The sequence below is a fragment of the Sphaeramia orbicularis genome, chromosome 19, assembly GCF_902148855.1.
Source record: "Sphaeramia orbicularis chromosome 19, fSphaOr1.1, whole genome shotgun sequence".
Lineage (NCBI taxonomy): Eukaryota > Metazoa > Chordata > Actinopteri > Kurtiformes > Apogonidae > Sphaeramia > Sphaeramia orbicularis.
Window position 1 is genome coordinate 32,513,449 of NC_043975.1, and position 102,318 is coordinate 32,615,766.

The following is a 102,318-nucleotide window of genomic DNA, read 5'->3' on the forward strand; positions in this document are numbered from 1 at the left end:
ACTGGCTGAGCACGGGTAGACCAGAACGAAAATATAAAAGTAAAAGTAAAAGAGGAGGCGCTGTCTCAGGGAGCCGTCCGCACCAGGAGGCAGCCGCCGACCCCGGCAACCAGGCACCAGCAACACAGCCCCGCATCCCAACCAGTGGGAGAAGGCCAACTGGGGCCCCACACCCACCAGAAAGGAGCGGACCTCAGTGAGAGAAGGCGCCACAGCCCCCGGAGTCCGCAGCCGCCCCCCAGCATGGAGGGCTCCCTCTGATGAAACACCGGAGAATAAGAAACATTAAGAAGACATAAAAGAATTGATTAAAAGAAGCTAAATTTAAGACATATATGAAAATAATAAAAATATTAAACATTAAAATGATAAAACAGAAGCACTGGTTAAAAGAATCTTAAGATATATATATTAAATATAACTATAAAACCTTCGAGTAGATAAAACAGAAGCATCAGTTAAAAGCCAAATTAAAAAGGTGGGTCTTGAGCCTGGTTTTAAAAATTTCTACATTCTCTGCGGCCCTGAGGTTCCCTGGCAGGGTGTTCCAGAGGCGAGGAGCATAGTGCTGAAAAGCTGCCTCGCCATGAGTTTTTGTGTTAGCTTTTGGAACTGTTAAAAGGCCAGTGCCAGAGGACCTCAGGGTCCGCGAGGGTTCATAGAGTAAAAGCAAGTCTAAAAGATAAGAAGGCGCAAGACCATTAAGACATTTAAAGACTATTAAAAGGACCTTAAAATCAATCCTGAAACACACGGGGAGCCAATGCAGTGATTTTAAAACCGGTGTAATGTGAGCCCGCCTTCTGGTCTTTGTCAGCACTCGAGCGGCTGAATTTTGAAGAAGTTGGAGTTGTGAGATTCTATCTTTGGGAAGACCAGAAAGCAGGGCATTACAGTAGTCAATCCTACTGGAAATAAAAGCATGCATCAGCATCTCCGTGTTGGCTCGAGAGAGAACTGGATGGACTCTGGCTATGTTCGTAAGATGGTAAAAACCTGTTTTTACAATAGATTTAATGTGTGGGATGAAAGTGAGCTCAGAGTCAAAGATAACGCCCAGGTTTTTTACTTGTACAGATGGGGTGAAAGAGTATGCTTGTAATTTTGGTAAGTATTTCTCTCTCGTAGCCTCAGGACCGATAACTAAAACTTCAGTTTTGCCCTGGTTGAGCTGTAAGAAGTTTTCTGCCATCCAGGTTTTAATATTTAAGATACAGTTAAAAAGGGCCTCAACTGGCCGAGTGTCTTCAGGAGATATGGCAATATACAGCTGTGTGTCATCAGCATAAGTATGAAAGTTGATGCCATGTCTCCTGATGACATCCCCAAGTGGGAGCATATATAAATTAAAAAGTATGGGGCCTAAGATTGATCCTTGGGGCACACCACATCTAATTTCATGGATCGCTGAAGAGCATGTATCCATACTTACCAAGAATTTCCTGTCTGTGAGATAGGATTGAAACCAGTTAAAAACAGTAGTAGTAGACTAGGCTAAATAGTATGCCCTATTATTTGAAATTGGTTTGCATTGTTTCTACATTCCATAATGTCTTATAGTTATTCATTTGTAGCTTTACCCGAGAGCCCAGATTGTATTTTATTTATTAAGATTTGAATTTATTCATAGAGACACTATAAGGAAAAGGAAAGGGCACACTGACATCAGGCACTTTTTTGGTGCTAAAAGAGTAGGTAGGAAGCACTAGCACTAAGATCTACAGACAATTACAGGAAAAGTGTTGGTGCAGTTAGATTTTACACACTGTTCATGTGTGTGAAGGACAGTGGTGGCCAGCAGAAGGGAAAGACATGAGCAGGAGGGTGTAATTCACACTGGACAAAACACTGCTACCCGAAACATTTAAGGAAGGTTAATTATCTACTTTCTATTTATTCTTGAGCATCTGTATCGCACTCAAAGCCACATGGCATCCCAGCAAAAAAAGGGAAGGATCTAAACTACTACTATTTGAGGTAAATCTAGGTTTTGACTTACTTCAGCTGGACAATGTATAATGAAAAAGTAGTCCTATTTTGGTATCAAACATATTTATTGGTCAAAACACAGTATTCAAAATCTGTTAGAAACTCACAAGGCTTGAATGCATGAGACTGAGACCAACATAAACTTAGTTTAAGTATTTATTAACTCAAAAAAAAAATTATATATATATCTTCACAAATGTGGCATCAAAAATTAACACAAAAATCTTCTCAATCAAGGCATTAGAAAATTTTAACAAAAAGTTCTTCACAAGCGTGGCATCAAAAAATGAACAAAAACATCTTCTCAAATGAGGTATTAAAAACTAACAAAAAAAAGTGTTCACGAATGTGGTATCAAAAAAATCAAACACAAAAATCTTCTCATACGAGGAATCAAAGTACAACAAAAATTCTTCACAATATGTGGAATCAAAAAAACTTACAAAAGGTTTCAAGCAGCACAGGAGAATATCAACAGTTCTTTTCTTGACCAACATGAAAGACACACTGACAACAGACACAAGGAGAGGAGGGTATATAAAGGGTGGAGAGGTAATGAGCCCCAGGTGCAAACAATCAGAGAATCAGGGAGGACGCAGACAAGACAGACACAGTGCACACAGACGAGCAAAGCCCCTCACCAAAATAAAACAGGAAATGAACGAAACCAGCTAACATAAATACTAGCACCGCTGAGTGCGTCACACTGACAGGATATTTAAGAGACAATTTGATAGATTAGTGTTGCTAAAGGACTTACATTTTTACTTTTAAATTCATTTTTGCTTTAGTTGGACCATAAGGGACTATCCAAAACAAGGAGCTACTTTATATTGAAAGAAATGTTGGAATGGCAATCAATTAAAGTTCGCTCTCTGATGGGACATTACTGTGTTTTGACCCTTATATGTTTTTTGTAAAGACAAATCAAACATTTGTAACAAACTAAATCACTTCAACATCAATCCAATATTAAGTAGTGTTCAGAAACATTTGTATAAACAGCACCACAACACAATACAACACTTGTCAATGTCAAAACGAACCTCAGTAATGTGTGAAGGATTAAGAATTAAATATCTTTATTTGACAGTAGATAGTTTACATTTAACAAACACTGAAATGTACCCTTTAACATGCAGGATCACACCACACACTGCAGATTAGGAGCTGCCATGTCAGGTGCCCGATGAGCAAATGAGAGCTTATGTGCCTTGCTCAAGGGCACATTAGTCAACAATTCTCTGTCGGTCCAAGAAGGAAGTTGAACCAGCAACCCTTTTGTCACCAGCTGTCTTTCCAACCCTCTTGTCCACGGCTATCCCACACATTATTCACCCTTCATTACTATCCATTATTCATCAACAATTATATATATATATATTTAGTTCATGGCACTTCATTTGAATGAATCTTTTGTACCTGTCAGCAGCTAAAACAACACTTTCTAATTTTACTATGTTCCATTATATATTGGCTCCTTATTTCCACATCTTTTACATGATTTGCAAACCTACCACTTATATCAGCATTCTGTTTGATGATGAAAACAGAAATAGGCTCTGCAGCACATGCAGATGTTTGATGCACCTCAGTTCTAACATCCTTACAACACATCATCAGAAGGTACAGTATGCGTGTCTGTTCATTTATTTACTTATTATGGACTGGTTTTCCTTTTCCCTCGCTATTTTTCCCTTGCGAGGTTATTTCTGTTGATATAATGCAATGAAACTTTTTCTCAGGTCTTTTACCTGCTCGGCCTCGGCTATGTTCCCTGAAGTACATCAAAACTACAGCAGCTCGTCCACATCTGGATCCGACTCGCACCCTTTTATGATGTGTAAGGAAAAACATGTCTGGTGTTTTTTTACTCTGTTGTGGACTGTTTGTGGCATACCTGCATATATCGCCATGCTCTATGAGTTGTATAAAACTCACAGACCTGGAACTCCCATCACACCAAACATCTTCTTCATGCTGAACCTGTCTGTCATGGATATGGTCTTCTTGTCCTCCGTTCCACCTGGTATGGTCAATCATTACATCATACACTCTTTGGTGTTTGAAGACGTGTGGGACAGCATTTATAGTTTAAGTGTGTGTGGAAGACCCCTGCTGATGGCTTGTATTTGTTTAGACTGTTATCTGGCTGTAGTTCACCCACTCATCTACCGCCAGTGGAAAAGTCTGACTCCCAGGATCCTCATGGCGCTGATTGTATGGGTTCTCACCATTGCATGTGGGATAGTGTACTATCATGATTTCTTGTTATTCTCAGGCATTTTTGTGATCATGCCCTGCCTAATAGCCACTGCAATAATCGTGATCTGTGATTCTTTCATCCTCTACACACTGATAAAGTCTGGTCCTGGTGGAAAAAACATCCACCCACAGAAGCAAAGAGCCATACAGACACTCGTCAACAGCCTGGTGATAGCAGTCATTTCCTACATACCCCCGGTGCTTCTGTTTGCAGTCGGGACGTCCTTGATCAGTGACAGTATGAGGTTCTTCTGTGTCATTGCTGTTCCACTGACCATCACTTCCTCCATGGGATCTGCAGTCATGCCTTTTCTCTACCTCAATAATCTTGGGAAATTTGATTATTTCAGACTGAAGTTCTGCAGAAAGTCATAGTTTATTCAGTCTCACCTCTTTTCTGCTTTTCCTCATCATATATGCAAACCGCTGTAAAATGTTTAAATGCAGAAAATGCTAATAGCTTTCTCTTTGTGTCCAATTTCAGACACACTGTAAGACTAGGTTGAAATATACTTAATCATCTAAGTCAATAAATAAGTACAACAATCACTAAATTTAACATATTTAAGTCATTTATTGATTAAATTTCAATGAATTTTTTTTTAAGTTAGTTTATTTCACAGGTTTGAGTCGTTTGTCATTTCCACCTGATGTTGTTTTTATTTGTAATATTTGACAAGTTAATACAGTTTGATGATACTTAAATCGAAAATTGAAAATACAGTACGTACATGTTGCAACCAATGAGATTTATTTTATTTGAGTTAATTAAACTCTGCTCAGATAGTTTACATACATCTAAATTATGTTTACTTAGAGCTGTAGTAGACCTAAATACATTTTTTGTGAAATGTTCAGACAAATCTGCATGTAATTTCATATAAAATACTCATATTAAATATTTCAGCTGCATCAACTCCATTTGATTGACCTTTTTAAGATACATGTGAATTAATATTATACAACTTTAAATTTCCTCAGTGATGTTCATATCATTTTATTGCCATCATTTTTTGCGTATGTTTCTGGTTTTTTTTATTTCTGCAGCTTGATATTTTGCTTAATAACCTTTTATTGAAGTAAAGAATTAATTTTACTTTGTAAAAATTTCAATAAAACTGTTTATCATTGTTTGCTTTTGATACTTGTTAGAAATCTTTATTTTTACTCTGTATCCATTTCTGTTTTTCACTCATTTCATTCTTAATGTGAAATGACATTGATGACGCATTCACTTGCCCCAGAAACGCTGTGTGCATGGACCCAGATGTCATAACATCAGAATCCGGTCATGACACAACCAGAGGAATTCCAGCTCCAAGCAGACACTATACTTTTATCAAGATGAAAAGAAGAAACAGAATATGTCCCATTTTTAACAGAAGAAAAAGTACACAGGTGTAAATAATATGACGCTGACTCACTGGAGGAATTTAAAGAGACCATAGTCTTTGTTAATCTCACACCTGACACCTGTACTTTTCCTGCTTTAACAAGACACACTGTCTGTGGTAAAAGAAAAGGTCTGTGTTGAAGCTAATGCTGTCTTATTGTTCACACTTAAATGAGACAAACCGTGGATAATGTTATTTAAAACACGTTTCTGTGACAAATCACTGCTTTGTAAGCTTAGTAAAGATGTTTTGAACGATGGAAAAAAGCAATATGAAGCATGATTTCAGATAATCTTTCATTTTTAATCTATGCATAAATATCAGATTGACAAACAGATACAACATTACTAAAGCAGTCAAATCCTAAACAAATACATGCTGAGTCTCATGCATGTATTATAATTATCATGGTGTACTACTATGTAGGTTATGATATACTAAAAATCAGCAAAAATAATACTAGAAATGTACTTTCAATTTGTCAAATATTCTAGGAACTGTTTGTTCAACTATTGGTTGACTTTGTAAATCCAGTGGCTTCTGTCCATTACAGTCTCTTTACATGTGGTTCATTATGCACAAAGATCACATTTCAGATGTAAATCACCATCATCTCTCATGACGTTTGGGCTCATGTAGAAGAGAAGGTATAAAATAACATAATTTACATACTGTGGCAGTGTTTACAGGTTATTTTGACCATTTTTCCATCACTGTCCTGATATCACAGTCACACCTGAACTTTTACATTAATTTGTAGTTGGTATCTTTCTGCACTTACACTCTAAAGTGTAACAGTTACTACTGTATGTGTGATGAATTCTGTCTCATAATGACCTCTAAGTACTGTACATATACAGTTAGCCTTAAAGTTGGAATGATTTTATTTTCAGACATATTCCTCTTTTCATTTCTATTTATACACACTAGTAATAACCTTTTACTTGGTGCAATGATTACATACTGTGTCCCAGTTACACTTTATCTATCAAGAAATAAATCATATTGTCACAATCATTTCATGAGAAGAAATGCAAATATTTTATTCCAACTATATGGGCAACAGTGAATATCCACGACCAACATCTTAAATCTGACTGATATCTGCAGACAATAAGAAATGTATTTGTATGTGACTAACATAGTTTGAATAAAGCTTTGCTGCATTAAGTCACACACTGTAAATAAAATATGTTGCAGCTAGAAGCAATATGTGTGTCCTTGTCTACTGTTAAAACTATACAAATGTTATGCACAATCATTTCAGCTTCATCTTACTATCATATCATATCTCATATCTCATATCATATCATATCATATATCATTTCATTCATTCATCTTCTGAAACGCTTAGTCCTCGAGAAGGTTATGGGCTATTGGGCCTATCCCAGCTACCTATGGGTGAAGGCAGGGTTCACCCTGGACACGTCACCAGTTCATCCCAGGGCTGACATATAGAGATAAACAACCAATCACACTCACATTCACACCTATGGGCAATTTAGATTAACCAATTAGCCTATCAGTGCATGGCTTTGGATGGTGGGAGGAAGCCAGAGTACCCAAAGAGAACCCATGCAGACATGGGGAGAACAACAAACTCCGAGGAAGGTCCCTACGAGGAATCGAACTCAGGACCTTCTTGCTGTGAGGTAATCACATATCATATCATATCATATCATATCTTATCACATTGTATCATATCGTATCATATCGCATCGTATCGTATCATATCATATATCATATCATATCATATCATATCATGTCATATCAATCATATATCATGTTATCATGTCATGTCATATCATATATCATGTCATGTCATACTATAGCATGTCATCATATCATGTCATATCATATTATATATCATGTCATGTCATACTATATCATATTATACTATAGCATGTCATCATCATGTCATGTCATATCATATATCATGTCATATCATACTATAGCATGTCATCATATCATGTCATATCATATCATTTATCATGTCATGTCACATACTATATCATGTCATCATGTCATGTCATCATATCATGTCATATCATATATCATGTAATGTTATATCATACTATAGCATGTCATCATATCATGCCATATCATATCATATATCATGTCATGTCATATACTATATCATGTCATCACATCATGTCATGTCATATCATATATGATATTATATCATGTCATCATGTCATGTCATATCATATATCATATTATATCATGTCATCATATCATATATCATGTCATATCATACTATAGCATGTCATCATATCATGTCATATCATATATCATGTCATATCATATATCATATCATGCCATGTCATGTCATGTCATGTCATGTCATGTCATGTCATGTCAAAGCAGAGGCTCTTGAGCCTCCCCAGATTTCCTAAGTAGAGGACCGGCATGATTGTGCTTCCTGCAGTCGGTAGTATCAGGACAGGTATTGCCACAAAACATTCATATACTTTGCTGTTCCTGATCAGCACTTCTCCAATGATCAGTCCAAGCAAAGCAGGGATATATGAGGTGATGGACATGACCATACTGTTGGTGATGATCTGACGAGCCTTCTTTTTCCTCGGGTGGAGGTCTCCCCCTCCATGGTTGGACCTCTTCAGAGTCCTGAGGATGGAGACATCACAGATGACAATGACGGGGAGTACTACGATATACACAACCATGTTCAAGCCACTGTGACTGAACTCGTCAATGACTGCGAACATGATGCCCTGAGCCACAGTGATGATCCACACACCAGCACACATGAGGATCCGTGGCATCAGGCTCTTCTTTGCACGGTAGACGACAGGGTGGACCACGGCCAGGTAGCAGTCCAGACAGATACACGCCGTTAAAAGAGGTCGTCCCACCAGGTTCAAGGCGTACAGAAACTCACTCAATATGTGAAACAACCCAATGTGCCAGAATAGGAAGTTACACACTCCGACTGGGTTGAAAAATAGAAAAACCAGGTCCATGAAGGTGAGGTTTAGCATGAAGATGTCATTGGGGGTGAAATGGGTTCCAGCTTTATGTCTTTGAAACAACTCCCAGAAAACAGCAACGCATGCAGGAAAGCCAACCAGAGAGAACAGAAAACTGGAAGCAGCCCAGACCCCAATACCCTCCATCATGTGCTCACAGTGTTTAGAGACGACCCCAGGGTCAGTGACGTTGAAGGTTAGATTGTGAGAGTGAAGAAGAGCACGATTAAACATTTTTTACAGCGGACGCTCCTTGACTGACCCAGAACTGATGAGCCTGCAATAAAAAATACATGTGAGTAAACCAAAACAAATCCAAAGTCCAGTCGTTTCCAATTTCACCAGTTCTTTTATTTTCCGTCTGTTTTAAAAGCCATTATTTAATCATGGTTCCAATGAACTTACCTTGAGGATCTGACCTTATATTCAGTTAGTACTTCAAACTAAGAGGGTCTGTTTGTTCCTTTTATGAATATACTTCTTTGAATATGCAAGTGACATTGAGTATCATTTTCCAGTCGTGCACAGAAATGGCATTCCAAACTCAATGCATGAGTTTTAAATTTCACTGGTTAAAATTTGTTGTTATTAGCGCAGTTTAAATAAAATGAATTGAAACTAGATACACAACATGGACAAAAGTACTGGGACACATTAAATTCAGATGTTTCATCGCTGACAGGGGGCTGCACTACAAAACAATATTGACAAATATCCCAATGGAATTTTAGATTGTGATAAACATCATTGCAATGATGTTTTATTTTGTGTTCAGGGTTAACTTTGAAATGCATAAAAGTTTGTTTTTACTTAATTTCACTCAGTGTTGAATAAATTTCAGCATTAAAGTTGTTGTAACTATCCTGCCTCCACATTTCTGAAATATAATTTTAACTAAGAAATCAATCAGTAAAGAAATATTGATTTTATGTTATCATGACAATTACTGACATCAGCTGGCATGAACATTTTTATCATGATAATATTTCATATCAACAGGAATGTGATGTCCTACAAGCTCTAAGTTTGATGTGTTCCAATGTTTTTATTAATACAGTGAACATGTAGAGGTTAAAGATCGGGGGACTTTTTTTTTTTTTTCACTTATTCATTAAACAAAGATAAATGTATCTACTGCATTATTCATAGTCTACATACAGTAATGCACAAACATAAATAGTGCATGTACTTAAAATCATCCTGTGTGGTTTGGTGTGATTTTGCCACATTTTACCAACCTATTACTGAGTATTTTGTTTAAATATGGCATGTTTTCATCATTTTTCCAAAACCTCTGACTTGATGAAGATTACAACCAGACTAAAATGTTGTCTTTAATAAACTTGGGAGTGCACTTAATGACAAATTGGAAGAATTTTTAAAAAAATTGGAAACCAGTAATGTCATATATGGAAGGGTCGGATAGTTATGATCCATTATATAAACAGTAGTCCATAGTGTAGCACTACCCTGATTTATCTCAGTGGCTCTGGGGATGGGAGGGTGGGTGAGATGTTTTTTGGTTTTTTTTGCCCCTTACGTTTTTTTTTTTTCCTTCTTCTTTCTGTCTTTTTTTCTCACTTTTTCAATGTTGTTATCTTTTAATTTCTTTGTGTTTGTTATGTTGATATCAAAAAGAAGCATAATGTACCAGTCAGGGGATCTGAAGTCTGTACTATGACAAGGCTTCACAATAATTAAAAAAAAAAAATATCTGAAACAATAAACTTGGGAGTAACTGTCCAGGTTAACTTTGTTCACAGATGTTGTTTTTAAAAGTCTTGCACTTACATATGAGCTGCACATACCACAACTTTTGTTTATGACTGTAAATAATGTAATGTAAAATTAAAAGATTTCATTCAATTTTACATCTTATCTATCTATCTATCTATCTATCTATCTATCTATCTATCTATCTATCTATCTATCTATCTATCTATCTATCTATCTATCTATCTATCTATCTATCTATCTATCTATCTATCTATCTATCTATCTATCTGACATATTGTTGCAGTTCCAGTTTCCATCTCTCGGTGGCAGCAAAATGTAGTTCTGGACTGTAACCTGCAATACTGTAACTCAACACCAGCATCTCCGACTAGTCAAACTCAATGCAACTAAAATAAAACCATGATAATAGGATCTTATATAAATACAGGATCCTATTTTCATACTTTCATTTATATAAAGTGGCAAAATGTTGAAAAAATGAGCAGAAAGAGAGCTGAATACAGAAAATTGATGTAAAGCACAACACAGACATGTAGAATGGTTTAATTATTTTATATACAACACACACTTTTGTCAAACTTTCCATATAAAAACAACTATTTCTTCATAGAACATTTTTTTCATATGTAATCCCCCTCCCTAGAACACAGTAAATCAAATTAGATGCCAAAATGATTGTTTTACTTACATGTTCTACACATTTACATTAGGACTTACTGACCAATTGGAAGAAAATGCATTTTTGGACACAAAATAAAATTGCATTATTTGTTTTTTTCTACATCACACAAATGGAAAAGGGTAAAAAAAAAAAAAATCACATAAAAGTACAAAAGATGCATTTTCTTCAACTGCTGTCACCTGCTCTTTTATTTCTCTACAGTTTCTTGCTTCACTTCACATGTTACACTTTAGTGAAATCATAAAACAACCACAGACCCTGTTTTTTATTTAGTTTAACCATTTATGCGTTCCACAGTACACCAATATTCTCAGTAAACAGAAAGCACGTCAGCAGGAGGGATGTTAGTCATCGTAAAACACCAGACAGGTGCCGGTCCTCAGGCCTGGGTTGGGTTTTGGTTCTTGTATATGGTTTTAAAGTGAAGTGCGTGGAACAAGACGTAGCCTCCTGACAAGAGTGTGCCATTCATGAAGACGCACCTTCTTATCTGGAAACTTCCACTGTAACGTGCAGGCTACACAGAACAGCTTAAATGAACAATTAGTATAAAAATGACAGTACAGTGTAAACACCACTACATTAACTGTGATTGTATAGGAAGTATAAGCTGTGGCCTCAGAATCACAAGTAAAAATATCACATTTTTAGAGGAGAGGAGGAACATGTGTGAGCTACAACACAGTGCAACATTATGTAAATAACCATGTATCCCCAGAGGTCATGTGCACGATTCAAAGGACTCATTTACTTTGTTATAATGGACAATAACACCTTTACCATCCTGGTACCTTACAGCTGATATGCTGAAGTCACTTTTTTAAAATCACAGAACTTAAATTCATTGATGCTAATGCTGCAACAAAGTTGGGGAATTGATATTTAATTACTGGTCAAAAATTACAAAGCGACAAACGATTTATCCCATTAAAATACCGTATGGTTGAATGTACTGTATGCATTTTTGCGAATTTTGTTGGAGATATGAGGTCCTCACCTGATAGCAAGAACATACATGAGGGGTTTTATTCCAAAACACTATAAATCTACTACATATGAACATACAGAAAACTTATGTCATGTGAATCTATTATTAGAAAATAATTTCATTCCAAACAATGTTAGTGCACAAGTATTTAAAAAGCATGTTTTTAGGGAAACATGTTATTTCTATGTAAGAAATTGTTATATAAAATTAGAGATACTATTCTGGAACAAATCTTTTCAGTTTCTTCGAACCCGTATCAGAACATTGTGGTAAAATAAAAAGACTTAAAAGCGATGTGGGATAATATTTAACATTTCTACAAAAGTTTCAGCCATCACATTCATTACCACTGTGACTGAAACTCACCAACCTCAAAGAATATCTCCTTTAAAACAATCTTTCAGTGCTCAAGCTCAGTAGTAGCTGGATGAGTTGTTTATTCTGGATGCAGCGGTGGAAAGGCTGAACATGATACCCAGATATGTTAAAAAACACAACCACAATCTGCTGCAGAAACTCCCGCCTCTGCAGCAGAAAACTGCATTTCTCTTTTCAAAGCTGTTACAACATCGGTCGTTGAAACGTGCGAGATGGGAGAGCGCTGACTTTCCAACAGGACATAGGGTCAGACAATGGCTCCTTTGAGTTGCTTTGACCTCCCCCAGCCCCAACACCCATTAACATGGAAAAAAAAAGTCTTCAAAAAAATGCTGTTGATTATTAACTGGGATGCCAGTGTGTTCTCACTGAGTGGAATTTGAGCCATGCATTGATTATCCAGACCGAACAATGTTTGCCTCCTCGGAATCACATTCACCTCAAATGTTTAGTGCGTTGCTCACTTTTACACAAAAGCGCATTTTTGTTTCACAAAAGGGTGGTAATTATCATGTAATGTATCATTACATGCAAATTATATACTTCTTTTCTTAATATATTCACCATTATCTTGTGCTTCTTTGCACAGTGTCACCAACAGTAAAGGGAAACACAGATGTGGACATATAACAGTGCATTGTGCATTATTTAAAATGCAAATATATTGTCCGCAAAACTTTTAATCCCTGATAAATTTACTCTAAAATAAAGATTTTGCAGCTTAGAGAGTCTGTTTGTACCTTATATCTCTTCCGTACCACAAAGTAGCTGCAGCCACAAACACTAACAGCCACATACATCAGTGTGGCACAATGCCTCTGTCTTCCACACACAGGATGCCTTTCTTTCAGGGAGCATGTCTACTGGCCAGATGGGCTGCAGGGCCTTCTCTGGTCAAAACAAAATGGCTTTGAGTGTATTGAAGACCCCTATCAAGTCCTGGAGAAAGTGACCAGAATACTAAACATCATGTTCAATGCATAACATGGCTCACTTTGTCAGTGTTGTTTATGTTTCTCTCTGTTCAGCTGGACATGTGAGGATGCACAGGGGGAATTAAGTAATCACAAAAATGCTTCACATATAGTAGAAACAAACACAGATGGTAAACAACTTGAAGAAGAAAAAAAAAACAATCAAAGTTAGAAAAACCGCAGCGTTCATTAATGTGGTCAAATGTTATTATCGATGAAACCGACTGATTAACGACTTCCTCCGTCCCCCTTCTTGTACCATGATGATTTTGTGAAGTCTTTGTACTGAGATATATTCAGACGCTGAGTAAACTTCTGTTTTTGGCACCGAAAAGTCACACAGAGAGCACAGATTGCCGAGAGGAAGACGGGAATACAAACGACGCCACGGACACCAGATTAATGCTACACTGAGTCACAGTGTGTCACAGCCAGGCAGTTTGGTGACTGATTATTGGACCTTCTGGATCCACTCAGTTCCATGTGTGTTTAGGCAAACGTATGCACACTCATGCATATACATATACATGTGTATGCTCAGGCACAAACAGCTCTGATGCTTTAACTCAATCTCAAACACACACTAGACTCATTTCTGCCACACACATACTCATCTTCCCTTTCTCACGCTCTTCATTCATCTCAGTTGGACACAATCTGTGACAACTCCTGAGTTCCTCACGTCACTCCCATTTCCGTTCTCAAGTATATCCACTCCAAGTATCCGCTAGTCCCAGATACTCCGGATTTTCTGCCGTGGGGGTCACAAACCCATTCAGCTGCCTAGGAACGCCTCCGTCTGACTGCAGATCCCCAGTACCGTCCACTCCCACAGTCCCAGACACAGCTTTGGCCACAAGGTCCAAGTAGTACGGGTTATCAAAGGCTGGGGAGTGAGGGGCTTCAGAGGTTATGGGGACCAGATATCCTGGGTTTTCCACACTGTGACCAGTACTCAGACCATTTGGGTAGCGTCTGTCTGCTTTGGAGCCTTTCCGGGGCAGGGTGGTGGGCCGATCAGGGATCACTAGCCTGAGGTCTGGGACGTCCTGGTTGACGTACTCTGATGAGTTAGAGAACAACAGTCAGATCTAAACACATACACACATCTTATTTCTTACTGATCTCAAATATTTAAAAAAACACATACCCTAAAAAGGCTGATGTTAATCTGTACGCTACAATAAATACAAGTAACATGGAGTAGATAGTGCAACAAGTTGAATATATTGCATTTTCTGCTAACGCTACATCATGAAATGGATTAACTGTGCTAAATAAACCTTTAAATAGTAACATTCAGTGATGTATACACCTGTTACCTGACTGAACAGAAACAAAGATCCTTTATAATAAAAAAAAGAAAGTCAGAAAGGTTAAGAATCTTGTGCAGGTCGACTGAAGTAGATTATAAGGGCTAAATAAAATAACACACCAATATCCTGTTTTTACCTAAGCTTGTTTTTTAATTCGTGATTTATTTTCCCACTGTATTTATCACTTTTAAGTGAGATTTGTCCAGCAATATTCACTTGAGTGATTGTAATCTTTACATTCACTTTTCACATTGGAATGAATGGGATAGAGTGTGCTGCTTGTCTTCTAAAAAGGTGGGACCGTGGAGAAACCATGTGATCCTGAAACAGGAAGTCACCCTCCAGTGCACCGTCTTTTTTCTGAACCATCAAACCTGTATCAGACACATCAGGAATAATAATAATGGCAATCTGTTAACTATACCCGACTACTTGACAGCTCTCCCACTCACCGGGTAAGGCATGGTTATGATTATAGCCATGAGTTCTTCTGGGGAGTGAGTGATGAAGGTAATGAGGAGGATTAAAGACTGAAGGCCCGTCTGTTTCCAGATCACTTTGACTGCCGTTAGGGTAGGTCGGGTCTTTGCTGTAGCGTCCAGGACTGGCTGGCGGTAGTGAAGGGTTGTCTGGAGACCCGTCCAAGAAGACAGAATCCGAGTGGCCCCCGGCTGAGGGGCTGCGAGCCAGGGTTGGGTACTGAGTCCAGAGGCCGTTGGAGGTGCTGGCTCCTAGCTGTAATGTAGGATACTGGCTGCGGCTGAGAGTGTTCATGGAGGACGCCATGCTCCGATGACCACCGACAATGGTGGGATCAATATCCAAACCCTGATCTCTGCTCTGCTAGAGAGAAAGAAATAAATTAAAAAACATCAAGAAGCTGTTAAAATCAGCTTCTGAAAACCCGGATCCTGACAGTCAAAACTCATACAAGGCTGTTATGAAGCAGACAGGGACACTTCCTGTCATCACATCTGTTGCAGATAGACAACAAAAACTACAAAAGATTGCAGTTTGGTGTCGGTATCAATAAAGACTAAAATGTTTTGGGTTTTTTTGACACATCTTTGAGTGATCATCACCAAGAGCTGCTGGTATGTAAACCCAACCAGACTCACTAAAGATGACACTGTCTTGACATGTGATGTCTTGACATCTGATGACACAGCAGATATAGCAGATTCACACACTTTCATGCGTCTATGCTTTGGCCTCAACAACAACATTTCATTATATCGTAGAACTGTAATGTACTGTAGGCAGCTAAAATGTCACTGAATTTGTGATTTAGTTAAATGAATATGTACTGAGAGGCTTGGTGTTTTTCTTTCACAACTGCACCACAAAGTATACTTGTTCGTATCACTAAAATAGATGGAAAAGTGTTGAACACTGGACATAATCCAGACTCACTGACCCTGTATGACTGGTGTCTGGACGGCCCGTTAGAATGCATCCCATCTGTTTGACTCCTGGGGAAGATGTCCGGCTGTGGCACCAGATATTCATCAGCATCCAGCAGGTCGCTCATGTTGTTTCCGTCTTCTTCCATAAGCATCCGGAAAAACTGGCTGTCCACCGGGCTGGACATGTTCATCTTGTCATCGTTCTGAAAACACATAAAGAGGAATGGATTTTATGGGATGTGGAGATGCAGATTGATGAAACAAAACTGTCTTAGATGTACTCCTTCAGTGTAACATAATTCAGTAGCCTCAGAGCATAACTGCCTAAGTCATACACTATATGGACAAAAGTATTGGGACATGTTGAATTCAGGTGTTTCTTTTCTAACAGGGGTCTGGGATATAAAACAATACTGACAAATTTCACAATATAGTTTTATATTGTCAAACTGTAAATGATAAATTTCTACCACATCTAACCATCTACTTTCTTCACATCTCACTTAGGAAGAAAAATCTCCCACTAAACTTTAAGGAAATATTGATGTTTATAAACTATATGGACAAAAATATTTGGACGCATCATGTCTACAGCTGTAAGATGTCCTATTCATGCTGATTTGAGATATAAACATCAATATTAATAATCAATACGTTTATCACAATATAAAACAATATTATGACATTTGCCATTATGGTTTTGTATCCCAGACCCCTGTTAGAAAATAAACATCTGAATTCAACGAGTCCCAATATTTATGTCCATATAGTGAACGACTTGAGCAATTTTGCTATGAGGTCTACGATATGTGAGTAAACACCCACATACCTGAATGACAACGTAACGTGGTGGATCTCTGGCCATGGCACTAAACTCATTCACTAGATCCTTGAACTTTGGTCGGCTGTCTGGATCAATCATCCAACCTGTCAATCACACATTAAATCACACATCACTATGTGAATACACAGTACATTAATGTATAGTTCACATAGTTAAAATACAACTGAAAATGAAATATTTCAATTGGATTTAAAAATGCAATTACTCACATTTGACCATGATCATGTAGACGTCGATGGTGCAGATCGGGGGCTGTGGAAGCCGTTCTCCACCCTCCAGAACATCTGGGATTTCCCTCGCTGGGATCATGTCATAGGGCTTTGCTCCAAACGTCATCAGTTCCCACACAGTCACCCCTGAGTGGGAAATATAAGATACATATGACATTGATAACACCTTAAACATGTGTAAATTAATAAAAAGATGCTTGATTTTACTGATCAGCCAAAACATTCAGTTTCAGAGTAAAACTACTCCTGACATGTCACCTTAACATTTGTCATACTGTGGCAAACAAACTTACATTTTGTTTAAGGCTATAGTTGAAAAGCTTGAAAAAACAACTTGCCTTTACTTGTCATATCAAATTACCTAGGCCTTCTCAGTTGATGTAATGGATTTTCTTGAAAATTCATGTTCAAATACCTCTAAAGTTCATGGAACCTTTAAAAAATCCTAAAAATGCAATTTTTTATTCCTCATGAATAGATTTTTTTCATTGGATTGTTTTCGAAGTAGAATAAATAATTAACATTTAACAATCATTTGCAACATGTTTTCATGCTATTTCATTTTGTTGTTCCTGAAAACAATCTCTTTAAAAACAATTTTTGATATTGTGTAATAAGTAAGTTTTCCATAAAAACTGACAGCCTCAGACCTGACTGATAGGTTTGGAGCTGAAAATATCCCTTCTGACGCTATATTTTTCAAAGATTATCTGACATTCAAAGTGTTAATACTCCCATGCTTGATGTTTTACTGCAATTATTTTATGAAAAGCCATGACACAGAATGACTTTCATAATATGTCATTGATGTAACTCGTTATCTGCTCGTGGGCTCAGTCACTGGTATATATTAATTTACAAAGCAATTTTGGGGGAGACTTTTTTCTTATTTATGTTCGCTGTTAAGCTGGAATCATGGAAGTTAAAATCTCCGATCAATGGTAACTTTGAAACTGTTTATTCCAAAGATAAGGACTAAATTAGGGAAAAAATCTTTTAGGTTTTGAGCTCCTGACGCCTGGAACAAACTCCAGTCGGAGCTCCATCTACAAACACTGATTCCTTTGAGTCATTTTAACCCTTTTAAGACTGTCATTCTAACAGGCCGCCTAGGTTTCCTCATATTTTCTTTGCAATAAAGGTGTCAGAAAATATGCTTTTTGCCAATTCTTTTGCACCTTTATTTTCAGGAAGAACTAAACTTTCAATATCTGGCCATTAATTATCATTATTATGAATAATAAATGCTTAAAACAGTGTGTTTTAGTAAAAAAGAAAGAAAAATGACTTTTTTTTTTTTTTTTTTTTTTTTAAATCAGAAACAATTGTAAATGTCCATAACAAAACTTTTTGAGACTGCAAAAATAAACTTTCAACTATTTTACATCTGCTTTACATCTACTCAAGCTTTTTGGTCTTAAACATTCAGTATCCATATTATGGCTTCATATTTTTTATTTCCAGGCATTTTTTAGCCTGTGTGGAAGTTTCTGAAACAGTTCTCTTCTACTTGTAAGTCCTACATTGCTACCGTAAAGCGTTATATAGTGTTGGAAAGCTCAGGATCTCAGCTTTGATGCTGTTTTGGCCAAATTTTGTGGATAGTGCAAACGGTTCAGGAGTTACAGTAATTTGAATGCTATAAAGTGCAAAATGCAGCGCCAGAGAGATTTTCATTGTTAAAGGGTTAAAGAGAGCATTAAAACCCCGGAATCAAGGCTGTTAGTCTGTAAACATTTTGACTGTTTGTATATGTTTCTTCTGTGTTTGCAGATGCTTTCATTATTGTAAAACTGTAATGATGTGACTGTATCGGTGGCGTTTTGGCCAGGTCTCCCTTGAAAAAGAGATCCCCCATCTTAATGTGGCCAATCTGGTTAAATTAAAAAAAAAAAAAAAAAACAAAACCTGACACTAACCGTAACTCCAGACATCACTTTGATGAGTGAACTTCCTGTGCAGAATCGACTCCAGAGCCATCCATTTAATCGGCACCTAAAAAATCACAAACACAACAGTGAAGAACAGAACAGATAACAGCTTGTTGTTATCAGTGCCGATAACTCTGCAGCCGCTGAGATCCCATACCTTCCCTCCGTCAGCGTGATACTCAGTTTCGTCTATGTCGAGCAGACGTGCCAAACCAAAGTCTGTGATCTTCACGTGATTTGGGTTTTTCACTAGAACATTACGAGCAGCCAAATCTCTGTGGACTAGACGTACCTCCTCCAGATAGCTCATTCCCTAAACCGACACACACGTCAATCAGTCAACAAAATATGGTGTCCAAATAGAGATTAACAGAAAAATTTAAATAATAAGAACAAAGAGATACTGTCATTCTCCTCCTGTTCTGTCCAATAATGATATGATCTTCACCTAAATCAATAATGAGACATTACCGTGCTTTGTGTTTTTGTACCTTGGCGATCTGGACACACCAGTTGAGGAGAGACTGGGAGCCGATGCGGTCCTTGTTCTCCCTGACATAGTCAAGGAGGCAGCCGTATGGCATCAGCTGAGTGACCAACTGTACCGTGGAGGTCAGACAAATGCCCAGGAGACGACAAACATATTGGTTGGACACTCCCGCCATCACATATGCCTCCTGGGGAACGACAAAGGAGACACATTAAAGGTCTATATCTTGCACTAATCTGTGCTTTAAATGTGTATGTGTATGTATTTACTCACATCAAGAATCTCTTTATTGGCCTTTGGTGAGGTGTTCTCTCGTAAAACCTTGATAGCCACAGGTATTTTCACATTTTCCCCGTCAGGAACCCACACTCCCTGAAATATATTCAAACTAGTATTAGCACCTCACAGTCGTCATTTATCCTCAAATCTATAACAAGTAGAGTAAAGACAATGAAGGAATTTGATAAAAGCCATTGAGTGTATTTTTTTTTTTTTAAAGTTGTCACTATATGACATGTATGATGATGACTGTAGTGAATTACCATTAAGAAACAAGCTGGACTACTATTAGAGACTATTTATTACTACTATTAGTAGTAATTAGTAAAAGTAGTAATTAGTAGTAGTACTACTACTATTGAGTATAGTGTTGAAACATGCTGTATTTTGGGTTTTGCTGAGCATTATGATATTACAGTTATCCCAAGCAGGACAATGACTCAGATCAGGCAAAGCAAGGAGCTTATACCTGAAAGAGGGGCTACATCTGTCGCATGGTGGGATCAGACATGGACTAGACCAGAATGGTCCCCACAACAAACTCTTGTCTACTTTAATACACTTATACAATTTATACATATGTTTAAATGATAATTGTCATGAAGGTTCTAAATAAAGGAGTAATCTATTAAAATAAATAGAACAAAGTAAATATGCAATTTATAGAAAGTATTCTGTAACATGATAGATAGTATAATTTGGATACAGAACGACCTTCATCTTTGAGAGCTTTGACCTTTTGGATACAAAATATCATGACTTTAATCTAATACATATTGGTGTGAAACTACGTCATAATTACCGTACAACTCTTGAGTTATGGCTAAATCATATATGTGTGTGATCACAATAACACTGATCTTTGACAACCAAATTATAACAATTCTTCCTTGTACTGAAAAGACCATTTGTGCTGAATTTGAATGAATTTCCTCAAAGTGTTCCGTGTTCAGAAAAAATGGGATGAATAAGACAAAACATTAAAACCGTGCCACTGTTATTGAGGACACCAAGGCATAGAAACATGGGATGAAAATGATTTAAACACATTTACCATTTTTCTAGTTATAAATATTTCAAGATTCTGCAGAAAAACTAAACTCAGACCTTGTAAACGGTGCCAAAGGCCCCAGCCCCCAGCACCCTGAGGTTCCTCAGCTCAGTTTCCTTCAGGATGCGCATCTGAGCCTGATTGGGTGAAGCTCCGCTGGGTGTTAAAGGCTCCACCAGCTGCAAGTGAGGAAAGCAGATGGCAGATTACACACCATTACTTCACAGGACTTAAGAACTATATTTTGCACTACTTTTATTTACATTTCGCATCCATTTACTAACAGATCATTCTCCAGCTGTTTCATCTCATTTAAAGGACAGTACTATGAATATAGAATATGATGAATTTGCAGAAGGAGTTCTAGTTGTTAGATTAAAGAGCTATGGTTTGGTAAAATCAAGAAGAGGACAGGCCGCGCTGATATAACCAAACCATTCACACCACAATCATGCAGAGTGGGATCTTCGGCAGCAGAATGTCTTCAAACAATAGGTATCTTTTAGACAACAACAGAACAGTGCAAAATGTACCGAGATATGGGGAATAAAAGTAAGCAATGTCACTATAATAATTAATACCAGACTTTCTGCAAACATTGAATATGGCCAATCCCATGCCTCAGTGAGGTCCAGAAGTATGTTGGTTTTCATAAAACTTTACAGTGATGCAGAGAGATTTTATTGAAATTTTGAAGCTGTAAATAGTGAATATGAGCAATTTTTGTCAGTTTATGACCTTATAACAGTTGTTTTACTGCATGTGTTTACTTTTTACAAAGTGCTGCTCAGATGTTTTATGGCAAGAGGAGGGAGATGACGATGTGCAATAACATACAAAGGTTGAAATTTTGAAATTCCGAGTATTTCAAAGAGTGCCCTATAAAGGGTTGTCTTCACCTATTGTGATGTAATGAATAAAATAGTTAATTATGGGCTTACATTGGCATAAGACTGGAATGGATTTTTGTAAATTGGATAGTAGGGCCTTGGAAATGGTGTGACTCAATCATATGTTCATGAACTGTGAGAGGAGTGTATTTTTTGTCAAGAGAAAAAACGGAGGAAAACGACCAAAACAGATAAATAAATAAATAAATCCTACTATATAATACACATTCTGTGTCCCATCAATGTCGCAGCACAGGAGGGCGTTTGTACGGATTTTCCTCAGCCTTCAAAGGCCTGATCACTGCCAAACTCTCCAAATGAATAGAAACATTACCTGACTATCTACTAGGCACAATTTTATTTTATTTAGTCTGTATTCAAATGTTGTGAGGTATGCTGGGCGATTTTAGCCTCTCTCTACTTTCAATTCTTCATCCCTGCCGCCATACTCCATTTTCGCCAGTGTTTACGCTGCCGTTCATGAAATTTCTACTGCTAGCAGACGATGCTACAATGTGAAGGCTGCAGTTCACTACCGCTGTATGAATTTAATCATGCTTGACAGGCCAAACAAATACATGCTCTTCCCTTCATGCTTCACATGTTGGCTCAAATTATTACCTGCACAATGCATGATTAAATGGTAGTTTACAAATGGATAGTGGTGGCACACAAGTTCTACTTATCATGCTATCGTACATGAGATTTTCATAACCTGGTTGCCAACACCTTTACCACTGTAAACAAGCCAATCTCTGCTGACTTTTTGTCCCTGTTCTGCTTGCCATGTGATGCTGACACTTGAGTAAGCAATGTATGTTTATTTATCAACAGATATAGACAGATCAAGTGCCAACTGATATTTGCTGGTGGACTCTCACTTAAAATCTATCATTACCAGTGAAAGATAGGGTGCCAGTGAACGCTTCATTAAATATTCATAATGACATCACAGAATGTTTGTAAGCAAATGCACATGGCTGCAACCATCTGTGAAAACACTCATACATGGTAAAAACACTGATAAAATGAACAGCATCATGCACTGATCTGCATTGAAAGTAAGTGCAATACAATGCCCATTTGTTTTCTCTATAAACTACTGAATGTTTTTGGTATTTTGAGTGGGATATCCCAGATTTTTAGCATGTCATTGTCAGTTCAGTCAGAGATGCATATCAAGTTATCAACAGAGCTAGAGAGCAAGCATATGCCAGTCAGTTTGCATGATCACATCTGTCTATTGAACACAGATACAAATGTCAAATCATGTTTCAACTTTCACGAAACTGGACATCCATTAGTGGAAATAAACATGTCAACAGTCAGAAAACAATGTGAACAAATAACATCAACAGTTTTTTACAAAATTGCTGCTGCTCTTGCTGTATCCATTTACAATAATGTATGGGCACTTTTCACACACAATGGCACCACAGATACAATGCCGCTAGTAAATAAATAATCCATATTTGTGAATCATCCCGCTCAGTGCCCACCTCATGCTCCTGAAGGATCCTCCTCATCGTCTCCTTCTTCTGCAGCTTTTTCTGTCTCTTCAGGTAGAAGATCAGCAGAGCCAGCAGGATGCAGAAGAGCACCACCCCGCCCACTGCTGCCGCAATGGTTGTTCCTGGTCTGAACAGGAAAAAAAAACTTACTTTAATATGAAATAAGTTGATTCATGTAAAAAATATACTGACTGAAAGCTTGCAGCTCACCCCGTCTTGGTATGAATGGGACAGCCCCTCTCATCCGTCAGGGTGCAGCTGAAACAAAGCAACATCATGTGTGGGTTATTTTGTGTAATATTGTGAGTTTGTGAGTTTGTGATGCAAGTCCAGTCACTTACGACAGGGTACAGTTGGTGTTGCAGGGCAGACAGTGTCCTGTGGCGTTGCTGTATTTCCACACAGTGAGCTGATCCCCCTTCATGCCGGTGGGACAACGATCCACACACAACTCTCCGTCTTTGAAGTTTAGACATTCTGTGCACTGATCTGCATGCTGGAGATGGACAGACAGCAAAACATCACCTTAACCAGGAGTCTCAGTGATAGCACACTGAAGAAATCTAAAATATTACTCCAACAGTAAAAAAAAAAAAAGAAAAATCTATTTGGGCGGCACAATATTGGAAAAAACTGACATTGCGATTTTTTTTAACCCTGCGATATATATTGCAATATGACAAACTACTCAGGAGGATGTAATAGGTGTGTGGTGCCGACACAAATGGTCAAACAAATTTGTTGTGTTTCCTCTCATTGTGGCAACAGGTGTAAGACACTCTCAACACGGAACATGTGTTTCAATATCATCCTTCTCGTAGCTGAAATAATTCCCAATAACTGACGTTGCTTTTCTTTTTGGCGCCAAGCCTTCATTTTTGGTGATTTTCTCTTGTTCGTTGCTCATTTTTCAATGTTGTTACTAGGAACTCACTCCAGGGTCTGCTTCAGCAAACTGATTAAGAATGATTGTGATTGGTGGATCGCTGTGCACAGTGTGTGTCAGGTATTCAGGTTAAAATTAGATGAGAACACGTTGAGTTCATTTACCTCCTATATTGCAGGACCTGCGATGTGACTACTGCGCACACGTACATTGAGATGATGATGCTCAAACGATATATTGTGCAACTCTAATACCTATTGCTTCATATCATGCTTGTTTATGAGCTATTTATTTGATTGTGTTGTAAATCACACTCTTTGCAACAATTTTTTAAATAATTTGGATGGCAACGTAAACTAGCATGAATGCAACACAGATCATGATATATCTGAACACGAGGAGGACTCTGACCATCCAAGACAAAATGAAAAGCTTAGGATACTTCACAAATTAGCTGTCCCTGTCCCTTCAAACACCTTTTTACCATCTGGGCCTTAAGGGTTTTCTCTGTATCTGTGACTTGTTTATTAGTTTGAACCTTCTTTTTAACCAAATAAAAATAAATTTAAAAAAAAACTAATAAAATACAAAAAAAACTAATTCCACTGTTTTCACTGTCAAATCATTGTGTTTCTCAGGGTTCCTACAGATTTCTACAAGTTAAATGTAAGACTTCCTCAGACTTTTTTGGAAGTATTTAGAACAGAATTTAATGCCCATTTCATGACCATACAAAGTCAGCTTTCTCAGGCGATGCGTGCATGACAATGGCTGCATGTGTGTTGGCCTGAATGTTCTGTGATCATTTCTGCAAAGTTAGTGATAACTGGTTCCCAATATCGATATACATTGTCAGGTTGGAATAGGTGGAACTGAATAGACTAATGTTGTCTTTGCAGCTTGGACATTTCCCACACATTTAAACACAACACAGCAAACAACATAACTTCAGACCTACCATATTATATGTAATACCTTTAAAAGACTTTTTTAAGATATTAAATGCAGATTTGTAAATTCAAGACTTAAGACTCTTTAAGACTCTGCGGGAACCCTGGTTTTTGTGATCTTGGAATGAGCTGTCGAGGTCTACACGGGGACCAGGTTGCCTCCACAGAGTCCACCGTGTTTCTATAGAAGCTTTACAGTCACTCATTTTTCTATCTCATACCTGGTGCATTACTGTGTGAGTGTGGACCAGAGCTCCTGTTCCTTTGGCAGCTTTCAGTGGAATCTTTAGGCAGCAAGTAAACATTTAGTTTAAGTGCTGGAAGCAGAAAAATGGGCAAATGCAAGGATCTGAGTCACTCTGACAAGGGCCACATTGTGATGGACAAATAACTGGGTCAGACCATCTCCACGACTGCAGGTCTTAAGGATGTTCCAGATCTGCAGTGATTCATACCCAAGACTCCCATTTGCTGCAAAAACAGCTCTGACCCAAGACCTGGACTCCAGAAGACCTCTGAAGGTGTGCACTGGTATCTGGCACTGAGATGTTAACAGCAGATCCTTTAAGTTGCAACATGTGACCTCCATGGATTGGGTTTACTTGTCCAGTAGATCCTACAGAGGCTCAACTGAGTTGAAATCACTTTTGGTAGAGTACAAACCACTGCAGACTGGGAATGTCCATCAGAATCTGTTGATAAGAATCTGCTCTAATCCAGTTGTCCAGCCATGGCAATATGGCCCTTATCAAAGTCGCTCAGATCCTTACATTTTCCATTTTGCTGCTTCCGACACATGAACTTCTAGGACTACATGTTCACTTCCTGCCTAATTTATTTCCATCCACTGAAAAATGCCATTGTAATAAAATAATAAATATGATTACCACTTCACTGGTCAGTGATCGTAACAACATGGCTCATCAATACCTATGACATGTATCAAACATACAGTCACGGAAAAAATTATTAGACCATTAAAAGTCATCAAAACCAATGGTTACGCAATCAAGTACTAACTCCTGTGTGTAGAATGTAACTAAAACAGACAGAAAAGAACAAATGGAATGCCTAAAAGCACTGTTTTTGTCAGTACAATGCCATAGCTATTGATGTAAGAACTTAAGTGATTTTAGTTATTATCAAGAAAACATGAAAAATGGATAGATATCAGCTCTGAAATTAAACTATTATGAGTTATTTTTGTTGTTATCATTATATTTGTAATGCATTTGCAAACAAATGTACCTTTAGTTGTACCAGGCATTAAAATGAACAAGAAATTGAAGAAAACAAGGGCGATCTAATATTTTTTTCCACAACTGTACAGTATAAATATCTGATATATCATGATTGTGATATGAGATCAGGCATCTGGATATGAAATTATCTACATGAGGATAGGACATTTTTTTGTCACATTACACTGACCAGCTGAGCACATGGAACATTTTTAATATCTCAATGTGACATTTAATCCTTCAAGTAAACCCGTCACTGGTGCATGCGTATGTACGTAACTTACCGGACCATGGCAGGAGGCGGAGCCATTCAGAGGTCGACACTCTGCGTGACAGGCGACACACAAAGATCCATCTATGTATTCACGCACAGGACTGTAACACAAGCACAGAGGGGACATAACATAACATCCTATAACACAGAGTGGCATTTGTTGGATGCTTTTATCTAAGGCACCTGACACCGTCGTAAGGACACAAGGTCATTTTTAGACAGGGGCCCTGCCTGCAAATAACCCACAATGCTGAATATGTCAGGGGTCAGATGCTGCTGACATATTTCAGTGTGAAAAGTCAACAAAGTTTAATTTGATTTTTTTGATGCATGATTTAAAACAAGTGTTGACTGACAAATGGACAATGTTAATCCCAATGATCAATCAGTGTAGTCAAAATATTAAAATATGCTGCTTACATACATATATATTTCATTCATTTTAGTCCCTTATGTACCAAATACAACAGCTTTGTCCATGACCTACAGTAACTTGTTTGCACAATTTAACTTAAAAGCTTTCTGATTGATTTACTATGACTGCTGTGACATCTGACATCAACTGTCGGTCCATTAAACCCATGCATATCCTTCTGTTAAAACCCTCCTTCATGATTTATTGGACTTTTCCAAAAAAAATCCCACACTCTACTACATTACTTTGAACATTTTCACCCAGCTTTCTTTTTAGTTGCACCTATACACAAATATTCTTACCCCTGATCGATGTCACATTGCTCTACACATTCAGTGCCACGCTGGTAAGTTGCGCAGGACACACACTGGCTCGGCCCTGGACCCCAGCAGCCCTCCTCACACAATGGGTGACAAACATGCCCTTCTGCCTCTGAAATCACACACACAGACACAACTGAGCATGAGGTACACTGTATTTTCTGATGGTTTTACAGTGTCACAGTTATAAATTAATAGGGCGCTGTCAGATTTATTTTAAAACTTGAACAAACATAGCCTCCTTCTCATTATCCCGCTCCTTCTGGCATGCCCAATGGGACCTTATTTTAGAAAAAATATAGGTATGGTAATCAGCAGCTAGAGACAAACAATGGAGCCGTTTACACGTACCATCCATCACACATAACTGTTTTGGGTTTTTTTTTATTTAAAAGATCATTTTTCAAGTCAACAAAGTCATTGTTTGTTGCAGAGACAGAAAAGTATCATCTGACTTTGTGTCAAATTGCTGAGTGAATTGCATCCCTCGTTTCTTACAATATCCATCACCTTGGCTTGTTTTTCCAGAAAGAGGAAAAAGTATTAAAATAGGGGGGAAAATATCACTGATGTGACCATACTAAGAGCTGCAACAGCATCCTTGGAGCCTCTGTAGCTATTTGTGCAGAGATAAAGTGGAAATGATCCAACTTTTAGGTGTATAGTCTTTCTAACTGTGTCTTTATTTTAACAGTGTTAAGACAAATTGTGATTTTCTTCCGATGAATTGTAATTCATGGCATAATTCAAATGAGACTGAAACACTTATTTGTGTTGCTATGAATTACTGTATATATGGGTCAATATATATTTGAGGGAATTTTGAAGTCCGTGGGATATATCTTGCATACATCTTTATTAAAAGTGAAAACAAAACAAAAACAAAAAAACAAAAAAAATAATAATAATGTTTTTTTATGTTCATTATGATCATGTCTAAAAATTACATTATTATTTAATTATGGAAACATCACATATTCATAAATGACTAATAAATAATTAATAAATGACCGGATATACTAAAATGTCAACTAAATAACCGTCCAAATTTAATAACAACCACCTTCTAATTAGCTAAACAATAATAAAATGAGCTTATTCAAAAATTGTTTTGACTGTGTTCTTTTTATTAAGTTGAGATAATCATGACAGATATTTCTTTTTTGGCAGTATATCAAATTTTATATGGAAAATAACAAATTGTATCTGTGTCTGAGAAAGCACTTTCAACTAAGTTACCCATTACAAAAACACCTCTGAAGGAAGTGTGTTAATTCCAGATCACATGACCTGCTTCACATGAAGTCATGTCCTCCTGGAAAGACGCCAAGGTATGTTCTTTCTCCTCTTTCTTAGTTATTTAATGTAAAGTAGTGTGTGAGTCAAGTGTGTATTTATCACACTCTTATGTCAACAGTGTTACTACAATATCTTTACAAATAACTTTTAATTTCAATTTTACTCAATTGTATATATGATATTTAGAAGAATCTTTCTGTAAAAATGCCATGTGGTGTTATGGTTATGTTTATTTTAGGCCTGAAAACAACAAAAATGTCAACTATACCTGTCAACTATGCTACCCTGTAAAGGAAACTCAAAAAGTCCCTCAATTATATATTGACCCATATTTCCCATATACTGGAAAGATTACGAAATCACCCCACCTATTGTAATAATAGTAGACACTGAATACATCTGATTAAATTATTTATATTGCTAATGTTCTCTATACATAATGTACATTCACTCACCACAGAGTTGAGGGTCTCGGTTATTGCTGACGATACGATTGGGCCCTTGGGTGGGATGGAGGATACCCCCCCAGGGCAGGGAACTGGTGTAGCACAGCTGTGAATTATTGTGCAACAGGACTAAACCGCCACTCACACTACGTAATGAACGCAACCCAAGAGATCGGATATGTAGATTCTGGATGGCCAGTGAAAAGACACCCCTAAAAAACAAGGACAGATATTGTGGAAATCAACCGTGGCTGAAAACAAATACCTGACCCAAACTTCAGCAGGTCTAAGAATGATTATCTTCTGAAATTAAAAGAAAACATAGTGGGTGTGTATAAGGCTGATTTAGTAAGGCAAGGATTAAAACAACAAGGCAGACAATTATGAAAACAACAACCCATAGAAGAGTGAACATAGTGATCTCACACATTACTTTGACCTAGTTTTAGACTGCAAAGGTAGACTGTCACTCTGTGCTGCAGTATACAGCAGATGCATTGGCTAATAATTAGTCTTTATAGCTTTGAATGTGAGCAAACTGCTTTAACTGACACAGAGATAAACAGAAGAAACTGAAACTGCCTTATATTACTTTCTATTTTATATAGCTATTAGGACAAAGTAGGAGTTTTTGGCCTCAACTTCATCTATATCCAAAAAACAGATTAAAACTCCTACAGCACTTGTAGTACATTGCATAGAATACCTTTAATAATGTCAGACCATGAGCCAAAACATATTCACATTTCTGATTAATAACATTGTTCTGTGCCTCTAGAGCTTTGACCTGCTGCAGTTAAAATGACAACTCAATGAAAAGCAGTTCAGTTAAATGTTTATGACATTACAGACCAGACAGATATGAAGGAAAGGCGTCTTACTTGTAGAGCATCCTCCCTCTGATCACCTTCAGGTTCTCAAACACACTTAGGTCAGTCCAGGTTTCTGGCCAGGCATCAATGTACAAATAACCTGTGGAGTAAAATCAGTCAGACATGTGTAAACCTGTGAAATGTGGAATCAGAGAAATCAGATTTGGGCCAGTTTTGAACATTCAGTTAGTCGTCTGCTCTTCAGTTCAGCTCAGTACCTGTGATCTCCTCCACGTTCCTGAAAGCTTTGAGTTGCTGGAGAGTCAGGCCTGATGTGTTGGTCGCAGGGTCGCTAAACATCAAAACATTTACAATTTAAGTGAAAATTCACCATCAGAAATAACAATAATTACTGTGCAAACATTATTATCATATCACTTTTAGATCCACCATAAAGATAATTTATCAAATCTTTTATTAAGCATCAAAAGAACATCCTGTGATTAAGAGCATCTATTATTACTCATGTCTATATGAAACTCCTGATGTGCTCCAATGGTGAACTCTAAATAAAGTGACTAGACATGAAATCTGGTACAGAGGCGCTATATATTTGACAACAGTCCAACTAGTGAGACTGATAGTAATAGTGGATTTGGCTCTGGTGCAGAACTTCTTCCTCATATACACAAAGTAATCATCCAACACTGTGGCTGCCAGTGTAAATATTTGGATATTTAGACAGGAGGGTTATGTCTCTGTGAATGACATGAGTCTGGGGCCTAAAGCTTCTTTCTGTGATTATTAATATGAACCTTTACATGACTTTGTTACTCAGAGATATGTAAATGGAAAATCACTCACCCTGCAAAGCTCTGAGGAAGGAAGGCCAGACTCCCAAAGATCTTCTTACAAGTGTTGAACTGCTCAACATTGGAAGACGTCACCATAGTGATGCCATGGTTGTCCATGACACCTAGGTTTTCCATACCCAAGCCATAACACACTGTAACATACAACACATGCATACTTACGCCCATATATGAATACATGTACATTAAGGTTTCATCAGCATATAAATATAAAATAGCATTACACTGCCTTAGAACAACAAGGATATGACCTGATTCACAAATTGTTTGAAGTGGTAGTTCAAGGAACAAACCTAAAATACACAGGAAGATACAACAGCCCTATCTTTTACCTCTAGCAATACTGAAGAATGATAAATGTAGTAACGCTTAAGTAATACCAAAAAATAGTTTCTATCTTTGAATAGCTTTCTTCCTCTTGCTGTTGATCACTGATGTGTAAGAGCCAATATATTTCATTTCATGTCAGAGAAAAATTACCCCCCCCCCCCCAAAAAAAAAAAAAAAAAAAAAAACCCTACAAATATGATATATAAGATTTTTGGCTTGTGAATGCACTGAACTGTACTACTTACAACTGAGGCTATACAGGAAAAAGTAAAACATGGGTGTTGTGGTGAGAAATATTCACCTACACCCCAGTTTAGTGTAGGTACACAGCATAAATATTATGATCCAGCTATCGCAAGGCATAACTGAGATTCAAGAGACAAACACCAGATGCAACAACAAGGAAGTACAGAAACAGGTCAGTTCACTTTGCACCATTGTCAGCATGCATACACCAGGACATGTAGTACAAATTAATCACTTGTACTGAAACACAATGTCACATACAAAGGTACACAAACAACAGCCACGTGCTGACACACAGTGAGTGATTTTGTCCCTACTGGACTTTTGGACATCTACTACATACATAAACATACTGAAATGCATATGCAGAAATGCAGAAATGCAGAAAACAACCAAAAACACACAATGATGCTGACCTTTCGGACAGTCTCCTTCACACTTTTCACATTTCTGTGTCTCACTTCCATCAGGCTGGGTGTTGATAACTTCCTGGTTGGCTTTAGGACAAACCAAAGTACAGGCCACATCCATAGCCAGGTAGTTATCTGCAGACAGGGAGACCAGGTGATCAAAGGGCATCTTTGGAGCAGGCAAAATGAACTACTTTATGATGACGAGATCAATATTGATAAATAATGTTAATATAACCTTTGGGAAAAGTTAGCTCAAATATTATCTTAAATACCTTTCGGATTTTTTCCCTTCCCTGCATTTACAGATTATTTTGCACAGATGTTTTTTTCTGGTTTTAATTCACAAGACAAGACCATTTCATTTAAACCTAAATATTTGACTTTTCTCTTTGGAAATTCTGCAAATATGGGAAATTTTTTAGTTTGGCCACTGAACAGCATATTGAGTTGTTTTGGTTTCCCTTTTTGGGAGGTGTCACTAACTAGTACAACAACAACTCACGGAACCCTACTGTATGTTGAGAGTTATGATCAGAAAATGTTATTTATTCATTTAAAGTTCTTACATGGACATGTCTTCACGCATGTGGCTCCAAAGCTGAACTTCTTGTTGGGGTTAGGTTTGGTCTGAAAGGTGACAGGGTCATAGATAGTAGGTGGAGGGCAGTTGTCCTTACAAACGCCACTGTCATTGAAGTGTCGACATGCCTGAGAAGACGAAGAACATGTTACACCAGACTGACAGAGCTGTGGGAAAGCAAAGAAAATACACAGATGAAAACAAAACTGATAATATCTGATGAATCTGGGTGTACGTACGAGGCAGTCTGAGTCTTTGGGTCCTGTGCATCCAGCAGCGCATTGCATGTGACAGCAGTCATTGGGCAGTCGACCTTTACACCGCTGACAGCCAGATGCACAGCTAATGCGGGTTACTTTAAAGGAAAATTAAATAACGACATGTTTCAACTGCTCTGGACATTTCCCAGTATAAACCAAATCGTGACAATGTCATACTGTGTACATGATGTTAACTCACAGGTTTGGCAGTCCTGAGTGGTTTCTCCCCAGCAGCCTTTCCCACATGCAGAGGCACAACTTGGACCTGTACCACATAATGAGTAAAAAAAGCATAAAACATATCCCACAGTTTTAGCAAGGGGAAAGAAAGCAATCTTTAAGCAAGTGTATTTCTACAACAGCTACTTCTCAGTTAAAGGTGGAGTAAGTAATTCTAATAAATTGTACTTTTCTGTCAAATTCGGCAAATATTGCTTCATGATCTGCTATTTCTGTTTGTTCTGTTCTGTGTGCACTGAAAGAAATCTGGTTCTGGCTCTGCAGATGAAGAAACCAAGGAACAGCAACAGTGGCTTGAAACTAAAGCCAGTATGGGGTACAGGGTGTCCACAAAGTCTCTTTACAATTTAAAAGATTTATTACAAAAGCAATTGATGAGATATGTTAATCCAGTGTTTTTCAACCTTGGGTCGGGACCCCACATGAGGTCACCTGGAATTCAAATGGGGTCGCCTGAAATTTCTGGTAATTGATGAAAAATAAAAACTTACTAATAAAAAATATATGGTGAGTTGACAGAGACAATCACAATACATAAAAGACATGTCAAACTCTGAAACTGAAGCACTGTGGTACTGTTCATCTTTCAAATGTTCATTGTGGTCAGTTTCAGATGCTGCAGCTCTTTCATAATTCATAGTTTGAGTTCTTGTTTGTTCAGTATTAATTGTCAGCCTTGTAAATACAAGCTGGACTGACTGCACATATCCTGGCCAAGGAAAATAAAATTCTCACTTTGTGCAGTAATCTACACCTAGCTTTTCCACCTCCGTCCATAATAATATACATTATTTAGACTACATGTCATCTAAAATTAATGTTTATTTGCAACATAGTATAGCAAACTATTATATGATCAAAAACAAATAACTTTTATTTATTTATTGATTTAATGACTTGATCTTTATGAATTTTTCCTTTACATATGAAAAAAGAGCAAAAAAAAAGAGCAAAATAACAGTAAAAAAAAAAAAAAAAAAAAAAAAACGCAAACCAAAAAAACAAAAAACAAAAACAAAAAATAAAAGCAAAAAAAAAAAAAAAAAGGTTTTAGGCCATACATGCTATACATTTCCACACTTTATGCCAGTTATCAATGCCAATATACTGAAGACATGTGGACAATCTCCGACCAGATGAAACATAAATAATAATAATAACAATAATAATAATAACGATGCCAATAATATACATATACATGGCTACAACAGTCATTACTTATCACTAAGTCCAGTTAACATTCTTGAGCTGGAAACGTCATTTACCTGTGTGGGAGAAGTAGCAGGCCCATTTGTCATTATAATCATCTACTCTATTTAACAGTCTATAAGATAATCTTTCAAATGCTGCCAATTGACCAAGAGAGATATACCACTGGGAGAAAGTTGGGGTTGATGGAGCCTTCCACTCCCTTACTCCCTTAAGAGTTTTCTCCCCAACATGATGGCAGTTTGTACCCACTGCGTAACAGAGGGGGGCAAAAAAACTCAAAACAGAAGGATCCCCTAGCACATAAAGCCTCCATCCATGATAATATACATTATTTAGACTAAATGTCATCTAAAATTAATGTTTATTTGCAACATTGTATAGCAAACTAGTACATGATCAAAAACAAATAACTTTTATTTTTAAAAAAAGTCTCCATTTTGAATGTCTGGGGTCGCCAGAAATTTGTGATGTTAAAATGGCGTCACGAACCACAAAAGGTTGAGAACCACTGTGTTAACCAGATGTGTTGGTTATCATAGTTTTCAATCACATTGTGGGATTATGCTCAATCAAATCATTGATCCATTTTTCTTCAACGAGAGATCAATTACTCCAGTTGTCTACTTTGACCTTTTGACTGAATATGTGACACCACAACTGGATGACCTTCAACCAACTATCATTTTCCAGGTAGATGGTAGAACCACCACATTGGGGTCTGCATGTTGGTGGGTTCCTAATTCGAACACTTCCAAACCGGTGGATTGGAAGGGATGGTCCAATTCCCTGACCACCTTCTTCACCAGATATCACTCCCCTGGACTACTTTCTATGGGGTTATGTTCAATATATCATGTATCAAACAAAGATCCAGGACATCAACGACCTCAAGTAAAAAAATCACTGATGCCATTGACACCATTGATGAGTCTATGCTACAGCCAACATGGCAAGAAATCCAGTACCATCTTGATGTGCTTCGTATAACTAGTGGTGCCCTTCTAGTGGTGGATTAAATGAGACAAAAAAAGATTTTATATCTGCTTTTCTTTTTGTAATAATTTTCACAGATTTATCTATTCATTTGCTTTTGTAATAAATTCGTTAAACTGCAAAGAGACTTTATGGACACTGTATTTTTAAGTGTGATACCACTGATAATCACTAGATGCCTCCAATAAGTGTGGCTCCACTAGAAAATATGAAGTTATATAAAGTTAATATGTTTTTTTCCAAGACATCATTACAGTCTCATTTGGTTTATATGGACATTGTGTGTAACAGTGGTCTTTATACCAATATTTAATGTAACTTTAATATCGGCCATGGGGCATTTAATCAGCAGTTGTGATTAACATCTTGCTTGTAAAGTCTGATTTTTGTAGATTCTCTTTATTGAATCTTTGCTCACTCCACTTTAAGTATGATCACCTGAAATGAAACAGTCAATTGTTCTCACATTTAGGGGCTCGAGACTGCAACAAGAGCTGCTTAACAGGACTGCTGGGCACCGACTGATCCAAGGTGTCCCTCCATACAATACTCTGAGGGTCTGGGAAGCACAGTTGGGGGTTGTCCCAAATATAGACCCCACCCAACAGGATCTCTATTGATGAGAAGCATAAGAGGAGTTGAACTTACAGCAGAATAACACAATACGTCAAAAGGTCTAATGGTGAAATATTTTTATTTTTAGAAGATTTTCTGACCGGTGAGGCTACGAAGTCGAAGAGTCCTGAGCCCCTGTCCTCTCAGAGTGTTGTTCAGCACAGCCAGGGCGTAGCTGGAGTTGTACAGCTGACTGCCTCGAATAATCCGGAGGTTGTCCAAAGGCACCAGACTCACGGACACGTGGGCTACCAGGACATAGCCCTGCACCTCCACAATCCCCTGGAGAAGAAGAACACAACCAGAGTCAGTTTCATTAGTTTTTAATTTGTATTTAGATTAGATTAGATTAGATTAGATAGAACTTTGTTGATCCTTTGGGCAAAACCCTCAAGAAACTGACAATAGCAGCACAAACACTGGATATACACACAAGAAATACTACAAGAAAATAGCAAAACAATAACTCTAAAAAAGAAAAACAGTATTGGAAAAAAAAAAGCAATTGTACATTGTAAAGAACTAGTAGAAACAACAAGTAGCAAGGTGGTAATAATAATAATAATAATAATAATAATAATAATAATAATAATTTTTATGTTACTTATGTTACTACTATCTTTAAAACTGGAGCAAAATGAAGCTGATTTTACCCTCAGATCTGTTTTGTTTCTCTTCCTGTTGAATTGTTCTTTGCATACATTGTATATCATATATACTGTAGCTTCATTTTAATAAGGTTAATTTCAGGTAGTCAACAACTCAACAACTAATATTATGCATCTTATTTCAAAGGAATAATACAAGACATTTCAACTTAAAGCAGGAACATAAGTCTTTTTAACTCCTCCATTCCCACAAGGATCGCCAGATCCATTTTGTATAAAATACATACAAACTTTAACAACAATAAACCTTTAGCAATGAACCTTGTTAGAAAGCTTAGATTCTGAGTCGCAAAGTTTATTTTGCAGTATTCCTCAGCACCAAAACATAACTAGTGAAAGAATGACCTGGATAGTGATCGAAGCTAATGGAACAAGTACAGTAGTTACGATAGCAGGTACTTTAGCCACACACTGAGCAATGTTCTGAAAATGGAACTTATAACCTTTCAAATGAGGTGTCATTGATTAATTTTGGCCTTGTGGTGTGGAACTTAAAATATGGTAAATAGGCAAAAATTAACACAAATTATGTGTGAAAGAACAGGTTAATACTGAGTGACTGTAAGCAGCCACTTTTACAAGGAACACCCAAACAAACCCTGTATATGTACATACCTGCAGAAAGGAGAGGTCAGGCTGTCCATGTAGGTGTGTGATCTCCAGGTTGCCGTGGACAACCTGGCACCCGGTGTACAGCAGCCTTAGGGTTTCATAATGATTTTCCAGGCTAGAGGGTAGGGCCAGCTTCATGTCAGTACCCAGGCACACTGCAACACAGATTACAGCATGATACCAACTTTAACCTACATTTTATATTCTATTAGGGTTGGCAATAGCAGGAGATGTTTTAAACAATATACGAAGATCTTCTTTCCATACTGATATAAAACACACAATAGTACCAAAAATACCAATGAAAATAAGGAAGAAGAGGCCTTAATAGGACATTTTCATGATATGATTAACCCTTTCATGCACAGTGGTCACTACAGTGGACACCTGTTCCACAGCTGTTCATTTGTATATGCATGGGTTTTGTTGTTTTAGTTCCGTATCAACCAACACAGTGGACGTTTATGCATCCTCCCAAACACTGCAGTTCATACAATTATTGTAACTTTGCTGCTCATGATAAACCTGTTCTGCAGTAACATGTTTTAGTGGAAATCAGTTGCTATTTGTTATTACACTGTAATTAATAGTTTTCTGAAACTTTTTTTTTTTTTTTTGCATATCTTCCTGAGACCAGCAATGCATTTTGTCCTCTGTAGGGGACAAAAATTTGACAGTTTTACTTAAAAAAGGCTGTGCATTACAAAGGACATTCCATTAAAAAATCAATCAATAAATAAAAATTATTTTAAAAATGTATCTGAAAAACTGTTGCATTATGCAGTTTCCAATCAAGACAATTTTTTAATGTAAAGCAGCTAAAACTGTTAAATCCCTGGGTCTCAGAGGATATTATCTCCATGAAATGAGTAATAACTAATATTAGAGTATGATAAAATGTGAGAAAACATTAGCGATTTAGCAATTAGCGGCATTAAAAATGTTTTTATTTCATAGTTTTCACGCAGTATATCACTTTCTGATCATGAGTTTTAAATACATGTTTCTTTGCTTCAAAAATTAAATGCATGGGGTCCAGCTGAGTGGACATTTTTGTGACTCCACGAAAAATAGGTTCATAAAAAAAAAAAAAAAATCATTTGCATTGTTTTTTTCATGCTTAAAGAGGAATAAAAACACTCAAGAAAAAAATATTGACTAAGGTTCTCATAATTCATGCATGAAAGGGTTAATATCTGGGCGACACGGTGGTGTAGTGGTTAGCACTGGTTAGTCTCACAGCAAGAAGATCCTGGTTTGATTCCAGTGCACCTTAAATCTAAATTGCGAATAGGTGTGGGTGAATTGTTGCTTTTGTGATGAACTGGTGACATGTCCAAGGTGTAGCCCCACTTCACCTGTTGGTATCCAGGATAGGCTCATATAGACTAATTAGTTTGGAAAATGAATTAATATTATGAGGTTTACTAAAATGGTGTATTAAATTTTCCTCAATTTTTTAAAAATCAAGGGGTAAGTACTGCCTGTGTGCATGTGTAATACCACTGATGACCACTAGATGCTTTTTCTACAATTCCGACTCCCATAGAATTACAGTGACCTCTTTCTAAACAACAGGACCTTAAAATGACTTAGTTAGGTTTGATAAAGTACCATTTTACTATCAGTAAACTACTGATTACCATTAGCTAACCCATCACCCCTTGCACTCGAGCAGCTCTAACGCCTTTGCTCAAAAATGGTCACCTCTGGCTCCCAATAAAGCCAACAGGGAGATAGCAAAAACACAAACTCCTGGTTTCAAAAACACTTCAAAACCCTCTAGCTCCACCCACTTGTTATGTACTAACTGTGACAAATAAGAATAAGCTGTAGAAGACCCTGTATTTTGGTGCAAGTTTACAAGGTTTTCTTCAATACAAATTAATAAGAAAGTTTATTATTTTTGTATATTTTGATAGATTGTGCATACAATTTTTTTTCAAGCAAAAGTCTAACTCTCAATAGTTCCATGTTCTCAAATGTGACTGATTTTTTTTCTGATTCACCGATTTTATAATGTCCTATTTCTACTATTTCCATTTAGCAAATATATTTTTGTGGTTTGGGCTTAGACATTTAAAGATTCAGGAGTGAGAATGGGGCATGACTGTGACACACTTTATTGATCATGTTGTCAAAGAGCTACCTGCACATTTATAATATACCTGTAAATCGGATAAAGATTAACATAAGTCTTGGCGTCATATTTATTATACAAAAGAAGCAGGCCAATATAAAGGTTCACTTCCTCCTACTCCTTTACAGACAAACAACATTAGAAACATGGGCATTTATGAGAATTTCCTGTAGTTTTAGTGTTCAGTTACTGGTTATTCTACTATCAAAGTACATCTAATCTCGTGATCTAATCTTAAGTAACTTGATATTGTCACCTGGTTTAAATTTCTCAGTGTTTCCTGATGTATAATTGTGCAAACTACACATAATTAATCTACGATGAAACAGCCCTGACTGAATATTTAGAGCTGAAGTGTTTTTTTTTTTTTTTACTGTTTACAACTGGTCTTGAATGTGTACACAAAAATACAAACCATATGCACTGCCCATGTCTGTCTATTAGCGTATAAGATATATTTTCCACTGGCAGCAGAGAGCAGAGATTCCCCACAGTGGGTCACACACAGTATTATATACAGGGGTCAAAAATGTTACAATTCACGGGGGCTCCTGGAGACACATAGCTCCCATGCTTTAGCAGACTGACTCAGTGGACAGTCCCCCCTCTCCTGAGGTTATAAATGACTTCCTCTGGCTTCTTTCCAGCAGACCCTTCAATAGCCAACCCACTTTTCCTGATTGAAGCCTCCAACCCCCACCCTCAACTCCTCTTGTGTCTCCTTTTGGTGAGAGGGACTCGGATGGATGTTCGGAGGAAGGGGGAAGTACTGGAGGAGTGTGATTTTCATGATAATCAGGTTCATCAAAGTTCAGCAGGTAGCATTTGTGTTCAGTATAAACTCTTTATCAAGAAATGCAGGTTTACCACGTGGAGAGACTCCTAATGACAGCTCAGAACCATCTTGACCCAAATTATAAGCACTGCAGCACCTCACCAAACACAGCAAAGAAGTATCAGATCACAAAATGTAAAAGAGGTCCACATTAAAATCTGACAGCCAGCTACTGCGGATCTCGCCACACCGAACGGGTCCATAATTAATAGTGTGCCAAAAATACACGCCGGCAACTTGGGTCAAGTATCAAACAAAATGACTAATCACTGCCTAATTCACCGATGTCATCATGGAAAATTGTTCGACACGTCAAGCCCAAAGAGGAGCCTTTATTCTCTTACTTTTATATTTTTTTTATATGACAGAATATCTAAAACAGAAACTGAAACAGAGTCTTTTAAATTCGCAAACACACACAAACAACAGAGACAGCTCCAGCTCTGAGGATTAGGTAAATGTGCCGTAACAGAAAGCACAACAGAGCAGATTTTCCATTTCTAAAAAAGTGTGTGTAAAGCCAGTTCTCAGCTTCCTCTCCTTTTATTCCCTCATTGTTTGCTCTCCAAAAGTCTCTCAGCAACGCCTGTGTGTATGCGTGGCCTTGTGAGGAGCTGCCCACCCCTTCCATCTCCATTGCCTAAAATACTCCCTAACTATCTTGCTCTCATATCCCTTGTGCCTCTTTATCTGCCCACTGTCATGCCACATTTCCCGTCTATCTTTTCACTCATTGCGTCTTACCTGGCTTAAACACCCCCCCCCCCTTTCTCTTCGAGTACAACGGTCATTGCTCAATTCTTTTTGGAGCTTTGGAAAATGTCATTTCACAGGAATGTGTGTCTTCACATATCTTGCACATGACACACTGTATGCATTTCACCAGTGGATGAGAAAACCAAGAGTTGCTGGGTTGCTCTTCAGTGTCTCCTTCAAAGACACGTCAGCCACCTGTGACCCCCGGGTCAAAAGGCCACCGCTGCATCTGACAGGTCACCTCGACACACACAACGATTGATCGCCAACAACAACCCACACACAGAGGCTCTGCTTTAGCAACCAATATTCAGGTTATTTGACATGAGCTGTGGGACTGACAATATACAGGGTGGGGAAGCAAAATTTACAATGAACATTTAGTTGTTTTTTCTCAGCAGGCACTACGTCAATTGTTTTGAAACCAAACATATATTGATGTCATAATCATACCTAACACTATTATCCATACCTTTTCAGAAACTTTTGCCCATATGAGTAATCAGGAAAGCAAACGTCAAAGAGTGTGTGATTTGCTGAATGCACTCGTCACACCAAAGGAGATTTCAAAAATAGTTGGAGTGTCCATAAAGACTGTTTATAATGTAAAGAAGAGAATGACTATGAGCAAAACTATTACGAGAAAATCTGGAAGATACTATTAAAGAAGAATGGGAGAAGTTGTCACCCAAATATTTGAGGAACACTTGCGCAAGTTTCAGGAAGCGTGTGAAGGTAGTTATCGAGAAAGAAGGAGGACACATAGAATAAAAACATTTTCTATTATGTAAATTTTCTTGTGGCAAATAAATTCTCATGACTTTCAATAAACTAATTGGTCATACACTGTCTTTCAATCCCTGCCTCAAAATATTGTAAATTTTGCTTCCCCACCCTGTAAATGCTATGAAAATATTCCAAGTGTTTGACACACTAAAAACTAACATCAGGTTTTTTTTTAAGATACTGTAGGTCTACAGTTTTTGCAGCTGGCCTTGTTGATAACAGTATTTTGGCATAGGTCAGTACTTCTGTGTGTTTCTCTAAAAGAGGCCCCCTACTTTATTGTCTAATCTCCTTATTTTGACTGTTTATTCCAGTATTACAGGGCCAGTATGTGAGATTCATGGGGATTTAGGAGGATTTACTTCATAATTAGATATTCATTAGCATACAATCACAGGAAAATGGATTACAAGGAGCTGTTTATGTCTACGGAGGATCTCCCATATACATATACACACACACACACACACACTATACATATATATATATATATATATATATATATATATATATATACACACACACACACACACACACACACACACACACACACATATATATATATATATATATATATATATATATATATATATATATATATATATATATATATATATATATATATATATATATGGTAGCTATAAACTGACTTCCTCTTCTTGATTTTTTCTGTTTCATAACAGGTGGCATCCAGCGTTAAGGGTGTTATGTGTGAGGGAAGACTAGAGTTGATATGACGTTAACTTAAAAAGCCCAGAACAGACAAAACAAACACTTGTAAGATAATGAGACACTTCCTCATTTTTTGTAGCCACTGCAGGTGAGCATGAAGGACGATTCAACTACAAATTAAATGTCACAAAATATCACACGTTGAGCCTTTAGATTAGATTAGACTTTATTGATCCACACAACTAACTAACTAAGAGGTTTATGTTAAAAGGGTAACATTATTATTCCTGTAAGGATAAAGTGTCTGCATTTTACCCACTTTAGTGCACACAGTACCTTAGCATTAGCATTAGCCTTTAGCAGTAGCACTTAGCACATTAGGGGCAGTGAACTACCACTGAAGGAGCTCGGGGACCAACTTCAGACCTTAAACAACACCTTGGTCAAAAACACCAACAGGAGAATTAGCCTAAATAAACATGTTTTAAATGTGGTGGGAAATGGAGGAGACATAAAAGAAAGAAGGAAAGGAAACAGGAAAACACAACACAGAAACCTCTTGCTGTGAGGTGGACATGCTAACCACTACACCACTGCACCGCCCAAAGTGTCCAACATACAAGTCCCCCCACCCCCATCGCTGTTTTTAGCACTTACTTGTAATCAAAGCTTAAATGCTGCAGCACATTTTGTTGCATTACAGAAATTAGATTCAGCTCACGCTTAAATTGTTTGAACTTTGCCGACCAAAACTGGAGTTTCATCACTGTGTGGTTTGCATGGTTGACCACAGCTGCTTGTCAACCTAATGGTGCACACTGTGTATAAACGGAGCTGCGTTTTTCATATCATGATAATGATGAAGTAGGAAACTATTAATGAGGTGTCACAAATAACTAGAAAATTGTGGTTTGCCTGCTTCGTTCATGCACAATTAAACTGATGTTTACGTGACACTGCATTGATTGTATTACTCTTCCTACATTCACTGTCATATAATAACCCCTTTGGATATAAATCAAATCTAAAAATCTTTACACTTTAGCTTTTTTGTCCGGTTGTACCTTAATATTCTACCACAATAGCTTATTTAGAAATCTTTAAGTTAAAAGTGACATTGCTATTGCAGTAAATCCTGTGTTACCACACTTCGTGCCATCGATTTGCTATCAGCTGCTGGTGAGTAACTGAGTTCATTGTACATTCACTGTAATAACATTCTGTACATGTCTTTCCAGTGAAGAGCAGGGAACGCCTATCTACTTACTCCTTTAAAGCATGCTGGCTCAGTGATTAAAATCTAAATGCACACTAAAATGTTGGAACACATAGTTTGACAGTGATGTTGACAGTGAATACAAAAATATGTCACCTCTCAAGTAGTGAGGGCTATCTCTAGTATTCTAATAATGTTCAATAATGTTAAATCAACATTTCTACTGCCTGAGGCCAATATTGTCTAATAGTTTATCTGATCAATATTCCAAACAAAATATGACCATATAAGAAAAGCAATATGTTCTCACATTATGTTGTACTGATATTCCAAGTTCTCAAAACCAGGGGGGCATCACATACCAGAACACAATTAGAACTACAAAACCACCAGTGAATCAACACTATGTATCCACAGACTGTATCACTTACTGAATAAAGGATAAAGTTTATTGTTCACATATATCTGCATTACGGTATCATCAAGTTTTCTTTTTCAAACTAAAACTCATAGCCACTTATTTTGACAGTCGGTCAAAATAACACTGTGTCTACTAATGTTCGTATGCTGCATGAGCTGATAGTTTACATTATAGCTCTGTTAGCTTAGCTCTGTTTTTAGAAATAAAACAGCCACAGTAAAACCGCAAACCACATTCATTTTCTGTACGGTTTGTGTTGTCTGTAGCTGCACTAAAGATCTGTTTGGAATCGAACAAACAACGTCAAAACTGTCACAGTTTAGTCTGAGCCGTGGATCAACAAACGTCAACAAGATACTAATATTAAGAGTGATATACTTTCATAAACCTCACAGTCAAACTCAGTGTAGAAGGAACTCTGCCATTTCAGCATCAAACTCCATTCTTTTCATTTAGAGCTGTATCCACTGGTGAAAACAACGACAGCACCTCCAGCTTTTATTACTGTGTCACTTTCGTTGACTCCTAAAGTTGTTTCTTAGTGGTTTTTATCCCAATTTGTCACTTTCTGGCGCTTGGGTCAAAGGCTCTGTAGTGTCAGTTTTCTTCACCAGGGGAGACTGGCAGAGTGACTCATTACTGCCTCTAGTCCAGGGGTGGCCAACCCTGGTCCTGGAGAGCCGCTATCCTGGATGTTTTAAATGTATGCCTCTTCCAGCACACCTGATTCAAATGATAAGCCTATCATCAAGCTCTGCAGAAGCCTGATAACGACAGTCAGGAGTGCTGCAAGAGGGAAACATCTAAAACATGCAGGATAGTGGCTCTCCAGGACCAGGGTTGGCCACCCCTGCTCTCGTCAATCAATCAATCAAATTTTAATTATATTGCGCCAAATCATAACAAAAGTTTTCTCATGACACTTTACATATCGAGTTTGTCGAAACCAGACTTTTAGCCAGTTTACAGAAACCCAACAAAAATCCTCTAGTGGTCACATAAATCCATCAGACCGCCAGGATGTATACATTAAGATCATATCTCTAATCCAATAAGTTGGTATCTTTTACATAACTTGAGAACTCTATTCTCAAATGATATTTTAGGTCCTTTTATAATATGTTGAAGTAGAAATATTAGACCCTTTAAAGCAGGGGTGTCCAACTCCAGTGCTCGAGGGCCAGTATTCTACATGTTTTAGATCAGGGGTGTCCAGTCCTGGTCCTCGAGGGCCGATATCCTGCGTGATTTAGATGTATCCCTCTTCCAACACACCTGATTCAAATGATAAGCCTATCATCAAGCTCTGCAGAAGCCTGATAACGACCATCAGGTGTGCTGGAAGAGGGAAATATCTAAAACATGCAGGATACCAGCCCTCGAGGACCAGGATTGGACACCCCTGTTTTAGATGTTTCCCTCTTTTACCACACCTGGAAGCCATTACATCATTATCAGGCTTTTGCAGAGCTTGATGATGAGCTGATCATTAATTGAACCAGGTGTGAAGAGGGAAATATCTAAAACATGCAGGATACCACCCCTGCTTTAAAGCATGACAGCAGCTCCGGGTATATTTTCTGCAGATTTACAAATCAATTAGCTAATTGTTTTAGCTTGAATTAACCAAAGAAAGAAATCTACAAATTTATTTTTTCTTGTTCCATGCAGCATTTGTTTTCTAATTTTGCATCCCTTGTCTCAGTGTCTATGATCTGAACATTTACAGGATGTATTTTTGTTGTCGTACAAATGAACCGTAACAAACCTGAATTCAGTCTGTCTTCATTAAAGACATGATGTGGTGGCTGTACAGTGACTTGTACCAGTCCGCTGCTTGATACTGTCAGAGAAGCGAAAGCCAGCTCAAAGCCACACCTGTGTGTGGAAGCATGCCAGTTAGCACAGGGAGTGTGCATGTGTGTTTACCAGTGTGTTCAAGTGACAGAAGAAGACTGACGGCAACGATGCTACCACAAGTCACAAAGTTCCTACAGCTTAAGGCACATGAAAATAAGAGAAACTTTAAAAAAAATTCTAAACTGAAAACTTTGTCAGGGATATTTCTACTACGTAAGTCTAACATCAAATATGGTTTTATCAGCGGTACTGATTTTTTTTTTTCAAAGATGGATTTAACACATTTTTATACCAATTAAGGCTTTATTTCTAGATTGCTGAATTTATTGCCTTTCATGACTTCTTATTTATCCACAGAAACCCTGTTTGCAGCGTGACGCACCAGAACAGTTGGTCTGATCCTCTGGCCTGGACTCTCCTCTAATGGATTAGATCCCTTCAAAGCTCAACTCAAACACAACAAGCTGATCCAACAGGACTTTTTGTATCAGTTTATTAGCCTGCAGATTTAACATGTCAGTCCTGCCTCTAATGCAGGGCTAGCTAGGCCCATAAACGTGCTTCGCATAAACTTCAAATCTCTCCCAACCTCCCAGAACACATTCTTTCTTCCTCTCCACTCCACGGCTCAGGAGGAAAAAACAGGTATTGCTCAACAGACAAGCAGAACAGGATCTTTAGTGTACTACAGACATACAGTATAGACTTCACACAGACACTCACGTATCGACTGCAGTCACAAACACATACATACTAGCAAACATACCACACAGCTGGAAACCAAACATTCTTGCTTCCTTTCTTATACAGTTACTACAGCTTCAAAATAACCTGCAGGAGTATGCGAATACACATTAATGACACATTATACACCAAGAGTACTTCTACATGTAATTTAAGACTAGATAAAGACCAGTGTTGGGTAGTAACTAATGGTGTTACATCATCAAATTACAAAATAAACGTCATGTAATCCATTACAGTAACTCAGAGAATGTGTGTAAGTAAATGACAGTTAGTAATCAAAGTGTTTGTTGATTATAAAGGTGTTATATTCTATGTGGCAAAAAGCTTATATTAGTCCTATACTTGTGATTTATTTTGGAGGTTTTGCTTTTAAATCAAAACTTTGCCGTCATAATTGATCTTGATTGTAAACTTTACATTTGTGACAAAACTAATCAAAAGTAATTTGTTACAAAACATGAATTAAGTTGTTTAAAAAGCTATAAATTACATTACCAGTGATGTAAGGCTCATATAATAAAAATCAAGTCACATCAAGTCAAAGTCAAAAATACTTAATATCCAAAACAGAAATCAAACAGACAAATAAAGTCTAAATGGGAGTAAGGCTTGGTGATTATGGTAATTTATTTTCTTGATGTCAACCCCGCACTTCAGGATTTATTTGTTAAACATCAAAACATGCATAAGTATAGTTAAGCACAAGAACAAAATGCAAGTATTTCAACTGAAAATGTCAACTAAACACTATCGTTTAACACCGTTATAATAGTTTTAGATGATCTGACTCAGATTTTTTAAAAGTCCTGCTGCTTCTTTATGATTGAACTGTAAAGAATAGTTTAAAACCACAGATATCTGTCTGATTCCTTCAGCTTTTATTCAGAACTAAACATCTGCCTTAAGTGGGAGCAATTTTTCTCATTTTTGGGGCAATTATTTTCTCTTAAAGTCAGTCATTCCAGTTGAGAGATGCAAAATTAGGTAAGTCCTGCCTAAATCAGTAGTTCATAAAACATCCTATCAGTATATATTAATTGTCCAAACTGATTCATCTGTAAGTTATTATGGAGTAAAGTTACCCTCTCAACACTGTTTAAAAGACTAGGATCAATATTGGTAGTTGAGATAAGGACATGATTTACCTGAATTAAAATTAAAAATGCATTCTCTTCTGTTGTATATCTAGCAATGATTACATTGAAAAATTTTTTCTTTGTTTTTATGTGGAAACGTTGTGTTAATTGTAAATAGGGTTAGGCAGAATAAGTCTTAACTTCAGCCTAAACCCTTGTGGTTGTATTGTATATGGAACAATGGATATGTTGTTTTTGTTTGTTGTTTAAAGTAATTAAAGACCGAATAAACTACTACTACTACTACTGACTGGACTAGATTATACTTTATAGACAAAAAACACATTAATATACATTAATTTCTTCTATTTCTACTCTGATGGATCTATTATGTGAGGAAAAATTACCATCAGTATCAATTTGGTGACTCAGTTATCTGTATAAAAATGACCCGTTCTTTCTTGGATAAATCAGAGAATTGCCCTGCAGTGTTGATGTACAGATCCAGATATTGTGCAGATTAAAGATGTGCACATTAGAACTAAAGTAAAGTGTTGAAAAAGGTGTTGAAAGTTTCCTCTGAGGCTGGTGTGGAAGCCCCCCAACAGCCCCTTCCTCAGCCCAGTGTGAGTTAGATCACTAACATGCAGTCTAGACTGGTGAGTCACGGCTGGCTGAGTTAACCTGCCACTGAGGCCAATTCAGTAGGACTTAATCACTTCGCAGCCAGTTTTGCTCAATAGGAGCACTGAAGTGTGACAAGGACATGAACACTGTGGAAACCGAGGCCACACACAGTCGTGTTCTAACACAGGGTCTGGGTCACCGCAGAAGTCCAGGTTTATCATTATTCACATCCAACCAGTCCAGTTGGAGATCTAACTTCAGATCTAACTTTTGGAATCCTAGACTGTATGCGCTGATGCATAAGCTTGTATGTTTTTGTAGAAATACGGAAATCTTAACTAAAAGTAACCCTGTCAACTCTTCTCCTCTTATGCATGTGTTGCTTAACTCAGTGAACTCTAACCAATCAGCACCAAACACTTAACTGATGCTTCACAGATCCCCAGTGTGGAGTAAAGTGCACCAACCTGTTCCCATCAACAATGCTGTTTTATTTGAAAATCACTTCACCTGTGACTATTGGCTTTGTGTGTGTGTGTGTGTGTGTGTGTGTGTGTGTGTGTGTGTGTGTGTGTGTGTAATCTGTGGTAGTGGCGAGGGCAGATAATGAAAGGCAAAGGAGCCTCAGAACACTATATTCACATTAGCCGTGTTGGTAGTAAGAGACGTCTAAGCTTCAGCTGCGTCGATGTTTCATCCTGTAGAGCTGGGATGGCTTCAATACCATTTACTGTTGTCACAAAAAGTACAACACGTATCACAGTATTGTCCTTCAGTCTTATTTTTCAGCCCATCTGGACTTTTCTACACTCAAGGCAGATGTGTACTATAAAAATAAACTACTTATAAGTAACTTTAAATAATCTGTTAACATAATATCCTTACTAAAACTGTATAAAAGCTACCGCTGCACTGGCACTGATGAGATTTTACTTGAAAGTTGATATCAAATGATGCCAAATGATAACAGGCATTTTTCAATATTTGATAATAATCATCTAAGCAGTTTGGTCAGTGGAATAAAAGTATTTAAGTTCAATATCTAGCCATTTAGTTGCAAGAATGAACTAAACTGATATAGCAGATGAAGGGCTGGGCTATTTATCAGATAATTCTATTTCCATGTTTTGCTTTCTGAAAATTGTGAGAAACTAAATAATAAAATTGAGATCATTCCTCTAGAGACTTCTCTTGCTCACCAAAAACTCAAAGTGCAACCTGATTGCATCTTGGAATATAAGATGTGTCAATGTATGTCTATAGTTGCACATGCTGTATAGTTTAAATGAAGAAAGAATATTTTTCAATCATGTTTTTTTAAGAATAGAATAGAATAGAATAGAATAGAATAGAATAGAATAGAATAGAATAGAATGCTGTTATTGTCATTATACATATGTACAGGGTGGGGAAGCAAAATTTACAATATTTTGAGGCAGGGATTGAAAGACAGTTTATGACCAATTAGTTTATTGAAAGTCATGAGAATTTATTTGCCTCAAGAAAATGTACATAATAGAAAATGTTTTTATTCTATGTGTCCTCCTTCTTTCTCAATAACTGCCTTCACACACTTCCTGAAACTTGCGCAAGTGTTCCTCAAATATTCGGGTGACAACTTCTCCCATTCTTCTTTAATAGTATCTTCCAGACTTTCTCGTAATAGTTTTGCTCATAGTCATTCTCTTCTTTACATTATAAACAGTCTTTATGGACACTCCAACTATTTTTGAAATCTCCTTTGGTGTGACGAGTGCATTCAGCAAATCACACACTCTTTGACGTTTGCTTTCCTGATTACTCATATGGCCAAAAGTTTCTGAAAAGGTATGGATAATAGTGTTAGGTATGATTATGACATCAATATATGTTTGGTTTCAAAACAATTGACGTAGTGCCTGCTGAGAAAAAACAACTAAATGTTCATTGTAAATTTGCTTCCCCACCCTGTACAACAAAATTAAAAGGGACAACTCTTGTGGTGTGTAGAGCAAAACAGTTTAAAAGAAAAAATGTGTAAATATACAGTATATACAGAATAAAAACAAGCATGTCAACCAACCAAGAAATGGTAGAGATAAATACATTGCACTTGACCCTGGATGAACACTGAGGATATATCCTTATTTGAGTTATTGTCACTCTAATGTGTTCAGTACCTGTAGTTTTGTCATCATCTCAGGTCATGTCATCACAAAACAATGGATTAAAATTGTGTAGACTATACTGTTGAAAGATAGTTGTTTTTTTTTTTTTTTTTTTTTTTTAATAGAGATATTTTTTTTATATTGATGCTCTTTCTCTTGTAAAAAAAAAAAAAAAAAAAGCCATGGACTGGCCTACTTCCTCTGCAGGATTTTGATTTTTAACAAGTGCATGTCAATACAAACAGTTTTAAGGCTGGCACTCAAACTCATCGATGTTCACACTGTTTCAAAGCTTTTACAATGTGTCTCTCACACAATAAGTGCACTATTACACTAACTACTAATGACAAGTGAATGTACAAAGCTGATATCGCATCATTTTTACTGACATGAATAATCTCAGACTACCACTTATCATGATTAATACTTTATTACATGTCAGTGATGCAAGTGGAGAGCATCTAGATTGTAAATATGTAAATATGTTTGCACTTTCACTTAGCTCCTATTTTACTGGCATGTACTCAAACTCCTAGTGTGACAAGTGGCCCTCTATCAGACAATGTCCTCTTTGGAGCCAGAAGTGAATAATTGACATCGCCGTGATCCTTGGCACACAATGCACCGACTGTTGCTGTTGGTTTGTTTTTGTTTACGCGCACAACCAACCAGCCTGACGTCCGCCTGCGCGCACAAGTCTCTCAGTGTCTCTTGTCCCCAAAGCTTGTGCAGATCAGGTCACATTTCTGTACCTGATTCTCTAATACTAACACTATTGTCTACATGTGTTCATACGCGCAACGCAAAGTCTTCCCAAGTTGCAACACCGGTGGTTTATTTACTCCAGACTGGAAATCTCATCCTGACGCTACTTTGTGACAGGTGCGATTTTTTTTTTTTTTTTTTTTTTTTTTTTTTTGCTTTTGTTTTGTCTTTATCAGCCTTTCATAAATCCTACCACAGTGTGGAAGGGGGACGAGGCTGCGGACTCCCGGTGGAATGCGCTCCCAGACAGAAATATCAGCGTCTTTTGGGGCCGAGATGACCCTGAAATATTTACTGGAACACGACTGAGAGTTTATTCTTCTTTACTCCGCAAGCAGATAGCGTCTGTGCTGCCGCAGGAGGGGAATAAAACAGAAGGAAACGCACTTAAAGTCACCCACCTTCTCTGCCCAATGCGCCCGTCACTCCGAGCAGCACGGCCCCGACAAACACCAAACTTCTCGCCGCCTCCATCTGGTGGAACCGAGCCTCTTTAGTCCATACTCCAAACTCAGATCATTCTTCTGCCCCCCCCAAGGAGAAGCCGCTGTTTTCACACGTCTTAGTATTCCTCGGGGTTTTTTTTGTTTTGGTTTGTTTTGGGTTTTTTGGCACGTTTGGAGTTGTTGTTCGTTTCCCAATCTCAGTGACTTCCTCCCTGGAATTCCGTGCCTGTTGGTAGTAAAGCGTGACAGCGCGCAGGAGCAGATGCGCGCTCCCGTGAAGGCCTGAGTGGGGAGTGGCAGGTTGAGTCAGCCCGCCCTCACTTCAGCACACTTATCTGGGCTGGACTGCTCTGCACAGCACTTCCCATCCTTGTTTGTCTACTTTGTGCAAGAATACAGTGCAACTCATATTTTTTTTATTATACTTCTCATTTATAGTGTACAGTGTTTACTTTTATGTTATATTTCTATTTACTGATGTTTGCTGTGATATTATATTATTGTTATTGAATGTGTACCATGCTGCTGCTACACTGTAACTTCCCAGTTTGGGATAAATAAAGTACATCTCTCTCTCTCTCTCTCTCTCGCTCTCTCTCTCGCTCTCGCTCTCTCTCTCTCTCTCTCTCTCTCTCTCTCTCTCTCTCTCTTTATAAGTTTCAAGTTTCTTTAACACCTTAAGAAAATTATCAAACCATATGCACTAATCCTTAAAGCAGTGTTTTTCAACCTTTGGGTCGGGACCCCACATGGGGTCGCCTGGAATTCAAATGGGGTCGCCTGAAATTTCTAATAATTGATACAAAAAAAACAACAACTTACTAATAAAAATACATAGTGAATTGAGAGAGACATCCACAATACATCAAAGACGAGACAAACTGTGAAGCTGAAACTGAAGCACTGTGGTACTGTTTATCTTTCAAATGTTCATTGTGGTCAGTTTCAGATGCTGCAGCTCTTTCATAATTCACAGTTTGAGTTCTTGTTTGTTCAGTATTAATTGTCAGCCTTGTAAATCCAAGCTGGACTGACTGTACATATCCTGACCAAGGAAAATAAAATTCTCCCTTTGTGCAGTAATCTCCACCTGGCTTTTCTGCCTTCGTCCATGATAATATACATTATATAGACTAAATGTCATCTAAAATTAACATTCATTTGCAGCATAGTATGGCAAACTATTACATGATCAAAAACAAATTAATTTTTGCAAAAAAAATTTCTCTATTTTGAATGTCTGGGGTCGGCAGAAATTTGTGATGTTAAAACGGGGTCAGGAGCAAAAAAAAAAAAGGTTGGGAACCCCTGCCTTAAAGACCTACAACTGTTCGCATTTAAAGGTTAACCCATAATGACCCAGTGATACTTGTGTGGTAGTTCCCAAATTAATTTTTCCCTCTATTTAACCTTTCATTAGTGATTTATTACCATTTATTATAATATGATCCTCTGTATTTTGCATTTTTTTCAGTGAAAATCAGGTATTTTCCTATATTTCATTATTGATCAAGTACTTGAATCATCAGGCTGACATTACATTTGAGTGTTATTATATCAAAAACAGAGAAAACTGAAGAAAAGACACTTTTTCAGAGAAATGTATCATTAACTGAATGTAAAAACAAGTGTCTCCATCTACTGTCATTTATCAAACTCCATGGGTTTTACTCGTGAATCACTGTTGTAGAAGGTGTTGGTCTTTCCATGTTCACTACGGAGCCTCTGAACGTCCAAATGGGTCATATCTGATGACCATGAAAAGACGACAAACTGCATTTTACACCAATTATTTACATGCAGTGATAGGTTTTGTGGATCAATGGATATTAAACATTTTAGATCACAGATGGCTTTGGTTGATGGTAGATGTTTGGGTTTTTATGGATTAAAGACTGAGGGCTATTTTTGTGTTGACTTCTAAATATAATTTTCTCCACATTTAGCCTTTCTTAACCCATAATGACCCAGCATTACTTTTAGTTTGTTAGTTTCCAGTCATATATGCATTTCAAAACAACAGAAGAAGAGCACAATAATACAATTTGACTGAAAAGGGCTCAGGCAGAAGCAAAGCTTATTAATGCCCTCCTACTTTACAGCTTAAACTACACAATACATGGTGTCAAGTAGAAATAAAAAATAAATAAATAATAATAATACAGCCATAATGCTCAAAAATAGATGCATACAATGCTTCTTTTGAACATAACAAAGGGAGTACATTGCTTAAGTTTTAAATTAGCACTATTCCACAGTTGAACTCCTTTAAAAGAAATACGTCTTCTTTTAACTTCTTTTTTAACCTTCTGTAACATAAGTTTGCATCATTCTCTCAATTCATATTTCCTTTCAGATACTATAAATAGCAATGTTCTATAATAAACCAAGTCTCTAAGCTTCAAAACATGAGAATTTAAGAATAATGGAATAGTATGATCATAATATCCTGCTTTATTTATGATACATATGGCTTGTTGTCATTGTTGCTCAGTTTGTTGTGTCAGTTCCCAAATGAAATGTTCTTTTTATCTAATCTTTCATAAGTGATTTATCACCATTTATTTATAATATTATCCTTCATATTTTGTATTTTATCAGTATAAGTCAGGTATTTTCCTGTTTTTAATTCACTGATCATGAAGAAGTTTATAAAAGCTCAGATTAAAGTTGAGGGTTATTATATCAAAAGCGGAGAAAACTGCAGAAAAAGTGACTTTTCATTCAAATATATCCTTTACTGAACATAAACCAAGCATTTCCATCCACTGCCATTTATGAAACTCCATGGGTTTTACTGGTGAATCAATGTTACAGAAGATGATGGTGTTCACGTTCACTACTGACCTCTGATCATCTAAATGGGTCATATCTGATGACCATGAAAAGGTGACAAACTGTATTTTGTCTGAAATATTTACATGTATTGATAGGATTAATGGTTAAAAAGTAAATAAGCATTTTAGTTCAGTAGACATGTTTGGTCACCAGTGACTGTTTAGGTCTTTGAGGGTTAAACTGTGTCAAAGTGGCTGGAGGTTATCATAGTAATAAATAGTTAAACTTTCAGACTATAAAATATTTTTCTGAAAAAAACAAGACACTAAAAAGCATGTTACAATGAATGAATAAAAATGTTTTGGGGTTGAAGTTTACAGCTTTGCAGAGTGCTACTCAAGAAAAGTGCATGTATAGTAAAATGTGCAAATATAGTTAATATATAGTACCCACATTATTTTAATTTAATGTAGCTTGTGGCATTAGTCGTCACACAGCTCAGCAAATGTGATTTTTATAGCCTATATATTTTGTCTATAAGCATGTTTGTTCCTGTTATACAATAACTTTTCTGTCCTTATATTTCCTATAAAGTGAGCCATATATATAATAAATTACTTTTAATTATATTTTTAGGCTTTTTCTGTCATTTAAACAAAGACATGAACAATTAGAAGTCATATTTTGTATTTTGTACCATGTTAATACACATGTATGTGTTTTTACCATGTCCTTAGTAGATAACTTTAAAAAGAAAAAACAACCCACCAAAACTTTTTTTTTTTTTTCTTTGCTTATTTTGTGTCCTTGAACTCTTTTCCACCCTGTTAGAGCTGTATGTACTCTCTCCCCTTCCAAAGAATACATTGAGACATTTTCTGGAAATTGCAAGAATGTTTTTTTTTTCCGACAGAATTCAGCTGTGCAAACTGAAGAAAGTTTCATCTGTTTCACCTATTTTAAAGGTGAGGTTAAACCATTTGAACCATTTTATCAAGAATGTTTGAGCAGCAAGATGTTTTGTTTGTTTTTTTTTAACATAACTGACATTGTTATAAAAACCTATGTTTATCTGAAGAATGAATTTTCAGTCAGTAAATCTCAAACATCATAACAGGATGGAATTTCCTATAGATGTGAATGAAACACTTCTCAGAATTTAGAGTACAAATGTTTTACAATGCTTCAACCATTATGTATTCAGAATGCTACAAACATTATATTTCCCATCATTTATGAGGCCAAATGTCACCAAAATACACAAAAGATCTTTACCTTCTCGGCTACATATTATCATCTTGAGAATTTCCTCACATAATTCTTATAACTCAGGGATAACGACTACACAAATTAAACAAAACATTTTCTATTTACTTGAACATTAGACCCAGTTAAGCTAAAGTGTTTTGGTTGGAGTATGCTCTCCTCCAACTTACACCCAGTTTTCAGGTTATCAGGAAGAAAACTGAGTAACTGAGTAAAGTATTTGACTCCTCGACCTCCTGAAGGAATGTCTTAAACCATCCAGTCCTACCTGTTTTTACGATTATTTACACACACCACCTCATCCCAGAATTCGTCTGTCCCTCACACATAAGCCCCAGGGTAGGAACTACAGGCAAGTCTAACACCGATTATGCAGTAGATTTCAAAAATAATAATTTATAATATCAGCTGTTACACCAACGGATTTTCATGTGCCACTGAAATTATAAACCAGTTTGAAGCATCTTCGTATTTCTTCCATTTTTCTCATGCCCTTCATGTCTCAATCACAAATCAGGAGTCGAAGAAGGAAGAATAAACTCTATTCATCTCAATCTATTCACTCTCCCCACCCACATCAGCCAGGGTCAGAGTCCAGACTACTGCACAGAGCTATCAGGAAACAACAAAAAAGCTACTCAATAAGCCAGACAGAACTCATGTCCCAGACCCTTTTCACAAGGTTTAGCCATCCTGGGTCAACCTAAATGTTTAGTTCCCACAAAAGACGTCGATTTCATGAAGCAGGAGAATGAAGTTGGCGTTCGACTTCTAGCTGCACAGTTGAAAAGGTCCTTAAAAAATACACAAGTTTTATAAGTATTTCCCAAACATGCTGTCTGGGGAAAAGTTTTCCACTCATGGAGCAAAATGTAAACCCTCACATCATCTGTAAACATATGGAAGTCAGATGTGCAAATGTAAAACATGGCCAGACAGAAGAAGAGCAAACCATTCAACTTAATTATAAACTAAACTGAGCAAAATATTAATTAGTCGCTTACCTATGAAACGTAACAGGTTGTAAGAGAATGCATGAGTTTTACAAATGCAGTTAGATATGAACATATTTTAAGTATTTTATCAAACTAACTTAACTTCAAACTGTGCATTTCATTACTTTTCTAAGAAATGGGAAATAAAAAGGAAAAGAAATATAAAGATTCTTTATTTGTCTGTATATAGATGTGCACCACACACCGAAATTAACCTTCTGCTTTTAACCCATCACTAGAACATACAGGAACACACCACACACACTGCAGACAAGGAGCAGTGGGCTTGCCTTACCAAGGGCCCCGGGGGGTTAAGTGCCTTGCTCAAGAGCCCGTCAGCCAACTGCTTTTCTGCTAGTCCGGAGAATCGAACCGGCAACCCTTTGTTTGTTCACAATCCAACTCTCCAGCCTTCTAGACCACGGCTGCCATAAAGTAGACTTTAGTGCACCACAAAACAATGGAAGTCATGTGTGAATGTTTTATTTCATATATGTGAGACATTTCACCTAAAAAAGATGACAATCAGACACCAGTTTTGTAATTACCAATATTTTGATTACCTTCAACTGCGGTTTACTTATATATTTTATCTGTTATGAATAACTAATACTTTTATTTTGTAATTTGTTTTTATAATGCAGTTAGGACTTTATGATGATCCTCAGGTAGACTGGACCTTTTTCCATCAACTGTCAGTGTCATGTGGTAGTTTTACACACTTACAGAGCAAAAAAAACATCAGTTTGTGTGTATAATACTGTCACGAGTCAATGTGCAGGATCAGGATACCCAGACTGCAAAGGGAGGGATGAGTCATAAATCCAACTGTACATTGCAATTAGAAAAGCTGAGAATACATTTTATAATACAATTCAATGAACATGAGCAGTGCATACTAAGATTAGAAAATATCATGATAAGTCTGGAAGGTTGTGGAACTGATGGTTGTAGGTTAATTGGACTTCTATGTATCAAATAACTAGAGCAGACAGAATTATTGCATCAAAAATTACAATTTACTTGGTTGCAATAAGTAGCAGCTTTTCTCTCATCTAACTTATTCAGCAGTTGTAGCTGCTTTTAACAGCTGTCAAAAACAAGAAAATGAATTACAACTTAGTAAAAAAAAAAAATGCAACAAACTAAAATATAACTACAAGTAAACTCTGTTTTTTGGTGTAAATAGTTCCATGTGCACAAGAGTAAATTGTGTGCACATGATATGGGACATTAGATACTGTTTATTGTTATATTTGATGTGAATGTATATGCACCTGAAACACTACAACCATCAGTAATGCTAAATAAAAACCTAGTGAACTCATCTGAATAAAACTATACATAAAATGTATAGGTTTGTAGTAATAACTAAAACTAAAGTAAAAAAACCAAACAAAAAGACTAAAAACAGATGTTAAAAAAAAATGTATTCGCCTGTGTTTTCAGTGGTAGATTTGTATCACGTAGGAAAGAACACACAACCAAACTCCACTCCTTATCAACAAATGTCACATTTATTTGTTCCATGTCTTTAATATTTCTTTTGCATTTTTTGGTCAACTATTAGAAGTGAGGTGGAGGAAAGTGCACTCGGTAGGAGAGGTGATGGTGCACAGGGCAGCAGGCAGGGGGCAGCAGATGAGTGAAAGAAGAGGAGGGTCGAGGGGTCTTTTAAAATAAAAAAGAGGGAAAAGAATAAGAACATGACTTACAGAACAAAAACTGAATTCATCAGGTGAACAAACAGCTCATCTTGAATTTATGTAAACAGACTGCAATGAGATGAGACAACAATTTAGTATTTTATCAAGAGTCATTTAAGATAACTGGATATTGTTAAAGTGGAAGGTTATCCAGATGCTGTCATAACAGAAGATTAAAACATCCTACACGTGGTTTCTGATCTGATAAAGACCTCACTCTGCTTTAATTTCAGGAATCATTTTTGCCACCCAAACACCACGACACCCTCTCCGTGTCTTTCGTCCTCTTGTCTTCCCCCACCCCCATCACAGGCTGTCAGCAAAGCTAAATTTACCCATCGTCTGCCACACGTTCATGCAGCAAACCTGGAACGCACACACACACACTTACACACACACACTCTTGCACATCAGTAGTTTTACAAAAGGATCGAGTACAATCTAGCTCTCAAACACACACAGGGTTATAGTTAGTGAGGGCAAAAACAACACAGTGTCGAGTCAAGGCAACGTTTACACACATACTGCTCATTGTTCGCATTCTCACACTGACATACAAAGGCATGGGCATAGAGTTTCACACAAAAAAACACATGTACATGTACACACAGCCCTAAAGTGCGCATATGGAAGGGAAACTCGGAGGGATGAAGACATACATGGTATGAATTCAAAGTTTCTCTGAGCTGAAAAATAGATCTGATACAAAAACCTTATACAAGAAGAAATGGGATTTTGATAAGGCAGACATGGAGGGAAATGGAGCATTTATGTAATGGAGTGCTCTTTGTGAAACAGCTGGTTGTGTATGTGCCATTCTGGGGAATATTGCAGCAGGAAATGTAACCAAATCCAAATAATGAGCTTCAAGGAAACAATGAAATACTCATTCGCACACCACCAAAACCCCAGAAATTCTTGATGCATGTCATAAAGCCTGTTGACAGCAGCCTTCTGTTGCATTGCTGATTTTTTTTTTTTTTCAACTTCAAACATTTTCTCCTTTTCTCACACCAAAAGGCAATCCAGGTGATTAAAAATAATATTTACATTTTATAACAAATCATACCCAAATCCAAAATCATGTAATAAGAGACAACATAAAGCACAAAGTGGTCAAAATAGAACAGCATGAAAATAGAAGTATTTAAAAAGGCAGCTGATGGACGTTAAAAGAAAAAAAAAAAAAAAATCTAAAATGATGATAAGTATAAGAAACAAAAGCAGCAGTGGAAACAATGCAGGCACAAAAATAAAGGTGTGATGGTGAGAAAAGAAAAAAAAACACAGTCAGCTAGAATGGCCTCCAAACATAAACTCCCTTTACCCTGCTGTCTAGAACAATCCACTGGCAGCCCCCCCCATACACACTTCACAAGGGGCACCTCTCTGTGAACGCCAGTCCACTTTTGGCACAGACGGACCCTGACACATGCTGCACTCTTGTCGAGTATGTGTGATGATGGCTTGGTAAGGGGTTTGGTGCCATCTATTGTCAGACACAGCAAACTGTCATTTGTGCAAAGCTTTTTTTTCTTAGTCACCTCATAGGCTGAAGCTGGTGAGAGTGGGCTTGTGGGAGGTCAAATCCTGGGTTGAGGGGATCGAGATGGATTGCTGGATCGATTTCAGAAATACCCGTGACTTACAAGAAACAGGATATGCACCTCAATCACAGTTGGAAGAGTCAGGTAAAAAATAAAATTAAACAAAAAAAAAAAACTGCTGTGGTTGGAGATGGTTTCCTTCATCCTGTTTTTCAGGTGTGATATACAGCAAAAGAATGGCAGCGCATGTATCAGTACAAGGCAAAGTGAAGCAGAGCAAGCACTGTGATCATCACCGGAAAAGGAAAATTATCACAAATAAATACAAGAAAATTAAAACAAAAAATGTAAACAAAGTCTACGTTGATGGAAGTCATAGTTGTAGAGGTGTAATAGATGTCATCTGGGAGGCTGAGCTGCTCCTGTGTTATTTGGGTGTGCGGCTACCCGGACTGAAGAGATGCAAGGGTGGAGGCATGGTGAAGAGGTGCTAAGCTCCTCCTACTCGACTTTGACGCCCATCTTCTCCGTGTTTAGAAGGTAGAGGCTGTCATCTATCAGGAAACTGAGGACAAAATCGAAACACAGACCATATTTAACACCAAACCAGAGTTTCTTCACGTGTTGCATTCAAAGTCACATTTGGACTTTCTTCTCAATGACATTTTAACCAAATTGATTTCTTTTTCAGGCACTGTTGTTTTTTGCTCTTTCAGTAAAACTGTGGAATCCTGGAAAAACAGGTGAGTGGACAAACCTATAGAAAAGGAAGTGAACTGGGATGGTGCTGAGGTGCCAAACAGCGTGGGCATCCAACACCCAAAGCAGTGGAGGGAAGTCAAGTAGCTCAAGCAGGGCCAGGCCATGAAGCAGCAGCACCACCAGGCCACACTTCCACCAGTAGGGCAGGGTCCGCCGGTTCTGCCAGCACCAGCACAGCCACCACAGGAGGTTCACCATGCCTGCAAGGACAATGGCATCAAAAACACAGGAATAACAGTTAGATGCAGATAAAGCAACAGTAAGAATTACATCCAAAAAAAAAAGTATGCTTCATGCACGTTTGTTGTACCTATGGAGGCATTAGCAGCCATGTTGTAACCATAATCAAAACTAATAAATGTCAAGTAGGACACATGCGAGGTAAAGGCCAAGATGAGCAGGACTCCGACCATACTGGAGACCCCGGGCCGCCTCAGACCCAACGTTCTGTGGAAGAGACAACATCAAGAGGAATAAGGTTAAGATTTATTTTTTTCAGTAGTTTTCCAGCCTCGTATCATGAATCGCAAATCTTCCTCATAAGAAAGAGATGTCAACACGAGTCACTTAATAGGATTTCTGCTCTGTTCCCAATGTCTATCAAGGGACATATAAAACATTTCTGGGGTGCACTTGCTTTAGAGCTTACCTGACACAGCATAGGTAGATTGAATAAAGTATGACAGCAGTCGCACAAAAATAGTCCATTTTCTAAAAGAATGGATGTAACAGAAAAACACCTTTACTGACATGAGAAACCAACATGAAGACATGTAGAAAGAACAACATTACTGCCTGATTATATTTCTCCATGTAGCTTAACTTTAGCTTTAATATGATAGCACTTTAAAATCATTACCTCAGTCAGATACGTGTCCCGGGTGTGAAATACTGTGGACCAGAACCAGGCATTAAGAGATACCTGGACAAACACAGAGAGGTTCAGGTTATTTGGATGCAAAAGTCTGCCTTGTCCCTACAGACTGGGATAAAGAATTTGGTATATGAGTCTATGAATATTAAATGCATTTTTTTGTCTCAGGACGACAAGCACAGAGTTGGACCCACCAGAGAGAAGGCGTTGATGGTGTGGTACATGGGGCTCTGGCGTGGGACTGTGCTCCGATAACGCAGAAGCATGAGAAGGCAAGCCAGACCGTTAAGTAGGGAGGCCAGGGCAGATGCAGGCTCCTCAAAACACAGGAAGCGTGCAAATGGCCACTGAGAAAAAAGAAAGAAAAGGAAGAAGTCCACAAATTTATAACTCAGATGGTCCAATTAATCAATTGAAGAAAAAAAAAAACATGCAAAGAATCATCTGAAAAACTCATTAAAATGCCTTATCCCCAAGCTTCACTGATCATATGCTACTTGTTGGATGACTTTGTCTGATCTCATTAAGCACCAACCTTGCCATGAAACTGTGGGACTCTGTAGCCCTCCGCCTGGTAAAGGCCCACTGTAGTCCACATGCACTGATACCGACAGTCATCACGGCATGTCCAACCTGGATGACAGAAGGAAAAACCTGTCAGCATTAAGGTTTTTAAGAACTACACTGTTACCAATAAAGTTGGAATAATTTTGTTTTCAGAATCCTCCTTCAATCCTCTTTATATTTGTATTTACACATCAGTAATCACCTTTGACCAGGTACAATGATTACATACTGAGTCCAAGTTACATTTTATCCATCAAGAATAAACTACATTGTCACAATCATTTCATGGGAAGCAGTACAAATATTTAATTCCAACTTTATGGGCAACAATGTGTACATGTTTATTTATATAATTTTTTTTTTTAATCACATACACTCATTATCAGAAATATACTGTTATACATTTATAAACCTGTATATATACATATCTGTCAGTACATGTAATTTTTCCTGATAGGTTTCATATATAATTATTTATATGTGATTACAGCTTTGTAAATAATTATCAGACCACCAGTAATTTCCTGTAGGAATTCACTACAACAGCCTCTCAACCTGACCTTTTGATATTCTGATTTTGGAATATTAATTGTTTCTAACCTGTTTTTCAATATCACATTTTCTCAATTTATATGTTACTTGTTACTTTCAAATTATTATTTTTTTTAGTTAATATAACTTATTGTAAATTCTAAAAGGGCCTGGCCAAGCAAGTAACAGAGTGAGAAAGCACTGTGCAGCAGTACTAATCATTCTGTATCTGATTGTAAAAAATAATTTAGCAGCAACTATAATAGCTCAAATTGTAGGTCTAAGCAAGTACTTTAAATGCCATTAAGGAATAATAACCAATATTTAATAAAAACATGAATTCATCATCATTGATAAAGTAACAGAGTGAGGAAAAATATACAGCAGTTATTCAAAGTTTGGAAAAAATGCCATAAAGTGCAGTTCCTCAAGGAAAATGTAAATATTTAGCATACCACTCTTTTCTTAATATAAGAGAGTACATTATGCCCAAAAATGAAACTGATATCATTTTTATTTCAGTTTCAAAACATTAATTCATGGTAACGGAGTGAGAATCCAAAAAAGTAAGAGAGTGAGGGGTTTGTTCAGTGTGATGCACCAGAATAATAATCAAAGTTTTTATTAAGATACTGATCAAATTATCAGTCTTTGGCCACATATATTTAGTTACAAAATTTAATACACATCTTTCTGCTGTTTTTTTTTTTTTTTTTTTTTTTTTTTTTTTTTTAATAAATAACATTCAAAATCATTATAATTTTTGATTGTTGAAATATAAGATTAGACACAGGTATATATTTTGAACACATTTATTTACACATTGCTGTTTACATTCTGAAATAATGCTATATACATTAATTTACAACCTCTACTGTTCTTAAGTTTCACTGTATTCTTTTTACATGGCAGCAAATACAAAAGTGTTCATGTTAATACATACTTTTTATGAATGTCACTGTCACTTATTGATTTTGCATACAGCTGGTGCATAAGTATCTGTTTCATTCAGGCAAAAATATTATTTTAGAGAAAAAAGAAACTGACCCTGATGTTCACTTTCACTTGGCTCAGCCCAAAAACAAACATTTCATGTATCGTTTACCAGATTTTTATGACCCATTTGAACAAGATAAACTCCTGATGGCTTCACATGTCAAATAATAAATGTTGAGTGTGGTCCAGTAATTATTTCCAAAGGTGTGTGTGTTAACTCATAAACTCAATTCATTATAAATACATAACTTACATTTGGATAGCTTGACTGATGAAAATAAAGAAATATAGATGGAGAAAACACACCTGGAACTTCTATTCAGTTAAGTCTCTTTTTTTAAATAAGTGTAACATTACAAACCTTTAAAGTAAAGGTGTGACAACCATCCAATTTTAATGATGGCCCAAAATTAGAGTGACAAAAGACCTTTTGTGTCACCTTGTTCAGCCTGAAAAACTGGCTTTCAGTTTTCAGGTTATGACACAATGCTACTGTTAAGACTCACATTATCACGTTTCACTACACGTCAAAGATGACAACCTACACTTGAAAAAAACTCACAGACAGCATCAGACGAGTGAGAGGTACAGTAAGCGTACACTAAAACAGGATGATCAAATTAGCAAATATTACTGATAATATAGCATGACAGGATAATGCTAACTGCAGGTATGTAAAGTGAATGGTGAATGCCACATAGCGTTAGCAAGTTAGCTAACTCACCTGACAACAGCGTCAACAACTCACCTGTCAGCGCCATGTACTGCGGCTGGGCGGACTGGAAGCCCCGTAGCCGAGCTCCGGTGCAGTTGGTCCGGACACACTGCTTCACACAGTCTCGGTAAACCGGCTCCTTGTCTCCTTGGGAGGACTGCACAGTGGTCACCGACACCAGGAGCAGGACGAGAGCGGGGAGTCTGACAGATGTGCACCGGAGTGACGGGGAGGCCATGGCGGTAGGTCTCGGCCCGTCGGGACTCAGGAAGGCACGGCGGGGTGACTGCGGCATGGATTGCTTCTACGGCCGACGGTCCACATTACAAGACGGTCATTCCGGGTTTGAGGTGGACCCCCGGTTTTGGTGTTACAGTTGGAGGGGTGACAGGCCACTGGTCCTCCACACTCTGATCTGGGTCAGGTTTCACGCTCACACGTCGCTTCCGCCCAATACTTTTCCAAATAAGATACAACAAAGGAACTTTTTACATTAATTTCATGATGTAAATCCCAATGTGTAGGTATTTTTATCTGTTTTGTTAAGACCCATGTATACTCTTAGTCTGGCTCTGTTTTTTACACTTTAGCATAATCAAAATTGTTATGGAGAAACCTGTGCTGTGCCTTTATTTTGAAATCGTGCCATTTCATCCTTAGTTTTGTATTTACTTCCTATTTTGATGGGAACGTTTTTGTCACGTGGTTCATTGATTTATTGACGTTTTTGGTCGGTACAGAGCACATACAGCAAAAACAGGATCATTATGAAGTTATTATCTCATATTATAAACTATAATAAAAAAAAGACTTATAGATATAGTATGCAATGTTGAACTTATACATAAATAAATTATCATGAAGATGCTTGTAATAAAACAGGTTTTCATAAAACACTTTGAATGATACATACACTAAACATAAAAAGTGTGATTTTCCATAAACTGTGTCCACTATGTACACTTTTGATCAAATTAAAAAGATTTTTTTTTTTTTTTTTCAAAATAGCTCATCTCCAGTTTGCTTTGTCCTTCCCAGCAAAGCCAAAGCAAACATTCATTACACCTCACTCACTTTCTACATGTCAGCTATCACTGTTTGATGAAATAAATGATCTAGGCTTTTATGCAGATGAAATGGCTTAAACAAATGATGTCTGAGCTAACTCACCTAATAACAAAATATGACTGCACCACCTTTCATTACTTAAGTGTATTGAAAGGACACAAACGAGACATAATTAACCTTCTTTGCAATTTAATTTAATTCATTAATTTCATTTTGTTAACAAATGACTAACTTTTTTTTTTTTTACACTTATTAATATTGAATAATGCATTACATCTAATAATTTAGGTTAATTCACCATACAACGTGAGGGTAAAAGGACAAAAGGTCCTGTGTCTAGAAGATTTTGAAACCCCTTCCAGCAAATTTGTGATTTATGATACTGGACTATATAAATAATTATAACTTAGCTTTTATATTTTACTCTCTTTATTCATTTGATAAATGATTTTCTTATTTATTTCATATTGACTGCTCTTAGGGTCCATATACAGCATATCTGAGATAAATACACTTCAGTGAGACCTGAAAAATCTGAACATTCAGGTAAATAAATCCTAGGAGGACTGACTCCTTAGCCTTCTGCACCCTCTCCTTACAAGGTATGGGCTATTCTTGTTGTTGCTGTGTTTGTCTTATTTTATCATTGTACATAGGATATGGCGGTTGAGACTACATAGTATTATATATATATATATATTTTTTTTTTATTTCTAATGAACATAAAAGCCACTGCATGTATTTTTGGGCACTCTCTGTTATGTTTGTCATTGACTTGCTCATGGACTTCAGTGAGTCTTTTTTTTTTTTTTTTTTTTTTTTATCATTTAGGTGCAGTGTTTGAAAGTACACCTTGTTAATGTGTCACCATATGCATATCACAGTCCGTGTGCAGTCAGTACTTCACAGGGTTGTCTCCTAGCAGTGCTCCAACCCATGCCCCCACTTAAACCAACAGACACAGTGTCGTACGAAAGATAGTGGATTTTATTTGTACTTCTTTATTTGTTACAGCGGAGACATAGACAGAGTCACAACAACAGGAGAGAAACAGTGGTGAGCAGGAGGAAGGAGAGTCGAAAACAAAGATGTTTTACTTTTGCTTATGCCTTTCCTGCCTCCCCCTCGCCTTCTTTCACCATCTCTTTCGCTTGTCACAAGATTAAAAAACCATGCGTTCCTCTTTCTGCTACAACTTTTCCTTTCATACTTTTTTATGAGAGGCAATAAAAGAGGAGGGTAGGAAACTATTATAGTACAGTACCCCCACTCTTTTACTATGCACTCCTCTCCAATACAAAGCATTGGACAAATCCATAAAACACTCTGTTTCAGGTTGAAACTAACAGACCGTCTTAGTCAGGCTACTTACTTGTTTCAAGCAAGTGACTGTGCATGCACCACAGCACCCAAGAGACTGACCACTGTGTACACTGGACTGCATATGCATACACAATATCCGTAGGTATGATACATGCACTGTCGGCCCCAACACATCAAGACAGAATGAGTGATGGAAGGGTGAAAAGGAGGAGCAACAAGAGCCAGGGACAGAGATAGAGAGAGTGTTTCAGTGTCACAAGATTATTTTTATTGAAAATAATCCCATGTTCCCCCGTTGGTACTCACACACAAACACATCCACAGCCTTCAGTCCTCTCACTGAGTATCTCGAGAAAGGAGACTAGTCTTTTTGTAGTGAGCTGGCAAGCGGAAAGAGTGGGCCAGGGTGTGAGAGTGTGCAAGGAAGCTACGGCGTTGGAGAAGAAGGACGGAGTAAATGGTGGGGTGAGTACAGCTTCTGTTGGAGGTAGAGGTCTTGAGAGAGGGGGATTTACTCCTCCTTGTCCTCTCCGTGTGTGATGACGTAGCAGATGTTCTTGTAGTCCACATTGCCAGCCACATCAGGGGGGAAGGCAGCCCACAGGTTGGTCATCTGGGGAGGAAAGATAACAGAAATATCTTAAAAACCTTGTATAACTAAAAAACCTCTCATTGACTTTCAGGTCCAAATGTGAAACTGAATGTGACAAAGGCTGGTGAACTCACCTCCTCAGCGGTGAACCTGTCGCACTGGGTGGTCAGGAGCTCCTCAAGGCTGGAGAGAGAGAATTGAGATGAATAAATATGACAGGACTTAGGAGTCTATGACACATGGTAAGCTGAAGGTGAAAGCTCTTACAATTCCTTCTTGATGGAGCCGGTACCCTCGGGGTCCAGGACCTTGAAAGCGCTAACAATAACGTCCTCGGGGTCAGCACCTGTGAGTCACAGCAGGACACTTAATCTAACTAAATGCACTCAATTACAAGAAAAACATTTAAGCCTCTGTTATATAAATCGTATGATAGATCAAAAATGTATTCTATGTTTCCCACGCTGTTAGACGATCTTGAACTGAATGAAGTAAAGGAAGAATAAAATGCACAAGTGTGTTGACGCACCCTTCAGCTTCTCGCCGAACATGGTCAGGAAGACAGTGAAGTTGATGGGGCCGCTGGCCTCCTTCACCATGGCCTCAAGCTCCTCATTCTTCACATTCAGTTGGCCCATGGTGGCCAGCACGTCCCTGAGGTCATCCTTGCTGATGATGCCATCTCTGTTCTGGTCGATGATTGTGAAAGCCTGCCAGAAAAAGTGAGGGAAGGGGAAAGTCAGCCATAAGAAGCAGAACAACACTCCCTGTTTTTTCACCTGGTGTTCTCTCTTGTTGTTTCTCTCTAATTACAACGGTGAAAACTGAGATCCTCACATGCTTCAGAAGTTCTTGTCACAAGACTTGGTTATGATAATTATTTGTGTGAGATAGTCTGCCAACATAAACGTGTAAATGTGGAGCTGTTCTCCACCTCTCCCTCCTCATAGCTGTGTGCGGCCCCCTGTGAAACCAAAGATGGAACTGCAAACCTTTTGGGACTTGGCAGCTGGTCGGCCACTTGTCTTTCTAAGGTGTTAAAATGGTCTCGGAATGTGAGACAAGCCCCTTGCGACATTTAAGGAGAAGGTATTGATTACAGCTGTCACCCCCTACCCACTTTTGCCTTGTGACCAAATCTTCTGATCATGCCCTCAGTGTTCTTTAGTGTCCTCTAATCTTTTAACATGGCTATTATATGTACTCGATCCTTTCTACCAATCAGAAGTAGAAGAAAAGAAGTATCCGCTGTTTTGTGTAATCTAGTCATTTTCAGTCTGGTGAAGGTGCTTCATCCAGAAATGTATTTTTTGGTAAAGTAACATTTTGTTCCTCTTTCTCATTTCCTTGATTGCAGGAACATCAAGTGAATTTCCGTTCTTTCTACCTTGAGCCCATCTTTCCTGCTTTGATTAATGTCAGACTCGACCAGCTGTTGGGCAGCATTCCAGTGGGGTCACAGTGGGAGTGTTTCCAGCCACTGAGGAGGATTACCAAGATATCCCAGGGGAGCGGTAGCTGCTGTCATCAGTAAAGCTCAGATTTACTGTGGTTTCATGCTGATGAGGACATTTTTGCTGTCATGAAGCTAAAGCAGTCACGTTGACATGTTTTGGGAGCTACGGTAACAGTACCTCCGAGGTCAAATGATCCATGGAGTCATGACTTACACAAGCTCCACAAAAAAGCACAATACTCCAAAATGCATGGCCTAAGAGGACTTTAGTTCTCACAGCTACACAGCTTTATCTACCTTTGTGATGGGAGATTCTGTGAAGAAATATTTACCTCCTTGTACTCCTGAATCTGGCTCTGCTCAAACATGGAGAACACATTGGAGGATCCACCCTCACCCTGCTGCTGCCTCCTCTTGGCCTTCTTGGGTGCCTGAGAAAAGGGGACAAAAAGTTCAAATATGCGTAACACACATTAACTAAAACAAATGATTATGCCAAATATCTCAGAAGGTAGAAATATAAAAATCAACAGTCTTTTGTGTGATCAAGAGTAAAAGGACACACAGGACTGTTCCTCTGAAACTGTGCTTCCTGGCTAAAGATAAATTAAACGTACAAAAAAGAAGTACATGTAAAACTGAATCTCTGTGTTTGGTGCATTTTATCAACTAAATTGCAAATTCTATGGTTTTTTTCTTTTTTGAAGAGGAGGATCACAAATGTTCTAGGCTTAAGTTACAACATAACGACTATGGGGACAGTATTGTTAAGTATTTCATGCCCCAGTCACATGGTAATGTTTAGGCTTATATTTGCGAAATGTTTTCTCAAGTCAGAGGATTAAGTAAGATTGGGTCCACAATCCACAATTTGTGATGCTCGAATTCCAAATTTTGCTTCATTGGTTCTTGGTAATCCAGATAGCAAATGTATCAGTGATGCTTTCAGCTCATCTCTTCAGTGTAGAGAAGATCCTATTTCCTAGAGACTGTTCTTCCAAGGAACATGGCCACACTCACCATCTCTCAAGTTTGTGGGGTTGTTGTTGGTCAAGAAGAGAAGCCTACGCCAAGCCGATGTGACTGACATGTAAGTATTGGCCCCTTGGGGCCTTATATACTAGCCCATGGGGGGCTAACTTTAGCCACACCATCAGGTTTGGCTGGAAAACAGAGCTGGGGGAAAGTAACAGAAAGAGGGAGGAGCGAGGAGGTGACAGGACATATCATCTTACCGATGCTCCAAAATAGGCTCCAGGAGTCTTGGAATGAGGTGAATTCAATGCCAACACACAACCCTGACTTTGGTGTCATCTGTGGACTAATATGGCCAAACTGATAGGCCATATGCTGAGGGATAACTGAATCCACCCTGTGCCCTTCCTCTTTTTATTCCTGACACACTGAGTCTTTGTTGTGGCTATTTTTGTTGCATTTATATCTGTCGTCAGAGAACAAACCTTGATGTGTGATAGCTGTTTATTGCTGCTTTGCTGACTTAATACACACTAAGTCCAGGACACATCCTGCAGCCGACCTGACGCTTTCTAATAATTAACAGCCACATGCAGCCAAAGGTGCCAACATGTATCTCCAGTTAACATATCCTGAAGTCACCACCTGTCTGGATGATAAGTCTGGTGTGTAGTTTGTGCCCACTAAGAAATCACTAGTGGCCAACAGGGTTTATAAACAGTAGTGAAATTTGAAAACAGTTGGCTGATGGAGCTTGATACTGGTCCAAATTCTGACGCCCAACTACTAGGCCTCAAGATATGGTGTCCATTTTATTAACAGCAAACATAAACAGGGACTCTGCATAGACGGTGTTTATTTACATACATACAGTAAACATGATTTATAGATCTTAATTAGTGTTTCTCGAAGGATGCACCCAATGGAACGCTATGTTGTTAACAGTATTGCAAAAAATCATACACACCATGCAATTAGACGTCTAAGGCAGCATGTTCCATGAATATATCCACAGGTATATGTACAAAATGAAAATGAAATTTAAAAAGTAACTATTTTATTAGCTCTGTTCTTCAAGAATTATATTATTCAGATTCAGGTTCAGAATACTATATAACTCAGTGCTTAATTTTCACATCCTCCACATCTGCCTGTGACAGTACAACCTTCAAATATCGAGATCTGTTATTTAGAAACATGAAATTTATCAAACTAAATGAACAGCTTTCCCACCATGGATGCACTAATTTTGGTTACTACTGCAGCTTCCCAGTATAGTTGCTTTAAAACAGGGGACAGTGACCCACCCACTGAACTCCTTATATGTGCGCCATAGGCTGCCATCAATCATGCAACTATACAGCCTCGGAATGTATCGGGATCCCGCGTTAGCAGGAACTGATACTGTGTCTTTGCTTCAGTTGTGGGCCTGATATTTCATATGGAAAATATGACCTAATTTTTACCCAAAGGTACCCAGTGTGTGTGAATTTTCTATCACCTGGACACTGATTTTATTTGATTCAAGAAAGCAATTATTTAGGTCAGAGGAAATGATTTTGGTCTTAACTCTTGTGTGGAGAAGGCCGTCAGCAGAGGAGCAGCCATTTCAAGTATGGGCTTGAAGGTGAAAAGAGAGAGAGGCACACATACAGACAGAGACCAAGCACTGTCAAAGACCATAAAAACAAGACAGCTGTAGACTGAAATAGCGCCGTCTCCCCCCGCCATTCTCTTTCTCAGCCGTTTTGACTCGCCACGAAAATTCAAGTCTTCACCCTTCTTGGCCTGCTTTACCCCCATTCAGCTTCTTATTCTTTTCATACACAAAGCTGACTTTAGTGAGTGCAAGTTTAGAGACTTTTGTATATTACAATAACAGTCACTGAAACTGACTAAACTACTTTTACCATTTAAAAGTTTTTCCTTTTACCTTATCTGTTACATAATAAAGCAGACTGACAGCTTGGTTAATATTATAAAGGTGGTAGCGTGTTGCCTGTTTTCTGTCTTCACATGAATATCAATGAAGTGGAAAAAGGAGCAAAGGTCAAAGGAGCAGATCAGGGATCATTTATTGAAGCTATGGCAATGAGTAAATAAAAAACATGTACCTTCTTATCTTAAATATACACTAATATATTCTGACAATTAATGTGGCTCTCATTCCTGTTTATACTGTATTTTACATAGCATTGAAAATATTTTTTTTAATCAGCCAAAATCTATCAGGTTTCCTTCTGCATCATCACCGTGTCCCTTTTTTGCCCAATTAGCAATCAGTTCTTTCACTTCCTTTCCAAAATCTTCATGCATTTTGCTAAAGTCCTCCGTGGTGCCTGACATGACCCCTGACCACTCCCCCATAGGTGCAGGGAGGCTGTTTGCAGGCGCTACATTTGCGTTCCTCTTGGGCCAGAGTTTAGGTGACCTCCTACTTGCTGATTTGGTTGAAGTGGGTGGAGGAGGTTGAAGCATTGGGTTTTGGCTCAAGTTGGGTCCAGATCCTAAAGCTGATGCTGAGAAAGAAGGCAGCGTTGAGACATGTGAGATAAAACTGCCAGCAGCAGGATATCCTGCTCCTGCTGTGCTGAAATTTGGCATGGTGAAACTGTTGACTGGATCACTGGAGTATTCACTTAAAGCTTCTGTGGAAAGAAAACAGAAAAACAAAGCTGTAACTATGACTTACTATTCTAAATCTTTTAGACCCTAAACATGAACACACAGAGATGTAAATATCAAACTTAAATGTCACAAAATACATAAAGAAAAGTTAAACATATGCTTAATAATATAAAAGCATAATATGGATTGAGTAAAACTGACATTAAACTATCAAGCATTACCACAAACACCCACAAAACGCTGGTAGGAAGAAATTAACTAATAAAAACAGTTGACTGTAAATTGATTTTTACTTCCACAAAACATGGCCATCAATCATTAAAATGTATAACGGGTATTTTTTTACTGCATATTTCCGTGTCAGCAAGTGTGCACTAAAAAACAAACATGCATAATATTAGGAAAATCAACTCAGTAAATTAAACCAAGCAAGAGACTTTTTAATGCAATTAAGTAATCTTTGTTTTGAAATCTTTATCATAAGGCTGGCCAAAAACTTAGTCAATGTTATGGTTAATTCATGATTTCATTCATTTACTCATGTTAAAACATGATTCAAAGAAGTTTTTTTTTTTTTTTAAATCTGTACACTGTAGGTATGCAATATGAACAAACAACAAAAGCAAATACTTAGGGGGGGGGTAAATGAGCATTATTTGTGCAGCAGATGACGATGACACGTACACACAAACTTGGTTTACACACTTTATTAGCAGTTCATTTTTGTCTTCTTTAGGGATGTAATGATATGAAAATTTCATATTACGGTTATTGTGACCAAAATTATCACAGTTATCATTATTATCGTGGTATTATTGAAATTGTGCTCAAAATGTTAAAAAATTACTTATACACACACTGAAATAATTTAACCAATTTGTATTTAAAAAATTAAATAAATAAATAAATAAAAATAAAAATAAAAATAATAGGTACAATGTACCTTCTGTTGGCAGAAACATTCAAATATTAACCCTTAGTAGTCTGAGCCTATTTTGGCCGTTTTTCAGTACTTTTGATTTTGCCTTTATATACTATAAAAAGAAATGTTTACTATACCAATGTTTGTTTGTTTGTTTTTTTTCAGCACAACTTCATTTATATCATCTGCCAATTAGTTTTTCACTTTAACCTACTATATCAACATAAAAGGACAAAAAAAAAAAAAAAAAAAAAATATATATATATATATATATATATATATATATATATATATATATAAAATCCGATTTGAAAAATGTATATAATTTATTGCATAAATAACACAAAGATGCTTAACGAACCTTTTCAAAGACTTTAAAAGTGAATATTGGTTCCTAATATTAGGAATATAAAATCAAAATTATCATAAATTAAAACTATACTCAAATATTTGACATGAAAGCATAGCTTTACAAAGGGTTTTTTTTCCCTTAAAAGTGTGGTAATCAAGCACGGTTATCATGATAATTAGAATTTAAATGGTAATACTAACCATCTGCAATTTTACCGTGGTTTATCGTTATACCGGTAATCGTTACATCCCTAGTCTTCTTTCTTTGAAGTCATTGCTGTGTGCTTATTGTAGTATATTACTGCATATATAGCTCTGTCTCCTGTTTGTTCTGTGCATGCTGCAACCAATCATTTCCCATCCTAGGAATAATACAGTATTTCTGATTTGTTAAAAAATAAAATTAATTTTAATTAAAATAAAGCACCACTGGCAGGCATTCACACATTCTGCATTTACTACAACAAACAAAGACACATGTCGGCTTTTTGTTGAGCAATAAAGTTCACTGAAGGAAGTGAACTTTACATATTGTTTTAGCCAATTTATAGTTTGAGGAATTAACTAGTTTTAGTTAGAAGTTGTTTTTGTTTTTCAGTTATTATGAGGAAAGTCTTGATATTTAGAAGCTGAAATATGTGTCATGAACATGACGCATGACAAAATATGATGTACTAAAAGGTGCTATACTGTGCAAAGCCATTTTTATTTATTTTTTATTAAAATGCATTATATATATGCAAATTATTAAAAAGTGCTGAATGTGGTATACCAACTACAATATGAATCAAAGGGGAAAACAAAGCTCTTTTTACCTGCAATTTTACTTTGCTTATAGCATTGTTTCTTGTCATTTCTGTTAAGGTAATTTAGTTCTCAAGCATTTTTGGCAGTTTTTAAGATGCTAGAGAGCTCTTAAAAACCCAGAATAGCAAGAATTTTTGATCTTGTGCAGAAAAAAAAGACTTTTTAGGATATTAGTGGCTCCATACAAAGCAGAAACATCAATCACGTTTTATAAATTACAGTAAAATTAAATGCACTTGAATTTCCTGCTACATCTTCAAAATCTACTTCCATTCTCTGACATAATAATAATAATAATAATAATAATAATAATAATAATAATAATAATAATAATAATAAAAATGACTCAAAGCTCAGTTTCTGTGTAAACCATGTATGTACATATACTAGTAGACAGATAATGCCTTTTATACCTGTACCATGATGTACACTGCAGCTGATGTGATACACAAAGCCTCTCACAGCTGCTCTGCACAACAAAGAACTCTGTCTTTCCCCTCAGAGGACAATAAACCCAGCCTGTTCCGCTACATCTCTCACCTCTGTACTTCTTCTCCATGTCCATCACCAGCAGCGCCAGGTAACTGTGGCTGGCCGACAGCAGCGCTTTGATCCAACTCTCCTGACTGACCTGGTCCTCGGCCGCAAACTTGTACGTGCGCAGTCCCGGTTCGCTCCACACCAGCGAGAAGGCAAACTGCTCCTCGGACTCGCACAGCTGGACGGTGCAGCCCTCCAGAACAATCACTCCTATCACGTCCCGGTCGGCTGGACGGTCCTTGTAGAAGAGGAGGTTCCCCTTCAGCACACACCAGCGCTTCTGATAGGAAGTGTTGAACTCACCCTGAGGGACAGTTGTGCCATTTGTGGTTTACTGTCACATGAACAAATGGCTTCAGTCTCTTACACAAGATGTTGAACAGTTGAAATAGTGCAGGGAATTTCTTTGGTGTGTTCACTGTTGCGTAAAATAATGTAGCAAGCCTTATTTTGTTTTGTCATAATTTTACATACAATGTTCATTATGTGTTTCAGCTACTTCACTTTACAAATTGAGACTGGGGTCAATTCATGCTTAGTCTATAAATAAACACAACATGTACAAAAATAAGCTAAAAGTTGAATTAAATATATTTAAATTTTAACCAATACCAGTAGAACAAAATATAAAAATACTATATTGAGTACATTTTAATGCATACAGACCCAGTGCTGCACTGGAAAAAATTTAAATCTTACCAAGTGTATTTTTCTCATTTCCAGTCAAAATATCTCATCACACTTAAAATAAGACATAATCACCTAAAGAGTAACTTTTCAGTGAGATATAGGAACTTATTTTTAGACAATAGATCTTGAAAATCTTATTTTAAGAAATCTTACAAAGATAATTTTCACTTGTTCCATTGGCAGATTTTTTTGCTTGAATTAAGTAAACAACGTGAATCGATCTATATGCAGTTCATTATTATAAGCTATTTGTACTATTTATGTAAATCTAGCAAAAATGGGGATGTTACTGAGTAAGGTGTGAGCAAATAATTATCAATACTTGAAAAATAAACAAAACAAGTAAATCTCACCAAATTTTACCTGCAAATTTAGATTTTTTTTTTTTTTTTTATTTTAAAGACAGCAATATCCACATACTATTTCATGTGCAATCAGGGTCATGTACAAATGTTTACACTGTACATTTCCTTCACTGGTCTGTAAATATGCGCATATAACTTGAATTAAGCAAAAAAAATCTTGAATTATGCAAAAAAAATGGAACAAGTGAAAATGATCTTGGTAAGATTTCTTGAAATGAGATTTTTAAGATCTATTGTCTTAAAATAAGTACTTATATCTCACTGAAAAGTTACTCTTTAGGTGATTGTCTTATTTTAAGTGTGGTGAGATATTTTGACTGGAAATGAGAAAAATGCACTTGGTAAGATTTTGTATTTTTCCAGTGTACTTTTGTGGCACCTCCTAAATGAATGTTTCTCTCTATTTAACCTTTCTTAAATTCTTGATTTATTATCATTTATTATAACATTATCCTCTGCATTTTCCATTTTTCAGTGTAAACCATGTATTGTCCTATATTTAATTCACTGATTTTGTAGATGTTCATAAAAGCTCAGAGTAAATTCAAAGGTTATTACATCACAGCATAAAAAACTGAGAAAAGGTTACTTTTCCAGCAAATATATCAAAACCTGAATATAAAACAAGCATCTATCACCACTATCATTTGTTAAACCCCATGGGTTTTACTGGTGAATTAATATTCTGGAAGATGACGGTGTATCCACGTTCACTATGGAGCCTCTAAAGGTCCAACTGGGTCCTGTCTGATGACCATGAAACTGTATTTTACTTCAATTATTTACATGTATTGAAAGGATTAGTGGCTCAACAGGTATTAAACATTTTAGATCAGTAGATGGTTTTGGTTGCCAGCACCTGTTTGGGTCTTTGGGAGAATAATTGCATGTATTTTTACTAATTTTAAAGCCACCAGCATACGATAGGACTGTGATGATATTGAAATTTTAGCTGATAATAATGTTGACTCTAATAGTAAGTCTAATAATAATGTAACTATACACATTTACCTTATGAGGATAAGAGGCAGAGAATTTAGCAGTTATATAAAATGACTCATATCAAAATAAACTGCTGTATTGTTAGTGAAAGTCTTCTGAGCACTGATGAAAATGTAACAGCTAACCTGGAGCTGATCAGCTTAAGCTTTGGTGACATGTATCACTGTGAGGTTGTGATATCAGGACTCATCGCCAAACCCTCTCCTAATGTTTATAACCATTAGACCCGTGGTTCAGTAGTGTGGATTTGATAGCTGTGATGGGAAAAATTAGTGACATGTTTAGTCAAACTTGGTTATTTTTAACTTCTCTTTGGACAATAGAAAAAAGAAAATAAGACATTCAAGTCCTTGTGTCTTTGGCTTCATAATAAAAAGCAACTCCAGGTGTCATTTGTCTCAGAAAATGACTATTCAGATAATGTCAGATCTAATCAGGGGACGTTATAAGTTGCTAGTCTACAGATTAGATGTTAAAGATCATCATAAAGGTTGTCCAACAGTTTTCACATAATAGTTGTTTATTGAGTGAACTGAGCCACTTCTCCCATAAGACTCCATTCAAACAGAACAGACTCTGGTCTCCCTGCAAAGACCCCAAGGCTGAGTTTGTTTACACCTGTAGACTGGAATCCTTCCTCTTTAGTCAGAATAACTTTATTTTTGTTCTGCATTGAACTCACAGCAGCAGAAGAATGTGGCGCAACAAGATGATGTCATTAAAAAGCACCAGTCCAATGATATAAAACGTAACCATGTATTTTTTTTTCTTAGATCTTTATATTTTAAGTTATTATTATGATTCATATATATATATATATATATATATATATATATATATATATATATATATATATATATATAATTTTTTTTTCTCAATAAAGTTGGAAAAATAGAATAAAATAAAATAAAACAAAATATAATCATATATTTTTCTGTTCTGTCTCTCCCACCTGCTAATACACAAAATGGAGACGATTATTGCTGTGATGAAAAATTATGTTATTACCTACAATAACTGCAATACTGTGAACATGTAAAAATTATAATAGACCTAGTTTTAATCATTCCCAAAAGCCATCTAATTTTTGATTTTTTTTTTTTTTTTTTTACATATTTTAATTGTGCTGCATATGCTTTACTTTGCTGGTTGAAAACAAAAAAGACAATAGTAACAACTAGTAACAACAAGTAAACAACTGGATATGATCTATATGCAGTTCATTATTATAAGCTATTTGTACTATTTATGTCAGGGGTGGGCAATCCTGGTCCTCGAGGGCCGGTATCCTGCATGTTTTAGATGTTTCCCTCTTCCAACACACCCAGTTCACATGATAAGCCTATCATCAAGCTCTGCAGAAGCCTGATAATGACCTTCAGGTGTGCTGGAAGAGGGAAACATCTAAAACATGCAGGATACCGGCCCTCGAGGACCAGGATTACCCACCCCTGATTTATGTCAATCTAGCAAAAATGGAAATGTTACTGAGGAAGGTGTGAGCAAATAATTATCAATACTTACTTGAAAAAAAAAAAGAGTTAATCTCACCAAATTTTACCTGCAAATTTAAATATATTTTTTTAAGATAGCAATATTCACAGACTATTTCATGTGCAATCAGGGTCATGTGCAAATATTTACACTGTACACTTCACTGGTCTGTAAATATATATATGTGTGTGTGTGTGTGTGTGTGTGTAGATTTTTCATCCCAATTTTAAATCTTTAATTCTATATTTGTTCATATTTTATTACTATCTTTCCAGTTCTTCATGCTCATTTTATTGTAAATGTTGTTGTCTTATCTTAAATCATATTTTTTGCTTATTAAACTACATTTTAATTAATGTCTTATTACTTAGAATCAACAATTTTCTTTTAGTAACCACTGATCACATTTACCATGTTTGACACTAGTTTAAATACTTTATTACCCTATATTTTACCATGTTTCAGACTGTGATGTTTAAACCTTTATTTCCCATATAAGAATATATTTATTACACTGCATGTTCAAAAAGTTTGAAACTTACTTTTGCATAAATGTGCACATTTCATCAAAGCTGCATCCTGGGTGTCTTACCTTCTTGTACAGGTAGCCTTCTTTGTCCACAGGTGAGTTACAAGCCTCATAATAGGAGACAACCTTTTCATGTAACTTCATTTCACTGAACCTGCCACGTCAAAACAAAGTATTTCAACACATTTCCTTCCTACTGTCTTCTAAATTATTCATATGTGCATGTTTAGCAGTAGCTTCATACTGACGGACTTTAACGAGTACAGTTCGGGCTTTTCCGTAAACTAAACGAAGAAAATGTCCCGAAATGAACCGAAGTGAAATAAAAATATTAAATAGGTCAGTTTCGTCTTCTCTAATGAAAGTTTCAGCTCAATTTTGCTGTAAATTCAGATGGAAATATGCCAAACTGACGGCCATGAGTAACCACCAACTGTTTACATCTGTTTTAGTCGGTGTATGTCTGCACTGCCTCAGTTTCAGCCAGTTTGGCGTTAATGTCTGCTTCTTAATGCGTCTATATTTCACAGATAAAGTTACAGGAGAGACATTTAGAGGGTCCAGGTTCACATGGTTTGTGCTTACTCACCTTTCTGGAGTGTGTTGTGTGTTTCAGTTCCCTCTGTGGGTGTGTGTTAATCACTTCCTGGTAGCCGAGGTGAACGCAATACACGTCAACAACACACTGCACACAACAACCCTCATTCTGTTTGTCTGAGTGTGTTTTTTTTTTTTTTTTTTTTTTTTGGTACTTTCTAATCAGTCCACATAGTCCATTTATTTACTTTTTACTTTTATATGTTCAAATCAGGTGACAGTTCTTGAATAAATCTATTTATCACTATTAGAAATAAGCCAATAAACCAACTATTCTTAAATTATTATTATTATTATTATTATTATTATTATTATTATTATTATTATTATTATTATTATAACCTTTATGTAACCAGGAAAAAAGCTCATTGAGATTAAAAAAAATCTTTTTCGAAGGTGTCCTGGCCAAGACAACAGCAGCAGCAGAAGTTACACAAAATGGAAATCACAGCCATACATCCACACTAATATACATAAACTGAATGACAAACTTAAAACTGATAAGAACATACATATAAAACATCACCATTATTTTAAAAGGTATTAAAAGTATAATAACTAAGCCAATTCCAATTCAATCAATTAGAAAAAACATCTACACCCACATTTTTCCTTTTTCCACTGATTTCAAATGACTTTGAATGTATTAAAAGAAAACCAGTTCCTTCTGTAGGTTGTTCCATGCAGTGGGAGCAGGATATTTAAAAGCTTTCTTTCCCAGTTCTGTTCTGACTTTTGGAACCTGTAAAGATAACAGATCCTGGGCCCGGAGACTGTAATTATTCAAGTCATTCCAACAAGCGTAGACCGCCAAATATGACGGAAGCAGACCTAGGATACATTTATAAATAAAAGAAGAAAAGAAGAAAAGAAAATCTGATCATATTTTCGTATTTTGATCAAAAAATCTTCCACTGACAAGAATTCTTGTAACTAGCACCACAAATCTAACCACTCTGAGACTTGAAGCTAGAAAAAAAGTCAACATCTTGTAGATATTTTTGCTTATTACAAGCAAATAAACACTGTTATGTAAGAAATGCTGACTTAAAATGAGTGCTCCCTGTATGTTTTCTTAAAAATGCTGATTTAAAACCTATAGTCACTTTTGTGGCAACTTCCAAATGAATTTTTCCTCAACATTTAACCTTTCCTAAAGGATATATCACAACTTTATTTAATCTTATCCCCTACATTTTGTGTTTTTCAGTGAAAATCATTTTTTCTAGTATTTAATTTTAACTTCTATGGACCAAATTTATTTACAATCATATAAAACATTTATATTTGTGTTATTACTGTCAGATGCACTACATACTAAATTAAGTGCAAATTGTATACATGATAAATTAGTGGCATTAGTTTCTCATAAAAGTAACTGAACACATTTTCCAATCTCAGGTATGTAGATTATTTTATTAATGCTGCTATGATCAGTTATTCCAGTCAACAGTCAAAACAAAACCAAATTATCCAAAAATCAGTAGAATGTCATGACACCGTGACTAAAACAGGGCTTTGACACTGATCCATGAACATCAGGGATCATAGGTAAAAAGATAACACATTCAGAAAGAGTGATACAACAGTGGAATATTGAGGCAAAATTATAACAACAGTGCGTTAAGGCCTAGAACTATTTTGTGGCAACTTCCAGAGGATTTTTTTCTCTACATTTAGCCTTTCCTAAATAATTTTTCAGAAGTTATTTAATATTATCCTCTGCGTTTTGTGTTTTTCATAGAAAATTATATATTTTCTTATATATAATTTAATGATGTCCATGCAGAGTAAATTCAAAGGTTATTATATTAAAACAGAAAAAATACTGGAGAAAAAGTGATGTTTTCAGCAATATATGTAAATAACTGCATATACATAGTTCTGAAGTTTACATGGAATATGAGATTTACGTGGAACACAGAGAATTCTGAATACTAATAAATACTAGTATCTCCATTACTCATTACTGCTACTGTTTGCGCAGGCACCGGTGACGTTTACAACATAGCACGGTCATTTAATCTGACATTTCAGGAGCTGCTGCCTAATTTTAGTAACAGCAGCTATGAAAAACACGACCACTTTAGTGTATAGCAGACTTGGATCTAATAATGCCAACACCACATTGCAGACATGTTCTACTGGTGTTCATCTCCTGCCAGCAACAGCAAATGAGATCAGCAGGTGAACATATCCTGACAGGAACTGATGAAGATCTGCAGCCGTGACTGATGGCAGCGAGGCATCGTGATAAAGTTTATTGAATGACTTTAGTGTACGTAGTAATGTTTCTGTAGTGTTTTCCACTGTGACTTGTTGCACTGTTCATGTTAAACTGATGTTAGGTTGGTTGCTTTATGGACTTGAAACGTTCATCTGTCCAATGCCCAAGTATATTTAACGCGTATAGACCTAGTGTTACTATTGTGGCAGTTCCCAAATTATTATACTTTACTCTCTTTTTAACCTTTCTTAAGTGATTTATCACCATTTATTGTAACATTATCCTGTGTATTTCGCATTTTTTCAGTAAAAATCTGGTATTTTCCTATATTAAATCTATAGATCATGTAGCTATTCATTAAAGCTTAGAGTAAATTCAAAGGTTTAATAAATCAATCACTCAAATTTTCTTTATATAGCGCCAAATCATAACGAAAGTTATCTCATGACATTTTACATACAGAGCTGGTCTAAACTGGACTCTTAAGCCAATTTACAGAAACCCAGCAGAATCCTCCAGAAGTAAACACTTGGTGACAGTGGTGAGGAAAACCTTCCTTTAACAGGCAGAAACCTGGAGCAGACCCTGACTCTTGGAGGATGAACATCTGGCCAGCTGGAGACTGGGTTAAAGGAAGAGTGACATTGGGGGGGGGGCATGGATGCACAACAAACTGAACTAGAACTGTTAAAAACTAGAACAGATAATTACCAATAGCTAGAACAAATGTCTATAACTGTTAATAGTACTACTCCAAATACAAGTACTAACAGTGGATATACTACTACTACAACTGTTAGTACCAATAATAGAAACCTATACCATCTATGTAACTATATAATAAACACTATCACAACTATATGGATAAATGGTAATTTTATCAAAACAGAGAAAACTGAAGAAAAAGTGATTTATTCAGTAAAGATATCAAAAACTGAATGTAAAACCAAGTGTGTCCATCCACTGTCATTAATGAAACTCCATGGGTTTTACTGGTGAATCAATGTTGTAGAGGATGATGGTGTTTCCATGTTCACTACAGAGCCTCTGAACGTCCAAATGGGTCATATCTGATGACTATGAAAAGACGACAAACTGCAATTCACACCAGTTATTTAAATTAATTGATCGGTTTAGTAGTTTAGTATATTTTAGATCAGTAGATGATTTGGGTTGCCAGTAGTTGTTTGGGTCTTTGTGGGTTAATTTATTCATTACTGAAAGATAAAACTCAAGTCAGATACTTTTGCTGCTGCCACTATGTATTTCTGTTATGTCGCTGAGCATCTGTGCAGTACCTCACAACAGTCAGAACCACGGATAAGATGTATATATGTAACAGTATCACAGGTACTAGCAGTGTACTGCATCTAGAGAAGATAAGGTCTTACCTGGGTTACTGAAATCAGAATATGATGCTTATATGTGTAAAAACACATACACTTCTTTACTTTTGACCCAGAGCTCTCAAAGTGGCATCAGTTCAGTCTTCTGCAAAAGATCAGGAGTTAATAATATCAAATACATGGCGCTCATTTATTACATGTTGTATTTCATCCAATTGTGGCTAGGGACTTTATGTACCTCAGCTTCAGAACATACAGATATTTGAAGAAGGTCAAAGATATCAGTATCTATTCAGCCCACACACACCAGACCTTATAGGGAGGCCTTTATTACCTCCGCCAAAGAGGTTATGTTTTTGCCGGCGTTGGTTTGTCTGTTTGTTTGTTTGTCTGTGTGCAAGATAACTCAAAAAGTTATGGACGGATTTGGATGAAAATTTCAGGAAATGTTTATACTGGTACAAGGAACAAATGATTAAATTTTGGTGGTGATCGGGGGTGGGGGGGCCTTGCCTTGGCGGAGGTCTGTGCTCTCCGAGTGCCTTTCTACTTTGTAATTTGCTCTGTTTAGTAAGTAGAAATTTTCAGATTTAGTATGAAAATACGGAGAAGTAATCAATCTCAATATGTGCATTTATATGTCCATGAATGTAGGTATTGTGTAAAACTTTTGGAGCTGCATTAAAGGTTGAAACACTTTTGTAAGGCTCATTGTCACTTATTTTTTCATTTAATGTATCAGCACTGTGGTACAAAATTAGCATAGGAAGCCTACAGCACATTTTGTCAAAGAAACTATAATTTCAACTAATATAGGTCATGTGAATTATTTGTAAATGTATTATTTTTTTCTATGGAATCGGCCTGTGTCTGCTTACAGACAGTAGTCGCTTTTCCATTGGACATATGCGCAAAACTTTACTGATATTTACTCAATGTCGAAAACACAGAAGTGCATAATGTCTGGTTTTTCCATTAAACCACAAATGCGATGATTTGTTTATTATCGTGAGATGACATGAGAAGTCATTCCATGAACATGACGACGAACGTAAATATTGTGTTGATTTACAGATATATTCATCTTTATTATATATTCCCCCCCTCTATCCCGTATTAATTAAAGAATAATTTGGTTTCCTGGTGTGTCCACACATACCGCGCCATGTTTCTTTTAAAACTCTTCTTCGCTTGTTGTAGTGTTCGTCAACATCCGGGTTTTTTATTCATGTGACTCTAGTTGCGGAAAAAGGTCTTTCCATTGCAGTTTTGCGTGATATACCATTTGCGCTACGCCTGAAACACCACCTCTTTCCAGCACAAAAACGTTTAATGAAAAAATTAGAGTTTTGGTGAAATTGTCATTTTTCCATTATGTAAATTTTAAAGCGCAAGTTATATTCACACAATTTGAGGGTCAGTGGAAAAGCAACTACTAAAATGAACATATGGATCCCACCTTATTAGTGGAATCCCGAGTGTTACAACCATACCCAGTCTCCCCTATATTCGTATTAGCACTGTGATGAAGTTCTGTATCATGTTTTTATTATAGTAAAAATGACATACAAAGAATTGTGGACTTTTGACTTCAAGTCACTGATTTAATTTCTACAGTACACTTTGAGTTTCAACATCTGTTCACCCACTGGTGAGTGTTGGTCAATCTGTGGAACTCCCTTAAATGTGGCAGGTGGTGGTGTGTAGCTCATGTGACAATTGAGTACAGAGTATAGTTCTATTATTACTCAAATAACTCACATGGATAACACCACATACTGTATCTAAGTCATGTGTTATGATCCTTGATAAATATATAAAACAAACCTACCTTTGTGTTTTGGTTATGAAACTCAAAGAGCTGTTTGCATAAAATGTCATTCACTCACTTTTTGCTGTAACACTGTATTAACTTCAAATATCCCTGCTTTATAACACATATAGTCCACAGAAATCAGGCAATTTTCATAATAACTGTGCTAAAATGATTTTCAATAGCTGTTTTCAGCATTTAATTATTCAAAAAATAACAATATTCTGCAAGTGACCAAAAGACTTTTTAGATTATAAAACAGAGTAGATACAAATTGGTTATGTCAAATGTTAATGAATAAAGCACAGCGTTACATTCATAGTACACTGACTGCTAAACCTGAGATGCACTTGAATGTTTGTTTTTTTTTTAAACTGATGTCAAAAAATATCCATTCTATACTGTTACACTGTGATGATGAAAAACAAGTAATATTTAATAAAAAAAAAAAAAACAAACAAACAAAAAATAAGGATCTTAAAAGACTTAATTTAATCATGCCTATTGCACAGGCTCAGCAGGTGTTTTTATTATTCTGGCTGATTTTCTTGCTCAGCAAGGTTAGAGTGAAATTTATCAATTATTTTTCCAACAAAGAAAGATGCCAATCAGCCACAATAAATGCAGTCCTGAGGACCCACTCTTCAAGCACAACTACTGAAATCACACAGATGAGTATACTGTGGGTTTTCACGGCCACGACAGTGGGGAATTACAGAAATCTGTCTTTATTCAAATAAACTGCAATATGTTAAACCGGCCAGATCAGTGCATCTCCTTCCATGACACACTGGCCTCTTTAGTTGAGTTCTTTCTACAATCCTGTTTCATCACAGACAGAGGGACAGTTGGTGTAACTTGCACAAAACTGGTTACATAAGATTTCATATATTTTGTGGCATAAATTTCAACTTAGTGCACACTAAAGGTAAAGAACAGCAGCATCTTTTACAGGTGTGTTGCTGATAGTAATAGTAGGAGTCCAAGAAAATGTCAAAACAGTTTAATCAATTCTCCAAATAAAAACTCAGTATTACTTCTGTCAGTGAGTTTTTTACTGCCATCTGTTTATCTGTCTGTTAAGAATCCACAATTTGACTAAACTGTCATGATTTTTTGTATCAATTCCTGATGACAGTGACTATAAATGCTTAAATTCTTAACTCAGTAGGCTTAAGTTCAAGGAAAAGTCCAATTTGTTGTTAAAACGTACAAAAAAAAACATATTCTCACAAAGTTAACTCTGATTTAATTCTAATTTAGCACATAAATGTATTATGTAAACATATACCTCAGTTTAAGTTCCATCACAAAATCAAGATTATTCCTCTGGAGAAAAATTCTAAATGCAACCTATTTGCCTCCTATAATGCTGTTAATCACCACTGTTAATCTTATTCTCCAGTCATATATGGCATCTAATTTTTGTAACAAAATAGCCATTCTGAAATAAAGTTTAACTTTAGGTCCGGTAGCCAGAAAACAATCAATTAAAATACTTGTTCATTTGTTACTATTACTAGGCATAACTTCTATTCAATACTGTTTTTCAGCATAATTGTAATTTAAATGATCTGAGAGGATTTGTTACATCTACATCCACTCCTCCCTGTTTTCAAGCTGTAAAAAAAATCTACTCCAACCCAGAATTCTAGTATTTTTTTCCCTGATTTCAACTCTTGATGCTTTAAAGCCCCCAAAAAAGTAAAAGGTCACAGTACGAAAATCTCTGTCCATTTAAAGTATTAGCAATTATAATTATTCTGAAAATAAGTGTGACGGGGACTGTGATAAATGCAAACACAGATCACATTGGTCTCATTAAAGCAGCGTATGACTTCCGTCACCAATTTTTCATCAAATGTGTAAAACCCAAGTAATAGCCTAAGTATCATGAATCTGTTAATCTTTCTGTGATTCCACACCTGAATCACTTCCCTCGCAATTAACAACTTCGAAGTGTACTCCATCACAAGCAGTCCGTTTGTTTACATACCACACCGATATGTCACTCGGGCCTTTTCGGAAATTTTGCTACGCAGTGCATTGTGGGAATGGGAATTCCACGCAGCCGCAGTATGGCTGCAGCAGCAACAAACACAGAATTGGCTTCATTGAGTCTTGCTGCTGCGTGGAATTCCAAAAAGGTGATGGTTTGGTTTCGATTTGTCATGTAAACAAATGGACTGCTTGTGATGGAGTACACTTAAAAGTCCTTCACCATGAGGGAAGTGATTCAGGGGCGTAATCACAGAAAGATTAACGGATTTGTGATACTTAGGCTATCACTTGGGTTTTACAGATTTGATGAAAAACTGGTGGCAAACATCATACGCTGCTTTAAAACAAAATCTTAAATTCAATGCATACAATTGTTTGTTCTTTGTACTGCGAAGATTTCCCTAGAATTACATTTGAAAAATTACAAAATATCACCTTAGTGGCAGCTTTGCAAAATATTGCATTATAATGAACAGTAGTACTTCCATCATATTGTCAGAATCTGGTTCACCCACAGACCGACTGATCATCTCTCAGTCTGTAATGGAGAATTATAGTCACTACTGGTGCCCAATCCACACTTGTTGTAACTGTAGTGTCTCTCCAATGTGGATTTTCTGGTGTCGATTCAGATTCTCCCTCCTACTGAAACTCTTTCCACACTGGTTGCAGTAGTACGGTTTCTCCCCCGTGTGGACCCTCTTGTGCTTTTTCAAGTCTCCTGCCTGACTGAAACGCCTCCCACACTGTACACAGCCATACGGCTTCTCCCCAGTGTGACAACGCTGGTGGATTTTCAGATTCCCAACCCGGCTGAACGACTTTCCACACGTGACGCACACAAGTGAGTCTTTGGTTTGGAAACGTTCCTTCCTGATTCTTCTCATTTCAAAGGCCGTCCCGTTGGTTTTTGAAAACACGTGCCTTTTAGATATGTTATGACCAGAGTGGACAAAGACATGTTCGTGAGATTCAGTAATAATCTGTGGCCGAGGTACCTCCGTGGAGTTATGATGAGAGGAGTTGCAGCTAAATTCCAGACATTCACTGTAATGTTTCTGAAGTGATGGTGGTTCTGCTGTTGGACAGTCTGTTGGATCTGTTTCTTTTTTGACAACAGGCTGGTTTTCTCTAAGCGAGGCAGTGGACTGAGAAGCACACACATTATCAGATAAGACAGAACTGTTACCCCTGTTTGAAAAGTGTGACATGTTGATAGTTACAGTCTCCTCACTTGTGTACGTCACATCTTCTGATTTTGCTTCACAATGCTCTGTGTCCTCCTCTGTGTGTGCTACAGTATTAATGTAGTTCTCTTCTCTGGATTCCTGCTTCACATCATGGACAGACATGTAGCTGTGGATTTCTCTCTGATCTACATCAGTGAATTCTGACATTTGTCTCTGAGTGAGACTTAAATCCTGCTCCTGATCCACTGTGTCTTCTTTATCCAAAGGCAATGATCCACTTAGAACTAGAACTGCTGAAAAAGGGCCAAAAAAAAAAGGTTAGTACTAAATGATTCAGAGCAGATCTTAATCAGTATTGCACAGTCGCTGTTTGCTATGATAAAATAACACAACAATCACTGTGAAACACTATCTATACCCACGTGTGCTGTCTTTTGTTATTTTGTCCTGCAGCTCTTGCAGCTTTCTTTTCAGATTTTCATTCTCTCTCTGTGTTCTGGCAGTTTTCTCCTGATACTCCAACACTGTCTCCTTCACCATCTCCAACACCTCATGCACAGCTTCAGTGAGAAGCTTGGCCACACGGGCATCCAAACGCTGAAGTTTAGACATGTTGGAATGAATCCACATTCAGGGCTAAGTCAGGGCAGTGATCAGCTGTGCATCACCTGCGTGCAAAAAGAACATGTCCATTAATAGAACATAAAAGGAAGTATGTCAAATACTAACGTCATAATTTGTAATACTCCATGACAGTGTAAGAACTGATGTGCTTTAATCCTAGGTTTTCCACACTTCAGGAACATCTGTGAATGTGAGCTTTATCAAACAGTGACCAGGGCCCAACTGGGGAACATCCATCAGTCGATGCATCTAATGCCATATCTTCTATCAAAATAGACTAATGACAAAAGAAAAGCCATAACAAAACCATAAACTATTCTTGCCACTAAAAAGTTCATGGAAAATGCAAATATGTAGGCTACACACTTCATCACCTCATCAGACAACAGCAATCCCACAATATAATATTAACATAATATTAAGAACAATATTAATCAGAGGGTTTAGAGTTTTACTAAGAAATGAATGTAACGTTTTGTTTGTGATAAACACTGTATGTTAATGTAAGAGTAATCCATCTCTGATAAGACTGTATTGATAAGGTTTCTGGTATTGTAAAGTCTCCTCAGTTTAACCTTAAAGCTGTTTGGCTTCATGTTCTGGTGGACAGTCATCTGCTGCCACATCAGGGCCATCCTTACTGCTTCTACACTCGCCACGGTTTCCAGTAGAGCCTCACTTTACAGCCAGTCAATATTTACCTTTATCAGAAACTCTCCCTACTCATGTCACCTTTCCAATAATACAGTAGGTTACATATTAAAAGTAAAATTGTACAAACTTGATCTAATGTCAGTCTATATAACTATATATCTGTGTTCAGTACTGCAGTACCTGTGAGGTAGTCGTGAAGTTAAACAGATGTGATGTAATGCTGAAAGCTAATGTTAGCTACATTAGCTTATTCTGTTACAAACATCTCCGAGGACCGACACACCTCCTACTAAGTCACTGTGTTAAAAAGACGAACTTTTTTTTAATATCGAGTAAGCTAAGCCTTTAAAACAAGAACAGAAACGATTTAATGAGCAATTACCACAATGCTAACTACATGGGTGCGAAACAGAAGTAACCCGGAAACAGAATCGTTACCATGTCCGGTACAGGGACGATTTTCAGAATAAAAGCTACTTTATTCATTATACAATGTAATTAATTCAATAAGAAAGAAAGAAAGAAAGAAAGAAAGAAAGAAAGAAAGAAAGAAAGAAAGAAAGAAAGAAAGAGGAGTGTCATGCAAAAAATATATCCAAAAAATCTATAAAATTTTTAATGTTTTCAATGTTGCACTTTATTATTTCTTAGACCTTACAATGTCTCAATATAAAATGCAATTTCTTTTGAAAATTGCTGCATGTGCGATATTTCTGTCTAGTTTTTTTTTTTGAGCATTTAGTGATTTATGATAACTTGTGTTTGTACATCACCCTCCTCCTTAAACTGATATCTAAAAGGTAGAAGTTCTCAATACATAGTAGCAAACTTTATATCTTACTTTTCATTGAAATCATGATCTTTTTCACACAGATACAATAACACAGCACTAAAAATAACAGACTTCTGCAGAGTTTAAAACTATCATTAACATCACCATATGTATTTGCATTTGATATACAAGAGATAATAATAATAACAATACTAATAATATAATAATAAGATGATTTAATAAGCTAAACAACATGTCATAAATGACAGACCTATATTAAATGGTATTAATTCCATTTACACCATTCACAGGCTACAAAAGTATTTTACAAAACTAGTTGATGCATGCACATCAAAATCCAAGTGATAATTTACCTCGTTTTACAAAAGCACACAGATTTTCTTTGTGGTATTTTGTTGATGTCTGAGATAAGCATGTGCAGCCTCATCAAATACCTCCTCCAGTCCTTCCTGGTTGATTGAAGCACATTCAAGATATTTCACAGCCTTAATCTTTTTGGCCATGGCCACTCCCTCATCCTGGGTGACTGTGGTCTGATTTTGATCCCTCAGTTTCTCCAGGACCTCCTGATTATCCCGCAAGTCACTCTTTGTTCCAATGAGAAGAACAGGTACATTGGGGCAATAGTGTTTAATCTCTGGTTCCCACCTCTGTTTAACATTCTCATACGATGATGGATCGGAAATAGAGAAACAGATGATGACAATGTCAGCTTGAGGATAGTGTAAAGGCCGTAAATGGTCATATTCTTTTTTACCGGCAGAGTCATGAAGGTTCAGACTGACAGTCTGGCCGTCCACAGTGACCTGGGTCACGTATGATGGTCTGAAACCTGGTATGTACTCTTTTGGAAAGAATTTCTTGACATAGGTGTAAAGTAGATAGGTCTTCCCAATTCCACTCTCTCCAACAATCACACACTTGATACTCTGCATTATGAAATATTCAACCACAGAAATCCCTGTAACACAAGAACAAACGTTTAGAATCTTAATTATTTGCTTTAACCCATAAAGACCCAAATATCCACTGGCAACCTAAACCATCTACTGATCTAAGATGTTAATACCTGTTCATCCACTAATCCTATCAGTTCATGTAAATAATTGGTGTAAAATACAGTTTGTCATCTTTTCATGGACATCAGATATGACTCATTTGGATGTTCAGAGGCTCCGTAGTTACTGTGGAAACACCGTCATCTTCTACAACATTGATTCACCAGTAAAACTCATGAAGTTGAATCAATGACAGTGGATGGAGACACTCGGTTTATGTTCAGTTAATGACATATTTTACTGAAAAAGTCACTTTTTTCAGTTTTCTATGTTTTTTGATATATGGGCTCTATGCACAGCCTCACTACTTCCTGAACTTCAGGTGGATCCTTTATTTCCTGTCTTTGATTTTTGGACACACTGATTAATCCAGGTGTGACTGCTACTTCTTGTTGTGACTACTGATTAATTAGGCACACCTGGATTAATCAGTGTGTCCAGTAATGAAAGACAGGAAATAAAGGATCAACCTGATGATGATGATGATGAAATTCTTTATTCAGTCATCACATAATAACCAGTGTCAACAACAGCACTTCAAACATTACAAACATTACCAACAGGTTAATGACTGAAAAGGCACAGGTAGAAGCAAAATACTTACATTAATGCCTGTCCTACATAACAAATTCAGCTACCCAGCATCCAATATAGGAAAAAGAAAAAAACAAAAAAACAATGTATCCAAGCAAACAAACGAGCGAAACATAAAAAGGTGAAAATAAACCAGAGAAATAGAAAACTTAACCACCAAATTAATGGTAATTTAATGTAGACTCAAAAATAAATAATTTACCTATTACTTGTTAGATCTTAACAATTGTATCCTTCAAAAATTGCCTTACGTACCATTTTTTTTAAATATCAAAAATGGGCAACACATTCTTAAATCCATGCTGGCCTCATTCCATAGTTTAACTCCAACAACAGATATACATCTTCTTTTTGTCTCTTTTTTAGCTTTTTGTACAACAAATTTACAAACATCTCACAAATCATATTTAGATTCATGTGTTGAGAAGAACCTTTGTACACAGACAGGGGGTCACTTTAATTTGGCTTTATACATTATTTGCATTATTTTATAATAAACCAAATCATTACATTTCATAATATGGGATTTCATAAACAATTCATTAGTATGTTCATAGTAACCGGCCTTATTAATAATACATATTGCTCATTTTTGTAGGAGGACTATAGTATTTACAGTTGTTTTATATGTCGAGCCCCACACTCCCACACAACATGACGTATAAGGAAGTAGAAGTGAACAGGAAATTATATGAAGTGCCTTGTGGTTGAGTAGATTTCTGGACTTATACAAGATTGCCATTGATTTTGCAATCTTTCCTTTTATATATCTAATATGTGGTTTCCATGTTAATTTGTGATCAATAACAACCCCTAAAAATTTTGGTATCAAACACTCTTTCAATTTCAGCATCACATATTTTTAATGTAATATCCACATCAATTTCTTTTCAGTTCCCAAAAAACATAAATTTAGTTTTGTTTTTTTTAATGTTAAGTGACAATCTATTGACATCAAACCAAGTTTTAAGAATTTCTAAATCCCTTTCACCCATGGACAAAAGTTCCTTTAGGTTTTTCCCAGAACAGTACATATTTGTATCAGCTGAAGTTCAGGAGGCAGTGGGGCTGTGCATGGAGCCCATTAACCCTTAGGGATCCACGGTCACGGCCCCGTGACTTGACAGTTTCAACACATCGTAGCGTCGGAAGTCGTAGACCACTGGGGATAAGTGCATTTGAAAGTGCGGACTTGAAACCCTCTCCCACTTTTTATTTGATGTTGACAGAGGAAATACAACAGCAGATATGACGGTGTGAACTCGGAGCAAACAAACATGAATAAAAGTATGAAAGTGAGGTGGGTGGGTGTTAAATTTCTTACCATATCTTCGTAATTTTTAGTCCTTTTTCAAAACAAAAAAACTAGCCGATCCAGACTGCATTAACATTACAAGTAAATATGAGAATGACCCCCATCTAAACCAGATACGGAAACTGGGAGGACCGGGGGTGGGGTGTGGTGAGAAAACCGGAGAAAATGCTTATGTACAGATATGGTTTTATGTCAAATATTTGAGTAGAGATTTAATTTATTACAGTTTTGATTTTATATGCCTAATACTTGGAACCAATATTCACTTTTAAAGTCTTTGAAAAGGTTCATTAAGTATCTTTGTGGTATTTATGCAATAAATTATATACATTTTTCAAATCGGATTTTATATTTTTTGTGTGTTTTTTGGCCTTTTATGTTGATATAGTTGGTTCAAGTTAAAAAAATATATAATAATAATAATAATAATAATAATAATAATAATAATAATAATAATAATAATAATAATAGGCAGATGAGATTGATGAAGTTGTGCAGAAAAAGTACACAAAAGTACCCAAAAACGGCCAAAATAGGCTCAGACCCCTAAGGCCCCTCAACTCATGTCTGAGTTTTTGTGAACATCTACATCACAGGTGTCAAACATGCGGCCCGGGGGCCAAATCTGGCCCACCAAAGGGTCCAATCTGGCCCCTGGGATGAATTTGTGAAATGCAGAAATTACACTGATGATATTAACAATCAAGGATGTTAGAATCATTTTAGGTCAATTCAATCTCAAGTGGGTCAGATCTGTAAAATACTATCATAATAACCTATAAATAATGAAAACTACACATTTTTCTCTTCGTTGTAGTGTAAAAAAAAAAAAAAAAAAGAAAAATTTCACAAAAATGTTTCTATTTACTGACTAGCCTGTGAGTATGTGAATAACCTGAAATTTCTTTAGAGAAGTATGTGGAATTGTACCAATATTCTGCCTCTTACTAAATCTTTTGTGTATTTGTAGATCCACTCTGATCTGTAAGTTGTGATGCATATGTATATATGATAAACTAAGGTGTAATATTGTTAAAATTGCACTTATTTTTCTTAAGAATTTTAAGGTTCATATTTGTTCATGTTATGTTCAAGTACGGTTCGTAGATGTAAACATTTTCATTACGGAATTTGACTTTTTTCACTCAAAAACATAGAAAAATACTTTGGAGCTGACATTATTTCTAAGTTCTTATCCTATTATTTATATCATTTTACTGGTCTGGCCCACTTTATATCATATTAGGCTGTATGTGGCCCCTGAACTAAAATGAGTTTGACACCCCTGATCTACATGATCACTGAATTAAATATTGGAAAATACCAGATTTTCATTGGAAAAATGCAAAATGCAGATGTATATTTCATAATAAATGGTGACAAATCACTTAAGAAATGTTAAATATAGAGGGAAAAAAAAAACATTTGGGACCTACCACAAAAGTAGCACTGGGTCTTTATGGGTTAATTATATTTTTGTCCTTTTGTTCATATAACTGACTGCATACATACCTGCTGCTATTGAAAGGCTTATTAATTTTTTTAATGCTATGTCATATAATAATGTAACAGTAAATAAGTTTGACTTAGCAGAGGGGATTTGCACATTAATACACAAGTGTCCTTAGGTGAAAAGTATCTTCAACATATCCTGTTTATTACATTTTCCATAGATGAAGAAACAGAAAATATATTATGACAGAATAAAAAATAAATCTAGCTTACCTTTTGTTAAATCAATGTTGTCGTGACAATATATGTTGTTTCCTTGTGTGAAAAGCAGGTAAAAAATTAATGGAGACTTTTACGGTCTGTACTAAGCATGTCTAGTCCAGACAAGTCCTACTAGTTATAAAGGAAAGGAAGGAGTTGCTGGAAACTTTGTTATTGGGAAATCCTCTTGATGAGTTTGTTAAGATGTTGCATCACTTCAAGACTGCGCAATGACTTTTAACCCTGATAAGGACAGGTCCATTATGTCTATGCATTACTTGTAGGGGTGGTATTATAAATATTTATACTGCCTATTTGTGGATTTAGAGAATATTTCTTTAAATGGAGTTACGTGCTAAATACTTGTTGTTTTAGAAAGGTTGTAATGGTCATAGATGTGTCAGTCACTGTATCAAGACAGAAGCAGAATACACAGGAAATCAGTGTTGGGCAGTAGCGTCACTACTTGTAGCGAAGCTAGTAACTTATTACAATTTGCAGTAACTTGGCGGTAATGTCACTATTTCCTGAATCAAGTAACGTTTCAGTGGCTTAACTCTTTTATTGATCAAGTATGTTTAACTAATATATAAAAAAATAACATATTTTAAAGTAAATTTTGTGTGCAACTGAAAAGTACCCTCTTTCACTGATAAGAAAAATAAATAAATTAACCTTTAATCAACAAAAAATAATTGCTCAGGTACTCAAACTCATTTTGAATAATACAAGATACAAATGTTCTCAAAATGTTACCAATGCTTAAACAAGATGAATAATAATAAAATTATTGTATGAATGTACTTATTGTATGTATTTTTTAAAATGTTAAGTGTTTGGTCGCATGTGGTTCAGCAGCTGTATATGGCACTTAATTAATTTAAAAAAAAAAAAAAAAGCGAAAAATTCAGTTTTGGCATCTGTAAAACAGACGCAGAACCAGCAGACCATTTATTCTTCCCATTGTTTGAATCCAAAAACTCACGTGAAATTCTTGATCTGTTTCTATTTCATTCATTTTTTTCCCATCAACATCGAAAAAGTGGAATGTAGCGTTGTTGTACTTTAATTTTTTAAATTTTCTTTTATTTCTGGCTTTCATTGTTACTTTTTTATGGTGCATGTTTAAAAAGTGTATTTGCTTGTAAAAACGACACATTTGCTTTGTAAGAATTTACTCTTAAATTTAAAAAAAAAAAAAAAAATCCAACTAATTAATTTAAAAACAAACAAAAGAAAAACATGACCCCGGAAGTGCTCAGTGTGTTTGGGTGGTAGCTTGTGTCGGGTTTATGCTCAGAGGACTGATCTGGAAGCACATGGGGATCAGTCAACCAATCAGCGCATGGCTGACCTTCTGTCTCTATCCAGATGATTCAACTGTTAAAGGACTAACAGGAAGACCATCCACCACAAACCACTTAAACTTCAGTGTATCCTCCCATGACAGGCAATTTGCAGCCCCGAGGCCTTCTCACAAATAACACTGATTATTAACAAACAAAACCATATGTGCAGGGTTTGTTTTTTTTTATCATATTTGTGTGTCTTTTAGCTGCTTCACCTTGAGTTCATTAAAATTACAGTAATTATTAGAAACACCTACATTAAGATAAACATGTGAATTCATCAATGTGAGCCACTAGAGGGCACCACGCACCTGCAGTCGTATCTTTGATCAGTCTGATAACAGTGTAGTGTCTTCTGAATGAAATGGTTTTTGTTCAACACCATTTCCTTGAAAAACTGCTTTCTCCAGCTCTGAGGAGCTTGCATTGATATTTCTGAGGATTTTAGTTTTTTCCTCAACTACAGGTAAGAGCTGTGGGTTCCATGTGTGAGATGAGGAGTCATCTCTGCACTTGTGTATAAAGAAGAATGTTCATCAGTGGAGGCACAGATTTGGTAAAAGAAATTCTGATATATAATTCTAACACAGAGGTGTCAAGTAACGAAGCACGAATACTTCATTACCTTAACTGAGTAGAAATTTTGGTAATCTATACTTTTTACTGGAGTAATTATTCTTCAGCTGACTTTTTACTTCTACTCTGCATTTTAAAAATAGTCTTGTTACTCATATTTCAGCTTGTTTTCATTCCAGCTTGTCATTGTTCAAATAAAAAAACCCAAAACTATCCACATAAATCGTGCCACCCCAATAGAGTGAATTTGATTGTGGCTGGATGAGAAGTATAAACATATACCGTTCCAACACACTATTGATTTGGACATGATCCATCACACCTGACTTTTTGCACCATTCCAACACTTATATTCAACTAGTCATCATGTCTTCCACTCCATGAAACACATGTTAATGCTCAGTAGGACACATATATGGTTCTTTAATACATTTGCATTGGACTAAAATGTGTTCATTTTCAATGGGTATATATGCAACTGAAACATGTGGTCTAGTGCATCCCACATGTTTCAACAATAACATTTTAATATAACATTATATTCATTATGGCCCCTAGAGAAATGTTTTTTGGGGAGGTGGGGTAGTGCACTACAGGCCCCTGTGGCACCACCTAAACTTTTGTCCTAATGGCATTTTTCCCCCTTACATTTACTTTTATTCTTTAAGTAGTTTTGAAACCAGTACTTTTACACTTTTACTGGAGTAAAACACTTGAGTTGATACTGAAGTTTGTTTAAACCCCAGTATCTAGCAGTTAATACTGCAGAGGTGAGTGACCCTGTCTGAGACAAAAGAATAATAGGCTAATGTACATAATACTATTTTATTCTTGGCCAGAATGGAAGGTACAGTGGAAGGTTGGAGCATCAAGAAGCACAAATCTATACTGAGTGTGTGTTGCTGTAGGTGCCAGAGTTCTCCACATGTGCTGTGTTGGGCCTGGGAGCTGTTGGTTTAGCTGCCGTCATGGGCTGTAAGAACACAGGAGCCAAGATGGATATTGCTGTGACACCAATCCGGACAAGGCCAAGGTGTTTGGAGCAAATGATTTTGTGAATCCCAAGGATCACGACAAACCCATCAGCCAAGTGCTGTCTGAAATGACCAATGGGGGAGTGGACTACTGTCTGGAATGTGTCTGCAACATGGGAGTCATGGTGAGGCACATGCAAATTTACACAGAAAGGATGATTGAAGGTATATCAAAGGGTTCCTTCAGTGAATTTTCATTGCTAGCTATTTCAAAAGATCACATATAATACTAGCAGTTCCGTCAGGTAACTTAGTCCATTGTCAAGTGTGCATGAGTACTAAGTCACAGCTCCGTCAGTCATGGTCAGCAACATGTTGAGAAACAGTGGGCTCCATTATCTACTATCCAAAAAGAGAGGAGTTTAGTGCACTGAAATACAATACTTACTAGTAAAAGCAATACATTTACAAACAACCTACATCCTACTTCATAAAATAGGCTTATTTTGAGATTAAATTTGAAGATTTTAAGAACATATTTATTAGTAAAGAACATGAACCAGTTCAGACTTTTTGTGAGATTCTGAATGTTTTAGGTCCAGATAAAATCTTGGTAGTATGAGGTTAGTGCCTCAGCTGTGATCAATGAAACAAGCGTAAATAATATGCACAACACTTGGGGATAGTAGAGATGGGCAATAATATGAAGAGAGTTTATTTGGAAAGATAGGCACAGAAATACTCAGTTTTTCTTCACTTCATTTTTTTTTTTTTTAATGAACTGAACATTAACTAGTTCTCAGTTGAGATGGTGAACTATGGAGGTGAATGAATTTATTTTATTCTGTATGAACTGAACTTTGAACCAGTTCATGTGAAGTGTAAACTTGTACAACACTATCACTGACTGGGCTTTATTATTCACCATAAAATGAGAATGAAAACAAAGGGAGTTTATCTCCTTGGAAAATTAGAATCGATTTTAGGGGGGTCTGGGTCTTCACTGGGGGGTACAGACCCCCCCACTACCCCCTGTAATTCGAACTATGGAACAAAGTACTATCATATATAACACTGACATAACTATACCATATCATATATTTTGAAATTTTTTATATATTTTCAGCCCTGTGATGAACTGGCGACATGTCCAGGGTGTACCCCGCCTTTGCCCATAAGTAGCTGGGATAGGCTCCAGCGACCTCCATGAGGATAAAGTGGGTTCAGAAAATGAATGAATGAATGAATATATTTTTGAGTTATTTGAGTATGTCCATTGGATATAACTTTATTTGCTGTTTCTGTACGTCTTAGACATTATACTTTTCAAAGTTATTTTTCAGACTACAGTTTTTCATCCTGTTTGTAACCATGTAAACCTGCATATATGATTAATAGAGAAATAAAAACCTTTATATGTTAATATTTGCAACTTGTTTTACTCGTTAAACTTCCAAAAGAGATCACTGACCATGATTGTGGATTTCATTGAAATAACTAGTATATTTTTGTGTATTTTTGGGTCCAATATGTTATTAAAGTAAGATCAAGTCTGAAAGGAAATATCAGATCATATAGATGAAATAATGCTGAAAAACATATACCAAACATGGGTATGGTTAAAAAAACAACAAAAAAAAAACAAACTAGAAAAGCACTCGGAGAGCGCAGACCTCTGTCAAGGCAGATCAGTGGGCCCCCGTGGTCCCCACCCCTGATTACCACCAAAATTTAATCATTTGTTCCTTGTACCAGTATCAACATTTCCTGAAATTTTCATCTAAATCCGTCCATAACTTTTTGAGTTATCTTGCACACAGACAAACAAACAGACAAACCAACGCTGGCAAAAACATAACTTCCTCGGTGGAGGTTAAAAAAAAAAAAAAAAAAGTATCGCGCTACATAAAAGTAAAATCAGTTTTGGAAGACAGCCAAAACAGGCTCAGACCCCTAAGAGTTAAACACTATCTTCCACTATGAACCACTAGATCAGTGAGGTACAATCCAAGCAATGACATGTTTGTTAAGGGTTTGGGGTTTGGATTCTGTCATGTGCTGTGTCAATTGGGATTCTGTTGTATTTTTGTAGTTTTTCTTTTTTCTTCTGTGTATGGGTGTGTGTTCTTTGTCCTTCTCTCTTTACAGATAGTGGTTGAGTGAGGATGAGCTGCAGGTGTGGTGCTGGACTGCTGCTGCTCATTGGTTCCTCGGCGATGAGCAGGGAAACATAAAGCAGGATCACCCTACCTCCTAGGAGACTCCTCTCTTCCCATCCTCCTCATTTGTAACCAGCCATCTGTCATTTTTGCTGGAGAGCTTTGTATAATCAGTCGCAAAAGGAGGGAATCTTTTTAAGTTTTCTCCTGTTTTTTGTTAGGAGGGTAGGTAAGATGGATGCACTTTGGTTTCCTTGGTTTGTGTTTGTAGGTCAGCGTAGTGAGCCTGGAGTATGATTCTGTTTGTTATGTTTTTTACTTTGATTCCCTACCTGATTTAATTACCTCCACCAGGAGGTATTATTGTGATCACTTTGCTTTGTGTGTTTGTTTGTTTGTTAGCAAAATAACTCAAAAAGTTATGGACGGATTTTCATGAAATTTTCAGGAAATGTTGATACTGGCACAAGGAGCAACTGATTAAATTTTGCAGATCTGTCTTGGTGGAGGTCTGCGCTCTCTGAGTGCTTTTCTTGATTTTTTTTTTTAATGTAAATAAATCCCTCAAACTGCAGTTGTGTCATTGCTGGTCATTTATTTTTTTTAGCTTGCTCCTGTTTTTTAAGGGACATGGAGGGAGGGGAGTCTCACACCATGTTGCATCTTGGCAACCCCTAGACCAAGTGTAACAATGTTCTATAAAACAGACTGAACTTCCATCTGGGTTCTTTTACAAAGACAAGAATAAAAATGAAGTTTGTGCGGTTTATTGCAGTTACAGTTTGAGGCAGAGGGGTCATTTTGGGTTTTGTGGGACGGTCTGGTCTGGGGTCTGGGTTCTGGTCCTGGTCTCCCTCACAGGTCCATGGCTGACGTCTCCTCCGATGTCATTTACACCCACATCTAGAAATATCAAGACAGAATCATTGACACTGTGTGGATGAGGAAGAGTGATTTCAGGAAGTGATTTTGTAAATGTGGGTCTTCAGGAGACAGGAAGTGGATTTGTACCGACCTCTGAATCTACTGGTTCTGATGGAAAACGACCGCTGATGGATGAACGGCTCCATCAGACAGGCCTCCTCCTTCACAGACAGTCTGCATCACTCTTTCCTGCAACACAGTCAAAATAAGACCCAGGTTATCCACTGTGACACCCACTGCCACAACAACACAAACGTCCAGCTGTAGTGGACATTCCTGATCAGATGCAGAAAAATGTGTAGAGACCAACACGTTGACTTCCATGTTGAGACAATGTCTTTGTACCATTGATGATCCAGACCAGTGTCCATTGTGTCTCTTCATATTTTCTCACCCTGCTGCTTAAAACAAAAAAACTAAGAAAAACAAGACAGTTGTTGATGAAATCACATTGCACTTGAGCTTAGACAATATTAAATATTAAATCCAACTGAACACTGCAAAAAAAGGTGTCTGAAAACAAGATAAAAACACAAAATCTGAGGAAAAAGGGACTCAAAATAAGTGAAATTATCTGTCCATGCAACAAGATAATTTCACTTGAAAAGATTTCTTGAATTAAGAGTGTTAAATCTAGAAATAGGTATGTCTACGGATGTACTTAGAAGGCTTACTAAGCATAAAATACTGGATTTAAGATGAGATTACTTCAAATGTAACTTTCTACAGTCTCAAAATAAATGAAATATACAAAATATAAGCTGAGTGAGCTGGCACTAAGAATTAAAGTCTTAAAATAAGAGTAACAAGTAGAAAAAAATGTGTTAAAATAAGCATTTGATTTAGCTGAAAATGAGCACTTCAACCTGGAATCAAACCCAGCTCTACTGTACTGGAGTCCAAGGCCTTACCTACTGAGCTGAGCAGCTCTGGTTCAGAACCAAATAATTTGCAGTGAACACATGCCCTGGACCCTGGTGAGGGCCGGACCCCATGGGCAAAGGCCCGGCCACCAGGTGCTCACCCACGGGCCCCAGCCGCAGGCCTGGCTCCAGGACGGAGCCCCGGTAAGCCTCTGGGCCGGGTCCACGTTCCCGTGTTAGTTGTCACGACGAGTTTTCTGAACTGTTCTTGGTCCGACCCTTGGCCTAGGACCAATCTGCCATGGGAGACCCTACCAGGGGCAACATGACCCCCACAACAGAGCTCCTAGGGTCATTAGGGCTCTCAAACTCCTCCACCACGGTAAGGGGACGGTTCAAGGAGGAGCTAACTATTTTTTTTCAATCATTTCAAATATTTTTAACTGTTGTTTTTTTCTTTTTAAAAATTTTCAAAAAAATAGTTGTAATTTTTTTTATTTTTTATTTTTATACGATGTGGAGGGCAGAAGGTTGCACGTCTGGCTT

The 102,318-nt window shown here is 36.9% G+C and overlaps 6 protein-coding genes across 13 annotated transcripts; all 6 read right to left on the minus strand.

The window, feature by feature from the left end:
- Nucleotides 1–10,911: 10,911 nt before the first annotated feature.
- Nucleotides 10,912–51,793, minus strand: erbb2 (erb-b2 receptor tyrosine kinase 2). 2 transcript variants are annotated; one of them, XM_030122066.1, is made up of 27 exons: nt 51,479–51,793; nt 37,033–37,184; nt 35,851–36,031; nt 35,601–35,747; nt 32,889–32,954; nt 32,669–32,784; nt 32,416–32,557; nt 31,853–31,981; nt 30,853–30,994; nt 30,267–30,340; nt 30,058–30,148; nt 29,186–29,388; nt 27,414–27,543; nt 26,707–26,797; nt 23,687–23,841; nt 23,556–23,603; nt 23,334–23,472; nt 21,001–21,123; nt 19,888–19,986; nt 19,616–19,801; nt 19,282–19,437; nt 19,113–19,188; nt 17,173–17,319; nt 16,949–17,046; nt 16,131–16,322; nt 15,166–15,556; nt 10,912–14,460 (listed from the first exon to the last, which is right to left on the minus strand). In XM_030122066.1, the coding sequence occupies exons 1-27, from the start codon at nt 51,549–51,551 to the stop codon at nt 14,099–14,101; spliced, it is 3,909 nt and encodes a 1,302-aa protein (XP_029977926.1). In that variant the 5' UTR covers nt 51,552–51,793; the 3' UTR covers nt 10,912–14,098. The 2 variants fall into 2 exon arrangements, with proteins under 2 accessions (XP_029977926.1, XP_029977927.1); XM_030122067.1 differs by having other exon boundaries at nt 14,099–14,460; nt 15,166–15,553.
- Nucleotides 51,794–58,057: 6,264 nt separating this feature from the next.
- pgap3 (post-GPI attachment to proteins phospholipase 3) lies at nt 58,058–64,703 on the minus strand. Its single transcript, XM_030121585.1, has 8 exons — nt 64,294–64,703; nt 61,987–62,084; nt 61,646–61,798; nt 61,437–61,499; nt 61,227–61,288; nt 60,888–61,024; nt 60,573–60,777; nt 58,058–60,380 (listed from the first exon to the last, which is right to left on the minus strand). Exons 1-8 carry the CDS (start codon nt 64,553–64,555, stop codon nt 60,317–60,319), a joined length of 1,044 nt encoding a protein of 347 aa, XP_029977445.1. The 5' UTR covers nt 64,556–64,703; the 3' UTR covers nt 58,058–60,316.
- A 1,594-nt stretch (nt 64,704–66,297) lies between these two features.
- On the minus strand, nt 66,298–69,941 carry mylpfb (myosin light chain, phosphorylatable, fast skeletal muscle b). Its single transcript, XM_030121587.1, has 6 exons — nt 69,720–69,941; nt 69,032–69,130; nt 67,773–67,953; nt 67,511–67,589; nt 67,378–67,426; nt 66,298–67,264 (listed from the first exon to the last, which is right to left on the minus strand). Exons 1-6 carry the CDS (start codon nt 69,720–69,722, stop codon nt 67,163–67,165), a joined length of 513 nt encoding a protein of 170 aa, XP_029977447.1. The 5' UTR covers nt 69,723–69,941; the 3' UTR covers nt 66,298–67,162.
- A 1,783-nt stretch (nt 69,942–71,724) lies between these two features.
- On the minus strand, nt 71,725–79,666 carry LOC115410127 (sesquipedalian-1-like). The gene is made up of 4 exons (XM_030121586.1): nt 79,592–79,666; nt 79,066–79,156; nt 74,923–75,226; nt 71,725–72,322 (listed from the first exon to the last, which is right to left on the minus strand). Exons 2-4 carry the CDS (start codon nt 79,144–79,146, stop codon nt 71,889–71,891), a joined length of 819 nt encoding a protein of 272 aa, XP_029977446.1. The 5' UTR covers nt 79,147–79,156; nt 79,592–79,666; the 3' UTR covers nt 71,725–71,888.
- Nucleotides 79,667–87,023: 7,357 nt separating this feature from the next.
- On the minus strand, nt 87,024–94,097 carry LOC115410531 (zinc finger protein interacting with ribonucleoprotein K-like). Of its 6 annotated transcripts, none has more exons than XM_030122204.1 (3): nt 94,087–94,097; nt 88,599–88,844; nt 87,024–88,469 (listed from the first exon to the last, which is right to left on the minus strand). In XM_030122204.1, exons 2-3 carry the CDS (start codon nt 88,804–88,806, stop codon nt 87,547–87,549), a joined length of 1,131 nt encoding a protein of 376 aa, XP_029978064.1. In that variant the 5' UTR covers nt 88,807–88,844; nt 94,087–94,097; the 3' UTR covers nt 87,024–87,546. The 6 variants fall into 6 exon arrangements, with proteins under 6 accessions (XP_029978064.1, XP_029978067.1, XP_029978063.1 ...); XM_030122207.1 differs by lacking the exon at nt 94,087–94,097 and adding an exon at nt 89,635–89,883 and having other exon boundaries at nt 88,599–88,800; XM_030122203.1 differs by lacking the exon at nt 94,087–94,097 and adding an exon at nt 89,635–89,883.
- LOC115410533 (ras-related protein ced-10-like) lies at nt 90,096–95,253 on the minus strand. 2 transcript variants are annotated; one of them, XM_030122208.1, is made up of 2 exons: nt 94,940–95,253; nt 90,096–91,208 (listed from the first exon to the last, which is right to left on the minus strand). In XM_030122208.1, exon 2 carries the CDS (start codon nt 91,180–91,182, stop codon nt 90,607–90,609), a length of 576 nt encoding a protein of 191 aa, XP_029978068.1. In that variant the 5' UTR covers nt 91,183–91,208; nt 94,940–95,253; the 3' UTR covers nt 90,096–90,606. The 2 variants fall into 2 exon arrangements, with proteins under 2 accessions (XP_029978068.1, XP_029978069.1); XM_030122209.1 differs by lacking the exon at nt 94,940–95,253 and adding an exon at nt 93,224–93,250.
- Nucleotides 95,254–102,318: the final 7,065 nt, after the last annotated feature.

Coding starts and splice junctions, on each gene's coding strand:
- mylpfb (XM_030121587.1), bottom strand. Junction 67,954..69,031: donor AGATTCAGGAGTACAAGGAG/GTAAATATTTCT, acceptor TTTTTCTGGCAG/GCTTTCACAATCATCGACCA. Junction 67,265..67,377: donor ACAGGTTCACCGCTGAGGAG/GTGAGTTCACCA, acceptor TTTCCTCCCCAG/ATGACCAACCTGTGGGCTGC.
- pgap3 (XM_030121585.1), bottom strand. CDS start 64,555: ATGCCGCAGTCACCCCGCCGTGCCTTCCTGAGTCCCGACGGGCCGAGA. Junction 60,778..60,887: donor GGCTGCTAATGCCTCCATAG/GTACAACAAACG, acceptor TTGTCCTTGCAG/GCATGGTGAACCTCCTGTGG. Junction 60,381..60,572: donor GTTCACTTCCTTTTCTATAG/GTTTGTCCACTC, acceptor TTTTGTCCTCAG/TTTCCTGATAGATGACAGCC.
- LOC115410533 (XM_030122208.1), bottom strand. CDS start 91,182: ATGCAGAGTATCAAGTGTGTGATTGTTGGAGAGAGTGGAATTGGGAAG.
- erbb2 (XM_030122066.1), bottom strand. CDS start 51,551: ATGGAGGCGGCGAGAAGTTTGGTGTTTGTCGGGGCCGTGCTGCTCGGA. Junction 23,473..23,555: donor CCCATTCATACCAAGACGGG/GTGAGCTGCAAG, acceptor TTTCCTGTTCAG/ACCAGGAACAACCATTGCGG. Junction 21,124..23,333: donor GGATCCTTCAGGAGCATGAG/GTGGGCACTGAG, acceptor CCTCACTTGCAG/CTGGTGGAGCCTTTAACACC.
- LOC115410531 (XM_030122204.1), bottom strand. CDS start 88,806: ATGTGGATTCATTCCAACATGTCTAAACTTCAGCGTTTGGATGCCCGT. Junction 88,470..88,598: donor AATAACAAAAGACAGCACAC/GTGGGTATAGAT, acceptor GCCCTTTTTCAG/CAGTTCTAGTTCTAAGTGGA.
- LOC115410127 (XM_030121586.1), bottom strand. CDS start 79,146: ATGAAGTTACATGAAAAGGTTGTCTCCTATTATGAGGCTTGTAACTCA. Junction 75,227..79,065: donor AAGGCTACCTGTACAAGAAG/GTAAGACACCCA, acceptor ACTGTCCCTCAG/GGTGAGTTCAACACTTCCTA. Junction 72,323..74,922: donor CATGGAGAAGAAGTACAGAG/GTGAGAGATGTA, acceptor TTCTTTCCACAG/AAGCTTTAAGTGAATACTCC.